At 42.4% G+C, this 104067-nt stretch overlaps 1 protein-coding gene and 1 non-coding gene across 18 annotated transcripts; both read right to left on the reverse strand.

The window, feature by feature from the left end:
- Positions 1-1338: 1338 nt before the first annotated feature.
- Positions 1339-101510, reverse strand: LOC117964035 (sarcolemmal membrane-associated protein-like). 17 transcript variants are annotated; one of them, XM_059000478.1, is made up of 26 exons: positions 101021-101510; positions 100067-100366; positions 78884-79031; positions 68806-68878; positions 64892-64928; positions 60294-60356; positions 59624-59719; positions 57539-57610; positions 56362-56502; positions 47199-47336; positions 43011-43179; positions 42588-42638; positions 41909-41959; positions 39896-39958; positions 36992-37054; positions 34353-34427; positions 28549-28608; positions 25122-25202; positions 24711-24770; positions 13329-13454; positions 12462-12536; positions 9910-10215; positions 8396-8513; positions 6953-7124; positions 6216-6350; positions 1339-4011 (listed from the first exon to the last, which is right to left on the reverse strand). In XM_059000478.1, the coding sequence occupies exons 2-26, from the start codon at positions 100262-100264 to the stop codon at positions 3919-3921; spliced, it is 2664 nt and encodes an 887-aa protein (XP_058856461.1). In that variant the 5' UTR covers positions 100265-100366; positions 101021-101510; the 3' UTR covers positions 1339-3918. The 17 variants fall into 17 exon arrangements, with proteins under 17 accessions (XP_058856461.1, XP_058856462.1, XP_058856460.1 ...); XM_059000479.1 differs by having other exon boundaries at positions 100728-101510; XM_059000477.1 differs by having other exon boundaries at positions 100693-101510.
- On the reverse strand, positions 7475-7607 carry LOC117964140 (small nucleolar RNA SNORA47). Its single transcript, XR_004660975.1, has one exon. It is a non-coding gene; the product is annotated as a small nucleolar RNA SNORA47 (small nucleolar RNA).
- Positions 101511-104067: the final 2557 nt, after the last annotated feature.

The following is a 104067-nucleotide window of genomic DNA, read 5'->3' on the forward strand; positions in this document are numbered from 1 at the left end:
CAGTGACCAGGTAAGGAGAGCATTAGTCAGAGAAGCAACAAAGAGGCCAATGGTAACTCTGAAGGAGCTGGAGAGATCCACAGCTGAGATGGGAGAAACTGTCCATGGGACAACTATAACCTGGACGCTCCACAAAACTGGGCTTTATGGAAGAGTGGCGAGAAGAAAGCTATTGCTGAAAAAAGCCCATATCAAATCCCGTTTGGATTTTGCCAAAAGGCATGTGGGAGACACAGCAAACATGTGGAAAAAGGTTCTCTGGTCTGATGAAACCAAAACTGAACTTTTTGGCCCAAGCGTAAAACCTTATGTGTGGCGCAAAGCCAACACTGCTCATCATTCTGAGAACACCATCCCCACGGTGAAGCATGGTGGTGGCAGCATCATGTTATGGGGATGCTTTTCACCAGCAGGGACTGGGAAACTGGTCAGGATTAAGGGCAAGATGGATGGAGCCAAATACAGGGAAATTCTAGAGGAAAACCTGTTTCAGTCTGCAAAAGACCTGAGACTGAGGCGGAGGTTCACCTTCCAGCAGGACAATGACCCTAAACACACAGCCAAAGCTACACTGGAGTGGTTTAAAAGCAAGAACCTGAATGTCTTAGAATGGCCCAGTCAAAGCCCAGACCTCAGTCTGACTGAGAATCTGTGGCAAGACTTGAAAATTGCTGTTCACCAACAGTCCCCATCCAACTTGACAGAGCTTGAGCAATTTTGCCAAGAAGAATGGGCAAAAATTGCAGGATCCAGATGTGCAAAGCTGGTAGAGACTTACCCAAAAAGACTCACAGCTGTAATTGCTGCCAAAGGTGCTTCTACCAAGTATTAACTCAGGGGGATGAATACTTATGCAACCAACAAATGTTTTTTTTTTGTTTAATTAACTTTTGCGTCGCAATAAAAAAATATTTTGCACCTTCAAAGTGTTAAGTATGTGTAAATCAAATGGTAAAAATCCCAATTAAATCCATTTTAATTCCAGGTTGTAACACTACAAAATGTGGAAGTCCAAGGGGATGAATACTTACGCAAGGCACTGTATACATTGAACTGTATACATGTTCAATGTGTTTATACAAAAAAGTTTCCTAACAGGCACAGCTTCACCTGGCTCTTCTTATTTTGCAATGTTTGATTAACTGCACATGAAATATTCAGCTGATAAAAGATGTAGAAAAGCAAGATGAAGGATGGAAGAATACTGCTGAAAAAGCCTTTTTATTTTGTTGCACATTCAATTTCTATTGTTGTGTTCAGTAGGAGTGCCCTGTTCTTCTATACCACTCTCTATATGTTCCTTTCACTAGGGAATTAATTCACACACATGAAGGGAGGGAGAGTAAAGTTTGTTTTATTAAATCATGCACATCACAAGTGTTAGTGCAAATAGTTTAATCTGTACTCCAGAATTTATACTGTACTTTCCATATCTTTACAAAATAGATTTTAAACAATTATTTACTTTAAAAAATGTAATTATGAACTTTAGCATCTCAGGACAATATTTGCAAACAAATTATGTACAGGAAGGTACTCGCAAGCACCGCTTTGAACAGGAAGGTACTCGCAAGCACCGCTTTGTACAGGAAGGTACTCGCAAGCACCGCTTTGAACAGGAAGGTACTCGCAAGCACCGCTTTGAACAGGAAGGTACTCGCAAGCACCGCTTTGAACAGGAAGGTACTCGCAAGCACCGCTTTGAACAGGAAGGTACTCGCAAGCACCGCTTTGTACAGGAAGGTACTCGCAAGCACCGCTTTGTACAGGAAGGTACTCGCAAGCACCGCTTTGTACAGGAAGGTACTCACAAGCACCTCATTGTACAGGAAGGTACTCGCAAGCACCTCATTGTACAGGAAGGTACTCGCAAGCACCTCATTGTACAGGAAGGTACTCACAAGCACCGCTGGCAAATGAATTGTGTTGCAGTTGGGCGGCTGTTTGTACTTTATTCTTGTCAAAGGAAACAGATTACCACAGAACATTGTTGCTATTACAGCTTGTGTACATTTTTTCACAAATTAATGATTCGTCAATCAACAAACACCCAACAACAGTAATATTTATAAAAGTATATATTCACCCCCCCATCCTTTTAAAACACTAAAGTTCCTATTTACTTATTAAACTTGAAAACTAAATCTATTCCTGTTAAGGACATTTTTATCATGTTCAGCTTGCAAGGTGAGGGACTTGTGGATTTAATTGTTGATAATTTGCATGCCTGTATTAAGAAAAATAAATAAATACAAAAATAATGGGTACCGGGATTGCATTTGATCAGATTACAGGACAGCTGTGCAATTGATCAGCTTCTCTGAATGCAGTCTTTCTGCATGCCTTACATCTGCAGAGATACATTGTGGTGTTACTGGAACCAAATCAGATTCTGTGGCTCAACCTCATTAAAAGGTCCTTTAGTAACTGATTAAAACTAAACCCCTTCAAGACATAGGTGTGCCAAGTGCATGCCCCAACGTTAATCCCATTTTTAATCCTATCAAATGATATGCAACATTTAAAAAAACAAAAGACTTATGGGTAAAATGCCCAAGTTGCAAAAGTGAACTACATTTTCTTTAACATTTGAGGTATAAACAAAGGAAGGGGTGGTGATTTCAAACTGCATTGTTTCCTCATGGTACAACAGCACTCCATCTAAATGTGTCTTTACTTTCTATCAACAAATAAACAGAAACTGTGGAAATATGTACAAACACCCCCCCCAAGGCCGACTCAAGACTACAGCGCTGAGTGTGACGAGGAAGCGCTAGAAGTGTGCAGACAGGTGTTAGATGTACACTATATATACACATGCACTGTAATAAACACTTACACTAAACATGTTGATGTGCCTTTGGCGTGGAAACTGAACTGAACCTATATGAAACTGTAACACTGCACAAGTCCTGCACAAGGCTGCTGGAATTGGGAGTTTTAACTTGAAGGCGAGACATTTTGGTTTGGATTGTATTTATTTATTTAAATATCTTTTTACAGGGTAAAAAACCAGTGAGATGTAACACCTCCTTTACAGTGGTGACCTTGCATGTGGCACTGCTTCTCAAAACAACATAACTTAGTAATCAGGCATTTATAAGCAGCCCTGAAATCGGGTGGGAGTTGATGTGGAGAGGATATGCGAGAAGATTGCACATCGCTGAATTGCGGTTATCTCTGTCACTGTACCAGCTACTGCAGAGGACTCCTTTAACAAAAATACTGACACCCCAAACTGCTACGTAGTGTTTTTTTATAAATGCACGGAAGTCTTAATTTTGAAGGTACAATACAAAAATGTACAGATCATTTTATACCCTGGCTAAAGCACCTATACATTTTTAATAGAAGGTTCTTATTTCATATTCTCTCAGAAAGCTAAATAAGAGAAATGATATTGTTCTTTATTTGTACTTTCTTGTAGAGGAGTGTCTAAGCTGTTCCCCTGAAACATTCAAGCCACAGAGAGGGTAAGAATGGCACATCACTGAGGGATGGACTGGGTGAATGTGTGTCTAGTAACTTACTCCCTTGTGCCCTGACCTAGAGGACCACATTGCCTCAGCTAATGTAGCAACCAAGTCCTGCTGTAAAAACACACCTGAACTTGTGAGAACAGTTTGGTACCTAAAAAGCCTAGTTTATGCCACCACAATATTATGAGAATCCCAACATACACATACAAAAAAAAACTGCAAATAATGTATTACCTAGAGTTGAAGTAGTAAGTCACAATTTTTATTCCCTCGATATATGTACAGTTCCATTTTATACAGGTAAAGCAGAGAGACCCTACTGTTGCACTCTGACAGAGCCGAGTGTGTGTGCCTGTGATTAGAGGTGTGGAGGAAGGCGACGGGGTGTCGCGATGGAAGCAGCATGGGGAGGGTGAGGACGGTGTGCTCGGGAGGCTGCTCAGGGAGAGCCCCTTGACAGGCCAGGGTACAGCACCACCACGGTCACAGCAACCAGCACGGCCACCACGGGCATCCAGGGCAACCAGCGACCCTGCAAGAGAAGAGCAGGAGGGAGGCGTTACACACCGGGGCACAGACAGCTTCCAGTAGGGGGCACAGGCTACACACACAGGGAAAGCAGGCTGTCTGCTTTTATACTGAGCAAACCAGGGACTGGGAAAATAAACAAATAGGGATGTGTAGCTCTGTGCTTGGAGGGCTGCTGATTGTGCACCAGGTTAAACAGGCATTGTGAGATAATGAACGGATTTGGGTCTGGAAGGAGGTTAATTCCTGCTCAGGAACAGCTGCCCATCCCTGCTCTACAGTATGAATTAAAGGGGTTACATTATAACCAAGGTTTTAAAATGCAGGGTCTCTCTTCTTATTAGTATTACCACTGCCTCCCACCCCTTGGTTCTAAGGTCTTATTTCACTTTATATTTATATATATATATATATATATATATATATACATATATATATATATATATATATATATATATATATATATATATATATATATATATATATATATATACATATACATATATACATATACACACACACACAGTATATAAAAGCTCAAATCTGTATTAAACTCAACAAGACAGTTGCTCTTGTTTCCTGATCACTTCTTTTTTGCTAGGTCACATTCATTCAACTGCCGCTGCAATCAGGTCATACAACACAGGTAGGGATTATTAGGTACCAGGAAGTAACAGCAGCTTGCATTTTAAATGTGTAGGGTCTTATTTGAACAAACACTGCACATTCTGAATCAAAGCAATCGTCCCTTGACTAATCCCCAGAATGGTGCTGCAATTCTAGTACATACTCCATCATTACTGTGTGAAAGCCCTGAAGAAGCCAGGATGAATGTGATACATTAGTGAGGTCCTACCCGAAGCCAGACATACGACTGTTAGATGATTAGTAGAAGTTTGTATTAAGTTGTGCCCAGTGCATCTACTGACCAGGACAAGGTCCAGACACAAGTAGTGCACTTGCTTTTGTCATGCACTGCTCTTGAGAGGAGAATGACACACAGAGGTGACACACACACAGACATTGACTCAACAGTAGCTCTGTGTACCTTTCTACCGCAAGGGGCCGAAACACCAATACAGGAAGGCCAGGACAAGGCCGATGAAAATGGCTTGGACAGGTTGCAATATGGAGGGCTAAAAAAGGAGGGAAGGGATAGTAAATAATCAATTTGAGCAGGGGGGGTGCAATTTAGAAGGACAAAAGAATGGGGAGATTTTTTTATATATTTTTTTAAAGCAAACAAAATCATTTCTATTCTTTTTTTAAAAAACAGAATACATTTCATATCTCACTAACAGTGAGATTTTTTTTTTTTTAACTCCTTCAATATCCTCACTTTCTCATTTTCAATAAAAGACGGTTTAGTAGTAATTATAAAACCTCCATATAAGGTGTGAGCCACACTTGGGTTCACTTGCACGTGTGAAAATGAATGTACATCTTATTGTAGCTCTGTGTGTTCCATGCTCGTGCCAGTTTAGCTTTCCTAGCAGTGAAGTGCTGCACAGGCCAGCTGCAACGGAGCTGGACAGTAAAGAGCCTAAATACTGCTGACTCAAGCAGCTAGGATTCTCATTCCTGTATGAAGAGCACTGATCACCATCACCATCACCGATACACTGTTCACAGCATATTACAGTTACAACAGTCAGGCTTCAGAGGAGAGCTGTACTCTGTAGGATAACAGGAGGATTACTTTTAAAGATTCTGGACAAAAACATTAACATCACAATTATTGGAGGAAAGGAGAGCTACAGGAATAGAAGCAGCGACAGGTAACATGAAGAGAGATGTCCTGGGACGTCCCAGTAATGATGATTAAAGCACTGAAGGAATCCGAAGATGCAGAATATCCACTGAAATGAACATGGTTAAAAAGAATAGTTTAAAAAAATTCCTGCAATAGCTCCACAGCATTGCCATTTGTGCAGTGTAAACTGGTTGAAGGTGCGTATTCCTTATTCATTAGCGAACACCAGACTGAACAACAAGGACACCAATTTAACATTTGAAGGTAACTGTTGCATGAATTATTAACAGTGAATCTTGTACATTTAAACCAGATCTTCAACAACATTAATGGCATGATGAAGTCATTCTGACTCTCCAGGAAGTGGAGAACGAGTTGCAATATACAACCCTACTAAAGTGATAGATTCATTGCTGTTTTACAGACTCACGGAGCGGAGGAATCGAGACACTCACATGGCCGCCTTTCTCCTGCAGCAGCTTCAAATTCACTTTACATTGCTGGAGTTCGTCTGTGATGGTCTGTTTCTCCTGCTCTGTTCTCTCATACCTCTCCTTCAGGTCTAAGAGCAGAGCCTGAGTTTCTTCAAACTAGGAAATCAACAAGAGAATCTTCATTACACAAGTGTCCTTCAAACTATGGGGTGTGGATACCTGCTTTCAGGAGGGTCCTTCAGTAAAACCTCCTGTTCATTACATTTACAAGGCAAAGCATCCTTCAAAAATCATTACACACAAGCCCCAATGAAGATTACTCAACTCCTATTTAAGGTTTCATTTCATGCAAGTTACGGGGAGGGAAAGAAATTGTGCTTTGCTGCTTGATTTTGTTCAGGAGGCCCTTGGTTGTACCTGAGAGACTAAAAGGATGTGTTTGAGAAGTAGTGTGTAGTGTAATGTTTCAAAAGAGCACTGACAGAAATGAATGATTTATTAATGAAATGGTTCAGAAGAGGGTTACACCTAATGATACTCCATGTGGTGTAAAACAGTTTGTTCTCTAGTATTGCAGCACATGTTTTTGACAAGCATTTCAGTCTCTGGGGCGGCCGTGTGAAGCAGGTGGTGTCTGCACTGAGAAATGTACTTCCCTTTCTAATATTGAAGAAAGGGTTTCTTTAGTATTATCGATGAGCAGCTTGGTGCAATGTTTGACACAGGTTTAGTGAATGGAAGGCTTGAGAAGTGGATACCTCTTTCTGCAGGCCTTTGGTCCGGTTGCTGGCCTCTGCAAGCTGAGCCTTGAGACCACTGGCATCCTGCTGGTGCTTCTCCTTCAGGACTCCCGCCTCGCTCTCCAGGTCTCTGCGAGTCTTCTCCAGCACACTCAGGGTACTGGTCAGCTCCACACTGTGCTGGCGAGAGCTGTGCCAAAGCAAATGTTCAAAACCAAAAGGATTAAACACACAAGACTGCTTGGGAAAGCTGCTTTATGCAATAAAACCCTCCTGATTGACTTGCAAAGCAGAATCAAACTATTGCTTATTGTAATAAAACCAGCGTTACAGTCTCTGCACTGTATTTGTACAGCTGAAAAAACAACTGTCTGAATGTAACTAAAATATCATCCAGAAGCATACGTTTCATGGAAGCATTCATTCTGAATGTTAATCTTCATTCTTCTGAAGCACACATCAATATGTATGTCACAAAAAGGGAAGGTTATCATTTATTTCAAAGCCTCCGAGGTTTACAGATGGGGATAGGCTCAATATATTGTGTATGCCAAAGCAGAATGGCTCCATCAGTAGTTAATGAAGCACTCATTCCAGCGGCACTGTATTCATATTGGGGGATGTAACCAGTGAAAGCAGCACAGTGTCAGCTGTTTTACCTTCTCAACCCCCTGGATCCATAAGGATTCAAGTGCAATGAACATAAACACAATCAATATGTACAATTTCCTCAAGAAACTAGCACAAAGAAATCTACAGCTAAAAATAAGAAAACTCAGACAGCGAAGAAGTGTTTTTTGTAAAACATTAGCAGGACTCGTATTGCACTGAACCAACGCATTCCTTGAAGATGAAGTAAGAGTGTCTGTACAAAAGGAAACGTGATAAGATCACACACACATTAAGAAAGCCATTCTTCAGGAACATGTCTGGTTCACTGCAGGTTGCCGCTGCACAGCATTTCAACACAGACCACAATGTTTTAAGACCCAATCAATCCCTAGAACAATGAGCTAAGAAAATATATTTGATTATGGGAACTGCATTGTTCACAAGACGGCATCTTGCCAGAGCTTTACAGCAGAGCAGGGTCATTAATCATGAGGCGCCGACTTCAGGAAGAGCCGGCTGCACAGGGACCAGCGAGACCCAGCTGCTGGTCAATAGGGTTCTGGACCTCAGGTCTGTCGAACTTTCTGCCAAGTTTCAGGTTGTTTTGTGACAACGTACTCTAGTTACTGCGGGAACTTTGCTGTTTTTAACAGATTTGACTCATTGGAATGAGAGCCATAAAAACAGCAGCATGTAGCACGTTCTCCACCTATTGTTCATAAAGCAGTACTGAGGTTGGTATCTCCCCCTTCACAAATAGAGCTTTTCAAATGGAGAGTGGTTCAAGTGCTGTAGAAGACATCATTAGAGGCTGCATGCTGGACATAGTGTGAACGCAGAGGGACTTGCCTGTCGAGCTCCTTCTCCAGGCTCTGCAGCTTCCCCACGAGGGGGGCCTTCTCCTCCTGAAGGGAGGCGCACTCACCCTGCAGAGTCGCACACTCCTTCTGGAGCCTTTCAAGCTCATCTGAAACAAAACAGCATGTCATTGTTTTTACTGTTTGGGCAAAGTCCCAGTCCTTAATTCGACCCTAAACTTTCTGCAGAGAACTTGGACTGACATTCTTTCCTTTTTGTGGAAAATGAATTGAAACAGTTTAAGAAATTTGGTAAGAGATGAAATGTCTTTAAAAATAGTTCAAAGTGATTTGCTTCAAGAAACATGCACACAAGCATCAAGATTATTTAATAGCATGCCAATTACAACTGCTCTGTCCTGGATGCCCCTTAACCCCTTGCGGTCCATTTATTCAGCGCGTCTCAGGCACGTCAGGTCCAATTTGTTTTCACACGCGGAGTTTATTTTAGACGCGCTGTTTAAACGTCACCCCCACAGAAAAACAGGTTTAAAAGGCAGTGCATATCAATAGGACACTCAGTACTGCATCTCCAGCCTCGCCCCACCCCTTGTTCGCTGTATTTTTCACATACCTCTTCATAGTCGTGGATACCGATAAATCATCTCCTGATCACTCGTTTTATCACCAAACTCCTCAATAATGCGATCCATGCCATTATTTTATTACTATAACATCTCAAAAAGCTCTGCAAATGTCTGTGATATTCTTTGAGCGCTGGATGCAGAAGCAGCTATCTTGTTTGTTTAGGTCTGTGTTATCTCTGTGGTGCCGGGGCTATGTGTATTGCTCAGATCCGCCCCCTTTTTTTTTTGTTGACTTCTCTCGGCTCCCATCGGTCACTCTCGGCCATTGGATGGTTTTCTTGGCTGTTTTCGGAGAAAAAACGACTAGAAACCTGTGTTTTACGTCTTTTTACTGATTACGGACAGGGTCTGACATCGGACCAGAAAGGGAAAATTGTAATGTCGGACCTGGTCCGACATAGGACCGCAAAGGGTTAAGATTGAGTCTCTTGCTATGCTTGATTCCAGTCTGAAATACAAATGGACTTGCATGCAGTATGTAACACAGAAATCCAGGATGAAAAAGGTTCATAAGCGTTTGGCTAACTACCCATACAAAAAAAACAAACATGTTGTTACAACCTACTGTACTGTAAGTGAAGGTGAATTACTTCCCTGATAAATTGGTAAGATTTTTACGCTAGACACAGGGAAGTTAAACCACTAGACACAGGGAAGTTAACACCTGTAAGGTTTTCTAATTGTGAAGGAAAACATTTGTGTTCATTGGGGAAATACTTTCTTTTGGTCACCTGTACTGGTAATTATCAGGCTGTATATACAGAGCTTTCACAGCTGTGAGCCATAGGTAAGGGACCGTGCAATTTGTGTTACATCTTATAACGAGAATACAAGTGCTGGTGTAATGGTATCATGGGGCACATGGGAGGCACGACCTGTTCCGTGGTACAATGGGCCGCCCTATAACAAGTGCGTTTACCTTGCAGCTTGGCAGCCTTCTCCCTCTGCTGACTCTGCTGCTGGAAGCTGGCCTGCAGGCTGGTTATCTCAGCCTCGTACTGCGAGGCAGCCGTGCGCCACTTTTCCAGCTCCTCCCGCACTATGCTCAGGTCCTCCTGCAGGGCTGTGATCTCGCGCTCGCGCTCCGAGGTGGCTGCCTCCATGGCTCTCCTCATCACGCTCACCTCCTCCTGGGCCCGGAACAGCTCCTCACGAGTGCTGCTGATGTCATTCTCCTTCTCCTCCCGCAGAGTGGCCACGTCTGCCTGCAGCTTGTGCAGCTGGGCTGGGGGGGGCAAGGGCAGCGGTGCCAGATTAGTCTCACTGTTCAAATCTGTGCATCATAAACTGCTGCTTACACTACTACTAGCAATTAAAATACACTGGCGATACTTTAGTTCAAGGAGCCATTACAAATAATGAATAATACATTTATAGCAACTAAGGCATTTATTTATAAGAAACCTTACACTAGTACTAGTACCTTACACTAAACTGCAATACATTCCTTGTTAATAAACATCAAACTCAAATTAAAACATGTGTCTTTTATAATTATATATATATAAAACACAGCCGTAAGTACATACAGATACATGCAAAATATATAATTATTAAAACACAGCCGTAAGTACATATAGATACATGCAAAATACAAATTAGATTATACATGGTAATCGACACATACAGACGTGCTCAAATTTGTTGGTACCCCTCCACAAAAAACGAAGAATGCACAATTTTCTCTGAAATAACTTGAAACTGACAAAAGTAATTGGCATCCACCATTGTTTATTCCATATTTAATAGAAATCAGACTTTGCTTTTGATTTTTTATTCAACATAATATTGTAAATAATAAAACAAATGAAAATGGCATGGACAAAAATGATGGGACCGCTAACCTAACATTTTGTTGCAAAACCTTTAGAGGCAATCACTGCAATCAAACGTTTTCTGTAACTCTCAATGAGACTTCTGCACCTGTTAACAGGTAGTTTGGCCCACTCTTCCTGAGCAAACTGCTCCAGCTGTCTCAGGTTTGATGAGTGCCTTCTCCAGACTGCAAGTTTTAGCTCTTTCCATAGATGTTCGATAGGATTCAGATCAGGACTCATAGAAGGCCACTTCAGAATAGTCCAATGTTTTGTTCTTATCCTTTCTTGGGTGCTTTTAGCTGTGTGTTTTGGGTCATTATCCTGTTGGAGGACCCATGACCTGCGACTGAGACAGAGCTTTCTGACACTGGTCAGTACGTTTTGCTCCAGAATGCCTTGATAGTCTTGAGATTTCATTGTGCCCTGCACAGATTCAAGGCACCCTGTGCCAGGCGCAGCACAGCAGCCCCAAAACATAACCGAGCCTCCTCCATGTTTCACTGTAGGTATGGTGTTCTTTTCTTTGAAAGCTTAATTTTTTCGTCTGTGAACATAGAGCTGATGTGACTTGCCAAAAAGCTCCAGTTTTGACTCATCTGTCCAAAGGACATTCTCCCAGAAGGATTGTGGCTTGTCAATATGCATTTTAGCAAATTCCAGTCTGGCTTTTTTATGTTTTTCTTTCCAAAGTGTAGTCTTCCTGGGTCTTCTTCCATGGAGCCCACTTTCGCTGAAAAAGCGACGGCTGGTGCGATCAGAAACTGACGTACCTTCACCTTGGAGTTCAGCTTGTATCTCTTTGGCAGTTATCCTTGGTTCTTTTTCTACCATTCGCACTATCCTTCTGTTCAATCTGGGGTCGATTTTCCTCTTGCGGCAGCGCCCAGGGAGGTTGGCTACAGTTCCATGGACCTTAAACTTCTTAATAATATTTGCAACTGTTGTCACAGAAACATCAAGCTGCTTGGAGATGGTCTTGTAGCCTTTACCTTTACCATGCTTGTCTATTATTTTCTTTCTGATCTCCTCAGACAACTCTCTCCTTTGCTTTCTCTGGTCCATGTTCAGTGTGGTGCACACAATGATACCAAACAGCACAGTGACTACTTTTCTCCATTTAAATAGGCTGAATGACTGATTACAAGATTGGAGACATGTGTGATACTAATTAAAGAAACTAATTAGTTTGAAATATCACTATAATACAATTATTTATTATGTTTTCTAAGGGGTACCAACAAATGTGTCCAGGCCATTTTAGAATATCTTTGTAGAATAAGCAATAATTCATCTCTTTTCACAGCTTCTTTGCTTTATTCTATGACATACCAAAGGCATGCAACTATACATGATAAAATAGCTTTTAATTTCATCACTTTTCAGGAGGAATGAAGCATTATTTCAATGAGCTGTAAGGGTACCAACAAATTTGAGCACGTCTGTATACAAAGTATTAATTATATTCTGATTTTAATTATATTCTGATTTAAATAAAATCAAAAGCTTCTGTAAATACTAACTTAAATTTCCCTCTTTCAAATGCTGAAGGATAAATCTACTGATAACAATCTAAACGTTTACTTTGTGCTTTGGTGTTTTGATGCCCTAGATGTCACAGCAGCTTAGTGACAAACACAGAGTGCGACAGACCGACCTTGCAGGAGTTGGATCTGCTTGGTAGAGTTCTCAGTCTGCTGCTTGCTCGCTCGTCTCTCCTCTTCAAGCAGCGCTGCACCAAAGCACAGGGAGATGAGTCTGACTGGAGCCGACAGGGGCCCCCTGATGTCACACTGCACCCCCACGCAGGACCGCAGAACCAGGACAGGGTAGGTTCAGCTCACACACACACACTGCACACCGCACATGACACCTCGGAAAACACTTCAACATGCACAAAAGGAACTACCTCTGAGCGGAATTAGAATAGGGATAAACCTTCTGTGCCCGAGGTGTGCTCAGCCTGCTGACATCAACACATTTAAAAAACTCTACTTCGGGATGCAAAGCAGTCAAAATGATGTTGGGTTACATTTGATTTGTACTGAAGAATTCTTAAACGTAGGTGTTTAGAAATGCTTTTGAATGCAGTTTGCGATTCTTGCTGACAACAGGGGGCTGCTTTGTCAGGTAACGATGGCCAGAAACAAGTACAGCCCGGAAAACTTGCGTTGCGCAGCAGAGTCCACTGGACTAGACTAGGAGGAGCCAGGCTGCTTTTACATGAGGGAAGTACTTTTCACACCTTTGTGTAAACCAGCTATGAATTGTGTTACTCAGTACTGGTAGAATTCATTGATGACAAACACACAAACAAAAACATGACAATTACACTAAACTAAGACATGGCTCCCACACACTAACAGTTTGAATTAGAAGGAGGGGGAGAAGAGCTGGTGTATGTTTAGGCATGCCACACATTTCAGCAAGTAAAATCAGCAAGCGTTCAGGTCTCTCATAAGCAGTCAATGTAGGAACAGTGTATGCAGACTAACTCTTAAAGGAAGATCCTGAGAGCACTCACCTTGCAGTTCTAAACACTTGTGTTTGCCGCTCTTGGCTAGCTCCTGCGCTTCCACCAGCTCCTTGTGCAAGTGCTGGATCACCTGCTCGCTGTCCCCAGGCTCCAGGTTCACACGGCGAAGCTCATCTGCAAAGAAACAGGCAGGTACAGATCAGCGGGGCGACAACACACAGCCACTGACTGTGCAGGGAGACACACACAGAACACTGCCCTAACCCTAACCCTAACACAGCCACTGACTGTGCAGGGAGACACACACAGAACACAGCCACTGACTGTGCAGGGAGACACACACAGAACACTGCCCTAACCCTAACCCTAACCCAGCCACTGACTGTGCAGGGAGACACACACAGAACACAGCCACTGACTGTGCAGGGAGACACACACAGAACACAGCCACTGACTGTGCAGGGAGACACACACAGAACACTGCCCTAACCCTAACCCTAACACAGCCACTGACTGTGCAGGGAGACACACACAGAACACAGCCACTGACTGTGCAGGGAGACACACACAGAACACAGCCACTGACTGTGCAGGGAGACACACACAGAACACTGCCCTAACCCTAACCCTAACCCAGCCACTGACTGTGCAGGGAGACACACACAGAACACAGCCACTGACCGTGCAGGGAGACACACACAGAACACTGCCCTATTTGTATTTATTATTTATTAACCAGGTAATAAAGAAATAAATTAAAAATCAAATTTTCAGGTGTGACCTGACTGACACAGCAGTATAAATGAAAATAATTGAAGCTAACACAATAAATCCATTGATCTTTCTTGCTCTGCACTTCCGTTTGAAACAGGGCTCAAATGTCCAATTCTGAAAGACTAAACATGTATTTTCACTTTTATCAACGTTGTTATTCTGTTAAGAGCCAGCTACAAACACTCCAAAAGAAGCATTCTTAAATGTCAATGTTGTACTGTACAGGAGGTCAAAGGAGAAAATGGGAGGGGTGGCGAAATGTACTCCCCCAATAAGATTTTACTTCAACCCTTACTATTAAAAGCTAGTGGTGTAATGATATGCTAATGTCACGATACGACACTTGTGATATGATCTGTGTCACGATACACGTGAAGGTCATGATGGGCTAATTGTATAATGCACAAGAAGATCAAATGATCATTTATTGAAGGACTATTTTGTAGTTAAAATGAGATACACACTTATTCTTCATTAAGAACCACTGCAAATTACTATGAGCTATGTTTGCTTTTAGTCTTGTATCACAATACAAATGAGACAAACCTTTTTAGATTACATCACAAAGAAAGCATCACAATTCATCGATACACAATGCATCATTACACCCTTATTAAACTCGGAGAACCCAAATGAAAGTGGGCACTGGAACAAACTGGGGCGCACCGAGCTCTCCATGAACTTGTGCTGCTCTGCCAACTTCAGCTTGAAAGACCTCAGTCACCCAGTTCAGGGTGAGCACTTCTTTTACAGGTTGCTAGTTCTACAGTAAGACAGTGACAGTGTTGACAGACTTTCGTGTAGTTCACCGTTTCATTGGGACTAACAAGTTTACCATGCAAGAAGATAAATGTAGGAATCAAATTAAAAGCTTCATTTTATAGGACATGCATTCACATACAGGCATTAACTTGTCTACTTCAAAAGCTTTAGGAAAAGTAAAAGAACTGCATTGTATCTCAAATATATTGGGATCTACATACTGCGTTTCAGTTCTAACTTCGTATACTTAAAGTAAAAACAGACATGTCTGTTCTGCAGGAACCTTTAAAACCAAAACAATTATAAAATCAGCAACAGGCCCACTCTACAAAACCAACCATTAATAAAACTGACAACTTCATTATGAAAAGCAGTGGTTACTTTGTTAATGTTCACTAATCATTTCCCGTCAATCCCTGCCCTCAATTAGCTACTGGAGCATAACCTGACAAACACCAACACAAAAAACTTTTCATGATCAAAGAATTAGAGAAACTAACAATCCAGAGGGATTTTTTCCTCCTCTCATTTGCACAAAAAAACAAACAAACAAAAAAAAAACAACCCTTCACAGATTTACTGAGCAGACATCATTGGTATGCTATTACTAGTCTGCACCGTTCCAATGTAGAACACTCTTTCTGTGGCAGCATGAAGCACTGAGCACATTCCTCAAACATTACATAATGCAGGGGAAGTCAGCACTTCGGTCAACTTGCCATACATCTCACAATCATCGTGCAGCGAAACCCACATTGACAGCTTTACACTTCTATAACCTTTAGGATACATAAAGAACCCTAGTAGGGCACAGGACACATTACAAAGCATACTTTGAATTTGTGCTGTTCATATGCTCCTTACACTTTAGGAGGTAATAAAACAAACCGTAACTAAATGCCATCTGCAGACTAGGTCACACAAATACTGAAACTGACATTACATCACTGAATGTAACTTATTGTAACTTCCAATAAATTACAAACTTTGCAATTCTGTTTAAGCCACAACAAATCAAAACCAATTTATATCAACACACATCCTATATTAAATAATAAAACAAACACTTTATATATTACCGTTACAATTGTATTTCATAGAGCAAACGATTCTGAAGAGTTTTGTGGATACTTTTTGTTACCTAAAATGACCTATATTATTAATTATAAAAGTCAGTCAATCGAAATCGCTCAAGCATACAGGTGGAAAATGTGGACGTGAAATGTGTATGTTTTCATCTGCGGTTTATGTTTATGTTATGTTGATTAAATAATTATACAGTGTTTTAGAGAATGTTTTCTTAGTTTTACAGTATGTATCTTTGTATAATATACTGTGTACGTCTAAATTAATATAATCCTTTCCACTGTAATTACTGTGTTTTAAGTTACATGAGTTAGTAAAACTGTTCTCGCACCAGCGAAAAATGGCTGCTTTCAAGAAATATTTTTTCCAGGACTGTACTCACGTTTCCATGTTAACAGCTGCCCCTAGCGGTGGGAATGTGTCATTTCAGGGTAAAATTTGGACAAACTGGCATGTCGCCCATATTGATTGGCTCATGGCGGTCATGTTTGTTGATGTAGGAACTTTTCCTGACTAATTTTTTTTAGAGGACAGTACAAAGATAACGTATAACCAAGATTCACATCAATCAGCCAAAGGGCTCATGAGGAGTTGTTGTTTAAGCGTTTCACGCAAAATCCAACATAGCTGCCACACCATGTGACCGATCCATTTTTCCTTAAGTAGAATCAATCGTGGACATGAGCGCACTATCTACAAAATTTTTCACAGCTGTACTATTTACCGTTCATGAGAGAAGACTTCTGAATATTGTCCAAACTTTATTCAATCCAAGATGGCTGCCACATCATGTGACCAAAGGCCGCCATATTGACCACAACACAACATCACAGTCCTCAACATCCGTGTCAAATTTTGTGCGTTTTGGTGCAGCAATAAGAAGTTATACGCAGTTTTATAGCCAGTTGCGTATGTTGATGATGTCATGCAGCGTGGACACCATGATTCACAGGAGCAACTTCCCTTGAACAAGCGTAACAGATGACCATACTGAGATGTTTTATTCCAATTTTTGTTTCAATCGGATAAGCGGTTTCAGAGAAGATGTTTGAATTTTGATGATTTTATATTTTTATGGTAATTTTATGTCATTAATCAATGTGGTTGCCAAACCACAGAACCAATCAGCTTCATATTAACAACAGTTAATCATGGACTATCCCTCAACATGTATAGCAATTTTCAGAACTCTGCAGTAAGCAGTTTCCGATACATTGGCGTTTTAACAAATTCCGCAAAATCCAATATGGCTGCCGAACCATGTGACTTGCGCAAATTTGCTGAATGTCACCGACTATCATCCATAGGCATCCACCAGTGTACCGAGTTTTTGAGCATGTTTTGGCAGAAAAAAAAAAAAAAAAAAAAACTAGAGTTGCTAGCAACTATGAAGGCTTCCAAGCAGTTATCGTGAAATTTAAGCGCATTGGTTATTCTAGGTGAATCGTAATCATTAGAACATTATGTTCTTAACTGTGCTAATTGTGTCAATTTTGGCACAAATATGAGAAGACACTTGAAAATTGCCCGAAATTTTCATTAAATGTAAGATAGCTGAATATCACCGACTATCATCCACAGGCATCTACCAGTGTACCGAATTTCGTGAGTTTTTGAGCATGTTTTGGCAGAATATATATATATATATATATATATATATAGAGAGAGAGAGAGAGAGGAGCAAGAGTAATAATAATAATAATAATAATAATAATAATAATAATAATAATAATAATAATAATAATAATAATAATAATCATCCTAACAAAAACAATAGGCTTCCCCAGCCTACGGCTTGGAAGCCTAATAATAATAAACACAACAATAACAATAGGCTTCCCAGCATTTGGCTTGGAAGCCTAATTACGTCTCACCCAAAAGACGGAGCACAAGGAGGTTAAGTGACTTGCTCAGGGTCACACAATGAGTCGGTTGCTGAGGTGGGATTTGAACCGGGGACCTCCTGGTTACAATCCCTTTTCTTTAACCATTGGACAACACAAGCTATTTAAAAGCTTGTGTATGTTGATGGAGTTAAAACTACATTATTTGGTGACCTTTCCGTGAATTCTTGATTTTTTGCCGAACCTCGCCCATGAAATGTACTAAACATTATCATGCCAAAATCGAAGCCTTAGCAATGAACAATGAACATTATGTCACATGGAGTTTCCTGTGCCGATACAGACACTCTCGTTTGCACAGAAATAATAAAATCTTTGCTTTGATTTCCGCAGGTGTATTAATTTCTGTCTTCTTAAAATTACAGCTGCCAGCCATCCCCCAATCCATCTGCTTTCCTGCAACTCTCTCAATCATCATGTCAACGCAGCAATAATGAAACTGGTTGTTATTTTCAATCCTACCTGCTGATAGCAGCAATGAAGGATGGTCTTAGTCTATTTTACCTCATCCATCTCAGCCAGGCTGACTTGAGCAGACAGGAATGTAACCTAAGCAATTCCAATTCCCTTCACACTACAGCATGCCCGCCTCTATTAAAGTTAATTCAACAAAATGATGAAAACACAAAAAATCTGAAAGAAATCAGTAACATTTTCTTTTGGTATGGCTCCAGTATAACTGAATAACTAATATTATACATGCATTGCATATTGTACTGTATCCCTTAAAGAGGCTTCACACTACATTCTCTTGCATCTTATTAACACTATGCAAGATGACAGACTAAAGCTGCTTCCTGGAACCTTAGCACGTCCTGTCTTGTAGGTCAAATACAGCATAGGAAGTGACTGGGTGTATCTTCTTCACAATAGCTAAAATTGTGTCTGTAGGTTTAACTGTGTTTGTAACATTTGCTCTTTGTGTGAATGGTTCGAACTTCCAGGCACTACTGATAATCTATGGGAATAAACACATAACCAAGCCCTAGGACTTTAAAAAGTATACAAGTCCCAATAGTGGTCCAGGCCCTGGTACTCTCCCGCCTAGACTACTGCAACTCCCTCCTGGCTGGCTTCCCTGCGTCCGCCACCCGTCCGCTCCAGCTCATCCAGAACTCTGCTGCCCGCCTGGTGTTCTCTCTGCCTCGCTTCGCCCACGCTACTCCACTACACTCCCCTGCCTCCAGAGCCCGCTCCTTCTCCACCCTTGCTCCGCAGTGGTGGAATGACCTTCCTACAGATGTCAGGACTGCCCAGTCCCTGACCACATTCCGGCGCCTCCTTAAGACTCACCTCTTCAAACAGCACCTGTAGAACTCCTCTGTTTGTATCCTGGGACACTATCACCCTTCAGTAAATGTGCTTTATTTTGCTCTTATCTTGCCCCCTATTTTACTGCATTTAATCCTGTACTTCAGAATACTGTAATCTGCCAAGTGTTTAACATGTAGTACTTTGTATTTAATCATATCCTGATGTAACTATCACTATTTAATCATATCCTGATGTAACTATCACTATTATCTGCTCTATTATTGAATTGTGGTTTGTCACACTTGTACTTTGCTTGAACAAAAGTTATTGTATTTCTTGCACTTATTGTATTACTTGTATTGTAACACTTGAAATGTATTTGCTTACGATTGTAAGTCGCCCTAGATAAGGGCGTCTGCTAAGAAATAAATAATAATAATAATAATAATAATAATAATAATAATAGTTTTGTGTTTTTCAAACAAGAACAGCTTCAAGTGAATGAGATTCGGAGATCGATAAAACCAGGCAGTCTCATTTGATTAAACTGTTTTAATGTGGATTTTCTTTATCCTGGAGAGCCTCCAAACTAGCTGTAGATGTTCTTAATTCACACCAGCAGCTGTACTGAAGAGCATGTTCACATGACAGCATTGTCAAAGGGATTGTGCCCCTTTCGAAACAGACAGTTACAAGTAGGCTTGGTTGCAAAATATCACTCTGAAAGAAATACAAAGAATCCACTTAAATATGAGGAAAACCCTGCTGCTTTTACAGGACTTACACTGGCTGTGTGTTATTAATAGAAGTAATGTGATGCTCAATGTTCCTTTTACAGAATGTCATCTCAGCGATACATCATTGAACAGTATAATCCCTTAAAGATCACGCAATAAGAAATTCTAAACTGGAATTGTTCATCTAGGCCAGCCCTACCCTGCCTCCCACAAGAACCTAGGGTAGCACGCAAGGGTACGGCTTCAATCAGGTTCTGAAAACTTGATTTACCCATCTTCTATATACTCTTCAAATATGCTGTATGCAGATTAGACTGCAGTGGCACAGAGCAGAGAGAATGAAGAGCATGCAGATATGCTAAGAAAGAAAGAAAGAAAGAAAGAAAGAAAGAAAGAAAGAAAGAAAGAAAAAGAAAGAAATAATAATAATATGTACTGTACAGTAAGATCCTGCTCACAAAGCTTCAGCTCCTTGGTAGATGGTCAGCTCACTGTCTCATGGTGGCTCTTTCTTTAATGCCAACTATTCATTCTGCACTGGTGCTGTTCTACATTATTGTAACATGAAGAGCTATTATAAAAACCTTGAAATGATTAAATTACCCAGGAGATGAGCTTATTAAAAACTGTGTTAAACAGGAGATGAGCTTCTATAAATAGAGTCACCTGTCCTTGAAAGAAAGACAAGATCCTTCCAGATGTACTGAATCAGAGGTAAACCCAGCAGACACATGTACAACAGACCAGTGTACTGATTAAGGTATTAGCCAAAATGTCCATCCACTTTACTTAGAACTCCCTTATAATGATCCTCTTTCCATTCCGGTTGACATTTCTCGAAGTTTTCAAAGCTTTTGAACTTTTCACAACTATTGCGAAGTTTTTTATGTTTTGAATAGTCCCCCCCCCCCACCCCAAAACAATCTTTACATACTGTTCCTTTGCACCATGAGCCATGAAAGTACCGCACTGTATCCGTTTCAACAACCCCTCCACACACACAATCTTTACATACTGTTCCTTTGCACCATGAGCCATGAAAGTACCGCACTGTATCCGTTTCAACAACCCCTCCACACACACAATCTTTACTTACTGTTCCTTTGCACCATGAGCCATGAAAGTACTGCACTGTATCTGTTTTGAAAAACAGGAATTGACCCCCAACCCTGGCTATCACCCACTCCAGGTTAAAACCCACCTGCTGTACATTCAAATACTGTTCTCAATGTAAAGCGCTTTTGACACACAGAGAGCACAGTTACACTCACAGCTCACTCGCATGTCTGCTGGAAGCCCTGGCCTCAACCAAGGGGCCCGAAAGGTGGTGTTACAGAGGACAGAAACAGAGCAAGCAGTACAGAGTGCAAACACACCAGAGAGGAAGAACTTAATACAACAGAAAAGGACACGGAGGATCGAACAGCAGTACACTGTACTTTAATATTGTACATCTTGGTGTAGAATGTACAAAGCAACATTAGTAACATGTATTTGAGATGAAACACTGTACTGGAATGATTTTCTTTGCACGTTGAAAAGCCACAGGGTGATAGAACAAAAATAGACAAAGTGCGCCCCCTGTTAAATATCATTGGAATTACAATAGACTGGATATCTTGTATTCTACAATCTTTTCAGTATTTATTTTGAGATATGAGCTTCACAGAACATATGGTCTACATCACTGCAATAAAAAATTGCATACTTCTTCATTTTGTAGTAGTTCATATTTTAATAAACCATTTACAGTTTTTGCTTTTTTATGTGAAAATGTGAATAAAAGAAATAGAAACTGAACTCTGCTGTGATGGGGCATGAATAAAAAGGCAGAGAAGCCACGTCACAGATCTTTCATTTCATCACTAGACAAACGCTGGGTTGGACTTGCGAAAAAAATCTGCCAATTTCATTTGTTTTCTCTTGGTATAAACTAGGGTCTTAAAACATCAAGAACACTGAGATTCCTTTGGCTTTAAGAATCTGCAAGAAACTATCGTAGGTAAAATGATGATGCCAAATGATATCTAGAGATTAATGGATCAATTAAAACGTGCGCAACGTGCGCCAAAGCATTTGGGAGCTGAAGATTATACTCCCCACCCCTCTTGCCCTAAATTTTCGACTTTTGCTGGCATCCGATAAGGATCTGAAGGAGTCACCACCACAAGTGGTCACCAGTTAGAAGCCAAGTCCCATTGTTCTTTATCAGCTGCTCGCAGAAGACATGACCTCATCACAGAAACAAACACTGGCAACAAGTAGAAAGGACAGGAAGAATACAGGAATTTCCACTGGGCTGTTTCCACAGTTAAAGGACTTGCTTATTAGAATGTTTGCACAATCTGCAATGTTTATTTTCAGTTAAATGGGAACAGACGCACCCTGGACATAAACATTCAGTTTGATTGATACAATGTTGTACTTCCAATAAATGATCAGGGTCTAAGAGCTGAACTCAAATTGACTAACCGCCTCAACACCACATTTTCAAATATACAGACACAAAAACTGCCACTATTTTAGTACAGCCTGTATACGGAAACCTGATTTAAATTAGACTTGGGTGGCGAGTTCTGTGTGCTAGGTGGTCCAGTCAGCTATCACTAATTATGAATCTTCTAGTCAACCACATCCTTCTGCTGCTCCAAAGCCCTTTGCCTCATCTTTCAGCTTCTCAGATTATGACTGGGGTGATGCATGGCCATGAATAAGCTATTGCTGATCTGTTTCAATCAATAGTCTAACCAGTTTGGTATTTTCAGTATAAGGCCAAGTGGGGGATTACAGGCTTCATTTAAACAAGCAGTGGTTTTCTGTTTACAGGTCAATAATTGCTAAAGAAGTATTTCCTTTCATGGCCAGTTTTCATCAGCTGGTACCAAAATATTGTACATGACCAGCAAACAGGTGTATGACACTGTACAGCATGCCTCTGCATTTTCTAGTAACATGATAAAACTTGACACAGCTCTGTTAAATGATCTGACAAAGTGAGAAGCAGAGTTCCATAATGACAGTGAAGTGCAGCTACAAGGATCATGGACACACAGAGCAGCTGTAAAACTGACACACAGCAATCCACACTGAAAATGAATTGATTGGACTGCTTCTGTAAAGGAAACATGCATCATCACTGGGGGAAGTATTAGCAGAACACCCTTCATTAACTTAAGAAACACACAAATCAACCGCAGAGGTAACAAATCAAAAGAGAGACATGTTTGTATACCAGGCTTTAGAGTTTTACTTCAAAGTTTAATGACAACCGTCCACATACGGTGGCAATGGTGTTTTATATCCCAGTTTCAGAACCTGAACCTCCAGACTTCTAAAGTTATACCAGCCCAGAATGGCCCCAGTCAGTACATGACACACAGGCTGTGCTGTTCAGAGCCAGGCTTATCCATTTCCTCTTATTAAGTTGTGTTGGAAATGCTCCTTCATTCAAGTTAAATATTCATCTGAAGCGACATGCAATATGAAAGGAAATGTAATTTTAAAAAAAACGGAAATACTAAGGAGGTGTATTTACAGAAAAGTTTGATTACTACAGCATACTTTGACCTTAATGAAAGAGGTCATAAAAGCACAGAGGTAAATAGTCACATCAGGCCACTGAAATGTAGTTTACTGTGACAAGCACTTCTAGCAGCAATAGACTTATAAATACGGCAGTCTACCTTGTTCTCAGTGTAGACATTTTTTAAATGAATGAACAAAACTAGATCCCAAGGAGTGGAAAGACTTCGTCAAAATGCAAATGTTTGTTTTGCTTTTCCTATGTGGACATTATAGAAATACTAGCAGGTGTTTTACAGTGTGTCAGAGAGAAAGAGAGAAGGGGTTCTGTAAACGTTCTTTCAAATATGAATTAAAAGGAAACATGCCTGCAATCCAATACTGTGTTGTATGTGATGTCAGCACATTCATGAGCTTATAAATGATGAGTGACTATGGCAGCTGGCATGCTCAATGGGTGACAGTCATTGGGCTGGTCAATCAGTTATAAAGAATGATTCTATGGGAACTCCCTATTAAGAAAGGAGTGAAACACTTCTGTACAGTAGAATGTGTCATTTATTTCAGACCTCGTTGATGCACTGGTTTCCTTTGCATGATATCTTTGAGGCAGTCATTTATAAATTCTGCTATATAAACGAATATGAACATGGTCATTTTTGCCACTAAATACATATCAGTGCTTGTTGGAATATTTAAATATTTGTCTCAGCGCTTTAAGATACTAAATCTCCTTTGCTGTTTACTGTATGATGGAATGTGTTGGTGTGTCCGGGATGTTTAGGCTACACTGCCTTCAGGAGGAGTGCTTGATCTGCTTCCCCTGACTAATTGGCTGTTAATTGCTTTGAACTCTCCACTGAACCCAGAATAACACAATGTTCTGAGCATCGCTGCGCTACTCATTTCAAAAAGCCTTTGCAATTCACTGGTGTGAACACAAAACAATTCAAATCTGTGCAGAAAATAATTTACCAAAAAAAAAAAAAAAAATGCAAGGAACGAGATCCCTCTTTGTTTGTGTGATGAATCATCAAGTCAATGCCAGAGTTCTCCTAAATGTTCCCGAGAAGAGCGTTTCCCAGTAGAATACCATATATAGTCATGATGGAAAAACTCAGCTCTCCTCAGGAGCTTTTCCACAGCCTGCGAGATATCTGGCTGCTCTATAATCCCAGCATGACTAGAGGAGACATTTTTATTATAACCTGTAGCCAGGTTATAATAAAATAGTAAATAAACATGCAGGTTTGATAAAACAATATATGGAAGTGTGCATGGAATCTACAGGAGCAGAGTCGGAGTACTGTGCACATTGGATTGAGTAAAGCTAGATTCTGGGTTGAGTATCGTTCCGTTAAACTAATAATGGAAATGTAGGTTGGCATTACCTTTTAATAGAGAACCCTTCGTCAGAGATTCATTCAGCTCTTGTTCATCCATTTGACCGTCTGCAACAGAAATGAAAGGCTTAGAGAGAGCTGGGACAGGAGGACACAAGATCCACACTCAACATTAATGTTAAGTTTTACTTCTCAGTTACAGTTTGGTTGAGATGAACATTAGGTAAAATATTTTAAATATTTCCAACAAATGCGTCATAAAATCGGAACTGAATTAGAATCAGTCACATTATCCTGCTGACATCTATAATTGTTAGATCATAGCAAAACTATTTGTTACTGTACAATTCAAATGCTGCACAAAAAGTAGCAGAAAAAGATGAAAGAATTGATGATAAACTACAATGCAATTCAAACAATGTCTATTCGTTTAATAACAGGAGAAATTCTGCACTGTACCTGTAGTGTCGTCGCTGCTTTTATCCTTGCTGGGACTGAGTGTGTCTGACATGTCCGATTCCTTTGCATCTACTTGGTTTTCTAAGGAGAGATAGAAGACACCACTCTGAAGGGGTGGCCAGCTCTGTAACCTGATCTGGGTTGCCAGGCTATTATATTTCACATTCACAGTTTTACCGTTATCAAACAGAGTGCTATCCACGCACATAGGAGTCTTTTAAAACAGACTTCTCTTCCCAACTTTGTTTTTTTTCCCCTCCTGTTGTAATGAATGGTTTCTCCCTACTTGTTACAGATTCTGTGCTTCTATTCACCACACATGGTCACATATCCGATCTTCACTTCCAATGGGGAATTCAGCTGCATGTTAAAATAGTTCAGGGAGCTCAGCTATTTCCCTGCCAGTTGGACGCTGATGCAAGAACTAGTTGTTCACAAAGCTAACCCACAACAGTGCCCCATAAGAGCTATGCTTTGAGAAAAGTGGAGACCCTGTTTATTCCATACAGGGATATCAGCGCCAGAAAATGGAACTAAAAGAATAGTAGCAGAAATTAAATTGCAGAGGACCATTCACTTCATTGTTGAAGTCTTTTTATACAGTGTTTTGTTCTATTAGCCATATACCACTGTACTAGTACTGTACATATACATACAATGACTGGAGCATTTCTCTCTGGTTTTACCCTGACCCCTTAGCTTAATAAATATATTTTGTTTCCCTGAGTAGAGAAGCATCCCAACTTGGGTCTGCAGACATTCAACATGGTACCAGATCCTGATGAAAACAATTTTGGGAGGATAAAAAAACAAAACTAAACTAAAAAAACAAAAACACACACATGTACCACTGAGCTGTTCTACATCTGGTGTTATCACTGCACGTCTGATATGGAATTTTTATTTAAAACTTGTGTGTTTTCAGATGGGGAAAATGATCTGTTCAAGAGAGAGCTGAGGGTTGGAGTAGGGCAAAAAGAGCAACAAATGTTCTGAATGCCTACAAAATGAATAACATTCAGGATCCTGATGCCACTCAGCTGTATTAACATTTGTTTTTGTAAGGAGAAAGCTATCTCATCTTTTGATTCCAACTAATAAAAGGGGAATCAAATTGCACAAATAAAAAGTGGCGTTTGAACAAAGCCCAGCAGAGATGGATCATCATGAAGTACAAACTGACTGCAAACTGTCATCAAGAGATCCGATTGCAGCTCGGGATTTCACTGTCACCTATTAGGTTTGATGATGGGAGAAGCACAAATCATACCATGCTGAAAGATCGAAACAGGTGATGAAAGTTTTATAACCATACGTTTGGCATTGTAAGTGTTAAAGAACTGTCCTTGTACAGCATCTTGGAAAACTGCATTAGAAAATCTTTTTTTGGTGTCACCCAGTTCTTGTAACTCAGGTGACAGAGGGCTTGAGAAGTGTACTAAAATAACTGCCCCAGTTAGAAACGCAAGCCCCTGTGCGAGTGAGATACCAAGGGAATCTCCAGCACAGACATATTGCAATACCACATGCAATAGAATACTTTACCGGAGAAACGCACAGGACACGTTTAAATTACAGATCAACTACAGAAGATAGGTGCTTTACCTGCATGTAGTGGTTACCATTTACTAATATTCAGTACATGCACTTGGGATGCAATTCAGTGGCAGCGAGGAACCTTATACATTAATAATATTCAAGTTATTTTCCTAATCATATAAAGTTGTAAAACCTAATTTGCTGGATAAGATTAAATGCATTTGTGCACTTAAAATGACTACGGTACACCTTTTCTAGAGTTTTATTTTATTTTTTTCCCCCACTATACCCTAGCTTGTAGAGCACCCAGGGATCTGAACCGGATTTTTTGGCTCTGGTTCTGAAAGTTCTGAACGGCTGATTGAACGAAATGAAATACCGGTAATACCAGTTCATTTTTTTTTTCTAGCCAAGTAGGCTATTGTACTGGTGTTCATAGGTCTTCATTTTCTCGAATTAACGGTGTGCCAAGTTATCTGTCTGTATCATAAATGCACTTACTTTCTGTCTATACAAACAATGCCTATGTTGCAGCCTTAAAAGAAAATAACAGCAGTCCTCTGATTTTTTCTTTTCTCCGTTGCAACTCTTTTTTGCCTCAGTTCGAGTTCACAATTTTTTTTTTTTTTTTTTAAACAATTCAAAACAGTGACATTTCCCAACACTCTCGGTGGGTTAGCGTCCTACATTCAACTCAATAACTTAATGCGATGTTTGTCTGAAATAAACTCTGCAGCTAATCGAGATCATGGCTCCATCAAATATGCCACTTTTCAACTTTGTGATGCTTTTAACTTAATAAAAACAAATGTCCAGGGCTCTACACATCTGCCATATATTTGAAATGTAATACCAAAAAACTTTGAGACAAACATCTTCAAAGCATTATATATTTACCATAACCTACATATTTCTTATGGCAAAGCTACTCTGTTTTAAACAGAAGATATGCAGAAAACGATCTTCTCCAATTAATAACGTATGAATTAGATTATTAAGCAAAAAGGGGAACATTGTTGTCATCGGTATGCACGTTCCACAGTAAGACATACAACAAATGTAACATGTACACACGTGCAACTTTTCTACACACTTCTTTTGGATATAACAATGAATATGAAACACTAACAATTAAATCATGAATCGGTAAAAACCTCCGATTATTAACAAAGCGCTTCACTTGCCACACATACCTGTACAGCTTGTTTTCTGTGTACATAAAACTTAATAAGTTAAGAGTACCAGTTTATTTTGAGTGAATACAAGACTGTTCACGTTACGTGGACCCAGCATGTAGCCGCCGCAAGGTGGAAGCCTGAACGCAAGGCAAATATAGTGCGATTTAAATTTTGATTCTGGCTGCTCTCAAAAAGCAAGCTAAATGTAATGATGAATTTCATTAGCTGGCTGTGATGTAATGTTTTGTCATTGACCACTGAGGTGCAAGGCCATGGGAAGTGCGCTTTTTTCAAATTATTGTATTTTTGAAAACAATGGAGAGAGACAGAGAGAACAGGCTGAAAGGGAATGAACAAAAAAAAAAATGTTATTAACCGATAAACAAAACCTTGAATATCGTTTTTGTTCCAGAATGTAATAAATGAGTTGTTTCGTTTTTTGCTTGTTCCATGAAAAATATATTTCATGGAACAAGAAATATATTCGAATCCTTAACTTAAAAAAATCATTTTTAATGCCCAATTGAGCCTGATCCAATTGCCTTGTATATTAACATTAAAATATAAAGCACATTCTCTCTGTTGTTTCTGTATTCAAACACTCCTAAATATTACCAGTTTGCTGGTCCATGCAGATTTCCCCCTTAAACGCATCTTAATTGTGTTTCACTTCACAGCAGTCATTAAAAGAAGTTCACTTCACCACAAACCTTTCAAAAGCTTGGTTTCTTCCATAACTTTCATCAGATGCCCATCGTCTATAAGCTTGGCTGGTGGAAGAAAAGAACACTGATGATGTTGTACGGGACGAGCATTTCTATGTACATGCCTCTCTAAAGTTAACTATATGCATCAGCTTTCTCAGTAGCGGTAGGACTTAGAGCTGTTAACTGATTGTACTCAATAAGCTTAGGCTTGAGAAGCTGGTTTATCCCCTTCTCCGAGTTTATTTCAGTTATACTCTTCGGAGTAATTATTATTATTATTATTGTTTTAGGATTATATATTGTTTTTACATTATATATTTCCTTCACGCTTTGCTTCGGCATCGCGTTTCTTCGGTGCTCGACGCTTCGGCGTTTGACGCACGCACTCCGGTGCTCGACGCTTCGGCGTTCGACGCAAGCACTTCGGTGCTCCTCGCTTCGCTCTACTGCTCGTCAGTGCTTGCGAGTGCTAGGCACGATGTCTGGGTTTCACCGATGCATGACCTGCCAGGCCAAGTTGCCTGCCAGCGATCCACACGAAGACTGCGTAGCATGTTTGAGGCCGGACCATGCCGCATCTGCCCTGGCAGATAGGGCGTACTGCCATCTATGTGCGGGCTTCCAGACACGCACCCTTCGCCAGAGAGCAAGGAAGGCGGTTGGGGGTCGTTCCCCATCCTCTGGGTCGTCCCATACCATCTCGGCCCCACCGTCATCTGTTTTGACGCCGCCGGTGACGTCACAGCTCCCCCGGAGCCCACCCTCCCAGCTTACAGCTGGTCAGAGGTCCCCAGCCAGGCGTGCTCGGGAACGTTCCCGCAGTCCCTCCTCTCGTGGGGCACGTCCCCGTCGGGAGTCTAGGTCGAGATCTCGATCGCCTCGCCGTAGAAGGCACTCTCGCTCCCCTCGAAGGGGCAGGCGACATCAGGACACATTTGGAGTGGCTGAGCTCACCTCCAAAATGTCACAGTTCATGGAGGTCATGATGGGACAGCAATCCCTCCTCGTGACCCTAGCGAATGTGGCGCCTCGGGCTCCAGAGCTAACAACCAGGCCCATCGCTAGTCAGCCGGTGGTTCCTCCACCAGTGCCTCATGGCCAACCCCAGGAAGTGTGGGACGTCGATGCTGTCTCAAGGGACGCGTCCGATGCAGAGCCACTATTTGAAGACGGCACGGAGCCTGAGGTGGCATCCCAGCACTCTGGGCAGGATGACCCTGAAGTGCTGGATACTAATGACCCTATGTGGTCAGTGGTGGAGAGGGCAGCTCGTCACTTAGGCGTGGACTGGCCTGCGTTAGAGCCAACATGACGCTCTCTATTTGAGTCGCCGTCAGCTCCGCCCCTTCAGTCCAGGATGCTACCGGCATTCCCTGATTTTATTAAGGAGGTGCAGTCCACCTGGGGAGCCCCGGCCTCCGCCCCTGCAACTCGCAAGGCTTCGGCCTTCACCATGCACGGGACGAGCTTAGCTGGGTTAGCGTCCTTCCCACCAGTGGGCGCTGCGTTCGCCGCGTTGGTAAAGGCGCCAACATTATCGAGGCTGGCTAAGGACCCCTCCTGCCCTAACAGGCAGTGTAGGATTACGGAGGCCCACCTAAAAAAGGGGTACGCCGCGGCTACAGAGGCAGTTAGGCTGTCTAACGTGGCCAGCCTCCTGACGGTCTACCAGGCGGCGCTCATCCGTGATCTGCCTGAGTGCCCATCTGTTGCCCTTAAGACCGAGCTGGGTGCAATTGCGCAGCTATTGGTTAAGCTGGCTCAATTGAATGCGCGAGCACAGGGCAGGAGCATTGCTTCTCTTGTGGTGGCAAGAAGGCAGCTCTGGCTCTCGCAGGCGTGGGTACAGGAGCCTGTTAAGGCCCCATTGCTAGATGCTCCGATATCACCGGGGCACACGTTTGGCCCAGCGGTTGAGGAGATGCTGCAACGCTCTGTCAAGGCGCGTGAGGCGTCACAACAGTTGGCAAAAATGTGGCCAAGCAAACCCTTCCAGCCAAGGCGGCCATAGGAGCGCCAGTGGCGCAGGGCACCGCCGCAGCAGCAGGCACAACCACAGGGCAGTAAAACCGCCCCTTTGGGTGTATCAGCACGCAGCCAACCCGCGTTTGCAAGACCGCAGCGCGGAGGGTGGCGCCTTAGAGGAGGTGGCAGACCGCGTCCTCGTGGCTCTGGCCAGGCCCCTCGTGAGCGAGCGCAGCCTAAGCAGCCCTGAGAAACCCAGGCAGGCGTTAACCCACCCCTACACTGTTCCACAGCTCCTGTTCTGGCAACAATGCACCAACGACATCTGGGTGCGCAAAATTATATTCACCGGGTACACCCTTCAGTTCCGGTTAAACCCCCCCCCCCTTCAGGGGAGTGGTGGTAACTGCAGTGAAGGACTCGGTTCAGTCCTCAGCTCTGAATGTGGAAATACAGGCATTGCTCAAGAAGCGTGCCATTCAACTAGTAGACCCTGCTCTGACCGACCAGGGGTTCTACTCCAAGTACTTCCTAGTGCCAAAAAAGGGCGGCGGGCTCCGCCCTATTTTAGATCTGCGAGTACTGAAAAAATACCTACGGGTGTTGTCATTCAAGATGCTTACGCACAGGCACATTGTCAAGTCTGTCCGGCAGGGCGACTGGTTTACCACCGTAGACCTGACAGATGCGTACTTTCACGTTCCCATCTGTCCGGGTCACAGGAAGTATCTACGATTCGCATTTCAGAGCAGGGTCTACGAGTTTTGTGTCCTGCCATTCGGCCTGTGTCTAGCTCCTCAAACCTTTTCGAAGTGTATGGATGCCATTTTAGCTCCCTTGCGGGCTCAAGGTGTCCGACTGCTGAACTATCTGGACGACTGGCTCGTCTGCACGCAGTCAAAGGAGCAGTTGGCACAGCACACAGTGATGGTTACAGACCATCTTCAGCGGCTAGGTCTGAAGGTCAATTCAGAAAAGAGCCGCCTCGTGCCGAGCCAACAGACCGAATTCTTGGGTCTGCATCTGGACTCTGTGTCCATGGAAGCGACCCTGTCGACACAAAGTGTTGCCTCGCTGGAGCGGTGTCTCTCCCTATTCAGGTTGAGAGAAACAGTCAGCATGAAGCTGTGTCAGCGCATGCTGGGGTTGATGGCTGCCGCCTCGCAAGCCCTTCCTTTGGGCTCACTACACCAGAGACCTCTGCAGGCCTGGTTCAATGCCTTCGCGTTGCATCCGCAGAGAGACAAACACCGCAGGTTGAGGGTATCCCGAACCTGCTGGGAAGCACTGCGCTGGTGGAAAGTTCCGTCGAACATCCGCCAGGGCGTACGCTTGGGTCCCATCTTCCGAAGGGAGGTTATTACGACCGAGGCTTCCAACCAGGGTTGGGGAGCAGTCTGGAACGGGTCGGGGACTCGTGGAGTGTGGTCAGGACCCTGGAGGTCGGCCCACATCAATGCTCTGGAACTCAGAGCGGTGAACCTCGCCCTTCGGCACTTCTTGCCAGTGCTTCTAGCACGTGTTAGTGTGGTCAGACAACACCACGGTAGTGGCGTATATCAACCGCCAGGGCGGCTTGCGGTCCCCCAGTCTTCACCAGATGGTAACACGGCTGTTGCTTTGGGCACAACCGCGTTTAGCCTCTCTGCGTGCGGTTCACCTACCGGTCAGAGTCAATTATGCAGCGGATCTCCTGTCCGAGGAGGTCCTCTTGCAGGTGAATGGCATCTTCACCCTCGGGTGGTAGAGCGCATTTGGGAATGGTTCGGCACAGCGCAAGTCGATCTCTTCGCTTCGCGAGAGACCACGCACTGTCCCCTATGGTTCTCGGTGAAGGACCTCGACAGCCCCCTAGGAGTCGATGCACTGGCTCACGAATGGCCGCCAGGGCTCCTGTATGCATTTCCACCGATTCCGATGCTCCCCGCCTTCTTGGAGAAGGTCAGGGTAGAGCAAGCGACAGTGATTCTGATCGCTCCTCGGTGGCCTCGGAGAATATGGTTCCCGAGTCTGGTGCAGTTGTTGCACGGTCGCCCGAGGGAGCTCCCTCTGGCGGACCTGTTGTCCCAAGCCCAAGGAGGGCTATGGCACCCAAACCCCAAACTCATGCAGTTATGGGCTTGGCCCCTGAGCGGGAGCGCCTGTCAGCCTTAGGGCTTTCGACGGCGGTTATATCGAGTATTCAGAGTGTGAGAGCGCCCTCTACTAGGTCACAGTATGCGTATAAGTGGCAATTGTTTCAAAGTTGGTGTATGGCTGAGGGCCATGACCCGGTCTCCTGCCCTATGGCAGTGACATTACAGTTTCTGCAGAAGCTGCTAGCTGAGGGGAAATCTCCCTCTACACTTAAAGTGTATTTAGCCGCCATTTCGGCTTGCCATGTACGCATTGACGGGTTATCACCTGGTTGCCATTTTCTGGCATCTCAGTTCCTGAAAGGCGCAAGACGCTTGCGGCCTCCAAGGACGACCAGTTTACCGTCATGGAGCCTTGATGTGGTGCTAGAAGCCCTTACCAAGGCACCGTTCGAGCCTCTCCACAGTGTGGATATGAAGTTCGTGTCTATAAAGACTGCGTTTTTGCTATCAGTGGTATCAGCAAAACGCGTGGGCGAGTTACATGCACTTTCGGTGCATTCATCATGTACTCGTTTCGCAGGAGACGGTTCTAAGGTCTCCATGCGTCCAAATCCGGCCTTTTTACCCAAGGTCATATCCCCGTTTCACATGAACCAACCAGTCGAGTTGATGGCGTTCCATCCTCCTCCTTTTTCTTCCCCAGAGGAAGAGCGGTTACATATGCTCTGCCCTGTGCGGGCATTGAGGTGTTATATTGACCGCACAAGGACTGTGAGGCAAACAGAACAGCTGTTCATATGCCATGGTTCTAAGACTTTGGGTCAGCCATTGTCTAAGCAACGCCTTTCCCATTGGATAGTGGATGCTATTCAGTTAGCATATGATTCTATGGGCCTTCCGCCACCAGGGCAGTTGAAGGCACATTCCACTAGGGGTATGGCAACATCCTGGGCCCTCTTTAGAGGGGTACCGATGTCTGACATTTGCGCTGCAGCCAGTTGGGTTACACCGCATACTTTTACGAGGTTCTACCGGTTGAATGTACTGGAATCCTCTGCTCCGTCATTTGGAGCATCTATGTTACACTCTATGACGCCTCAGGTTGCGGACGTGTAGTGGTTGACAATATGGTGCGACTATTCCACCTTAGGACAGGTGTCATTGCGAGCATAGACGCTGAGGCGCAGCTCCGCATATGCGTAGATGTACTGCCTACGCAGTTGCGTTATGACGTAAGTCTGTCCTACTGCCGAGAATCCTCCCTCGCGACGGCTTGGGTACACTGTTCCCATACCTTGATGTTCCCATACCTTGAAAGGGAACGATAGGTTGCGGATGCAACCCCGGTTCCCTGAAAGAGAAAATAACCATCAAGCCGCGTGGTCGCTCCGGAAGCCTTCACGGCCTGAAGGGCAAAAGAGGAAGTGACTCTCCGCGCGTTGCGTATAGTAAGCTCCCAGGGGGGTGGGCTTACACGACAGCTTGCGCGGAGGCCTATCGGCAGCTTTGACATAAAGCTCAGCCAATCCCTACTGCCTGACGGCAATGTCCCATACCTTGATGGTTATTTTCTCTTTCAGGGAACCGGGGTTGCATCCGCAACCTATCGTTACTGGTTCTTAAATTCTATGCCCCTAAGGTAGGAACAATGAATTAATTTCCTTTAAAACCACTAGATAATCCAGGACTACAAATGGCTATTTCAAATCAGATGGAAAAGAGATGACAAACTGTTCAGCAATTTCGTGCTGTGAATCAAATTACCTTTGAGTCTTTCAGGACTACTTAAGAAATTTTCTTCTGCAGTTTGATTGTTTTCTAGATGAGCTTCAATAACACCTAAAAAAGAAAAACAATAAAACATAAAAAACGGGTAATATTGCATTTATAAGAACATAAGAAAATTAACAAACGAGAGGAGGCCATTCAGCCCATTTTGCTCGTTTGGTTGTTAGTAGCTTATTGATCCCAGAATCTCATCAAGCAGCTTCTTGAAGGATCTCCATTTGTGACCCCTGGTCCTTGTTTCTTTTTTCAGGTCGAAAAAGTCCCCTGGATCGACATTGTCTATACCTTTCAGGATTGAATGCTTGAATCAGATCACAGTGTAGTCTTCTTTGTTCAGAACTGAATACATTCAATTCTTTTAGCCTGTCTGCATACGACATGCCTTTTAAACACGGGATAATTCTGGTTGCTCTTCTTTGCAGTCTTTCTAGAGCAGCAATATCCTTTTTGTAACGAGGTGACCAGAACTGAACACAATATTCTAGGTGAGGTCTTACTAATGCATTGTAATGTTTTAACATTACTTCCCTTGATTTAAATTCAACACTTCTCACAATATATCCGAGCATCTTGTTGGCCTTTTTTTATAGCTTCCCCCCATTGTCTAGATGAGTCAGTATAAATTCCTAGGTCTTGTTCATAGATTCCTTCTTCAATTTTATTATCTCCCATATTATATTTATAATGCACATTTTTTTTGCCTGCATGCAGTACTTTACACTTTTCTCTACTAAATGTCATTTGCCATGTGTCTGCCCAGTTCTGAATGCTGTCTAGATCATTTTGAATGACCTTTGCTGCTGCAACAGTGTTTGCCACTCCTCCTATTTTTGTGTCGTCTGCAAATTTAACAAGTTTGCTAGGGCTCCCGAGTGGCGCATCCAGTAAAGGCGCTCCTCGCAGGATGTGCTCTATAGCCTGGAGATCGCTGGTTCGAATCCACGCTATGTCACAGCTGACCGTGACCGGGAGTTCCTAGGGGGCGGCGCACAATTGGCTGAGCGCTGCCCGGGTAGGGAGGGCTTAGGTCGGCAGGGGAATCCACGGCTCACCGCGCATCAGCGACCCCTGTGGCCGATAGGGCGCCTGTGGCTCTGCAGCGGAGCCGCCAGATCTGTGTTGTCCTCCGGCACTATAGGTCTGGTAGCATTGCTGTGGATCTGCAGTGCGAAAAATGACGGCTTGGAAGGAGCACTTCGGAGGACGCGTGTTTCAGCCTCCGTTTCCTGAGTCGGCGGGGGGGTTGCGAGCGGTGAGCCGGGGATACAGATAATAATTGGGCATGCTAAATTGGGGTGAAAACCGGGGTAAAAATAATTGGCGACGACTAAATAAAAAAAAAAAAAAAAAAAAAAAAAGTTTGCTTACTACACTAGAATCTAAATCATTAATGTAGATTAGGAATAGCAGAGGACCTAATACTGATCCCTGTGGTACACCACTGGTTACCTGGCTCCATTTTGAGGTTTCTAATACACATCTTAATAGTTCTAATCAAGGCTTTAAAATACATTGCATTACCTCTTGGCATTAGCAACCTTATCACCTTATCACTGTTGTGTTGAAATGATTTGCTTTTTTCTACTCATTCGGGATACACAGATGTTTCAACACAAAGCTATATGTGAAATGCTTTTGTATTCTTGTGGTCCAGTTCAGACTCACTCCAATGAGCTGGCTGCAGTCAGACCATGTCACCCACAGCACAGCTAGTAAGAACAGGACAGTATTTAACAAGAAATGTTACATCTCAAATATTTCCATATCCAAGTAAAAAAAAAAAAAAAAAAACCCTAGTGAAAAGCCTAAAGCATTAAGATGGGAGAATACTGAGTTACCACTCAAGCCTACTTTGTGTTGCAATTCAGGCAAAGTATTGTACCAGTGTTTTGTAACAACCATTACATGAGCATTTATGGTTTTCAATGACTGAGGAAATATTACAGGTTAATTACTTTGTACAGTTAGGACCTTGCATTTCAGACTGTTTTAAAATACTACCCAATAGCTTATTAAATGCAAACATTAAAATTACACCCTATAATATGCAAATGAATAAACTTGGCAATCAACTACAGAGTTAAAACTAGCACAGATCTTGAGAATTTAGTCAGTTTCAAAAAACACAAGTTGTTAAGGAACCAAAAAAAACAGGCATCCTCTTGCTTCAGTTCTTTTGTATTGACATGTTAATCCTTTTGTCTGCCAGCACAACCAGGACTAAACTAAAAATCACTGAGATAATTACATTGAAAAGGTCCTTGGAAGATGCAAACCCTATACATGCAATAGCACAATACAAGAACACGACCGCCGCTTGCTGAAACGGTTTCAAGTGTCTAGTTCTTTTTTATTTCTTATGAAGTAGGCAGTATCCTGCATTTATTTAAAAGACAACACTGCACACAAAATAAAAATGGGATATAGCCAACAGCGTCACTAATAATGATGCTTTAATATCTATACAGTAGATGCATTACAAGATAAAACTACACAGAGGCATAACCTCGTATAACGGTCTCCCTCTAAATTTAGAGGACAAGCTGTAAAGGATCTCGAGAATTGGTCTTGACAGACCAAGACATGGCCAGTAGCTTCAGAGCATATTCACTTACCTTCCAAACTGGAGATCTTGTTGTTATGTGTGGAATCTACTGGGCCTTTCAGCTGCTTTACCGCTGTTGAAGGGGGGGAGAAAAGCAAATGCTTAAGACATGAAACAAATTAATAAAATAAAAGCACAATTAAAAGATGTGTGTATGTGGCTGCGTGGAATATTTATGGAATAGTACAATATTGTAATGAGATGAGTTCATTTACATTATACAATATTTATTTGAATACTGAAATACTACAGGAAATGTAGAGTTTTCTTCACAGGCAGGACACATCTGTCTCAAACGGAATATCCTATTTGAATCCTAATTTCTATTATAAGATAATTGCAAACTGACAAAACTAAAAAACAGTGACATGTAGGTAAAAGTAAAGAACCAAAAAAGCTTAGTAAAAATGCAAAATAATTCACTTACATTTTTTCTCAAAATAAACATACAAACCCTAAAGCAAACATGAGCCATTTTAGTGGTTTGGAATAGATAAACCAGGTATGTTTGTAACCACACACACATTACAACACAGGACAAGGCAATGAAAGAGAAGTTCACCACAACCTACTCCCACACCTCCTAACAAACACCCATGCATAGTTTAAATCAAACCCATACAAACAGGCCCAAATATCTTGCATTCAATAGCTCAGCCTCACAATACCCATTAGTTGCTAGGGGGAGCACTGCAAATAAGTAGCGGACACCTGTCATTTTAACATTACATGTAGCTAAAAATTTCATCTCTTCATTATACTGTCAGGAAGGTTTTCCATACAGAGTATACTAAGGGGAGGCCTTGAACAATGGGTTTTCTGTTTGTTAGCAGCTCTGACTGTATGACAAATGGATCTGAATCATTTATCCTGACCTCGGATTGCACTAATTATACAGTGTTCTCCACAGACTGCTTTATGATGACAGGCAGACAACAGAACGATTTTGGTCAACATGATAAAGATTTAGTCGAGCTAGTTTATGATTTCCCAGCAGTCACTTTCTAATGCTGAATGAAAATACATCACAGTGCAGTAGACCTACTGATTCACAAGAATGCCTGTGCATCCAATAATCTTAAAACAATAGCCTTTCCTCATTTCAGTTGGTCCTGTTTATTGGGAGGCAAGACTATAAAGTAATGGCTACTGTGCATGGCAGCAGCTTTTTTGTGGACAGTCTTCATGAAATCAAGTTACAATGACTGGACTGAGTCTGCATTACAGTCAGCGATGTCTAATCAGGATACTGATAAAATCGGCATTTCTGCTTAAATGCCACTTACTTATTTGGGATATTTTTACTAAAGCAGTGCCAATTGTATTACTATTCATGTGCATTATTTTTATATTTTAAAAATCTACTACATTTAGCTGCATTTTAATAATGTTAAAAAGGTTTCTAGGGCTTCCGAGTGGCGCATCCAGTAAAGGCGCTCCGCGCAGAGTGCAGGATGTGCCCTATAGTCTGGACGTCGCGAGCTACTACAGTTTAGTAGCTTACCAGGTAGTGTATTAGCTGTAGTTACAACCTATCACTATAATGGATCAAAACATTAGCTTAACTCAAATACCAGGATTCCCTAAAAGCTATAACAAACTGATCTGCAACATAACTTTTCAGTGTGTGTGCGCATGCATATATATATATATAAAATTAGTTCTTGGACAAATATCCAAATATTCAAACTAATATTTTTTTAGATGTATTCGGATACAAAAATCAGATGTTCGTATTAGCTACAAATTACAAAAATACCTTGTACTTATTTACCACCTCTCCAGAAGTTGCGCAAATGAAAAAGAGCTCCATGTGATAAGTGAGATTAATTATATATAAAAAAAACACAGAATCAACACAGCAGCTCTTGAGCCTCTACTTAAAAGTTTTAGACAGCAAAAAGTAAGCAAATCAGATTATGCAGACTGAGCACAGCAAGTTCCAGTGATGGAAGAAGACAGCATCAACATTTAAAGTAAATACTGTGTCCTTTCTAAAAATCAGAAGGGCAACCAAATTCAAAATAAACAAAAGAAAAAAAAGGAAATACATGTTTAAAACATTTAGCTTTCCTCGTCTGTCAGACTGCCTTGGTATAAAACAACACTTTCAAGTTTACTTGCGTAAGATGGTTCATGGTTTCAAGCTGCAGTGGCTTTTGTTGGCTAGCTGTCTTTGAAAACACATTTGCATCCATCAGGGGTTAAGGGGAATGGTCACTGACTTTAATAAACCATGTAAAGCCACTGCACACACTGGGGGGTTGAAGAAGTGTCTTTGCCTACTGAATGTGTTTCTGCCCAGGTATCAGGATCATAAGCAGCAGTCATCACAGCATGTACAGAATAGTTCAACAGTTTAGTCACGATGCTCTTGCACAGGACCACCAAAAACAGGATGGTGGATCCCAATAAATAGCCTTCAATATCCCAGAAATCTGAGGCCAAAGCAGGTCATCACAGTCATGAACTTGAGCCAAGGAATGCCTACATCTCATCCTAACGGGATGAGCAGTTAACATACAGACACCTCCACTATGTCCCTGCTTTTATAAAGCTGCATTGTGAGCACAAAGCAGAACACTGATCCATGCTTTGATCATGAGACAGGCACCTGGTGAGAGGTTTAAACACGGCTAGGTAAAGGCAAGTATGCAACCTTTTGCACCAAACAAGTAATAAAGAAGATTTTTAAAATACCTGTAAACTTTGTAAAATTATCATTCAAAACAGTAATGCAATCAGAGCAAATCGAAAGTGAAAGACAAGGCCTTTATTCCGAGTCACAGCTGCATACAGAATTTAAACTTGGACAGGAAGAGAATGAAGTCTCCCTATTTCCAGCTCTGTCCCATTAATTACAGTTTAATTAGAGCAGCTAGAAAAGGCAGTGTAAAGAATACTGTGTACTCACTCTGGCACTCAATGAACTGTTGGATAAAAGTGCAGTCCCCTCCACTCTTTAAAAGAAAGTGGTCTAATAAAGAAAAAAAAACCTTTTTTTAAATGTTACAATTATAGTTTGTTTATATATTTCACAGAATACAACATGAAACCAGTTTAAAAATTCGACACACTGTGTAGGCTAGACTTGGACACAGACAGATGACAACATACTGCCTGGCTCGTGAAAGTTTTGCTATTAAAAAAAAAAAAAAAGGAAAATTAAAGCTATTAATATATGTAGTCCACTGTGACAGTGACTGGTTTTGAGATAGTATGGCAAAGGTCTTTAACCAAAAACCTGACTTGAAAATTCAATGTGCAATTGCTGATGTGCTGATATATACTGTGACAAACAGTGCATTCCAATCAGGCTAACAGTACCTCTGATCTCAGACAGCCCTTTTGTAATTCAGCATTGTCTACACAATACCACCACAGCGCTGCATCAGACAGTTACCCTAAGTTTAAATAGCCATAGATCTATGCAGTATATTATTTTCAAGCTTTAGCCCTCAAAATGAAGAGTTACTACCTCCTGCCAGCAGTATACCATTGGCTGGTTTCACAGACCCTGATCACCACTAATCTTGGACTATCAAATATTTGTTTAGCGAAACCAGTGCAAGATTAGTGCAGATCAAGGTCTGTGAAAATAAACTGATATATTTAACAGTCATTGTCAGTACATCCCTGAAAATATCTTTAGCTGCTAAATAGCTTTGCAGATTATTAAATTGACACAAACTAGTTTAATTAGCACCAAGTGGCCACCAACACCTATTTAGGTATATCATCTAAACTGCTGGAATAATTATTCGTGACTCCAAGCCTTGTGCTAATAGTTTTATTTTTATTTTGTATTATTACTATTTTTTGTAGATTCAATATTGGCCAAATTGTTGTTTTCATTAAAAGGTAGGTACTTTACTGGAATCTTGTGTATAGATCCATGGATATTTTACGTAACTGTCTGAATAAGGAGTCTTGTTTGCTGTTCCCATACTGTAGTAACAGCACAATGCACTCCACTGAATCCATTCAGTTTACACACTGCTGCCAGTGATAGTTTCGTAAGCATCTTCAAACAAACCCTTCACTGTGCTCACACATTGGTGTGCAGGATCTGTCTAACAAACAAGACACGAAGCCAAGCTGACAACAGCTAATGCTTTCATCAGTGAGCTCTCTACACAGTGGTGGCCACAAATACTACATGACATTAATGTAACAATCTAAATCTGGATGAATCATTACAAGTTCAACTTTCTAACTACAACTAGCAATGATTGATTTTAAATATTACAAACATGCATTGATCATGATGCAATATATTAAACTGCATGAATCAAGAAGATCAATTCCACACTGTACAAAATCATGTGTCCGTGTTTGTCTCAAATTCAGTAACTTCACACTGGGTATCATCTTCACTGTTCAATCATATATAGATCATAACACTGGTTTAATTTGACAACAAGCATTTTAAGAAACGAGTCCAATATTAATTGGCCAACACTGTATTCACTGCCACTGTGAACTGTTAACTACACACCCTGCATGTGATCTTCCCCTTACAACTGTTACTGCTGTACTGTGTTGGAACAGAGTGGTTCTGAACTCACTTGGGGACTAAACAGCAACAGCTGGAGAAAGGTATTATCTACAGAGGGAGAGAGAGTGAACTGAAAAATGGATTTCTCAATATTCTGTTTACTGCAGCTTCCATTTGATTCAAATGCAGCATCATCACTGCAAGGATCTTGTGGTATTCTTGATCCCAGTGATAAACTCTTAGAGCTCTGAGACCAATACATTTTCCACCCCATTGCCATTTAGTCCCAAAGCCATTCACCCAGCATTGTAGAAATGATAAGGGGGCAAACACATTAACAGTATTGCAGTAACACCGCTTCACGGTAAAGACCACAGACTGGAGACGATATTTGGTGACACAATGCAGTTTGTTTTATCGATACACTACCTTTGACTGAACTCCCATTCATTGTAGGCAAGATGTCCTCAACCTGGATTCCTATTATTGTCAAGAGATATTTTAGGCAAAACTAGAACGAGAACTACCGATCCACTTAAATACAGCTATAGTATCTAGACATTTATACACTAAAAGCACAGTAGAATTGCTAAACCTTTCTGCTTGAGAAGCCAGGATTCATCATTTTTAGTTATGTTACATTGCAAAGCTAGATCTTGGTCATGTAGTGTCCAAGGATTTCAATCTGTGACTGTCACTTTATACAGCATTGATCAAACCTCCACAGAGATGAGGAGCTGATCCACTGTTAATTCTGGATGCCTTTGGCATACACAGACAATGCTTAATGATGGAAGTGAGGTACACACAGTTGTTTTTGTCCCCTTTAAAAATACTATGAAAGAAATGATAATTTTACAAAGATACTTTAATTCCTCTCATTCAGCATATTTAAGGAAAAACGATTTAACGATTTCATGTTCTGTGTAATGAAGTGTTTGTGTAAATAAAAAAGTCCTAGCTACTACAGGAGTGTGGCTCAAACAAACAAAATGCATGAAAACATGCAACACAGAAATAAACTGACATGGCAGTTTGGCAAGTTAGTACATTTAACAGCGTTAGCACAAAAGGCAGCACTTCTGCAGTCTCCATACCCTGCCCTTACCTAAACTGTTGTGTTCCTTAATATTTTTCTCTTGAAGTTGTTCTAACCGTACTGAAAAAACAAAAACAAAAACAAAAAGACCAACTTTAAAAAAAAAATATTAAAAAAAATAAAACAGGACGGGGCCTCCCACATGTGGCTGTTTAATCCATTTCAGGACAGGAGCGTGTCCTTAATTATTCAACTAATGCTAGAATAAACCCTTCATGAATAAAAGGAACCAGTTGAAACACACACCCAGGTGCTAAAGTACTTCATCATTTCATTATTCCCAACACATGTTCAGTGGCCAGAAAGGTCTGCTGCTTGTATAAATGAAATCTAAGAAAACACACATTTACATACTACTGTCATTGTCTTGGATACCCAGTCAGCACATTTCTGTTCATAACTATTTCTACACAGAGAGATTTCAGTTGTTACCTTGTAAAGCAGCGAGACGTTCGTTGGTGAAGTCATTGTCTGCCTGCAAGGCCTCTATGCGTGCCTGCAGTGTCTGCTCCTTCTCCTCCATCTCTTCAATCCTGTGCTGCTGCTCCTTCTTCTCAGACAGGCTTTTCTGCTGGGTCTCCTCCTGCCTGCCCTCTGCCTGCTGCTCAACACAAGAAGACACAGTCTGAGCCCAGGCAGACACACAGAGTCTCAGACCAGACCAGGCAGACACACAGAGACCAGACCAGACACGACACACAGAGTCTGAGACCAGACACGACACACAGAGTCTGAGACCAGACCAGACACGACACACAGAGTCTGAGACCAGACCAGACACGACACACAGAGTCTGAGACCAGACCAGACACGACACACAGAATCTGAGACCAGACCAGACCAGACCAGACCCAGAGAGTCTGAGACCAGACCAGACCAGACACACAGAGTCTGAGACCAGACCAGACCAGACACACAGAGTCTGCGACCAGACCAGACCAGACCAGACCAGACACACAGAGTCTGCGACCAGACCAGACACAAAGAGTCTGAGACCAGACCAGACCAGACAAAGAGTCTGAGACCAGACCAGACCAGACACACAGACACACAGAGTCTGAGACCAGACCAGACCAGACCAGGCAGACACACAGAATCTCAGACCAGACCAGGCAGACACACAGAATCTCAGACCAGACCAGACCAGACCAGACCAGACCAGGCAGACACACAGAATCTCAGACCAGACCAGACCAGACCAGGCAGACACACAGAGTCTGAGACCAGACCAGACCAGACCAGACCAGACACACACACAGTCTGAGACCAGACCAGACCAGACCAGACACACAGAGTCTGAGACCAGACCAGGCAGACACACAGAGTCTGAAACCAGACCAAACCAGACCAGACCAGGCAGACACACAAGAGTCTGAGACCAGACCAGACACACAGAGTCTGAGACCAGACCAGACCAGACCAACACACAGTCTGAGACCAGACTAGGCAGACAGAGAGACTGAGACCCCAACCCCTAGACCAGAGAGAAAACACATACAACACATCCACCCAGACCAGAGTGAACACATACAACACCACACCCACCCAGACCAGAGTGAACACATACAACACCACACCCAGACCAGAGTGAACACATACAACACCACACACAGACCAGAGTGAACACATACAACACACACACAGACCAGAGTGAACACATACAACACACACACAGACCAGAGTGAACACATACAACACACACCCAGACCAGAGTGAACACATACAACACACACCCAGACCAGAGTGAACACATACAACACCCACACAGACCAGAGTGAACACATACCACACCCACACAGACCAGAGTGAACACATACAACACCACACCCACACAGACCAGAGTGAACACATACAACACACACACAGACCAGAGTGAACACATACAACACACACACAGACCAGAGTGAACACATACAACACACACACAGACCAGAGTGAACACATACAACACACACACAGACCAGAGTGAACACATACAACACACACACAGACCAGAGTGAACACATACAACACACACACAGACCAGAGTGAACACGTACACACACAGACCAGAGTGAACACATACAACACCACACACAGACCAGAGTGAACACATACAACACACACACAGACCAGAGTGAACACATACAACACCACACCCACCCAGACCAGAGTGAACACATACAACACCACACACAGACCAGAGTGAACACATACAACACACACACAGACCAGAGTGAACACATACAACACACACCCAGACCAGAGTGAACACATACAACACACACACAGACCAGAGTGAACACATACAACACACACACAGACCAGAGTGAACACATACAACACACACACAGACCAGAGTGAACACGTACAACACCACACACAGACCAGAGTGAACACATACAACACACACACAGACCAGAGTGAACACGTACAACACCACACCCACACAGACCAGAGTGAACACATACAACACACACACAGACCAGAGTGAACACGTACAACACCACACACAGACCAGAGTGAACACATACAACACCACACACAGACCAGAGTGAACACATACAACACACACACAGACCAGAGTGAACACATACAACACACACACAGACCAGAGTGAACACATACAACACCACACCCACACAGACCAGAGTGAACACATACAACACACACACAGACCAGAGTGAACACGTACAACACCACACACAGACCAGAGTGAACACATACAACACCACACACAGACCAGAGTGAACACATACAACACCACACACAGACCAGAGTGAACACATACAACACCACACACAGACCAGAGTGAACACATACAACACCACACACAGACCAGAGTGAACACATACAGTACAACACAGACCAGAGTGAACACATACAACACACACACAGACCAGAGTGAACACATACAACACCCACACAGACCAGAGTGAACACATACAACACCACACCCACACAGACCAGAGTGAACACATACAACACACACACAGACCAGAGTGAACACGTACAACACCACACCCAGACCAGAGTGAACACATACACCACACACAGACCAGAGTGAACACATACAACACCACACACAGACCAGAGTGAACACATACAACACCACACACAGACCAGAGTGAACACATACAGTACAACACAGACCAGAGTGAACACATACAACACACACACAGACCAGAGTGAACACATACAGTACAACACAGACCAGAGTGAACACATACAACACACACACAGACCAGAGTGAACACATACAACACACACACAGACCAGAGTGAACACATACAACACACACACAGACCAGAGTGAACACATACAACACCACACACAGACCAGTGAACACATACAGTACAACACAGACCAGAGTGAACACATACAACACACACACAGACCAGAGTGAACACATACAACACACACACAGACCAGAGTGAACACATACAACACCACACCCACACAGACCAGAGTGAACACATACAACACACACACAGACCAGAGTGAACACGTACAACACCACACACAGACCAGAGTGAACACATACAACACCACACACAGACCAGAGTGAACACATACAACACCACACACAGACCAGAGTGAACACATACAACACCACACACAGACCAGAGTGAACACATACAGTACAACACAGACCAGAGTGAACACATACAACACACACAGACCAGAGTGAACACATACAGTACAACACAGACCAGAGTGAACACATACAACACACACACAGACCAGAGTGAACACATACAACACACACACAGACCAGAGTGAACACATACAACACCACACCCACACAGACCAGAGTGAACACATACAACACACACACAGACCAGAGTGAACACGTACAACACCACACCCAGACCAGAGTGAACACATACAACACCACACACAGACCAGAGTGAACACATACAACACCACACACAGACCAGAGTGAACACATACAACACCACACACAGACCAGAGTGAACACATACAGTACAACACAGACCAGAGTGAACACATACAACACACACACAGACCAGAGTGAACACATACAGTACAACACAGACCAGAGTGAACACATACAACACACACACAGACCAGAGTGAACACATACAACACACACACAGACCAGAGTGAACACATACAACACCACACACAGACCAGAGTGAACACATACAGTACAACACAGACCAGAGTGAACACATACAACACACACACAGACCAGAGTGAACACATACAACACACACACAGACCAGAGTGAACACATACAACACACACACAGACCAGAGTGAACACATACAACACCACACACAGACCAGAGTGAACACATACAACACCACACACAGACCAGAGTGAACACATACAACACACACACAGACCAGAGTGAACACATACAACACACACACAGACCAGAGTGAACACGTACACACACAGACCAGAGTGAACACATACAGTACAACACAGACCCAGACCACAGTGAACATATAACACATGCACACAAACTACTGTACCTTCTTGACATGAAACTACAGCTTGAGAACACACAGGCAGTTTCAACCCCATCAGTGAGATTGAGGGTGAAAGCACACTTTCTCTGTCATTCACTGGGAACCAAGATTTGAATTAAAAAGGCCGAGCTAACTGTACCTTTAACTTGTCAGCAAGGTCTTTGATTTCATTGACTGCTCCGTTGTACTTATTGGCCAGCTCGCTCAGCTCTTCCTGCGTCCGCTCGTTCATTTCCTTTAGATGAGTACATTCATCCTCAGTGTTGCTCAGACTTCGCTGGAAGACACAAGACGTTGCTGATTAGAAATTTCATCTTCTTCAACAGGACATTCTCATTAACTAGAGAATTACACTAAAATAACATACTGCCTCCAATTAGTTACACCTGACCTTACCTAACTTAATAGCACTGTTACATGAACACAAGTTTAGAATGACAGTTTAGTCGAAGTGGACTTGGGGTGCAATTCAACATGTTCACTATATACGAGTGGTCTGTATCATTTTGTATCTTTTTACTGGACAACACTGGTAATGAAATGTAATTCATACAATAACAGAATAGAGCTGTGTACCATCATATTTAGACTAGAACTGTCTACACCTAACTAGCTTAGCTATATTAGGTCAGAGGTCAAGCACTCCAACACATTTAGCAATATGAAGTCCTGATCTCAAATTGTTGGCTCAGACCATAGTAACATTTACAGCTGCAAAATCAAAATGGGCCAGAAGATATTTCTTGATTATCAGGAATTGTGGTAGTTCTGATGTTCAGCAGCTTTGTACAATTAGGCACAAAGGGTTCCCCACAGTTAAACTTGACCCAAAAAATCACAGAATACATGTGTACCGAGTATAAAGTACAGAGTCATCCATCAGTCGACGAAAAAAGTGACAGTGGACCTCAGCAACTTCTCGTGTTCATACGTCACGTGATTGTAAAGCATGTGCTTTCGGATGGCGGTGCAGTTATAATTCATTAACATGTACATTAGATTGTAGAACATTAATAAATAGGAGATTTTAAATGTAGTGCATGAACTTCAAAGGGTTACAAAGCACTATGTTAACAAATAGAGCACCAGACATATTTTAAAGCGGCGACTAGTCAACCTATTTGACTATTTTCAACAATTCTGATGTCAAATTGGTAGTCATTCTACCCCCCTACAAAGCCATCTTGAGGCAAGTCACAGGTCAAAGTGAAGGGTGCGGAGGACTCTCCACAGCACTGAAAACAGAAAGATCAAATCACACAGGTCAAAGTGAAGGGTGTGGAGGACTTCACAGCACTGAAAACAGAAAGATCAAATCACACAGGTCAAAGTGAAGGGTGTGGAGGACTTCACAGCACTGAAAACAGAAAGATCAAATCACACTGGTCAAAGTGAAGGGTGCGGAGGACTCTTCACAGCACTGAAAACAGAAAGATCAAATCACACAGGTCAAAGTGAAGGGTGCGGAGGACTCTTCACAGCACTGAATAGGTGGCAGGTTTACAAACACACAAAGGGGATGCTTAAAACCTTGTCAAATACATTACTTTTTATTTATTTATTTCATTTATATAGAGTGTTTTATACAAAAGTATCATACAGCACTGTACAGTACTTAGCAGAAAAAAATAACAAACCACAATACATTTGTATAGCATGTCACACATACAACTGTGTGGCAAAGTGCCCCGCCCCTGTGTGCATTTGTGTGTTCTGTGTATGTATGTATGCGTGCGTATGTTAATGTTGGTGTATAGATTGGTACACGGGATATAAACGGGTCTGTGTTTCACGTATATTTAAAAAGTGTAGATTTGTATGTAGGCACGAGGAGGGCACAAATCACTTCACGTGCTGGTTAAATGTAATATGTGAGCACGGGGTTGCACAGAATTAATTCACGTGCTGGGATTCAAGTGAATAATTAATTAGTAATTGAATCCCAGCACAACAGTATAAATAGGCACATTTTTAGTCAGTCAGGGTTAGGTGTTCGGAAGAGGAGAACGGGTGAGAGAGAGAGGATAGTTAAAATCATTAAAAGTAAACGTAAAGTGTTTGTTCTCACCGTGTTTGTTTGTCTCTCCGTGCACCGTTTGTTTAGTGTTAGTCCGTTTTGTCTGTCTTTTTATTTTGGCTACAAGTGCCGTGTCCTGTGTTTTTGTTGTTTCAAACCTTTTATTTTCTGTCTGTTTATTAAATGCTGAGCGCGATCACGCGCTCAGCCTAACCAAAATCCAAGCCTCTGTGTTTGTATTCCTTCCTGCTTCTGGTCTGACGCCACCCACTCTGGCCGTCTTTGTGACACGTGGTGTCTTCGTGGGATAGCCGCGCCTCCAAGCGTCAGACCAGGAGGGGTCTGGATTACAAAAAAAAAAAAAAAAGCAAGAGCAAGAAGAGGGATGGGGAGAAAGAGCTGCAGGAAGCAGCAGAAGCAGCGGTCACCCCAACCAGCAGTAGCCACCCCACTGCCACCGGGTTCCCCACCGTCCCGAGAAATATGGGACTGGTTGGTGCACCCCGAGGGGAAAATGGAAGGCTGGAGAGACGGCTGCCGGGACCTGGAGGACCTCCTCGGGGGCCTTGAGGACCAAGGCTGGTGCATGGCCTGTGGGGTCCAAGGACACACGGTGGCGATCTGCCCCTTCCAAGGTGAGGAGGAGGAGGAACAGCAGCCCGGGTGTTACTGCTGTGCTGAGCCTGGGCATTCCCGCACCAACTGCCCCTGGTACCCCCTCGGACAGCTACCCCAACGATGCCCCATCTGCGGAGGTGAGCACTTCGTGGCCCACTGCCCTGTCCATCAGGAGAAGGAGGAGCAGGGGTCGCCTCAGTCTCCACCACCAGCAGGGGGAGGTAGACTGCTGCTCCCACCGCCCCAACCACAACTGCAACAGCGGCCAGAGGAGCCAGAGAACCTGTTCCCCTGGTGCACCTGGTGCGGAGAGGTGGATCACCGCTGGAGGGACTGCTCCGAGGTGCCACCGAGCTGGTGCGGGCGATGTGAGGAAGGGGGACATGACTGGTCAGGATGCCCCTATGCCAGCTCGCCAGTGCCCAAGCGGAAGGAGCCTGAACGTCCTACGCCTGAGTGGGAGGAGCCCGAACGTCCTACGCCTGAGTGGGAGGAGCCCGAACGTCCTACGCCTGAGTGGGAGGAGCCCGAACGTCCTACGCCTGAGTGGGAGGAGCCCGAACGTCCTACGCCTGAGTGGGGGGAGCCCGAACGTCCACAGCCCAAGAGGGGGGAGTCGGTGCGTCCACAGCCCAAAAGGGAGGAGTCGGTGCGTCCACAGCCCAAAAGGGAGGAGTCGGTGCGTCCACAGCCCAAAAGGGAGGAGTCGGTGCGTCCACAGCCCAAAAGGGAGGAGTCGGTGCGTCCACAGCCCAAAGGGAGGCAAGTCGGGGCTTCCACAGCTCTGGGACCCAAGCCACCAGCAGAGGGAAAATGCCTGCTGGTTCAGCCCCAAGAGCCGGAAGGGGAGGGGTTACAGGCCCAACCCCCTGGACATTTTTGGGGGGGAGAGGGGCAGGAGGCTGGTGTCCCCCAGCAGCCTCTATTCATGCTGCTGAAGGCAGCACGGCGCGCACCAGCCCAGCCGCCACAGCGGAGGGAGCCAGCGCCGCCAGGAGCAGAGGAGCTGCCTCTGCCTCCGCCACCTCCACCGCTTCCTCCACTAGGAGCAGAGGAGCAGGAGCTGCCTCTGCCTCCACCACCACCAGGAGCAGAGGAGCAGGAGCTGCCACTGCCTCCACCACCGCCAGGAGCAGAGGAGCAGGAGCTGCCTCTGCCTCCACCACTTCCAGGAGCAGAGGAGCAGGAGCTGCCTCTGCCTCCACCACCGCCAGGAGCAGAGGAGCAGGAGCTGCCTCTGCCTCCACCACTTCCAGGAGCAGAGGAGCAGGAGCTGCCTCTGCCTCCACCACCTCCAGGAGCAGAGGAGCAGGAGCTGCCTCTGCCTCCACCACCTCCAGGAGCAGAGGAGCAGGAGCTGCCTCTGCCTCCACCACCTCCAGGAGCAGAGGAGCAGGAGCTGCCTCTGCCTCCACCACCGCCAGGAGCAGAGGAGCTGGAGCTGCCTCTGCCTCCGCCACCGCCCGGAGCAGAGGAGCAGGAGCTGCCTCTGCTGCCCGTACCTCCGCAGGGAGTACGGTGGCCGGAGCCCCAGAAAGGGGAGCTGCCGGCCACGAAGAAGGGGGAGGAGGTCTGGAGACCACTTTCCCCAGCAGCAGTTTCGCTGCAGGAGTTCTTGTGGCCGGAGCCCCACAGGAGGGAGCTGCTGGCTACGAAGAAGGGGGAGGTCGGGGGACCACCTGCCCCCGCAGCTTTTTCGCTGCAGGACGGGACCAACAGGCTGTCAGCCGTGCCACTACCGGCAGGGGTGCTGACAGCATTGCCAGCCAAGGGCCCACTGAAGCCTCCCTTCCCAGCCCGAGACTTTGTCCTGGACTGCTGGGTTTTTAAGGGGGGAGGTGGCCGTTGAGGCCATGTGTGCTGCGCACAAGGGGGGGTATATGTGGCAAAGTGCCCCGCCCCTGTGTGCATTTGTGTGTTCTGTGTATGTATGTATGCGTGCGTATGTTAATGTTGGTGTATAGATTGGTACACGGGATATAAACGGGTCTGTGTTTCACGTATATTTAAAAAGTGTAGATTTGTATGTAGGCACGAGGAGGGCACAAATCACTTCACGTGCTGGTTAAATGTAATATGTGAGCACGGGGTTGCACAGAATTAATTCACGTGCTGGGATTCAAGTGAATAATTAATTAGTAATTGAATCCCAGCACAACAGTATAAATAGGCACATTTTTAGTCAGTCAGGGTTAGGTGTTCGGAAGAGGAGAACGGGTGAGAGAGAGAGGATAGTTAAAATCATTAAAAGTAAACGTAAAGTGTTTGTTCTCACCGTGTTTGTTTGTCTCTCCGTGCACCGTTTGTTTAGTGTTAGTCCGTTTTGTCTGTCTTTTTATTTTGGCTACAAGTGCCGTGTCCTGTGTTTTTGTTGTTTCAAACCTTTTATTTTCTGTCTGTTTATTAAATGCTGAGCGCGATCACGCGCTCAGCCTAACCAAAATCCAAGCCTCTGTGTTTGTATTCCTTCCTGCTTCTGGTCTGACGCCACCCACTCTGGCCGTCTTTGTGACAAACTGCCACAGTCAGACCATTTAAATAACAGTATACACATAATACAAAAGCAGCCATTTTAAAGTTATATTAAAACCTACTAAGATAAGAAAGCCATTTTATAAAAGTGTGTTTTTAGTCTTGACTTGAAAACAGTAACGGTCCCAGCTTCCTTGACAAACTAAGGCAAAGCCCTACCTCCCGTGTTGCTTTTGTTGACCCTAGGAATAACCAGCAGCCCAGCATCCTGTGATCTCAGAGTGCGGTTTGGAAGATAAGGGGTCAGTAACTCCTGCAAATAACTAGGTCCTAATCCATTCAGGGCCTTGTAAGTTAACAGCAACATCTTAATCAATTCTGTACTGCACAGGGAGCCAGTGTAAAGAGGCCAAAACATAGGTAATATGTTCACTTTCCCTGGTTTTAGTCAGAATTCTAGCAGTGGTATTCTGAACCAGCTGGGATAACGCAAGTTCAGGGACACCAGAAAAAAGTGCCTTTCCTAATTGCTTATGCCTCAAAAGTATAGAAAATGGCTATTATTCCCCACAAACTTTGCTTTTGTGACCAGGACAGTGATATTTTGAAATTTACCTATTTCCAATGAGAAAACGGGCGAATGTGTGTCTTTTCGTTCACAAAGTCAGAAAGTGAAAGTGAGTAGTTTTTCGAGATTTACGATTATACTGTAAATCACTTTCACGAATCAGCCCCCAAATGTAGTCTTCCATCATGTTCTCCATTGTGCCGTAGTTCTTCACCAGAGTCTCAACCAGCTCCACATAGTTTTCTACCTTGTGATTGCCCAGGGAGCCCTGAACTACTGCGACAAAGCTGTTCCAAGCCGCTTTCTCCTTACTACTGAGCTTCTTGGGGAATTCATTGCACTCCAGGATCTTCTTTATCTGTGGTCCGACGAAGACACCGGCTTTGACCTTTGCCTCAGACAGCTTAGGGAAGAAGTCTTGAAGGTACTTGAAGGCTGCCGACTCCTTATCTAGAGCTCTGACAAATTGTTTCATAAGGCCCAATTTGATGTGCAGTGGTGGCATCAGCACCTTCCGGGGGTCCACCAGTGGCTCCCACTTGACGTTGTTCCTTCCCACAGAGAACTCGGTCCGCTGTGGCCAGTCCCGCCTGTGGTAGTGCGCCTTGGTGTCCCTGCTGTCCCAAAGGCAAAGATAGCAGGGAAACTTGGTAAAACCGCCTTGAAGACCCATCAGGAATGCCACCATTTTGAAGTCTCCTATGACCTTGATGCCATCTCAGAAAAATTATTATTATTATTACACCGTGTAACAATTTTTTTTTTTTTTTGGTTCCTGGGTAGTAAGTGTTATTTCCTAATTGCTTATGCCTCAAAAGTATAGTAAATGGCTATTCCCCACAAACTTTGCTTTTGTGACCAGGACAGTGATATTTTGAAATTTACCTATTTTCCAGAACATCCCAGATAGATTCAGTGCTGAGTAAACTTGGAGTAACTTCTAGAACTTTCTAGAACTTTCCAGTAATATAAATAGTAGTATAAATACAGGGGCCTTAAGCCCACCAGTTCAGTTTAGTTCCAGCTGCCTAAGTGGATACATATCTGCATTTTTCTGAGATGGCATCAAGGTCATAGGAGACTTCAAAATGGTGGCATTCCTGATGGGTCTCCAAGGCGGTTTTACCAAGTTTCCCTGCTATCTTTGCCTTTGGGACAGCAGGGACACCAAGGCGCACTACCACAGGTGGGACTGGCCACAGCGGACCGAGTTCTCTGTGGGGAGGAACAACGTCAAGTGGGAGCCACTGCTGGACCCCCGGAAGGTGCTGATGCCACCACTGCACATCAAATTGGGCCTTATGAAACAATTTGTCAGAGCTCTAGATAAGGAGTCGGCAGCCTTCAAGTACCTTCAAGACTTCTTCCCTAAGCTGTCTGAGGCAAAGGTCAAAGCCGGTGTCTTCGTCAGACCACAGATAAAGAAGATCCTGGAGTGCAATTAATTCCCCAAGAAGCTCACTAGTAAGGAGAAAGCGGCTTGGAACAGCTTTGTCGCAGTGGTTCGGGGCTTCCTGGGCAATCACAAGGCCGAAAACTATGTGGAGCTGGTTGAGACTCTGGTGAAGAACTACGACACAATGGGCTGTAGGATGTCCCTCAAAGTCCATATCCTTGATGCTCATCTTGATAAATTCAAGGAGAACATGGGAGCGTACTCGGAGGAGCAAGGCGAGCGCTTCCACCAGGATATACTGGACTTTGAACGCCGCTACCAAGGACAGTATAACGAGAACACGATGGGAGACTACATTTGGGGGCTGATTTGTGAAAGTGATTTACAGTATAATCGTAAATCTCGAAAAACTACTCACTTCTAAATCTTTTGTAGTCATTTTTGTATTAATTTAGTATAAATACATGTTAATTTGGATTCATATGTTGTTTTTTTCTGACTTTATGTGAACGAAAAGACACAAATTCGCCCGTTTTCTCATTGGAAATAGGTAAATTTCAAAATATCACTGTCCTGGTCACAAAAGCAAAGTTTGTGGGGAATAATAGCCATTTTCTATACTTTTGAGGCATAAGCAATTAGGAAATAACACTTACTACCCAGGAACAAAAATTGTGTTACATAGTGTTATTATTTATTTCTTAGCAGACGCCCTTATCCAGGGCGACTTACAATCGTAAGCAAATACATTTCAAGTGTTACAATACAAGTAATACAATAAGAGCAAGAAATACAATAACTTTTGTTCAAGTGTGAAAATGCAGATATGTATCCACTTAGGCAGCTGGAACTAAACTGAACTGGTGGGCTTAAGGCCCCTGTATTTATACTACTATTTATATTACTGGAAAGTTCTAGAAGTTACTCCAAGTTTAGTCAGCACTGAATCTATCTGGAATGTTCTGGAAAACAGGTAAATTTCAAAATATCACTGTCCTGGTCACAAAAGCAAAGTTTGTGGGGAATAATAGCCATTTTCTATACTTTTGAGGCATAAGCAATTAGGAAATAACACTTACTACCCAGGAACCAAAAAAAAAAAAAAATTTGTTACACGGTGTAATCCATTCTAGATGAAACAAAGGCATGCATTAGTCTCTCGGCACCAGATACAGAAATAATTGGTCTAAGTTTGGCTTGTTTCTCAAATGATAAAAATATACTTTAGTAAGTTCCCTAATATGAGTCTCAAATGATAGATCAGGATCAAAGATGACCCCCAAACTCTTAATTTCTAGTTTTAGTTTTGATAAGAGACTGTAACCCCTTTTTTCCCCCCATTTCCTTTTAGTTGGTTCTGTGAGCCCACGAGCATAACCTCTGTGACATCAATGCTTGATATCTGTAAGGCAAGTAGCTAACACCCAGGCAGAAGAAATTCCTGGCTTTAGGGACAAATATAGCTGGGTATCATCAGCATAGTAATGGAAGTTCACTCCATGTATGCGGATAGTGTCACCTAACCACCTGCTGTGTTTGTTATATCTGTTTCAGTGAGAGAATCCTTTGACACGCTTTTAAAGCTGTTTATAACATTTTTTTTTATTATTAATTGTTATTACAAGTCTCCCAGGTCTGCAACCTTACTTCTACACTTGATAATTAGCTACAATTCAGCTAATCTCCGAGAGCTTGTTTCATTGTATATTTCAGTGGCTAACTCTAAACAAATTGAGAGTTAATTTCTCTCACACTCTGCTTTGTTAGAGTTGGTCATACAAAGAGTGTAAGAGAAACTCCACTTGATTACAGGTAGCCACCGAATGCAAACATATTACAAGGCATTTATTCAAAATCAAAAACAGACAAAAAGCTTAAAGTATTTCATCTGTTTCCATAGAAGCTGTTGTGGTTAAATGCTGAAAATGCTTTGTCACTGACTACACTGCACCGAAAATAGAAGTGTAGCAGCTGCTAATAGGCTCCAATGGGGACGTGACTTTTAATAGAGCAAGCTTCACACATGTGGCAGTCAGGCTCAGAAGAGGGCAGCGCTTTGTACAGCACGGTCCTCGAGGGATTCCTCACAGAGGGCAGCGCTTTGTACAGCACGGTCCTCGAGGGATTCCTCACAGAGGGCAGCGCTTTGTACAGCACGGTCCTCGAGGGATATCTCAGTGTTTGGTTGCTAATTTGCTGTAAACGTTTCACAAACACGCTGTGTTTCTCACCTCCACTTCGGAGAGCTTGCGGACCACCTCGATTTTCTCCTGAAGAACCCGCCTCAGGGACTCTTTGGCTGTTGTCTCGTAGTTGTGTTTGTCTTCTTGCAATGCTTTCAACTCCTTTCGAATGCCATCTTCAGTTTGGTTCTGTAAATACAGCAGTCAAAATCAATAAATACAATAACTAGGGACACAGGTTAGAGTCCTGCATTGGGTGACCAGCAAAAGCAGGTCGGGTTCCGGTCGAAACGTGAACTTTCGAGCACGGGTAAAAAAAAACAAACACATTTTTGGGTTTGAATTTGAATCGCCAAAAACGTTTTCTCTCCTTTCAGCGTACTCGTCTGTAACCCTTTCCCAAATCACGTATTACAATGTAAATGTACCAGTATTTCCTGCACTAAAGCAGGAGGCGATTAGGGTGGAGTCAGCTGACTAAGCAGTGTTGTTCTCGCTTGTTACATCGCAAGATCTTTTTATCACGTCTGCTTGGTGATATTAAAAATGTTTGTGAACGAGGTGACACAAAAGATAGCGCAGGGTTTATATCATGTAGCTCGAGAGGTAAATCAGAAGTGTGGAATTATTTTGGAATCATAGTTAATGAAAACAAACATGTGACTGGATCCGCTGCTTGTCATTATGTTTTTATGAACGACAGCCACAAAACTGCGAAAGCACAGGTTTAGTTCCCTTTCAACTGGTGGCATGAAAGGAACAGACAGGTATTTTATAGTAAAGTAAGTAGAGTTAATTAATATGTTACAATGTTAAAATATATGCAGACCACTAAAGAAAGCTGCCACGCTGTATAGCCTATTGTATAAACTCAATCTGTGGAGAATGGTAGAGATATCTGTGTGTGAATGTGAGAGCGTGAGGAGTCAGTTGACAAACACTTGCGGGTTTGGGTCGGGTTGCAGGTCTTATTAAAGCGGGTCGGGTCGCAAGTAAGAAGACGGTGTTGCAGCGGGTTCGGCTCATGTCATGTAGTAGCGGGTCCCGATCGGAAGCAGGTCATAGAAATTGGACCTGCACAGGATTCTAACACAGGTAGACAAACTAGACAGAACAATTGCTGGCCTATTTTAGTTTGTTTTTAACAGAAGTCATGTGCCAGACATTCAAATATATAAATAGATGTATATCTGCGTATTGCAAGAAACAACAATCAAACACCTACTTTTGAATAAGCTTGCAACTGGTTTCCCATGACTTCTAACCTTGAAAGCAGCCTATCTTCATCTATTAAAGCCTGTTAGGAAAAAGAAAAAGATTTTATCAACACGACAGGTCCCTAACACACTTAACCCTTTGCAGTCCATTTATTAACTGCGTGTCAGGCACGCAAGGTCTAATTAATTTTCACACGCGCAGTTAATTTTATACGCGCTGTTTAAAAGTATTTTTTTTCACAGTCAAACGGGTTTAAATGGCCCTGCATATCAACAAAGCACTCACTAGGCATCTCCAGCACCGCCCCACCCTTTCGTTTGCTATAGCGTTCACCTATGTAAGAAATAAATAATAATAATAATAATAATAATAATAATAATAATAATAATAATAGTCGTACATACAGATCGATCATCTCCGGATCACTCGTTTTATCACCAAACTCCTCAATAATGCGATCCAAGTCATTATTTTATTACTATAACATCTGAAAAAAGCTCTGCAAATGTCCATGATAGTCTCTGTGCGCTGACGCACAGAGACTATCATGGACATTTGCAGCTTGTTTACTATGAACACCCAGTTATCTGATACCTGATACCATGTATGACTATTCATGAGATACGCCTTTTTTTTTTTTTTTCCCCCCCCGACTTGTCTCAGCTCCTGTCGCTCCCACTCGGCAATTGAATGGTTTTCTCGGCTTTTTCCGGAGAAAAAACGACTAAACACCCGTTTATTGCGTTGCTATAATGATCTGTGAGGAATAATTGCAATGTCGGACCCAGTCCGACAATGGACCGCAAAGGGTTAAGGGACAAATCAAACTTAATAAAGACGTGAAAATATTTAACCCTCCGTCAAATGACAGTAAACTACTGAAGTTAATAAACCCACAACTGCATTCACGTGGCGAGGTTTAAGAGACACACTGCTTTAGTTCAATTGTATTTCTACACAAGTTACAACACACAATACTGTGCATGTGTCTGCTTTTCCATAACCTGGATCTAATTGAGGTTTTACACTGGATTTCTTCCTCTGGGATCTTTATGCGCGCTGCAAGTGTGGGAACAAAGCTATGGAGCCAAACATATGTATGTATATCGCTGACCTACACACTAACTTGGTCTTTTCAGTAGGTGTTGTTTCATCAAATCTCACTTTCCCTTTACCTCTTTCTCTTATATTCCTGCTTCCTCAGCAGTTAATGAAAGAAAGGCAGAAGATTTGAACTATAGTGCTTAAAAAAAATGATTTGTAAATGACTCAAATGCAATAAATCCTGCCAGTACAGAGTGAATCCTAACTGTCAGCAGCCATGGACTCGGTTGAGGATGCTTTGTGACGGGCACCATGAATACAGCTGTGGGTCATACGCAGGCATCTCAAACATATTGCCGTCTGACTGGCTGCCACTACGCTGTGTGAACCTGGAATTGGTAAAACATTGAAGCTGAAGCTGTAAACGTAGAGTATTTTACTAAAGGTTTAATAAAAATATCCTTCTTAAAACGAGTCCTGCGAAGTTTCATTATTTATACCATCCTGATGTACTGTTAACCCGTAAATGAATACTGTACATGAAAATCAATATACAGTTTGAAATAAATATACCAGCTTAATATAAAAGACACTTTTCTTTTGCATTTTAGCATACCAAGCCTGAAAAATGTTGACATGCATGTCACTGCATTCTCGTGCTTTGCATGTCTGGATTCTGCAAGGATGAGGGGGGGGTGGGATGTCACAGACACTAGGGTAGAGCTGAACAATCAGAGCCTATTCTAATGAATACAAATATGCATACCAACATACAGGACAATATGAATGGGACTGAAGACTGACCGGGCTTCTGGAGAATTACCGGGATCACCGTTTCTTTTGATGTACATCGTGAGGAAGCGCACAGAGGTAGAGAAAACGAATGCATTCCCCTATAGCCTGAAACCCCTAAAGAGTAATGGTTAGTTAAACAGCTGCAGGTGTACAGTGCACAGCTCTGGAGTCACGGTCCTTTCCCCTCATACTTTAAGACTGTTTGTACAGGTGACCCGGTGAGTCAGTGTCCTTTGCCCTTGCCGTTCCCTACCTGCCAGCTGCTCTCTGATGCCTCCTGTGTGCTGGCCAGCAGGCGCTGCAGGGTTGCCAGCTTCTGCTCCAGCATCTGCTCCCGGTGTAAGGCCTCCTGATAATGAAACAGCAAACAGGATTAATAGAGAAGGTCTACCTGCAGCACCATGGGCTTTTCAGAAAGGTTAACCAACACTTACAGCATGCTTTTTATCCAATTAACAACTATTAAAATGTAGAGCTGGGACATGTATATGAATATTCAAACAAACACTACAAGAAATCAGACCCATTCCAGTGTACAGAAGAGTGTTTCTCTCCTGTCCAATAGCTCATTCGCTGTCATTTAAATACTGGTATTCATTTACATTTTGAAAGAACATCTGAACATGAAAAACATTTTTGTCCCAGCAGTATTACAAATCAAATGCTAATCAAACATAATTGAACACTTGTTAAGTAATTAAATTAAAGTGAAGGTGTAAATCAAGCTGGAATAGGGGTAAACTGCACCTAAAAACTGGAACCCCATGGCTGGTATTTTTCACAACTTGCCCACAGTGGAAAAAACAGGTTCCAGAAGCTGGTAAAAACATGCTAATAGCATTTCAGTCATTTAAACATTATTCTAGCTAAATCTGAAGTGCTTTTACATCAGCTATCCAGTAGAGGTCACTATCACACCATACCTGTAAATACTGAGAGAGCTGAAACAGTTCCTGAGAATACATAATGGGAGTATTAGCAGCAACCTGCAGGACCAAAGGAAATAGTTGTCAAAACCTGGAACCTTATTATTAAACCATGTACATTTATTCCAGGCATTGTAATCCCTGCAGACCCTGCTGCTCGAAGTGTTTCTCTTCATTAAGGACTTTCATAGCTAACTGAAAAGAAAAAAGTAGTCACAGTAGATGGAGATCTGACGAAGCATGGGCTTCCATGCATGACCCCAACCAAATAAATCACAATTAAAAAAACTAAATTAAAAAGAGATTCCAGGAGTCCTTCTACTCATTTAAATGGCATCTGTAGATCCACTAACACTTGTATGAATTGAATAGACGCAATCCTAAAACACAACACCAGACACCTGATTTATGAAGCCAGCAGCTCATTTCCATCTGGCTACCTTGGACTATGCAGGGCTGAACACAATTGCAATTGTTTTGATATAATCCACATGTTGGGTGTCTAATCATACAGATGATCTTCTGAAGCTGAAGTTCTCGATTGTGTAACTAAAAGCACCTCCTCGTCTTTCTCTCTGGTTTCATCTAGAGAGAGGTGGCAGAGAATAGCTTATTTACAGCATACAATGTGAACGATAGGGAGCGGAAGGATTTTAGTGGCATTTTCTCAGCTGGTTAATAACACGTGTAGCATTGCTTGTTCACAGTGATGCTGTAAAACTCAGGATCTGTTCACCCTACTCTTTGCTCACTGCATCACAATCTCCAAAACAATTTAAACTCACAGCTGGGAAACACAACTAGAGATCCCTTTGGCTCTGGTGCCGAAAAAAGCCATTCAATGTTCTGTTCACTGGATTGATCGGTGTGTATGTATATATAGATTACACTGCACGCATTTATAAAGGTGTACCTGTGCTGGCCTTCTGGGCACAAAGTGAATAAACTAAACGAAATAGATTGTTTCTGGGGTTTATAAGCTTGTTGAGGAAACTGTCTGAACAAAACTAAAAAGATCCATACATAACCTATAACATTTAACTGCTTAAAATCTGTTTTTGAAAGGTCCCATTACCAGTGCTCACTTCACCCCTCCGATTCCCATCACCAATTGTACTTATGGTATGTTTACGTTTCAGTTGTTTGATTGAAAATGAACTTTGAGATCCCACACCCTGTCAAACAGGAATTCTAGGTGGTTAGTTTCACGTGACACATTTGTTCCACAAGCAAAACCTGTTTAAACAGAGCCACACATTTACAGAGCAAGCCCAACAGAAAAAACGACTTAGAGTGAACTAGTGCACATGGCAGCATGTTTAGGCAGCAGGAATAATGGTATGTGCTTTGATCCGGTAAGGGAACCAACACAAGCACATTTGTTTAGCTCCCTGTGGGTTCACAACTGTCTTTCAGAGGCAATTGTTTTTCCTTTAATCCTTGAACGAAGCTTGTGTTCTTTATGAGAGCAATGCTTGTGTTTGTCTCTGCCATGCGTTTTGGCCCAGGCTGTTTGATATGCAAGGACAGGGGTTTATAGTTCATACCCACATGGACATTTTGCGAAATACAGAAGTACGGTAGTAGTAATATAAAGGACAGGCAAATGTAAGGTGAGCCATACTGTTTCTTCGTGTGCTTAACACATTACAAATTCCGAAATCATTCACGATGCATTTGTAATCATTTAATCCTTGTGTGTTTTAACTGGGTTACTATGCACAGTTTAGAGACAGTCAATGTGAAACGGAGAAGATTCTCTGGGTGTTAACCAGCACTTCGGCACAGACAGAGACGGCATGCAAGATACTGATTGTGGTTGTACAGTGCTAGTTACTCAAAAATGGCTATATATATAATTTTTAAAAAACACATTTTACATGGCAGTTGAATGTACCATCTAGAAAACAAAAGATTACAATTTGATAACCAACAACTTTTTCATTCAACATTATATATAGAAAAGCAACATTGTGAAAAGGTGCTGACAGTGAAGAGAAAACTGCCACGCAGATTAAGAGTGAAGAACAGAGAAGTACCTGGACGGGAGACAATGCAATCTTCTATCTAACCTTAGTACATTAAAACAAATGATCAAAACTACAAGCCCCCCGTACTGCACACAATCCAAACCACACGCTCCCCGTACTGCACACAATCCAAACTACAAGCCCCCCGTACTGCACACAATCCAAACCACAAGCCCCCCCGTACTGCACACAATCCAAACCACACGCTCCCCGTACTGCACACAATCCAAACTACAAGCCCCCCGTACTGCACACAATCCAAACCACAAGCCCCCCCGTACTGCACACAATCCAAACCACAAGCCCCCCGTACTGCACACAATCCAAACCACAAGCCCCCCCGTACTGCACACAATCCAAACTACAAGCCCCCCCCGTACTGCACACAATCCAAACTACAAGCCCCCCGTACTGCACACAATCCAAACTACAAGCCCCCCCGTACTGCACACAATCCAAACCACACGCTCCCCGTACTGCACACAATCCAAACTACAAGCCCCCCGTACTGCACACAATCCAAACTACAAGCCCCCGCGTACTGCACACAATCCAAACTACAAGCCCCCCGTACTGCACACAATCCAAACCACAAGCCCCCCGTACTGCACACAATCCAAACCACACGCTCCCCGTACTGCACACAATCCAAACTACAAGCCCCCCGTACTGCACACAATCCAAACTACAAGCCCCCCGTACTGCACACATTGAAAACTACAAGCCCCCCGTACTGCACACAATCCAAACTACAAGCCCCCCGTACTGCACACATTGAAAACTACAAGCCCCCCGTACTGCACACAATCCAAACCACAAGCCCCCCCGTACTGCACACAATCCAAACCACAAGCCCCCCCGTACTGCACACAATCCAAACCACAAGCCCCCCCCGTACTGCACACAATCCAAACCACAAGCCCGCCGTACTGCACACAATCCAAACCACAAGCCCCCCCGTACTGCACACAATCCAAACTACAAGCCCCCCCCCGTACTGCACACAATCCAAACCACAAGCCCCCCCGTACTGCACACAATCCAAACCACACGCTCCCCGTACTGCACACAATCCAAACTACAAGCCCCCCCGTACTGCACACAATCCAAACCACAAGCCCCCCGTACTGCACACAATCCAAACCACACGCTCCCCGTACTGCACACAATCCAAACTACAAGCCCCCCCCCGTACTGCACACAATCCAAACCACAAGCCCCCCGTACTGCACACAATCCAAACCACACGCTCCCCGTACTGCACACAATCCAAACTACAAGCCCCCCGTACTGCACACAATCCAAACTACAAGCCCCCCGTACTGCACACATTGAAAACTACAAGCCCCCCGTACTGCACACAATCCAAACTACAAGCCCCCCGTACTGCACACATTGAAAACTACAAGCCCCCGTACTGCACACAATCCAAACCACAAGCCCCCCCGTACTGCACACAATCCAAACCACAAGCCCCCCCGTACTGCACACAATCCAAACCACAAGCCCCCCGTACTGCACACAATCCAAACCACAAGCCCCCCCGTACTGCACACATTGAAAACTACAAGCCCCCCGTACTGCACACAATCCAAACCACAAGCCCCCCGTACTGCACACAATCCAAACCACACGCTCCCCGTACTGCACACAATCCAAACCACAAGCCCCCCCGTACTGCACACAATCCAAACTACAAGCCCCCCGTACTGCACACATTGAAAACTACAAGCCCCCCCGTACTGCACACAATCCAAACTACAAGCCCCCCGTACTGCACACATTGAAAACTACAAGCCCCCCGTACTGCACACAATCCAAACTACAAGCCCCCCGTACTGCACACATTGAAAACCACAAGCCCCCCGTACTGCACACAATCCAAACCACAAGCCCCCCCGTACTGCACACAATCCAAACCACAAGCCCCCCCGTACTGCACACAATCCAAACCACAAGCCCCCCCGTACTGCACACAATCCAAACCACACGCTCCCCGTACTGCACACAATCCAAACCACAAGCCCCCCGTACTGCACACAATCCAAACTACAAGCCCCCCCGTACTGCACACAATCCAAACCACACTCTCCCCGTACTGCACACAATCCAAACCACAAGCCCCCCGTACTGCACACAATCCAAACCACACGCTCCCCGTACTGCACACAATCCAAACTACAAGCCCCCCGTACTGCACACAATCCAAACTACAAGCCCCCCGTACTGCACACAATCCAAACCACAAGCCCCCCGTACTGCACACAATCCAAACCACACGCTCCCCGTACTGCACACAATCCAAACTACAAGCCCCCCGTACTGCACACAATCCAAACTACAAGCCCCCCTGTACTGCACACAATCCAAACCACAAGCCCCCCCGTACTGCACACAATCCAAACCACACGCTCCCCGTACTGCACACAATCCAAACTACAAGCCCCCCGTACTGCACACATTGAAAACTACAAGCCCCCCCGTACTGCACACATTGAAAACTACAATCCAACATTAAAATAAAAGCATTCAGTAAAATAAAGAAGCTGACAATGTCAAACTTACCTTATCTACAGGAAGTGGTACTGGAGCTTGAATGACGCTGGAAAACATGAAAACAGAAGTATTTCAGTGACAAGCCAACAGATTTAAAAACACCCTGCCCAGCTGTACGGGACAACTGAGAAAAAATACATATCACAGTGTCCTCTGCCAAGGTTGGGAATCAATTGTGCAAGCACTGTAAATGTTTAACTGAAGTGCACAGTACACACAGGAGTCTGATTATGGGGATTTCTTTGTGCAGGTGTGGTAACAGTCAGAGCCAGGCCACTGTACTGGAGTGAAGCGAACAGTCTATCCTTTAGAGCACGGGTTCTCAGACTTTGTCTAGTTGGGACCCAATTTTAAATCCCTTTGGTCTCGTGCGATCCTTGTATTTAAATACTTTTTCTTTCTAAATGACAGAAATGATTCGTTTATTGAATAAACAGTAAATATGCAAATAATAAAAAATAAAACAGACATAGTGTATGTAGTGTTTTTACCTGACAAGTTTCAAAATGCAAAGGGATTTCTTTTAAAGACCTGCCATGCTACACTGCAGGTCAGTTTGTACAGGAGGTTCTCGTTTCACGCCCCCTTTTGAGAAGCCCTGCTCTAGTCAACAGCAGCGAGACCCCTGCAAAGGTTTTTTTTAAAACCAAGATTCACTTTCCTCTGGGCTTCAACAAAACATTTATTATCTTCTCCAGCAGACCTGCACACAGTGATGACCAATAAGAAAAAGAGCACACATTGACACAGACTCACAGAGGAGATCACTGGCTCATGCCAATCGTGTCCCAACTGCTATAAACTTGTTTTTGCAGATTCCTTTGTATTGCACACTACCAGGTTACATAAAAAAAGACAACTCTACAGTAAAATGGTTAAATACAGCCATACTCTTCCAGTTCAATCTCTTCTCTCTAAATCCACTCGAGACAGCGAGACGTGAAGTTCTCTCTCTTTAGTTTCTCTCCCTGCCAGGTGTTCTTTATCTCCGTGGCTGACAGGTGAAAAGCACGCAGCTGATCCTGTGAGCTTCGACGTGGAGTCCCTCCACTGCAGGTGACTGGGATAGTCTGACAGCCAGAGGCATGTTTAGTTTGAGCACTGACTCCACACACTGGCATACCACAATACACTACAGTACCGCCCAAAAAAAACACATTGACATTGGCCCCAGCTCCAATCCAACAGAAAGAAAATGTCTTTCACCAACACCTTCTCCTATCCTCTTCAAAGCCAACAGAATCTGCTGCAGCCAATCTCAACTCACCTACGGGATTACATACATACAGCAGGCACCACACAGTACAATCACATGGTCACCTCCATGCAGATCACCCCTCACATACTAGTTATGTACAGCCCTATGAGAAATGTCTTCTTCACTACATCAGACAAGACAATGTCCTTCCTGTTTGTTAAACATCACCTCTAGTCCGCTGCAACAAGCACTTCAAATCCGTTTCCATTCTGAATGCTTACAAACTTTCTGACTGCGTTCTGCACCGTGCTAAAATAACATGCTTCCAGTTCATGTAAACTGCAAACTGCTACATTTCACCTGTTCTGTGCAGAACAGATCACTGTATCAAGAAGAAAAATATCCCAGGAGTAAAAATAGGTTGTGAAGGTCTTACTTTACTGCACTGAATTAACTACAAAAGCACAGGATGCAATACAGTAGTTTAAGTTAAACAGTTTTTTCGTATGTGTATTTAAGGTAAAAACAGTACATAAAGTAGACATTACTTGCTTTTTTATTCCATCATTGCTGTTCCTTTGCAATAAACAGTGGCCATAGACACATTTTCATAAAACAATAACATCATTACTGAGGTTATTGACTCTTTTTTTTAGCTTAACGAGTAAACAGAAACTGTTGTGTAATTTGAACATTTCAAATGTGGAACAGGGGAATTGTCATTTTGGTTATCGTTTATTACATGCTGCATAACAGAAAACAGGATCACAACATGAAACAAAAACACAATGCTGATCACTACACAGCATTTCCCTTGCAAGTTGGGCCAGTGTTAAAAAGCATGAGGCATTTGTGAGTGACGTACCTGCATGTGCCGATCCCGATTGTGACATCGGCAGCTTTAGGTAGAGATCACTGTGTGTGTGCGTCCGAATCTGCTCCGTTTACTTCTTGCTGTCTAACTTAAAATAGAGGCTCAAAAGCAGCTGTGATGGTCCTCTTTTTTTTTCTTTTCTCAAATATATTAATTAATCTCACACATGAAATGGGCAAAGCATGTTGTTATTGTGTAATTTCTGGTGGACACAGGCATTTCTGTCTTTGAATACATGTCAAGAAATATTTGGGTATTTGTCCCAGCACAACCTAAAACTGAAATTTCATTTTCACTCCTGATTAACTGCACAGAGGGGATCTTCTGTTTAGTTAAGTCCTGCTTATTTAATGAAGCACTGTAGTATTTTTATAGATGTGTCTGGAATACGTGACGGATAACCAATCGATTGCATGTTCTTTTATTCACAATCAATGTATTATTTAAAAGAACACAGTATTAGACCTGCAACAATACTCAAGTGTGTATAACAAAAACACAACCCCGAAAGAAAAAGCAAATACAGACAAACTGGATTTCTAGTAACTTGGTTCTCAAATTCTTTGACAGCATGTAAATGAACACCCCCAAAGACTCACGCCCCAGAGGGCTCTGCAGATATCTCAGCACCTACAGGCTTGCAGCCAAGCAGAGCTTCTTGTGGAATAACAGTACGAATGGAACCAAACAGAACCTACGCACTGGAATTCCAACTGTGATGCAATGGCTTCCTCTGAAGGCTAAACAGCAAAAAGGAGCTGGAGGGAGGCTGATACAAACATGAAGCATTTCCACATTAACTACAGACTCCACAGCTAGCTATCCCACTGGTGCTCTTCTATCGTCTTTGCTTTCTTGTCGGTCAGTAAAACAACACCACCCTCACATGGCACACCTAGCTGATAATCACATTTACATCCATAATGGACGAAGAACCCACACAGGAACTGTGCTGAACCAGCTCATTTCTCAGACTCGAGTCATTCAAGAAGAAACTCCTTCCTTTATAAGAATGTTTACAGTAGTTATTCATTTATGCAACTTAAACTACAGAACAATGCAAAGCACACTGTCCTAAAACCCTATGGTAAGCGCTCAATCATTTCCGCATCCGAGCTCAAAACTTTAATCTAGATATTTGATTGAAATAATGCCAGATATAGGGGCTCCCGAGTGGCGCATCCAGTAAAAGGATGGACGTATAGCCTGGACGTCACCGGTTCGAGTCCAGGCTATTCCACAGCCGACCGTGGACGGGAGCTCCCAGGGGGCGGCGCTCAATTGGCCGAGCGTCGTCCAGGGGGAGGGAGGGTTAGGTCGGCCAGGGTGTCCTCGGCTCACCGCGCACCAGCGACCCCTGGAGTCTGGCCGGGTGCCTGCAGGCTTGCCTGTAAGCTGCTCAGAGCTGCGTTGTCCTCCGACGCTGTAGCTCTGAGGCGGCTGCACGGTGAGTCTGCAGAGTGTAAAGAAGCGGGCGGCTGATGACACACGCTTCGGAGGACAGCGTGTGTTCATCTTCGCCCCTCCCGAGTCAGCGCAGGGGTGGTAGCGGTGAGCTGAGCCTAAAAATAATTGGGCATTTCAAATTGGGGAGAAAACAATCAAAACTAATTGGCAACAACTAAACTAAAAAAAAAAAAAAAAGAAATAATGCCAGATATTACACATTAACAGTTGGTCCTTATGATAATGTAAGTTTCAAAATTAATTTCTCAATAAGACCGGCAAACATGACATTAGAATAACTTCTCATGGAAACGTATCTAATTTATAACAACATTTATTACCTTTTTTAGTACTACTTACCTTTAGATAAATATTTACATAATCAAAAGAAGGATACAAACTTACTCTGACCGGCGCCGAGCCTCCATGCCATCAGGTAAAAAGAGTTTGATTGTAGATACTATACATCCATGGGTAACTGCAGATAAATATATAATGCACATTATTATTATTATTGAACATGCACACTAGGACTACAGGAGCAATATCTCAAACACAACCTTCAACACGGCAAAAAGTTTGCTAGAGAACACAAGTACAAATATACAGCATGAAGCTTTATTTAGCCACGCAAGCCAGTGTCAAACTTCTACAACACATCCTCTTTGTGCTTCAGAGTTGTGCAGAGCGAGAGGATCTTCAGTTTGCTAACGCGCATTTCTTCACTGCCTGCCCAGCACTATCCACACACCCAGGCAGCTTCCTACCACAGCGGTCTTGGTCAACATGTTGTTGTGAAACTATCACCTTGCACATGTTGAGCATGGAAATGAAAGAATAACCAGAAGTGGACATGCACATCCCACAATCAAAAATAAGGGATTCAAAACCCTTACTTTTTGCAGCAGATGTCCATGCAAAGTTTGGTTAATCTATTTGAGAAATGTTGTCTCAGTTAAATGTGTGCTAGTAAGTGTCCATACCAAGGTTCATCACAATTACAGGACAGGTCCTCCGAAAACTCGCCAGGAATACCACTGACAAGTTCAACAAAATAACACATTTTTCAGGTCACAAGTATTTGTATTAATGCACAAGTGTCAGTGTAACCCCTTCTCTGCCGAGGCCCTTGTGACACTCTGTGCTACAAGAATTTGGGGATTTTGGGAGTCAGCTGTTTTACACCAGAATTACCATATGTTCCCTTTCAGATACCCCAGTCAAACTATACATAGTTTTCATTGGTGCCAAGTTGTTGTTGATTTTTGGTCATGTGACCACAAAATACTGCTATTAAACAAAATGCTACTTTTTCATACAATGTATTTTACATGCATCACATTCTCCCTACACTACTAATGTAGGATGAAAGATTTTAGAAACACTTAAGATGCTGAATTTGTCTGTGTCTGTATGTGCATCTTTTCATTGGTTTTGGGGGTTTTACGTGCTCTAGTCTGACACCAGGCCACTTTGACCTTTCCACTTCAAATTATGCAGCCCATGGTGTAGCTCACCCACCCCAATTTCATGTGCCCAGTAAGCCACCAAAGAAAGAGATACTCTGGCACAAGTACACATTTTTTTAATCTGCACAAAATAAGGATTTTAGAAATGGGTAACATAACATCTCCCTTCAATTGTTTGTTACCCATAATCCTTCAGGATCCAGAGGTAAATGTCACACAATATAAAAACAAGTGATTTTTACTACCTTTGGTTACGTTATCTCAAGTACCGGTACTGCAGGTGTCACAGTTGTTTCTTCTGGGGTTTATTTAGTCCTTCCAGGACTCATTTACTATGTGGTACCTTTTAAAACATTCCTCCAAACTGAGGCCTGGCTGACAGGGACAGCATGGACAGTAGAATCGTGTGTATCTCTCCATATGCCCTTGTGGGAACATACACAGCACCTTTTTTGTGGCTTGGCTTTTCTTCCAGACTGTGGCAGCATTCGAATGAAATGCCGTTCGCAATCTTTTTCTGATCTTTCCATCTCTGGTATTTCTTGTGTACCAAATACATGGCTGGAGACCACAGAGGTCTGAATAGACAGAAATGCGATGATACTCTAGTGCCGTACTTAGGTACACTACAAAGGCGTTGTGCAAAGAAATCTGGACCATGTACATGGGAAGCTTCTATACCATGACATGGTCTTCTTGCAGCATTGAATGGCTCCAGCATCTGGTCTGACCTATCCACGCCTCCCATGTATTTATTGTGGTCCAGGACACACTTGGGCTTTTTTGTGTGTGTGCGTCCTGACCTCGCACAGGAATTGCTACAGTTGTCTCATCGTGTATGGTGGTAAGGAGGTACACATTTTCTGTCTATGTATTTAACTGCCAGCAGTTCCTCACAGCGCTGGTCTTGCCACACCTGAGGTGGAAATCTCTTCCTCTGGTGTCCTATTGTACCACAAGCCATTGTATCGGATGTGTACAAGGCCCTGAACAGAGGGACCCCTGTGTAGATGTTACCTACATGCTAACCAACATTTAGGAGGGGAAAAACAAGATCCCACACAAGCATGGGGGGGAAGCCAGGTGGCTCAATCTGAGAGTCCTTCCCTGTGTACACACTGAACCCATGAGTATACCCTGCGAAACTACGTTTAATCCCATAACAGGCACGCTTCATGGGAATATATACTGTTTAAAGAGAAGCTTCCCCTTGAACAGCAGGAGGGACTCATCCAAAGATATATTTTTATCAAGTGTATGGTGCAGATGGTCTAGAAGTGGCCGGAATTTGAACAGCCTGTCAAACTGATGATGATCCCTCGGGAGAGCCAAAGCATTGTCATTAGAATGTAAAAAACGTAACAATAACTGGAATCTGCCCCGGCTCATTGTGGAAGGGAAAATTGAGACAGCATGGATAGGGTTGGTGGACCAATATAAATCCATTCTAGGTTTATCCCCTAGTCCCACTAGAAGAGATAAGCACAATAGAACGTGGCCCCAGGTTGTTACCATGCTGTGCCAGATATTGCTGAGCATACAAACTGGTTTGAATTACCAAATGTTCAAAAAAAATAATCAATGATAAACTGGAAAAAGTTAATTGGGGGTGAACCCAGTTGGGTTGACAGTGCTACCAGGTGTGCCAGAAAAAGGGGTATCCGAGGCTGGAGGATGTTAGGGGGGGTTTCCAGTGGTAGAAGGGCTGAAATCTACCCCCCTCTGTTCAGGCACACCTGCTGTACTTGTTCCAGGCAGGGACAGGCTCAGTTTTCACAGGCTCGTCTTCATGACCACTGTTGATCTGTTGATCTCCTCACTGGAGGACGTGTCACTCAGCTCACATTCACTGTCAGCATTATCTGGCACAGACTCCATTAGCAGGTTAGCAACAGATTGTGCACCAAGATGCTTTCTTGTCACTTTCTCCTCAAAATAACCTCCCCTGCCCAGTACAAATAAATGCAATAAAAAATGCAAATAATAAAATTAGATCGTATACAATTATATGTTGAGAGGAAAGGGGATGATTCAGTGAAAAAAGAATTATAAAGTTGTTTTTTACAATCAGAAATAAATGATCAATATATATATATTAGTCATGTTTTTGGGGGGGAGAGGAAAGAGAAATTAAATGAATCAAGCTTTTTTTCATAACATATATATGGGGAGAACTGACAGATACATGCAGATTGCAATACAATATATTTTTATATACGTAATAATTTTTTTTTTTTTTTTAAATCCTAAGAAAAATCAAAACCAACAAATTATAAATCAAATCGTTTTTGGGATATGGGGAAAGGAGAAAAATTGAATCAATATAGTATAAATCAGTCTTATTTTGTGTGTGCATGGTTTTTTTTTAACCAAATATAACGGGGAAAAAAAAAATCAGATCAAATAATTACAAACATTTTTAAATGGACATGGAGACAAAAAAATGAAATCAATAATTACAATCAAATTGTGTTTATTACAGATAAGGAAAAAAAGGATATGCTGAAAAGTTTTCAGGGGGATGGGGAGAGGGCAGAAAAAATAAATCAGCAAGTACTAATCAAAATCGTATTTCTCTTTTTTCAAATATAGAACAGGAACAATCAGATAAAATATATAAATCATGAATACAAGTTTCTCAATTATACAGATAGTTATTGTATGGTATTAATTTTGTATTATTTTCATTGGGGACGGCAAAGTAATGAAATGAGATGTATATAAAATTATAAAAGCAAGAAAAAGGATGGAATACAGGTATTACAAAAAAAAAGAAAACTTTTCAATATATTTTATGAAGATCAATCTGTGAAATGCGCCAAACCTAAAACTGCTACCTGAACTTTCTCTCCAACACCAACTCAACAGTCTGAGATAGAAGGGTTCAAGTACAGCAACCCTAACACCAACTCAACCAGACTCGACACAGTCTGAGATAGAAGGGTTCAAGCACAGCAATCCTAACACCAACACCAACTCAACCAGACTCGACACAGTCTGAGATAGAAGGGTTCAAGCACAGCAACCCTAACACCAACACCAACTCAACCAGACTCGACACAGTCTGAGATAGAAGGGTTCAAGCACAGCAACCCTAACACCAACACCAACTCAACCAGACTCGACACAGTCTGAGATAGAAGGGTTCAAGCACAGCAACCCTAACACCAACACCAACTCAACCAGACTCGACACAGTCTGAGATAGAAGGGTTCAAGCACAGCAACCCTAACACCAACACCAACTCAACCAGACTCAACACAGTCTGAGATAGAAGGGTTCAAGCACAGCAACCCTAACACCAACTCAACCAGACTCGACACAGTCTGAGATAGAAGGGTTCAAGCACAGCAATCCTAACACCAACACCAACTCAACCAGACTCGACACAGTCTGAGATAGAAGGGTTCAAGCACAGCAACCCTAACACCAACACCAACTCAACCAGACTCGACACAGTCTGAGATAGAAGGGTTCAAGCACAGCAACCCTAACACCAACACCAACTCAACCAGACTCGACACAGTCTGAGATAGAAGGGTTCAAGCACAGCAACCCTAACACCAACACCAACTCAACCAGACTCGACACAGTCTGAGATAGAAGGGTTCAAGCACAGCAACCCTAACACCAACACCAACTCAACCAGACTCAACACAGTCTGAGATAGAAGGGTTCAAGCACAGCAACCCTAACACCAACTCAACTAGACTCGACACAGTCTGAGATAGAAGGGTTCAAGCACAGCAACCCTAACACCAACTCAACCAGACTCGACACAGTCTGAGATAGAAGGGTTCAAGCACAGCAACCCTAACACCAACTCAACCAGACTCGACACAGTCTGAGATAGAAGGGTTCAAGCACAGCAACCCTAACACCAACTCAACCAGACTCGACACAGTCTGAGATAAAAGGGTTCAAGCACAGCAATCCTAACACCAACTCAACCAGACTCGACACAGTCTGAGATAGAAGGGTTCAAGCACAGCAACCCTAACACCAACACCAACTCAACCAGACTCGACACAGTCTGAGATAGAAGGGTTCAAGCACAGCAACCCTAACACCAACTCAACTAGACTCGACACAGTCTGAGATAGAAGGTTTCAAGCACAGCAACCCTAACACCAACACCAACTCAACCAGACTCGACACAGTCTGAGATAGAAGGGTTCAAGCACAGCAATCCTAACACCAACTCAACCAGACTCGATACAGTCTAGAGATAGAAGGGTTCAAGCACAGCAACACCAACTCAACCAGACTCGACACAGTCTGAGATAGAAGGGTTCAAGCACAGCAACCCTAACACCAACACCAACTCAACCAGACTCGACACAGTCTGAGATAGAAGGGTTCAAGCACAGCAACCCTAACACCAACACCAACTCAACCAGACTCGACACAGTCTGAGATAGAAGGGTTCAAGCACAGCAACCCTAACACCAACTCAACCAGACTCGACACAGTCTGAGATAAAAGGGTTCAAGCACAGCAACACCAACTCAACCAGACTCGACACAGTCTGAGATAGAAGGGTTCAAGCACAGCAACACCAACTCAACCAGACTCGACACAGTCTGAGATAGAAGGGTTCAAGCACAGCAACCCTAACACCAACACCAACTCAACCAGACTCGACACAGTCTGAGATAGAAGGGTTCAAGCACAGCAACCCTAACACCAACACCAACTCAACCAGACTCAACACAGTCTGAGATAGAAGGGTTCAAGCACAGCAACCCTAACACCAACACCAACTCAACCAGACTCGATACAGTCTGAGATAGAAGGGTTCAAGCACAGCAACACCAACTCAACCAGACTCTACACAGTCTGAGATAGAAGGGTTCAAACACAGCAACACCAACTCAACCAGACTCGACACAGTCCGAGATAGAAGGGTTCAAGCACAGCAACCCTAACACCAACTCAACCAGACTCGACACAGTCTGAGATAGAAGGGTTCAAGCACAGCAATCCTAACACCAACTCAACCAGACTCGACACAGTCTGAGATAGAAGGGTTCAAGCACAGCAATCCTAACACCAACTCAACCAGACCTCGACACAGTCTGAGATAGAAGGGTTCAAGTATAGCAGTGGTTTTCAAACTGGGGTACACGTACCCCTGGGCGTACTCGAGTGCTCCTCAAGGGGTATGCGAGAAATCCTGTAATTGCCGACAACAGTTTTTTTTTGTTTTTTTGTTTTTGTTTTTTAACCACATTGTAGTTAGTACTTTGCGACTTAGCAGTCGAATTAACGATGTTGAATCTCCTTTCAAATAAAACCACAGCTGTACGGGTGTACGTTTCCTTTCTGTTGGACGAGGTTAACTATAAACACCCAACCTGCTGCTGACAGCGAGTGAGCATTGAGCGCACATGGCTAAATTACATATTTAAACAGCAGGACGGTGGTTCTGCAGTCTGTAGGCTAAAAAGAAAAAAAATCATTGTACGATGTTGCTTCTTTTAAAAATGTGTGGTTTTTACTAGGTAAGTTGACTGTCTGGAGTTTAAATGTTCAGTGTTTGTAGTTTAATCTAAAGTTAATGTTTTTAAACAACAGTATTACTGAGTTGAGCAGGCAGCTGTGCCGCCCTACTTTAGACAGTGAAATCACTGCACTGGAGCGACACGACTGTTATCTTTACTTGCAATGCTTTGTGTGTTTTTTCACTATGACTAATTTGATGAAGAACTCCTTTGTCGAGTGACTGCATTAGACTACGCATGTACGCTGCTAATTATTAGGCTAATAAAAGCAAAAGCACAGTATTATTATTATTACAAAAATGGAATTGCAGGATTAAAAATGTTTTTTAAAAATCCCTAACTCCTGGGATTGGGAAGTGTCTGGAATTGGATTCCCTTAACTCCATACCTATTGAGTGTGTTCATACGATATAGCGAGTGCCCATCAACAAGCTGTCTGGTAGCTGAATAACATGCAGAGACGACTGCACGAACATGGAAGCATTTTGCGAAGTCATTTTTGATTGCATTTTAAAATGTAGAATAACATACCCTTTGTGTATGGGTCGCATTGTTTACTAATCAGGGTGTAGTTTTACTGAAATCTGTAAAAAGCCGGCACGTCCATCACATTGGTAGGTAAGCATTTTAAAAAAAACATCAATAAGTACTTAAACCTAGTAATTAAAAAAATACAATTTATTTCTGTTTTCATAGGCATATTATAAGCCTCTCAGATTTTTTGGAAAGGGGTACGGGGCCTAAAAAGTTTGAAAACCACTGAAGTTTTCAGCAATCCTAACACCAACACCAACTCAACCAGACTCGACACAGTCTGAGATAGAAGGGTTCAAGTACAGCAATCCTAGGTCGGCCAGGGTGTCCTCGGCTCACAGCGCACCAGCGACCCCTGTAGACTGGCCGGGCGCCTGCGGGCTTGCCTGTAAGCTGCCCAGAGCTGCGTTGTCCTCCGACGCTGTAGCTCTGGGTGGCTGCATGGTGAGTCTGCAGTGTGTAAAGAAGCTGGCGGCTAACAGCACATGCTTAGGAAGACAGCATGTGTACGCCTTTGCCCCTCTCGAGTCAGCGCAGGGCTGGTAGCGGTGAGCTGAGCCTAAAAATAATTGGACATTCTAAATTGGTGGGCTCGTCTGCATTAGTGGGTATAGTTTCTAACCTCATCTCACCCACAGGGGTCCTAATCTGTAACATGTTTACAATTCAAAGTCTGATTATTGTGGCAACTGCTGGGCGTAGTAACTACTAGCTTGAGCAAAAACTAAAATTGAAATACTTGCACAAAAATATATTTTTAGTGGATGAGGAATGGGGAGAAAATGTAAAATCAGTTTATGAATATTCAAAAGAAAGTGAATGTTTCGAAGTATACAAAAAGCAAAAATAGCAGAAGTGGGTCAGATGAGGACGCATAGCGCTGCAAATACTGCTGCAGTGTGGTAGATGTTCACACTGACAATAAAGGAACATACTAAACACATTAAACTAAAACAAGACAGTGAACTGAGAGACAAGCAATTCATTTATGCAGCTTTTACACGTGCTTTAATAAAAACAGCGCAGAATGACTGTTATGAGTTTGTCAGAGCGCTGTGCTTTGCTGGACGGCCACTGTTTATTGCAGAGGTGTAGTGGTGACTTCATGCGACAGTACTGTCTGTTCATCAGTTAAACACTGCCCAACGCCGACAATCTTAAATCGTAAATATTTGACAGAAAATGGTGATGCTTTAGTTGTAAACTTATGGAACGCATTGATGGAAATATCCAGCCAATGGTTTGCACCACCCAGTCCTGTCAATTTTATTTAATTTTTATGATTTCAAGGCGAATAAACCTGGCTTGTTTTGTGCTGATGTCCTGTTCATACCTTCTGTAGATACTATTTCTGTCAGCACAGCGATTGCACAAATGTTCGCAAAGTACCAGTTAACATGGGAAAATGTGGCTTCATCAGACATGCCAGGGACAAACCGAATGAGAAATCAGAACTGCTACACATCATATTCCACGTGGAAAGGGTGTATAAAGAGATTTTCAAATTAACTATTTTTTACTGATTTTAATCCTATTTAAATATATATAAAAAACCCCGAAAAATTCCCAGAAATTTGTTTTAAAGATAAAAACCTAAAACACGGAACGCTAAAAGTGCATCACTCAAGACTGTCCTGTTACAGTAGAAACAAGCAACACATTAACACAGCGATGGAAATAAGACTCCTATTGCATAACAGATTCACTCAATCCAGGTTTCACTATGAGCCGTCTTATTAAACTTTGCATCCCTTGAAGCAGATGTGCGTTCAGAGCACCACAAACCCCGCCCAGGTTCCTTTCAGCTCCAGTGAGATCTGCGGATCCTGAGTCTGAACCAGCAGGCTTCAAGGACTGAACTGTACCAGCTGGATTTCTGATTTTTAAGTATTCATTTAAAATTTCCACGTGCTAAAATATTAAGACACTGCATAGCTGGCAAAAAGCCATGTTCCAGGTTTCAAAACTCTTCTGCCAAAGAAATTACACCATAAACCCTCTAGCTGGAGAACCATTTGATTATCATTTTTAAAACAGTATGTTCGATTGCTGTTCAGGCCCACTGACTAAGCTTATAACAGGGATAAGTGCTCTTACATTGTAATTAAACCTTGATCTAAAACTGGCTCAGTGTGAAATACACCATTAGACTTAACCAGGATTCATTTGATCTAAACCAGGGGGAATATCTTGGTTTAATAGAAAAGCAAAAATCAAAAGAGAAAATGATTATTTTAAGTCAGACGCTGGTGTGCACCAGCCGCTATTGGCACTAGCACACTAAACACCAGCCAGATACTCGCTGTGCAGAGGCCTGCTGTCTCCATGCCAACACAGGCAGCAGCGATCGAGGTCGAGAAAGATGCCATTACATATGCCACATCCCTTAGGGAGAAAAAACAAACAGTGCACCCATATTCCCAAAGTAAAACATGTTAGGAACAGCTGGAAAAGAAAACGTGAAGCAATATTCAAGCTACCACTTTGTATATACAGCCTTTGTTTTAAATTAATGCACAAACTGTAGCAATATGAATCCTACCAGGAAAATACTGTACAATCCTAACCTCACAAAAGCATCATGTACACATACAGCAGACTTGTTTGAAAGGCTGTACATCTGTTTGTAGATTAAACATTTAAATGTTCTTTGTATGTGGTTGTTTACTGTTTAAACTGTTAGATAAATTGAAGGAAAAAATAGACTTGCTTTAGTTTTTACAGGTCATCTTAATACTTTACATGTGTATTTGAAATGTTACAATGATTTTTACAACATGCTGGATTCAATTACAGTTGTTTAATGCACTCAAATATTACAAGTGATGAAAAAATGTGAAAATCTAATTACAACAGTACATTTTCAAGTGTTTGTGAATACCATGCCTATGTTTCAATGTTATTTTCATTTCCCCATTTAAAGCGTTTGTTTTTAAGCGGAGCAGAAGACATCCCTGCGCTCTCCCTCCCTTTTACCTTTGCGAGTGTTCTCCGTCACATCCACTCCGAACTGGATGATGTCACCAGACAGAATCTCACATGGAGGGCTTTCCTCCGAGCCACGGCTCAGGCGCTGGCTGTTGATGAAGGTGCCATTGCTGCTCTTCGTGTCCTGGAGATAGAACTGAAAACAGAAAGGGAAGCATTCTTGTCATTTCATTCTGCACAGAATGCAACTTTGTTTGTGTATTCAATGCTAAAGCTACAGCTGCTGCAGGGTTCCAACTCTTTCCAATAAATAATTTTCCAGGACATTTTACGATAAATAATAGGGAGACATTACTCACTGAGTGGCGAAACACGCAATTACAATCAATGATTGGCTGCCACACAGCCTCAGTTGGTACCTCATGTGTAAAAACACTGTCATGACACACCTCTCCTCTGGACTCTCCACTGGCCTCCGGTGGCAGGGTACATCAGATTCAAGACCCTGGTACTTGCCTACAGGGCAACTAAGGGAACAGCTCCAGGCTACGGACTGTCCCTACACACACCAGCACCACGTTGGTGCTAATCAATCTCTAAACCTATCCATGACCCCATTTTCAAACAGCAATATTGACCGTCCCTTTTCTTTACTACTTTAATATCTAAAGATTTACTAATAGGATTGTGTTCTTCATGTTTTTAAACTTCAATATTAAATCATCTGGTTTCTTTATCAGACTACTTTAACATCTTCCACCCAGACTTTTCATTAGGTTAGTATTCTTCACTTCATGTCTTGAAGAGCTGCAGTGTGTGCAGACTCTCTATACAGCCCAACATTAACACACCTGATCAATTAAATCAGCAAGATGACCTTTGTCACCGAGACAAAATCTTGCACACACTGCACCTCTCCAGAACAAGGAGTGGAGAATAGTAGAAACATGAAAAGCACATCCAATGTCATAACTTCAACTGAAATGAAACAACCAACATTACTTTAGGACAGATATGGAATACGTGTGTGTGTGTGCGTGCACACACACACACAACTGCAAGTCCGCTCTCATTCTCAATGCAAAACCTGAAGTGAGCATGACTCCGTCAATGAGGAAGCACTGCACAACAGCTACTCTTTCATGTTGCATATTGTTTCCCAACAACAAGATTAGCTAGCTACCAGTAGCCTACGTTTCCGAGAAAAGATTATCACAGCATCAGGATCACACTCACACACCATCTCTCACTCCAACGACGAGTTGACTAGCTCGGTAGCTTGCTATCGTTACTAAATTTGATTCCAGCTAGATTATAACATACAACAAAGTAATTGCAATTAAACATAACCAACCAGTCTCAATGCATAATGTTAGTGACACACTTTGTCTTACTTCTCACCACATCGCAGTTTCTGTCCTCAACGAGTTGAACCAAGAGCGCGGTCAAGCGGTGCAGTTACTGATGCTTTCAACCTGGACTCTGATGCTGCCGCCGCTCGCTAATACAAGCTACAGTATGCCCAAACACGTTTTGAATTGATGCAACTGCTTATTAGTTTGAGTTGCTACAGCATCTGTAACCTTATATGATTTTTCCAGGACACTCAGTTTTCCAGGACATTTTATTTTTTCTCATTTTCCATGTGTTTTCCAGGCCTGGAAGACTAGTCTTTAATTTTCCAGGTTTTCCAGGACGCGTGGGAACCCTGTGCTGGTTTCATTGACCCCAACTGGCATCAATCTTGAACTACCTAATGTTAGCTTAAGTAGGTTAGAGCAAGATTAGTGCTAATCAGGGTTCTTACATTATATAGAGTCATATATTATACATTATATAGTCATATAGTGCATACAATAAATAAGACAAAGAGAACATTTCTCCCAAGATGTCAAGGTTTTACTGTGCGCGCACATACTAAACACTGTGCTGAATTGGTAGACAGTATGTCTGTCTATTCTAAATCAACTGAGAGCTATGGGTGCATGGTACAAATGCTGAATTTGCAGTACAGTTGTGTCCCATCAAATGCTCTACCATTCCTCAATGCAGTTGCTGTCTGACAGCTATGTTGAGTGCATGTTGGTTCAACGGTTTTGCTTTGGCCTGGTCTAAATTTACAAATCATTGTACTGTTTTTTGTTGTTTTTTCACATGGCTATGCAGTTAACTTAAAGGCAAGGCAGTGAGGGTGAAATTACAGTAAAGCAGCTGCACCACTTCCAGAAATTTGCAGCTCCCCAAAAGGTACCACACTGCTACTTCATGTATGGACTAGCAAGATTAGGGATTGCACTACAAGAACACCAGGCAAATGAAGCAACTCAGGTTACATATTATAAAAACTTCTCAAAAGAGCAAAAGAATTGTGGAATACAGTCGGATCCTACATCAGTAGGAATCTTCTGCCTGCAAGCTAGGGGTGAAATGTTGAGTATTACAAAATGTGCTGTCTTATGCCTTCATAATGCACGTTTGTAAATTAGTTCATATAGTTAAGCGCTCTGAATTTATGACTGTGTACAATTACTGTTTTATTAGAACAAAAATTGGTCATGAATCTGTAACAATACATTATTGTGGAGTAGTGGTTAGGGCTCTGGACACTTGACCGGAGGGTCGTGGGTTCAATCCCAGGTGGGGGACACTGCTGCTGTACCCTTGAGCAAGGAACTTTACCTAGATTGCTCCAGTAAAAACCCAACTGTATAAATGGGTAATTTTATGTAAAAATAATATATCTTGAAACAATTGTAAGTTGCCCTGGATAAGGGCGTCTAAGAAAAATAAATAAATAAATAAATAAATAATATAAAATAAATTCAACTGAACACTTTCCATACAGACTTAAGTCAGACAATGGCAGTCTAATATCCTGAGAGTAGTTCAAACTAATCAAGCATCCGTCAAAGAACACCATATTGCAGCAATTGTCTTCAACCAACAATCATGGATTTCTCTCCTGTCTGCAGACTTGTAATAAAATCACTGGGGTCTACTCATAGGATAGAAACAGCAGAATACAGTATATCCCAGCCCTCTTAAATTAATGTAGTTAGGGGTCATTCTTTGACTGAAGCAACAGCCATGGTGTGCACAGTGTCAAAACATAGTACAGTAGACACAAAGATCTGCGTTCATCATGCTTGAGACTTCAATGTATTACAGAAGAAGCCGAGACCCAAGGTGTCAAAATCAAGTCTTTTCAATGTGAAGTGGTGAAGGTAGAGTTCAAACTGCTCTCTCCCTGTTTAATCAGTACTGGCACAGCAATCTCTCATTGCAGTGTGTGACAGAGAGAGGTAGAATTCAAACTGTAAATCTCCCTCCTGAGAAAGGGTGCTGTGTAAGGTTGATGGTATGCTTCCTCCTAGATGGACTGCCTTGACGGTAGGCGGAAATCAGAAGGTGACCACATTAGGGGGAGCACGTAGTTGCACGTACCTGGAAGGACTCTATTGCAATCAGCTGCGGGGCAGCCCTCTATTGGAGAAACCATGTCGACGGGTTGATTGAGGGGAGGATTTTTGGGGTACAAAGGGGATGCAGCTACATTAATACGAGGCCTTGCGCTGATGACGTAATCCAGCCGGAACCTGTGTTTTGTTATTGTTTTGTGTTTGTGACAGAGAAGGAGCAAGACTCGGGAGCTGCAGCCACGGAGCCAGCACTATACTCGGAGCACATCCCTCACAGCACAGCACCAGCACTCACCACGATCCCGGAGAAAAGGAACACAGTTTCATGCACGGAGGATTGTGGTTTAGGAGTGTTATTTGTTTATTTTTCAGGACTGTAAAATCTGCCGTGTCGCCCCCCCCCCCCCCCCCCGATACCGTTGCTGGTAGAGGGGTGGACATTTTGGGAGAGAACTTTTGTCTGGACCTTCCCTTGTTTATTGCACCACTCGCATCCTGTTCACACTGTGCTAAAATCCTCGCAGGGCTTCGGTTTTACAGCTGCATCACTGAACAGCATATGTACCTCTCAGACATACTAGCAAAATCAAATCTTCCCACTAAGTTACAACATGTGGCCCTTTACGGTGAATAGTTTAACAGAGGTTTGAATTCAACAAAAACGTTGAATCAATTAAACACCGCTCGTAAAGAAAAGGGCGGGACAGAAACTTACACACCTTTCCATAGCAGTCAAGGGGCACACCATGGGCAGCCTGGATGGCTCTGCTCTGACATGGCGAGTCTGCAGCGTCTTCACAATTATTCTGGAGGGTTAATAAGAGGAGCGCTTTAATCCTTCAGTGAAGTGTGGTCTCAGGGTTCATCTCTTGAGAGTCAGCTCCCTGTTAATCACTGGTACATTGAGCTCCTACACCAGCTCTTTGTAAAAGTCTCAGATCTGCTATCTGGTCCATTGTTAGTGAAAGTCACCCAAACAGGGAGATGCAGGAGTCTCTACTTGTTTACGCCCATAGAGGGAGCTTCAGGTTTACTGGGAATGTCTATTCTGAGGGTTTGGGCAGTCTTGTTTCCATAGTTACTTAAACTGATCTCACAGGCAGGCATCTCTGCACAAAGAACATTCCTCAGAACAAGAAAGGGAATCAAACTGACAAACCAGAAATACACTGCACAGCAATTACTTTTAATCTGGGGAAAAACGCAACTAATCTATGTGAAGTAGTTTGGTTTTAAATGCAGCCAAAACCTGAAAGTATAAAAGCCATCTCCATATAAATATAAAAAACAAACAGAAGGCAGCTTGTATAATTGTTGCATGGTTCTTATTGCAATTACTAAAACACTTTTTTTATTAAGTTTGTGCCAAGGTGCAAAAGTGTCTATTAGTAACAAATCGAGTGTACAGCAGTGTACTCCCTAAAAACCTAAAGGAAAGAAGAGAGTCCAATTAATAGATGCTGCTCACTCTTACTGCTCTAAAGACACTACAGATCCATGGCAGGCCACTAGAAGAGAGAAGCAGCTCCTGAACACTTCACCAGTTACTAACTGGGTGCTTCATTGATTAGAGGAGGTAACGACTACTAGGAACCAGGTCAATAAATCCAATATTTCTGCAAATGTCTTCATCAGTTTAATTATTTGACTGAATAGCAGCCTGGCTATTATCTACCTTGATCTGTCTTGCTCGGCACCAGCACAATGAATAAAGAGGAAAACATTAGCGGCTAGTTTAACAGACCCGGATGAGCTCTAATCTTGGATTACTTTACCTAAATTAACATTGACAAGTTCAAGATTAGTGCTAATCAGGGTCTGTGAAACCAGCCACAGGGATTGGTACTGAAACACACACTAGCCCAATCCTGTAGCAACAGTAAAACAAATACAGAGGGTCCTCATAACGGTGCAATAAGCACACAGTACCTGAAAGGTTAAAAAGAGTTTATAGGCGTGTACAATAAAAGTTTTGGAAAAGAATCAAGGCAGTTATCTTGTTTGCTTGTAGAGTGTGACAGCTAGCCACAAAAAGGGACTTTCTTACTGGGGACCTTAAACATACAGACTGGTAAAGAAATACAAAATCTGCTTTCATTGTTTCATGTGAATATTCAGATTTACAGCATTGCTGGAAAACAAACTGATGCAGACGTACAGATTCTGACATTTTACTGCAAAGTGGCTATCTAACAATGTCAAAGAAATTCTAATTTTAGAAGCATTTAAGCTGCACAAACAGTTTGCCAGCATTACGTAAGCAAACACATTATCACCAGTTACAAAATCGCTAGATCATTAAAAACTGAAGACACGCTACAGTTAGAAACTCAGATTAACAGACTAGTCCTGGTTTGCTTCCATGCAAGATTGCCACTTTTGTTGAGCATGAGAAAGGGGTTTCACTTGCTGCGTTTAAAGAAACTTGGTAACTGATTAAATATTTAATGATTCAATAATCAACAATTACTTGAATAGTATAACCTTTCTTTCAAAGTAAACACTCTTTTTAACATGATTTTGAATTTGCCTAATGAAATGTGCTTGAACACACAGAGATATGGGCTGTCCAGATGCACAGCAGGAGCTACAGACCCTGCAGGGTTTGCCTCCCTAACCCGCTGGAGTGCCAGTGCCAACGTGATGCTCACTGTGGAATCCCCAGGAAGGCCGTCTGCTTGTCTATGACTCGCTCTGCGCACCACATGGTCGTGCCTTTACCGGGAGAGCCACTCGGGGACCCCTCTCTTCTGTAGTTATCTGTTTTGCCAAGTGCTGCAGCGATACAATCACCATGTGAAGTGCCAGGTGCTCTGGGCGGGAGGAGTTTCTTTGTTGTGTAACCAACCAGATCATATTGTTACTCAGTTCAAAACTCCTCCTCCTCCCTAATCTCAAGCAATTCCCCATGGAGAGCTCTGTGCTTCAGGAAGATGACACATTACACTGAGGTCCTGCAGGCTCTGTGCACACTGAAGAGCCCACTGACCTCTTCCAAGGAAGAGTAGAAATGCTGACCTGCACTGGGACTTAACAAGACTCTGGGCTAAATCCTGCTACCCACCTCCTGCCCCAGCTAATTCTCCAAAACAAGACAAATCCCCGGAAGTACGTTTTTGAATAATCTGCTTAAACTTTATGATGGAGCCCTTCCATAAGTGATTTTGAATGGGGACAATCCACTCCCTCCCTCATCACAAAAGGATCTGTACCACTATTGAAACCGCAATCTTCATTTAGCTTACAATGGACGGAGGAATGTACTGTATCCAATTTGCATTCAGTGAAAAACTAAACTAACCCTCTTATCTTGTGACTTTAAGAACAAAGTCTTATATATGATTAAGATTAATACTGGAAAGAAACCTAGCACTTTTATTGAGTGATGAGAAATTTCCACAATTTTCTGAATGGCCCGTGATTGAGAACCACTGCAAAAAAAACTGTTGCATTATCAAGTTTAAGGCAATGTCACTGCCCACCTTAGAGTCTGAGAATATGCAGTGCACTCATTACTCCTCTGCAACAGCAGACATGTGTAGAAACAGACCCAGAGCAGACGAGCATGCACTCCATCCCGGAGTAAACAGCGGTGTCTGCTACCCCACTGCCTCTCAGCCCAGAAACATTTACTGTATAACTGCCATACACTTCACTGGCTCCACAACATTCAAATAATACATGAACAAATCAGCAGCTAATCTTCAAAAAACAAAAGGAACAGGAACACATTGAAGATGTAGTATTTTTGGGACAGAGCAGTCTGCACATTACTGTGCACATTTAGGTCACAGCTAAATTTGGGTTCTTGTTTAATTGTCCAACTACAGTAATTTGCTATTTTTTTTCACAATACAGATGAACCCGTTTTATATCACCTTGCTTAATTATCATGATTTTTCAAAATTCACTCTCCATGCATCAGAGGCTCTTTGAGAAATGGCCTGTCTTGATATCTCACAAGCCTGCTTACTCAGCCTGCTTAGAATTTATTTCCAATGTAACTAACAACCAATAAATCATCTGTGCTGATGAACTGACATTTTGTGCAGCCTGTCAAATGCTGCGTGGGCGGTTAACAGGATACAGTTCAGTTACAAAACACCAACGTCACCAAATTCTTTTTTAACAGTCGTATTCACAAATAACTCATCAAGTGCATCTGAATTCCATTAAGTTTAGGGTTAACCTATAAAGTGACAGCGCTGGGGCTAACATCTTTGTCTTGATGTGTTTTTTGCACATGCAAGAGAGTCAAAAACAAGAGGTCTAACTTACCTGTGCCAGTCCTCAGGAAAAGTGGAAATGCTAAATATCACACACACATTATATTGTATAACACTGCAAGATGTTTAAAGTAGAAACACAGCCCTTGCACACTCCCTCAGAGCTTACACAACACCACATCGTTTCAACAGCTAGATCAAAACAATAAAAGGGACATGTCCGGCCTGTTCTAGAGTTTCAGAAGATAGGAAATGGAAAGAATGTTAATATTAACAGTACTTTGTGACTGCCCTGTTTAAAAAATACAGCAATTGCTGTCATTCTTGTTGAAAACTTTCCCATTCCAGAATTTGTTTTAATGCTCTACTGCAGCGGTTCTCAAACTTTTTGGGCTGCACCCCGCTTCCTCTTGTCCGTGGTACTTGACGCAAACTTAACACTTACTACATAACAAGCTGATAAACAACATACATTACAAAATGGCAGCGGACTTCTCCCAAAAATATGCTAGCTTAATAGGCACCAGTCAGATGCACAGCGCTATTTACAAACTTTGACATACCTGGAGGTGTCAGCATAAAGACTTGTTTTAAGTTACCGTATAAAGGGAAATTTTGGCTGGTATTAAATTCTTCGGCTTTATACATTGGGGATTTTTTTCACAGCACGTTCACAAAAAGTCACAGTTTTGAATTTACTTTTAATTCCAAAATAAATGTTTACTTAAATATGCCTGCTAAAACAGCATCTCATTTACAATAACTCGTTATAGCATCTACAATGTAACTGCAATGTAACTGCAACTTGGATAAGCATTTGCTGTCTCTCAGTTTTAAAACTACAGTTCACAACATAACACAGTGGAACAATCACAGTACTACCATGCGGTAATTGTAGGGCAGTATTGCCACGTGTGAAATCTTTAACAATAAAGCCCAAACAAAAATGCTTTTATTTTCATTTCTAACTAGTTAATAGACTAGTAAGCACTGGCAAAATCAGCTCAGTTTTATACAGTGCAAAAACGTTTTAACGTTTTGTTTTGTTTCTGGACTTTGCGATACCTGCACAATGCCTGCATTAATAGTCGTATCTACAACGTATCGCAATAACAAATCAACCATTTTGTTACAGACTTTCAAGAAGTCTGACAAACAATTTTGACTGTTACTTAAAACCCTTCAAAAAATGCTTAACATAAAAAGAACAGTCCTACTAGCAGGCAGTTTACACTTTCTGATCGCATCCTCAATTCCACATTTTTTAAATCCATTGATGGAAATGTCCGGTCTACTTTTAATGTTTTCAAGCAAATTGGCTTCGTCACTGCCATTCTCATATCCACTTTGATATCCGACACATTATTTATCTTGTCCAGCGTTTCTTCAACCTGTTCTGTATACCAAGTCTGACAGAGATTCTGGTATAGTACGCATACTTGTTAAATTTGCAGAAGACACAAAAATAGGAGGAGTGGCAAACACTGTTGCAGCAGCAAAGGTCATTCAAAATGATCTAGACAGCATTCAGAACTGGGCAGACACATGGCAAATGACATTTAAGAGAAAAGTGTAAGATACTGCACGCAGGCGAAAAAAATGTGCATTATAAATATCATATGGGAGATACTGAAATTGAAGAAGGAATCTATGAAAAAGACCTAGGAGTTTATGTTGACTCAGAAATGTCTTCATCTAGACAATGTGGGGAAGCTATAAAAAAAGGCCAACAAGATGCTTGGATATATTGTGAAAAGTGCTGAATTTAAATCAAGGGAAGTAATGTTAAAACTTTACAATGCATTAGTAAGACCTCATCTAGAATATTGTGTCCAGTTCTGGTTACCTCATTACAAAAAGGATATTGCTGCTCTAGAAAGAGTGCAAAGAAGAGTAACCAGAATTATCCTGGGTTTAAAAGGCATGTTGTATGCAGACAGGCTAAAAGAATTGAATCTATTCAGTCTTGAACAAAGAAGACTACGCGGTGATCTGATTCAAGCAAAATTCTAAAAGGTATCGACAATGTCGACCCAGGGGACTTTTTCGACCTGAAAAAAGAAACAAGAACTAGGGGTCACAAATGGAGATTAGATAAAGGGGCATTCAGAACAGAAAATAGGGGGCACTTTTTTTTTTACACAGAGAATTGTGAGTGTCTGGAACCAACTCCCCAGTACTGTTGTTGAAGCTGACACCCTGGGATCCTTCAAGAAGCTGCTTGATGAGATTCTGGGATCAATAAGCTACTAACAACCAAACGAGCAAGATGGGCTGAATGACCTCCTCTCATTTGTAAACTTTCTTATGTTTTTATAAGGTATAGCCTAGGTTAAGACGTGTACTGTAATTTAAAAAAAAAAAAAAAAAAATCCCAAACCCAGTGGCTCCCGAGTGGCACATCGCTTGAAGTGCAGGATGCACCCTATACCCGGGAGATTGCAGGTTCGAATCCAGGCTATGCCACTGCCAACCGCGACAGGGGGTTCCTAGGAGGCGGCGCACAATTGGCCGAGCGCCGCCCGGGTAGGGAGGGCTTAGGTCGGCAGGGCAATTCACGGTTCACCGTGCACCAGCGACCAGTACTGACATTATTACAAGTGTCAGTACAATGCAGGAGCAGGACGCCGTGACTTCTATACACAGCACATACGCCACTGCTTACAGTTCAAGCTGGAGTTCATTCATTAAATCTGCCACTTTTACTGTTACCTTGAGATGACTTGAGCCCACACTACAGCAGTTAATGCTGAAACACTTACAGGTGTCCGATACACTGGGGTTATTTCCTACACAATGGGGTCTATTGGTTGGTTCCTCTGCCTGCCATGTTACATTGCTCAGCTCAGCCCTCCCCTACCTGCACCAACAGTGCTGATTGCCCAAGTCATACTGTAAAGTCAAATATACAAATCAAACAACATTTCAACATCCTATTCAACACCCACATAACTGCTGTCTACAATTTTACAACTGACTCAGCGGTGTCATTAGTAGAAGCACTTGCCTCATATCACAGCTAAAATGGAACAGTTAAGTGGAAAAGGATTGTTAAAGCCAAACGTAGCAATTAAAATCAATCAGAACAGGTACAGGGATCGCCTACCGACCAATCACAGGCAGAGGCCAAGATCATGAACAGTCATGTGCATGCTTCTCTTATTTTAAAGGTTAAAATGTTTGTTTTGTTTGTTTAATACAGAAATCAAAAGCTGCTTTAGAGGCTGGCATTTTAACTGCAGTACAGTACTTCTGTTTGAAACTACTCCAAACATGTTTCTAAAACCACAACAAAAACCTGCAGAGTTTGCTAGTGCATTCTTTTTGTATTAACACAACCATGTTCTGACCTGGCCTGCTCCTCTAGTGATGAAATCACAGTCAGACTCTCGCCAAACACTCTGCTGAACTCTCGCAAGGACACCGATCCGTCGCCCTGCCAGCAGCTGCTCGGTTTGCAGAGTTCACTCCCGCACACTGGGAGGCTGAATGTTAGAGTCAGATTGGAGCTACCAGGTTTATTCTCACTTTTACTCAAGTACAAAAGGAAGTCATCTTGTGCATGTAAACATAATACAGGCTCAGCATTTGTTCTCACACAGACGATTCATGAGCACAAATCTGTGTGTGAGTGATCAAGCAAAGAAATACAAATAAAAAAGCAAATCTAAACACTGTCAACATTCAGCGATTACATCTGGGCCCTGCTCGGCGTTACTTGCTTTTACAGATACATGGTACATCAAAGATACTCACTGTTAAGGGACTGTGTTGGTATTTACAGCCTCTGTACAGAAAGAGCCTGTTTTATAGACCCTGGTTTAGCTGTTATACAAGTTGTGTAGGCACTTCAGCAAACTCCATGCATGCAAAGTGTACCCAGATATGGCTACCTCCCTGGCTCAACAGGATAAGATAAAACTGGTTATAAGAATCAGGAAATTATTCAATATTTGGCTTCACAAGAGGGGCAGAGTAATGGCTCTGTGTGACCTTCTAAAGCTGGATTGTTTATCTACCTTGACAACCCTGTTTGTGTCATTAGTAACAATGTTTAAGGGGAGCGGGAGTTTAACTAACAGCTGCCCCTGGGGCACAGTGAAACAAACACAGGAGTGTCAGGAGGCTTCAGCAAACCTTATTCAAATAAATGTTCAGTTTAAAAAAATCATCTGAAAATGTTGCCAGTAAAATAGAAAACATACTGTTTAGCATGATCATGCTTTAGTTAGCATTCCTGGTCACCCAACATTTATTCAAAATTCCAGTTGTTATCTTTTGTATAGATGTCATCTCGTGCATTGAACATACATCAGTTTTAAAGACAGAAACTCAACGTACAATCTTATTTTTATGATTTTTAATAAGTTAATGTTGTGTGTACGGTGCCACAATAAAAAAAAAATGAAAGACCACATCTTTCATTTTAAATTGAGTAAATGTTTTTTTTCAGAATCAAGCTAAACGCTGAATCTCTACTGAAAAAGGTGAATGTGTAACAGCCGTTGGGTTTGCAGTGCTCTGGGAAGCTGCAGAAGCTCTTCCATTGTGGCTTAGTTGCTTCCCTGGGTCTCAGGTTTCAATCCTTGCTGAGGATCCTCAAAATAGAGCACTTGATTTCCTGAGCCCGCCTGGGAGCTAAACGAGCACACCCAGACTGACAAGTCTGTACAGACACACCATTTCAATGGGTGTGGGATTAGAGAAATATCTCAAACATGTATCACTGGTTCTGGGACATATATAATGCTTCTACAATAACAGATATCGTGGAGAGAACACAGAAGAACATAAGAAAAGTTACAAACGAGAGCAAGTCATTCGGCCCATCTTCCTCGTTTGGTGGTTAGTAGCTTATTGATCCCAGAATCTCATCAAGCAGCTTCTTGAAGGATCCCAGGGTGTCAGCTTCAACAACATTAATGGGGAGTTGGTTCCAGACTCCCACAATTCTCTGTGTAAAAAAGTGCCTCCTATTTTCTGTTCTGAATGCACCTTTATATAAATCTTGATTTGTGACCCCTAGTCCTTGTTTATTTTTTCAATTCGGAAAAGTCCCGTGTCAACATTGTCAATTGTTTTTAGAATTTTGAATGTTTGAATCAGATCGTCACATAATCTTCTTTGTTCAACACTGAATAGATGCAATTATTTGAGCCTGTCTGCATATGACATGCCTTTTAAACCAGGAATAATTCTGGTTACTCTTCTTTGCACTCTTTCTAGAGCAGCAATATCCTTTTTGTAGCAGGGTGACCAGAACTGAGCACAGTATTCTAGATGAGGTCTTACTAATGCATTGTAAAATTTTAACATTACTTCCCTGGATTTAAATTCAACACTTTTCATTTTATATCGAAGCATTTTGTTGGTCTTTTTTATAGCTTCCCCATATTGTCTAGATGAAGACATTCATGTGTGTGGATGTAAATAAAACCAATGGTAAAATTGAATTCTTTTGAGATAACTACCACAGTAATGGCTGCTAGTAGTAGTAGTAACATTATCTGCAATAAAAGATTACGGTTTGTTTAAATAGGGGTGATTATGTTTTCCATAGATCAGCAAAGTGTAATCAAACTGAAAACCAGATCAGCATTCAACCTGTCAGAGGCTGACCTTTTGTTTCTGTGTCAAAAACTAGCAAGCTGTTTGCCCTTGACGTCATTGTACATAACATGTGAACCACCAATGCATGGAACATTACTGTACATGCTATGTGCAAAGCACACGAGAACCGCAGAGGACAGCAAGCAGGCCTCCAGTACTTTTACAACTCCGGATTACAGAATAACATTTTGCATTACTCAAGTACTTGGTGTGCTGTAATGTACGGTTATTAGTCTGGCAGCAAAGATGAAAGGTAATGTTTAGCAGTTCTGTCTTGATCTGCTAGCCAAACACACTGCAGCTTTTCTATTTAATACTTGGCATTGTTGTAAAGAGTCTAAATGGAGACCAAAGTCCTGTGTAAAGGTTTATTCAACTTCCTTCAGCACAGGCCTTTAATAGAGCAGGTCTGTAGGCTGCCATGGGCGTCCGCAGATAGGTGCAAGGGGGGCACTAGAATGATTTTTAGATCTGTGTTGCATTTTTTTTAAATATATATACAGACTCCGATTCTCAGAGACATCCTCCCCCTCTTACGCGTCGAGCCGAGTTATACACACACACGCACACACAAGACCTTCTGGCTTTCTGTGTTTTCTTCCGACTTTGCTTCTCCTTTACGAATCCATTTCACAATTAACAGTTTCTCAGTTTTAATTCTGAAACCAAAACACTTAAAGTGCTCTGGGTCATTTTAAATGGGGAGTTACAGTTAAACAAGACAAACACAACTGCTGGCGAGTAAATGACTCATGAGATATAATATTATGTTAATTTAAGGTATGGCTAAGGAAATGTCACGTGTGTGTGACACATGATGACCATTTTGCTAATTTGCATACGTTCTGCATCGTGTTTTGCATCATTTATGGCAGTTCTGACAGCACGCGTGAAGATGTCCGCGCCCAGAGTGAAAGGAAAGTTTGCTTTCAAATGTTTTTTAAAACGAAAAGAAAAGGAGAAGCCATACTAATGGAGGATTTCAACTTCCCCCATATAAAATGGGAAAACCCGATGGGGGGCACGACGGACAAAACTGAAATGGTGGAAATGACAAATGACTGCTTCCTAATGCAATTTGTCAAGGCACCGACTAGAGGGGAGGCATGCCTTGACTTAGTCTTTTCAAATAATGAAGACAGAATAACTAAAACAGAGGTGAGAGAGCCATTGGCAAACTCAGAACACAACATGGTCTCATTTGAAATATTTTTTAAAACCCCAAAAGTAATGACTAAAGCTAAGTTTTATAATTTTAGAAAAGCAAACTATGAAGGTATGAAACTGAGACTAACAGAAGTAGATTGGAGTAAAATAGAGAAAACATCCACTGAAAAAGGATGGCTGTTTTTTAAAAATGTAGTACTAGAGGCGCAAAACAATTACATCCCAAAAGTAGACAAATCTAAATCTAAAACAAAATGGCCAAAATGGTTTAATAGATCAATTTAAAAAAAAATATTCAGCGAAAAAAGGCACTTTACAGAGCGTTTAAAAGGGACCGAAAACAAAGTACACAGTAGGAACTGCAAACACAAGTCAAAAAGGAAGTTAGAAAGGCCAAGAGAGAGATAGAAATCAATATTGCTAAGGGGGCTAAAACCAATTCCAAAATATTTTTCCAATATTATAAACAGCAAGAGAACATTCAAAGAGGAGGTTAAATGTCTAAGAGACACAAATGGCAAAATCATAGATGAAGAAAAAAAATAGCAAATATATTAAATGATTTATTTTCACAGGTTTTTACAAAGGAGGACACGGACAACATGCCCGATCTAGACAGCATTCAGAATTGGGCAGACATATGGCAAATGAAATTTAATAGAGAAAAGTGTAAAGTATTGCATGCAGGCAATAAAAATGTGCATTATAAATATCATAAGGGAGATACTGAAATTGAAGGAGGGAACTATGAAAAAGACCTAGGAGTTTATGTTGACTCAGAAATGTCTTCATCTAGACAATGTGGGGAAGCTATAAAAAGCCCAACAAGATGCTCTGATATATTGTGAGAAGTGTTGAATTTAAATCAAGGGAAGTAATGTTAAAACTCTACAATGCATTAGTAAGACCTCACCTAGAATTTTGTGTTCAGTTATGGTCACCTCGTTACAAAAAGGATATTGCTGCTCTAGAAAGAGTGCAAAGAAGAGCAACCAGAATTATCCCAGGTTTAAAAGGCATGTTGTATGCAGACAAGCTAAAAGAATTGAATCTATTCAGTCTTGAACAAATTAGACTACGCGGCGATCTGATTCAAACATTCAAAATCCTAAAAGGTATAGACAATGTCGACACAGGGGACTTCTTTGACCTGAAAAAAGAAACAAGGACCAGGGGTCACAAATAGAGATTAGATAAAGGGGCATTCAGAACAGAAAATAGGAGGCACTTTTTTTACACAGAGAATTGTGAGTGTCTGGAACCAACTCCCCAGTAATGTTGTTGAAGCTGACACCCTGGGATCCTTCAAGAAGCTGCTTGATGAGATTCTGGGATCAATAAGCTACTAACAACCAAACAAGCAAGATGGGCTGAATGGCCTGCTCTCATTTGTAAAAACTTTATGTTCTTAAACCTCATTCCATTTAGAAAAACGTCCTTGATCACACATGTACCAGCAGATGAAGTTAAATTGATCACAGCAATCGATCATATCCTGTATATGCAAAAAAGACACACTGAAAAAACCACCACTCTACAGCAAGTAGGTCTCAGAAATCCTGCTATGATGTAAGTGTAAAAGTGGTCAAAAATGATGAACTGAATGGGCTAACACTGCTTAAAACACAGAGTAACTATGAGGCACACATAGAACATTTCTGAATTCCTAAAAAATGATTTCTTGTAAGAAATCTGTGTGCTGACTTAGTCACAAGTGCTTTTTACAGCATAGAATTAATAGCTTAAAAATATTTTGCCAGAAGACACACTTTTGTTTTGTTAAAGAATTAAGATTTTTACGCAAAAAACAATTTGTCTTTGAATTTTGTTTTGTGAACTTTAGCAATGTAGAGTCATCTTTTTCAGACAAAAGAAAATTGGTAAATATGTAAATAGATATTGCTCTTGTTAAAATGCATTACCCTGAAATCTGACCTTTGACCTTTGTTTGGTCTCAGAATACATATAAAATGACCCAATCTTAATTAATCTTGTAATTTAATTTACTTTACACATATTAAATAATAAATAGTGAGAAAACAAAAAAAAAAATCTGTGTTATTTTTAACCCTTAACTGTCTTTGTTAGTGGTACAGAGGAGTCATCTATTCTGCTGATGATATCATGTGTTTGAAAGCCATAGGAAAGCACACTACGCTGATCAAAAGGATAACAAGCTGCTGTCCAGAGATTCTTGGGCAGGACCTTTTTGTTGTTTTTTTTTGTTGTTTTTTCCGCTGGCGGGAAATAACTTGTGCGTTCAGTGTGCAGACTACAGGGAGAGAAAGACAGCGCGACGTTAAAGAACTCACACATTCAAACAACCAGGAGCGCAAAGAAACCTGGACTAGTAAGGCACCTTATTACTAATTACATTAAATCATGTTACTCTGTATTTCTTCACGTCTGTTAGTCTGAATTTGATAATCGGAGTCAACATGGAGGCTAGAGTTCCCACTGTTAATTGCCGTTTGGGTATGAGCTGCTTTCTCAGAGCTCCAGTTTTTTTTGGGGTTTTTTTGTATTGTCTACATTTAAATAAAATTACGAACGGAACAGAACAGAACCCCACTTACAGTATTGGGTTTCATCGGATTTTAGCTTAAGTCTGAGTTGTTAATATAAATGAGGCTTAGAAGAATTATTATGCAATACAAAACCACGTTACCCGACTGCTTTTAAACACCTTGCCCCACTAGAATGAATTGTGTGGCTGCATCACATTATCCAAACCTTCATCTCATGCTCACTGTGCATGAGCAGAAGGAATAGTCTTGAGTTTACACAGCTGTACAACACACAGTAGGGGGTGTTATTCTTTACAAGTGGGATAATGGCTAAAACAAGGGAGCAGTCATTCACACTTGGTCAGTGGCAGAGCCGTATCGCACAGTAATTTAATAAATATTAAGCTCTTCTAAGGCCTCGTACACACACAGCCTAAATGCAGTTGCACGTTCACCTTTTGCTCTTAACACAGTTTAAGTACACACAGTTCGGTTACAAAAGGCAGCGACAACCGCACTAGTTAATCCTGTTCGGAACAAGTAGCAAGTTCTGTTATTAATTCAGTTTGGTTTGTAAACGCACAGCAACTGTGTGTGTGTGTGTGTGTGTGTGTGTGTGTGTGTGTGTGTGTGTTAAAACTGCACTGTCATCGTTTCAGACATTTCCGTGTGATAAACATGGCTAAATGTAAATAAATACATATAGGTGCCTGATGAGCCAAGTTGATTTTGTAATATTGATGAATAGTAAATTCATAACAATAGTAAACATAGATATGCAATAGTAATGCATAGATATAATATAGATTTTTTATTTAAACAAAGTACAGTTTTATAATATTCTGTTGTAAGAAAAAAAAAAAAAACTCAAAAATTGTATTTTTGGCTTTACAACTTAAAACAAAATGGGACAATTGGTGTCCCCAAAAGCCACAGCACGACCGCAGCTCGTTTTTTCACCGAACATCTCATCTGTGTGTTTTGGCACTCCAGGAAAGGTGTCAGTAAATGACAAAGATGCATACACGACTCACATTTTTAATCCAGTCATTTAAAAACCACTCAAGTCGTTCCCACCAGCCTTCTGGTTGGAAGATCGCCCAAATGTTTCGATCTACTGTCATGGTACTGCAGATCGTCACCACTGTATTTAGCAGTGCAGGAAAAGCAAAATGGCGCCTCACTTGGTTTTGCAGAAAAGATCAAAGCTGTGCTTGCCGAGCTCTCGAGCGATTACGTACTGCATGCTTGCCAACACTGTTCAGCGGGACGCTCGTCTCCGGGGGGGTCATGCGCATCATACACATGGGAGGAGTCATAAGCAAAAAACACTCATCATATAATAGATGTATTCCCCCCCACCTCAATACGACACGACCATCATGACGTAAAAATAGACATAATGAAGCGTTCTTATCTTTGTATAAATTAGTGATCAGCAGATGTGTCAGCCGCACAGTGTGTGGTTTTCACTAACTCTACTGTGCAGAATAAATGATTTTTTTCGATGGGTAAATATCAGGACTTTCTTCCTATGCATCGGGACGCGGGACATTTGCTAGGAAATCAGGACTGTCACGCTCATATAGGGACTGTTGGCATGTATGGTGCTGTACTTTCTACCAAAACCATAAACAAAAACACAGCCTCCATGCTGCCGCCACACAAACCTAACAAATGTCATGTAATGGTGGTCCCAGTTCAATGGTTTGTTTAAACAGGGAGTCACTCACTTCAGTGATGAAAGGCGTGTGTGTACAACACACAACCACAGCGAGTGCAGTTTGTTAATACGGCTGTCAAGCTAACCGCAGTGTGTGTGTACGAGGCCCAAATGTTTTACCTCTGCTTTTGTGCAGAAGTTCAACTGGGCGGCCTCAAAGTGTAAAAATAAAAAAAAAAGTTTAAGAAAAACACCAGGCTTAGTTTGATCTTTACTGCTGAATCACTCCCCTTGTTTGGTGCCTTTACAGTAAGTTTAAATATAAATGCTAATCTTACCTAATCTAATGCTTTTAATTGGATTTCTAGGTCAACAGTAAATGCACCATACTGTACACTCTGTAGGGACCAAATATATTGCTGTTGCAGTAACTGTAAAGCAAGTGCATTATGAATTATAGATTTAAGCAAAGTAAGATTAGCATTTATATTTAAACTTACTGTAAAGGCACCAAACAAGGGGATATAGATAGATATAGATATAATTATGTCTGGGTTAAAAAAAATAAATAAACAGGTTAACATTTGTGTAATTCTCTGAAATGTCTAAATTAGAATCTCATATTTGCAAGGGCCTGTCTCATGTTTGAGCTCTTTGAATAGGCAGACACACCTCGGTCTTCTGCTTTAGAGTATACATTGTCTGTCCCAGATCACATTTTGGAGAGCAATGTGAACCTTCGGTGAAGGAGAACAAGCTGTATTGCAATGACAGGTCCCAAAGACCTGACACAAGGGGCTGATGAGAAGAACTACATTGAGATAAATTACGCTACTTCAGACAGTACTTAACAAGCCCATTAGAATATGTTATTTGTGACTGATCCACTAATTAACCACACACAAGATTCAAAAGTTTTAAAAGAAGAAAAACACATAAAGTCAGTTCTGAAGTGACACTGAATTTCTCTAACTAGCTGACATGATATGTGATTTTCCAGCATTGTGACATGACCGGATTTGTATAAAAGTGTTTTATATACAGGGAAATACTACAAGGCTTATCCATATATTATAATATTAACTGAAGAAATAAAAACATCGATTACAGATCATTTGTTCAAGCAAACCTATTCCATTCATGATGGCTGGCTATTATATACATTTTCATGAAATCGATTAATGAATTTAACACTACTAGACAGCTGTGGCAACTGATTTTAGCAGCACATGGGATATTTAACTGTACTGTTGCTAGCCTTGCAGCTCACAGTAGACTGCACTGAAGTCAATACTGTGAGAAGGTGAACTCCAGGTCATTTTAATCGTTACCTTCCCAAGATGTAATAAATCTTTGAGTCCTAACCTAGAATCTCTTCATTTGAGAGGCAAATTCAATGCAAACCCTTATTTCTGTAAGTGCACATTGCAGTCTCTAAAGTCGCTAGTTAAAGGCACAATAATTTGCCTATTAATGATTCCTTAAAGTGAAATGTGCTTACTTTCTTTACATTCTTAACATTTAGTTTTTCCAGGAAGATGCCTAACTCTGTAACCGATTTACAAGACATGTGTTTTAAGTCAGTGCCACTGCAGGGCAGGCGTGTGTGCTTCAAGACCTCATGAAACATTTAAACATCACTACATTCAATGAGATCCTTACCTGGAAGAACATCTGTGTTTCTGCATTAAAACATAACTTTTGTAAAGTTTTTTTTTTTGTTTGTTTTTTTTGTTTTAAACTTTACACCAGGATAGACGATTTAAGGTGGGCTGTACATTTGGCAGGAGAAAACTCTAGACACAGTTGCTGGCCGAGTATTTACCAGTAATTAAAACCAGATTTACCAGTACACAGACACAGACTAGCGCTCGGGCTCTGATGAAGTCTGGGAACACTGAAATACCGAGTACAAAAAGGTAAACTAGAGCCAGAACATTTCCTGCAGATGCTGTACCAAGGTTACCACACTGTGTGTGGGGGGGTGAATCTCCACTTTGAAAAGGAAGGGAGGGTGTAACTGTCTGGTTTTCACAAATCATTCTTCATATCCACATGTGTTCTTGGTAAATGAGTATCAGAATAATTCCTTCAGGTGCTATCAGCGCTATGGATAATGAACCGCCGTGTCCCAGGCTAATCCTCGCTGAATGTCGAGGCTACAAAAACAGAACCGCCTTCTAAAACACCACAACCACGAGGCGCACGGTTTACCTGAAAAGCGCTTTGTTTTGCTATGTTTAACTTTACATTGTATTCGTTTCGTCACTTGTGAGGCCAGACTGGCTCATAGTTTTACCATTTTCAGGATGTGCTGCTCCAATATAATGTATTGGCTCGGTATTTATTTATTTTTTTTAATTCACTGACAATCTATTACGTTATTAAAATTAGGCACATCTCTTGGAATACAGATATCTTGTGATGATGATGATGATGATGATGATGATAATGATAATGATAATAATAATATCCACACAAACCTGAGGTTACATAAACGTCAGCGCTGCCCATGAATTCGCTTCAGACTGTAATCCTGTGTGCAGCACTACTCTGCATCATACGGGGTGGGTACCTAACTAAATCCGCTTTGCATACCTGCGGCTGGAATTCATTTCCCGAAATAAAACCCCTCTTACCTTGCCGGTCTTGTGGTCGAACCAGATCAGAGCGTGGTTCCGGGACAGCACTTTGCAGTCAAACGTCGCGTTGTTTTGAGCGGGCCGGCAGCGAGCCACCGAGCGCCCGATCTTGACCGGCTCGTCCAGGTACACATGGCGCTCCTGAAAGGGATGTGAATTCGGCCGACAGGTAAAGACTGCCAATGCAGAAGGCATTGATGGCAGCTGGGGGGCGTCGCTCCAACCAGGGACGAAAGTTAACGCTTCTTGATCCAGGTTGGTAGACTTTACTACGACTACTACGTCTACCTCCAAAAACTGAAATATAACAACGAAGAAAAAAATACAAGTATTATCTATACATAAAGTCCTACAAACCATCTACTTGTGCTCCATCCCTTGGTCCACCCATCATTGTGTCATTTTATATTCTTAGGCATTAGCAGTGCCAGTAATCAGGAGTATCCTCTCTTCCATACCCACAGCTTCAATCCAGCACAGCTTTGCTCACAAGAAACCATTAGGTACTATGATAGAACGAACTTGGAATATGTAATAGTTATGAAGCAAGTCCATTATTAATTAAGCGGTGTGCTGTATTTTTTATAAAATATAACGCAATAAATAATTAACTTGAACTTTACCTATATGCACGGTTAATAAAAACACCTTATCATACCAGAATCGGCCCAGCTCAACAGAGCCTTACAGATCAAGCACGTTCATGACAGAGCATGTCTCTCTTCGGCTTATTTTTATTAGGCCAGAATTCCAAGCCCACATTAATCCAAAACAACGTTTTCTTTTGTTCAGTTTTCTTCTTGGCAAAAAATCTATTTCAAAAGAGAGACTCTTTCGTTTTAATAGACCACTCCCCGCGCTGTAAACCTGAGGGTAATCGATTTCAGCACATTGGTCTATACAGACAAATCTACATTCTTCCCCTTTCACAGTCTTGGTAGAAATATTTACCGAAGCAACAAACGCGCAACCTCGAGTCTTCGCATCCCTAACGCATCTTCAACTTCATGTATATTCCAATAGGAGATCCACATCCAAGCAAACAAGGGCCCGGTTAAAATCCTACCCCCCGTTTTAGAGGTAGTAAATGAGGTTGCTGTCAGGCAGCAGCGGCGGCGGCGTGAACTTTCTGAACTGCAAATCAAAACAAATCCCCTCCTTTTTTTAAAAACATGCACGGAAATTTCCACACAAGAAGCTCCTCTCCTCCCCTCGCTGCTGTGTACCAACTCGTAACTATATGGGAAGAATCTGCTCGTTAAGCCATCTGCTGTCTTGTCGCTGGGCGGTGTCCCTCGGGGATGTGAACGATTCTGTCCGCTGCAGGTTACTGTCTACCCCGGTGAAAGTGAGGACAAACCCTGACAGTGCTGGTAACGGCAGCCATACTGTCTGAAGCACATTCACACACGCTCGTGCTCACCCAGGCGCGCGCTGAACCGCGCTCGCGCGCGAGACCAGCTCACCAGCGTGAAGAAGGGGCGGGCCCGGGGGGAATGACAGCTGCTACTCGAATCAAGCAACAGGTGTTCTGCAGAGCGCTCCAATGGGAACGAAGGCAGAGCGGGGCGTTACTTATTTTCCACCGTAAGAAAACGGAAGGAGTTAGAAGAGCAAAAAGGAGGAGCGGGTGCGAGGTTGGAAACGCTCACGCCAGCTTTGGGGTCGGATACAGATACGGATATGTCTTACACAGCGAGCGGCTGCAGTTTCTGCACTGTATAGTTGCTGTCTGCATTTGGCTGCGGGAGAGAAATTTGTAAACTGTGTTATTATTATTATTTGTTTATTTAGCAGACGCCTTTATTCAAGGCGACTTACAGAGACTAGGGTGTGTGAACTATGCATCAGCTGCAGAGTCACTTACAATTACATCTCACCCGGAGCACAAGGAGGTTAAGTGACTTGCTCAGGGTCACACAATGAGTCAGTGGCTGAAGTGGGATTTGAACCGGGGACCTCCTGGTTACAAGCCCTTTTCTTCAACCACTGGACCACACACTTGAGAGTCTGAGGTATCATATGGTATCCCTCACCCTACATAATGTCCATACGCAGGGCCGTGTTAAGCCAATGGGCTACATGGGCTGAAGCCCGGGGCCCCGCCTCCTAGGGGGGCCCCCGTCGTCCCTGTAAAGCAGTGGTCCTCAAAGTGGTGCCCGCTGGCAAATTCTGTGCTGCTCGCTTATGCTGTGCTTGTACGTACTCGACATATTTTTTTCTTTCCTGAAGTACCTCTGTGATACGATCATCCAACTGAATATCTGCATTTTCTCTGCGGTAGCCCAACCATAAATTAGCTGGGTGGGACATTAACTCTGTCTGTTTCAGTTGCAGGTACTGACAGTAAGTTTAACCAATAGGAGAATCAAATATCTGCCAAGTTTACGCAGTTGTCCAATCATAATTAAGCAGAGGCCGTTCACGGTATTCTGCATGAAAATTGAAGGCGAGTGAGTAGTCAATGGGAAAGTGAAAGATCCGACAGCTGTCCAATCATTCGTGAGCAGAGGCGGGCTGTTAATATGCCGGGTAAACACTGAATTTCGCACTGTTATTGAGAAAAATAATACATTTCAGTATTTAGAATTGAATTTTCTTTATATATATATTTTTAATTTCACCAGACAAGGGAAACACCGTAGTAGATTTAGTTACAAATCCACTTTCTCTGAATAATTGTACTGGGAGATGAGCGATCTTTAAAAAAGAGTAGTGTTGACAGATTTGACAAATTGACACAAAGCGAGACGCTATCCTCTTATTTTAGTTTATTCATGGTTATCTATGTAAACATGTTATTTAAAATATTTGCATTGCGTATTTTATATGAATTATTTGAAAAATAAGCGCAGCACACACAATTACTGCCTGAGACTTGGCCTTATCAGCGTAAACAAAGAATAACTCCCACTAAAACTCTATATATAACGTTATACTATAAGAACCTATGCAATAGTCAGCGTGCCCGCAAACAGCCAAGTAAGATCAATTTATGCCCGTGCCCAAATTACTTTGAGGACCATTGCTGTAAAGTCAAACTGATAACGGTTGGCAAATAAAAAAGCACGTACTAAACTAAACAATTTGCCTATTTTTTAAAACATTTTGTGTCCTTTTGGCATGCCGTAGTTATTTGACGAAATAAAAAAAATCTTATGCTAACTCAAATAAGAAAAGCTGAGTAGCGGTGCGAAAAAAAGAAAAATCACTAAACTCAAACTAGCTAAATCCGAGGAGGTTATAAATAGTACCCCAAAACTCACTAAACTCTTTAAAAGTCAGTGTCAGAAGAATGAAAAGTTAGGAAGAGCCACATGAGTCAGAGGAGCAAGCAGAGAGCAGCGAGTCGGTTAGCGCTGAGTGCACAGCCACTACAGCAGAGGAGAAAAACGAGAGCCAGCCATTGAACTGCCAATTTAAGGCGAGAGAAACTGACAAAACAGATAATGCTATTGCTAGCTCTGATACGGCATGTTGGGGTCCGATAACTGAGGAGGTGAGGTCGCACTAGGTGAGCAAGTGTCCCCTTATTTGCCAGTAAGACAGTACTTTTTCCGCCTCAGAGAGAATTTAATGAATTACTGAATTTAATGACTCAATCATTTAACTCTCATGTTCACTGAACATGACCTGCTTCGCCAACTGGACTTCACGGACATTAGTAAGGAATTATTTTTTAAGTTTTAAGGCAAGAAAGCATAAGATCTAGCAATGGTAAGTCAAATGTGTCTTTATACTTTGCAATGTTAAGGAGGCTTGAGAGTAGCGCCGACTACACTATGTTTTTGTCTAATGTCATATCATGCTGTGCTGCCTGAAACATGGTCCCACCGACTACAACTAGCGTTGATTTAATTCGAAACGATGCAGTCGGTAATGAGAGCTAGTGGTAGTACCGACTACCATACTATTTTGCATGCCATAGCTACTGTGATGTGAGTGGTAACGCTGTCCACTGTCTATTCGAATGACATTATTGTGTTGGTATTGTATGA

Source organism: Acipenser ruthenus, chromosome 25 (genome assembly GCF_902713425.1).
Source record: "Acipenser ruthenus chromosome 25, fAciRut3.2 maternal haplotype, whole genome shotgun sequence".
Classification (NCBI taxonomy): domain Eukaryota; kingdom Metazoa; phylum Chordata; class Actinopteri; order Acipenseriformes; family Acipenseridae; genus Acipenser; species Acipenser ruthenus.

What these genes read in the sequence shown, in the direction of transcription:
- LOC117964035 (XM_059000470.1), bottom strand. Translation starts at nt 100,429, where the DNA reads ATGGTTTGTAGGACTTTATGTATAGATAATACTTGTATTTTTTTCTTC. An exon ending in ACGTCTCGCTGCTTTACAAG is followed by an intron (nt 42,639 to 43,010) that starts GTAACAACTGAA and finishes TTGTTTTTTCAG; the next exon opens with TACGGTTAGAACAACTTCAA. An exon ending in GAAGGCTGCCAAGCTGCAAG is followed by an intron (nt 8,514 to 9,909) that starts GTAAACGCACTT and finishes GTTTTGTTTCAG; the next exon opens with ATGAGCTTGAAAGGCTCCAG.